Source organism: Adiantum capillus-veneris, chromosome 3, assembly GCF_014529385.1.
Source record: "Adiantum capillus-veneris isolate H3 chromosome 3, ASM1452938v2, whole genome shotgun sequence".
Lineage (NCBI taxonomy): Eukaryota > Viridiplantae > Streptophyta > Polypodiopsida > Polypodiales > Pteridaceae > Adiantum > Adiantum capillus-veneris.
The window spans coordinates 53,935,163-54,079,341 of NC_140933.1; the positions used below are offsets into that span (position 1 = coordinate 53,935,163).

A 144,179-nucleotide genomic window follows, 5' to 3' on the forward strand; every position below is an offset into this window, starting at 1 on the left:
CGTATGCGAGACCTTTGGGAGATATCAACTATAGAGGGTAATATTTCAAATGCTATAAAGTTCTCTTTTGCATTTGGCTTTAGTGTGACATTTGTTTCTTTTTCTAGGTGGTTAGCAAAGGCAGTTTTCTTGGAAAAAATAAAGTGTGCAGCCATAGTCACTCTTGGAGATCTTTCTTCTTTATGTGATCTAACATCTCCAATGTTGCTTCCCCATGATTATCCCTTGCAAGCTTACATGGAAGAAACTAAACTTGAAACTATAAATCACATGTTTGTGTCAATGAGGACAAGGGGATTCAAAGTCCGAGTAGAAGGGCTTTTGCAAGGGAGAATCTTCACAATCTAAAGCCACGGAGCTAGACCAAGCGGCTCAACGTGTTGTCTATAGGTAATCTCTATCTATTCTTTAATGATAAACAAATCTAAATATTATTAGGTCTTATTTTGGTGCCTTAATTTAGCTTTAGTTAAAGCTATCATTGAATGTGTTGTAGATACCTTTTTGCACTAGTAAAAGAGGGTAAATTGAAAGAGCTTCCAGTACAATGTCTCCCATGGTGTGACTTGGAAAGTGTGAGTTGTATGTATCCACCAAACATGCGTGATTTTTCATCATGGGAGCTTGCAAATGACCCTTGGTGGATAGATCTCAAACCTCGAGTTATCCTTGCTAGAGAGCGAGAACTTTTTAAACTCCATGGACATGGAAAGCAAGTTATAAGTCTTGGCAAAGAAAACAAGGATAAAAATACAAAAACTGTAGAGGCACATGATGGTAAAAGACTTTCTGGTTATTTTGCATTGTATCTTGTTTGTCTCTCTTGCTTTTGTATTATGAGCTTCTATGATCTAGTTGAACTAGACATTGAGGCGGAGGTTGCCAACACTGTCAAGAATGCACATGAGACAAGGGAGCTTGCAAAAGATAATCTCATTATTACATTGTAAGTCTTTTACTAATTGTATCCTTATCTTTTCTTGCTTTCAAAATGTGTCAACAATTTTGCAGATGGCATTATCTTGTTCAAAGAGTTGTGTGTTTTTGCCTACTCAATGGTGTCTCCTGGCGATTTGTTTTATCATGGTGATGCTCCATTTTATGGATGTGATATGGATGACTATATAGCCATGGGTCAAGATTTTGTAAGTGGAAAGAAGAATGAAGTGTACACAAGAATACATGAGTTCTTCTTGGCGGTCGGAATAGGAAAGGACTATCGTCAAATGGGAAGGAAAGTGAAATGGGCAGCAGATTTTATCTTTTTAGACTTTCCCACAGGCTTTGGCTTAGAAAGCATCCAAGGTGTTCCAAAACAGAATACACTCACCGAAGAGCACATGAGATATGGAGTGACTGTAGCCGCGGCCTCACTAGTAGACCATGGTTGGCTTGTCATGATGGCTCCCCTCACAGGTGATCTCTAATGTCTTGCTCTACTTTTATCATGAAAGCAAAGAGTTGTACACTATTTAGTAATTTATGTTTTCTTAATTGTCTATATAGGTTCATGCATTACATGGATTGAGCGGTATGTTCACATCCAAGGCCTTGAAATCGGGTGGCGTGTTTTTGTTCTTGACAAAGTAGCATATGGTCTTGTCAACGAGGAAGGAGAAAATATATCTGTTAGTATGAGAAAGTTCTATTGATTAGCTATTCACAATTGTTTTAGTGGTTTGTGTGGGTTTGATTATACTTCATGTTTATGAAATGTTTTTGTTGCAGCTTAGCTCCCATGTTCTCTTCTTTGTCCATCGTTTGGATACACATCCTAAGAAATTTTATGATGCTAGTATGGCAATCTTCAAGAAATTGCACATTTTGCAAGATAGTGATTGTTGGACACATTTTCTTCTAGATGCAAAGAAGACTGTATTGTCCGGAATGGTAGCTATTCGAGGACCAATGGAGACATCACCCGCTTTTATGGAGGCGGTTTTGGCTTTGCTTTGCCCCGAGGATGGTCTTGTGTTAGAGATGGGTTGTGGAACATCGCCACTTATGAAGGCGTGTCAAGCTACTGGACTGGACGTGCTTGTTTTTCATTTGATAATGATGTAGGTATTGTGAATCTTGTCACCCGGCCTCTTGTGCAAGCCATAACTTGCAACAAGAGGGTTCGCTTGGAGAGTGAAGCAGAGCATGAGGATGATGAAGTGAACCCTGTTATTAGCAACCCATATAATTAGTGAGCATATACTCTTTTTTGAGCTTGATAACATTGATGACTTTGGTTATTTGGTATATCATTTTGGATGTTACATTTTGTGGTACGCACTCTATATCAAGGTTGAAGTGTTTTGTGTCTTTTGGCATTGCTTGTGTAGCGTGCTTCCTTGCTATGCAGAGGCAAGTGCAAGGGCTATGGTGGCAAATAGGGCTTATGATCAACGATCGAAACAAAAACCACTATCATTTAGTGTGTATATTGATGATCTTTGTTTAGAGGATGAATAGTTTTTTCGTGATTCTAGTCAAGCGACCTTCAAGTTATTTACTAAGATCGCTTTGAAATGAATGATTGTTTTGATGATAGCACAATTCTTCACCATTATAGATTTATGAAAGCTTGATGTTCATGTTTATAGGATGTGTAGTAGTAATCATGGTATCATAAACTTCTGTCAAAGTATGGTTTGATTCAATGCTCTCCTTGGTAGGATTATAAAAGTATAATCTGATAAAAAGAGTATAAAATTGTATTGGTTGATTGATTGGATATTTATATTCACCATGGGTACTATTTGTATTTTTTTGTCTCTCCTCTCACATGAAGATATATGTTGGTGTATGGGTGGGTCTGTAAGGGTTGCAATGTATCTTATGGAGCATTGGTATTCATCTCTCTCTCTCTCTCTCTCTCTCTCTCTCTCTCTCTCTCTCTCTCTCTCTCATACCTATCCTGCTCTATACCTCTATTGCATAAGAATTTTGATTGCTTGATTTTCATTGCTCGTGTTTTTTGCTCGTTGGCTTTTCATTGCTCGATGTATTGACTGCCTCCATGGAGAGTATCCGTGTAGTTGTGTACACTCTGTACTGTGCATACAACATTCATAGCATATACATTGTTGAGAATGTAAATGGTGTGCACAATGTTGATGGGGCCAACATGGGGAGGTGGTTGAATACGCTAATTGCATTGTCCGTGATTTTCCCTACGCATAGTAATTATGTGAATGAGAGAAAACTAAAGGAATAACTTTAGAAAATAGATACTTAATTATAAAGACTTGTGCATGAACGAATGAATGAAACTAGTGTTCTTATGGCTATTTATAAAAAACCCCAAACGTCTTTACTTCAAAGGTCATTTGCACCATGTCCTCCGTAATATTTTCACATAAAATACTACGAAGAAAAAAAAAATTCACTAAAAGATTAATCACCATCGATTGACTTGCCTTTAAAAATTTAAACATAGTTGCAGAAAAACAAAACATAGTGGCAAACACATAGCACATGGTCCACAAATTAAAACATATTATGACCATCTAGTAAGTTTTGGTATGCCATTACATAGAGAATAAGTTCATATGGAGTAATCAATACAAGTCGGGATTTAGGTTCCTGATGGACGCAAATCATGTGGGGGTTGCACTATTGGGGCGTGTGGAGGTGGGTACCCCATGGCTAGTGTGAGAAATAGTGGCCGATAGAGCGGTTGTTGGCCAACCTGGAACTATAGCTGGAGGTCTACTTGGAGGAGGAACAGATGGCACAACCGACTCTTGGTGACGTCATAGAGGAGATGGGGGTGGCTGTGACTATGCTCTTCGTGATACCTCAGCCACATGAAGAGTCGATCCTAGCCTATTAGAAAGCCACTGTTACGATTGAATATGTGTCAAAAACAATGTTGATGTAATGTCATTGTAGATGCTCGCACTCCATTTTCGAGCCACCACAACCTACAAGACTATCCAAAAATGCATCCCTAACCTTTGTGAAGGTACCCAACAACCACTTGTTTACAATAGCACAAACATTAGTAGACATTTCAATGGCACATTAACGGACTAGTTCAATGGCAAAAATCAAGCATAAAAGTGCCCTCCTTGACTTATCGAGCAAAGAACTCGCTCTTCTCCACTCCATGCCAAAATGGTGCTCCAAGGGCATCTAGTATCCATGGCAAGTCCCGTAGTGGCTCTTGGATCATGTCACTATCAAAACCAAACCCATCATTGTCAGCTACCACATCTCCTGCTTAATGATCATATAATGGAATTATTGGAAGGCCTTCAGTTTTACGTGTGAACATGACCAACAGTATGGTCGTGACTGCAATATGGGTACTATTTTAAACAAAAAACACACCAATATCTACCAAGCATAAAATTCATGGAGAAATGGTTGAGAACTTACTAGATCCCTGAAGTCATTTGTCACAGTGTATGTGCACGACAACATCCAGAGAAAAATGGTGCAAAGATGGCCAAAAACGTGCAAGTGGGCCTCCTCGATGATGAGTACCAAGTGGTCTGCTCAGCACGTCATGACTATTGTGCCATTCGATAGTAAAAACTATGAAGCTAAGGTGAACACACTGGCAACAAGCTCAACAGAGAATGAATTCCATTGAGGTATGCCATCAATGCCGGCATCAAGTTTGTAGTGTGTGGGAAGGTCTGCGCACACAAGTTGCACCCCTCCAAGCCGCTCATCAGGCTCCATTTTGGCGAGTGTGAGAGAGACCCAATCAAATGTTGGATCACTTGAAGGTTCCTGCAATATAGCATGGAAAAGAAGATTGAGTGAGTGCTTATCAAGTTCAAAATTGAAATTGGATGCCAAAAACTCATAAACTCACTCAGAAGAAATCTTTGGATCTATGAGAGCCTTCTATAAGATACCATAGATCAACAAGTACTACGAAATATACTGTGACTATCCCCGTCAGAGTGAGCTGAAACTGTGCATAATTTAATGAAATATTAGGTACCACAATTCTTTTTTTTTAATTTAAGCATTTAGTTGTGATGGCATTTCTTACCTAGTGGAAAAGAGTCAAGTGGTTCGAGTGGCCAAATAGAAATTGGGTGGCTGCCCTCACTTTGTCCAGTAGCAATGGATATGGCTTGTTCGGGACCCTGGGATCTTGAAGCCTGGGAAGGACTAGATCTCCGTGACTCCAAGTGGCGTTTAGAATCACCCTGCTCATAATCTGACCCGCCACCTTCATGCTTGCTCCTTTCACTCTGAAACTCCTTCAAGAACTCTGAAAAATCATTGATGACTAGCCATCCTCTCTTCTTACCTTGTTTAGGTCTGTCCACTATAGTTTTTGGGCTTCGATGTCCCTTGGTTATGCTAGGGGAAATGGCATCGGTGGGAGACTGATTGATGGGGACACTTTCGCTTTTGCCCTTACTCTTAACCTTTTGGTTCAATGTTGCAAGTCCAAAAAAAAGTGAGGACACTATAGCAAAACAAACACATTAGTTGAACAAGAAAAACATTACTTATCATTGTATGCTTCAACTTCTTCTTCGAGAAATTCACCATCCGCATTGTCCAAAAACCATGAACAGTCTCTCCATGTTTCCTTACCATGGAGCTTCTCTATCTAGTAGTTGGGATAGAGACAATTCTCCTCTCTCTCAGACTCCACCCATGCATCACTATTAGGATGCTCAGGGTATGGATTGCAAAGACCTATCTTAAGGGAGCCCAACCACCATCTACAAGTAACAAGAAGAATAACACCACCATTCATAAGACACGATTTTAATATTGCATCCTAATGAAATTGTATAGTTCATGCAAAATGCAGTTGCTCCTCTGCATTTTTGTGTGGCTCATATGGCTTGCTTCCACCGCACAAAAGCCTTGCCAAAGTGCTTTTCTCAAAAATCTTGTAGTGCCTCGCCAAGACACATGCCACAATCACGTGCGATGCGTGCATGTAGCTTCTTTAACGTGTAGTTCTTGGCCTCCATCTTCTCTGCCACACTCAATACACCCCTGCACTTTAAGTATTAGTAATTTGATAATACTAGATAATACCCCAAACTCTAATGTTATTATGCTCACCTTTCAAGCTACCACTAGTATACGTGTATTCTCAACCATTGTGATAAGGGCTTCTCCTGCGTCGGAATAGATGCCTCCACTAACGACACATTGCCCTTGGCCAATATATCGATCATGTGACATTTTTTGCAATTTATCATTGGAGAACATTTTCAATTAATTAAGGAGAACAAAAAGTTCTTTCAAAAACAGATAGCACTTACTCCAAATGACTAATGCGTGCCCGTGCAACCTCAGAGACTCTAAAGGGGGTCATTTTTCAACCCTTCTCTCCCCAATCCACAAAAGAGATGCATTTTTGAAAAAAATCAATTCCATTCTTGGGATTGAATATGATTGCCATTTCTCGCCCCTTTTGCATAAGAAAGTTCTCGATCTCTTTCACAGTCCAAATCATAGCTTGCCTTGTAATCATCTTTGTGCATGTGGTACTCTCTACTCCCCTTGACTAGTAAATTTTGTGTTTTCAACCGATACATTGCATCATACTCTTCTTGCAATACAAATCACCAAATCAAAGAGATTTTCAAGAAAAACCCCATGTATTGACCTAATGCATGTGTATTATAAATTTAGAATTACCTTCCACAGTAGTTGCGCTAGCAAAGACATAGGTAGTCTAAGCCATTTTGAACGGTTTATTGTCTTCCCACGAAGTGCCCTATCAACTTTCACCATGTCTTCTTCATTGAATTTGTCCAATAAGGACTCTCGCTACGCAAGCTCTATTTTTTGCATCAGAAATATATCATGCATAGTAGTGTGAGACACATGGACTATGTCACCCTATTTTTTAATGTAACATTATATTAACAATTAATAATGTCAAGCGCACTAATAGAAGTGTGTAGAAACATGGGGATACAGCAGTGCAAGGATGCAGCAGCAGCTGGACATAGCGGGAACAGAGTGAGATGGAGAGTGGGATGCAGAACGGGGACAGGGCAAGATGTAGAGCAGTAGCGCAAGTGTGACAGAGTGGAGATAGGGACTGAGGGGGGGGGGGGGGGGGGGGGGGTTCTCTGTGCGGCATGCAGAGCTAAGGCTAATGCCTCCCCACAGGGCCGCCCTCACCCAAGGAGAGATGTGCAGAGAAGTGTAGGGTTAGGGTTAGGGTTTGGGTTTTGGTGTGTGTGTGTGTGTGTGTGTGTGTGTGTGTGTGTGTGTGAGAGAGAGAGAGAGAGAGAGAGAGAGAGAGAGAGAAGGGGGGGGGGGGGGGGGGGGGGGAGGAGGGGGGGATGTGGGCCAGTTTACATGGGGAAATGGGATTGGAAGATAGAGAGGGGGGGATGGGGCCGGTTCCCACAAGGAAAGGGGATTGGAAGAGAGAGAGAGAGAGAGAGAGAGAGAGAGAGAGAGAGAGAGAGAGAGAGAGAATTATCATCCACGAAGATCAGATATGACCTATGGGACCGAAAAACAACACATTACAAAAGGTTCCTTCTAAGCGAGGGGATTGTTAGATACATCACAATTAAGGACTGAGGGTCAACAAAAGACAAAACTTAAAAACCTAAGGGGGGGTGGGTGAGAGGGGAACCATTTTGGGAGTGCAAAACTCTTGAATAATGGTTTTACCTTCTCGATAAACTGCCCATTTTCCTGTCGTGCGTGCTACTCGCACCTTTTGTAGTTCTACCTTCTTCTACTTGAGTGGGCCGGGGATAAGACCTTCTGAAACCAGATTTTAGTGCCCTTGAGAAGCCTTGATTGCTCAAGGAGTTTAATTTGGTCCACTTTGGTCTTGAAAGTGAGGATTGCAAATCGGCGAATCTGCATTCACCATTGTGAATCTGTAATGTTTTCAGTGTGCTGCCTAAATTGGCGGATCTACACAAATAACTGGCGTTGCCTAAATCGGCGAATCTACACCAAGATGAGCATTTACACACTGCCTAAATCGGCGGATCTGTGTGCATGTGGGCCAATGGACTAGACAAGACATGAAAAGACAAAACATGTACTACCTGTGTAACACCACATTGGAGTGTAGTTGAGTAGCAAAGTACTTACAAATTTTTGTTCACTAACTCAAAACACCGCAACTCATATGAGTAGTTGTATAGCTTAATGCCAAATCCTCTCAATAGAAATTACAGGTAGTGCAAGCACAAGCCAGAACTTTAGGGATTCTTAATTTCGTATGCCATATGAGAAAATACAAAGAAGTAAAAGATCTTTTTGATTTTAAATTGTCCAATGGTATTATTCCTATTGCAAACTGATTGACTTTGTGTCCTTAAATATATGCACCAACAAAATAAACTTCCAAGGAAGTAGAGAAAGTGAGTATTATTGTAGGAGTATGTTAAGGGATGTCATTGCATTATAGGCAGACGAGATATGTTGCGTAATTGATGAGATCTTAAGAAATATGATAGTCGTAGATATATATAAGAATGAATTCATTAAGGAGAATTAAAATACCGTGGAAAACAACGCTAAATTACGTACTTGGAGGTGGTTTGCAGAAGTGACTAGTATCCAAGTCGGCAAATGCTAAACAATTTCTTGAAAACAAAGGTCAATAGCAAAATTCATCATTTGAGTAATGTTATGCAAGTTAGAACAAACCAAAGTTCAAGTCGTACAGATGGGTGTCAGATATCGATGAGGTGGACTGTATATGTGAGTAAGTTTTTAAACCATTGATTGTTGTCGCAAGAAAATTAGAAGCTAGTAAAATTTCACCAGTGTTATTGAAACTAGCTAAAATAGCAAAACATCGGTTAGATTCCATGCTTTCCTTCAAGTAAATCGGCAAAGTTTTACAAGTTTTCGTGTGAATACCTAAAAATCTTTGGGTTTTGACCTTTAAAAAAAAAAAAAAAAAGCTTTAGGTGTGCCCTTATTGTCTTCAGTTAGGAAAGCCCTAGGAAAATTGTATTTGGCAAGCCCTAAGTCGATCAACAAATATTGCTATGAGTACTCTGATCCAAAGAGAATTTCTCATGAAAAAATTCGTAGGAACTACTTTCGATGGTCATCTTTGAATGGATACAACAAACAGTAAAATACCAGGAGACATAGCAGTGCTTTTCGCCACCTTAAATATAGACACACAAATCTCACACCGCGTAGCCACGAACAAAATGATGTATGAAAACAAACTGATACAATCCTTTTGTATCTATTCCAATGCCTGGGTAAAGGGGGGGGAAAATTAAAATTAAAATAAAAGAAAGTGAAAGACTGGAACAAAAAGTCTAAAAGCATTGGAGTAAACCATCATATCATCTCACTGGTCGACATTGCTAGAGAAAGGATTGCACTGCTCGCTGAAGAATTTCATCAATGTTCGCCGCTCTAAGTGGCGATATTCGGAAGGGAAAGAGTAAGAGCAAAATGAAGTAAAATCTTATATTACTAGTCTTCAAAAGGCCATGGGATCAAGCTCTTGTGGATCTACGATAATATTTGGGTACAAAAATGAAGTACAATAAATAAATAAATAAATAAATCATCAGCAACACCGTCATCGATGCTAGAGGATGGTCAACAGTAGGTCTTGTAGGAGAAAGTATTGCATTATTCGTCGCTGAAGAGTGTCGCCATGACCAAGTAGGTTGTCAGCTGTAGTGTGGCAGTTGCGAAGCAATTGTTGTCAACCGAGAAATTTCCACTAGTCATTAATTCGGTGTCTGGCTGCATGTTATGACTGTCCAAGCCATCCATATTTGAAGCTTGCCTTCCCCGACTGCGGTCAGTTACGAGGTAGAGAAGAAAACAAATGGTAGTTGTGGCAACGATGTAGTCATGGTATTTCTCTTGGTGGGAATCACCTCTTTGTTTGATTTTTTTAAATTTTTTTTAAAAACATGATGCAGGGGTTTTCTTTGAGTCGCCTGGAAACATGGCGAGCATGGGAAGCGAGGGATCAGAGGTTTGTACTGGAAGCCTCGGGCTGGGAAAGGAAAAAAAGAAAAAACAAAAGCCGCAGTGCTGAGGGGGGCAATGGAGGGGAGCTTGCAGCTTGCAGGTGGGACAAGAAGAGCCAAATTCTCTCATAACGCTGCAGAAGGGGTTCGCCACAGCATCGTCAATGCATGCAAGTTGGTGGTAGTTGGAGTCGATGTGTGCGCAATTGTTCTGCAACAACGAGGGGCAAAGAGAGAGAGCGAGAAAGAGAGATAGCGGCACAGAACGTTGCGTTCTATGGAGTAGGTTGGTGGGTGGTATACCACCAAAAGGGTGGCTGCCAACTAAAGGGAGAGGTAGAAAGAGACGGCATCCATTTCAGACGACGAGAGAGAGAGAGAGAGAGAGAGAGAGAGAGAGAGGGATGACGACTGAAAAGTGAGAGAGGGAGATGGAGTTCTGGTAGTTGATTGAGTCCGTTAGAGGTACAGTCACTAGGGAGCGAGCGAGAGTGGTTGTATGAGAACGCGGTAGAGGGAGAGCAAAGAGAGAAACAGTGGACGACAGTTCTAGGGTGGGATGGTAGTGTAGGGTAGCTCAAGCTCATGCACCGTCAGCCCCTCAAGCTTCAATGCTAGCCTCAGAAGGAGTGGTAGCTGTGGCATGCAACCGTTGGTAAGTGACGGGATGGCCGAGTTAGCCTAAGGCGCCAGGTTAAAGTGAGGACCAGGTGGTCAGTGAAAGAAGCACTGCATGGGAGTGGTTGGCGGCTGTAAAAAAAACTTGTTTGGAAAAAAGAGACAGATTCATCGTGTGTTTTGTTAGCCTTAAAAAAAAATAAGAACAGTTCAAGTTGCATGGCTGTAGTGCAAGTTGTATGGCTGTAGTAAGATACTGCCTTGCAACTGGTGGGCCTCTGCTTTTGTAGAGCACCTCTGCTTTTGTAGAGTGCCTCTACTTTTGTAGAGCACCTCTACTATTTCTTGGGTGCATGCACTAACTGCAGCAAGCTTCAGCAAAATATTCGAATTCAAAAATCTCACGAGACCATAATTCTCATAATGTCTATGTCCGGTCCTCTTGAAGAGAACTCTTCGTAACACACCAACTTGACGTAACAGCGCCACAAGTAGACACGGAAGGTTGTGATGCAGGCAGCTTATACGCCATGCAAGAACGAGAGAGAGAGAGAGAGATTCTTTTTTTTTTAATACTGGTGGTTGGCAAGGTTCAGCTAAGTTGTTGGCTCATGCAATGTGCGGAGGCAAAGACATACAGCTCTCTCTTGCAAAAAAATTAAAAAAAATGATACAATGGTGAGACCTTCTGGTTTAAGGTCAGCAATTACTACGTTGCGCTATTGCCTGTATTGTTAAGTATGGAGCCTGATTTACCCTTGTAATTTTCTGTGGTAAAAGCGCACATTTGTAAGGCCCCCATTATGAGGAGAAGCCATCGTGCGTGAAGGAAAATCACTCACCGGAAACCAAAATTTTCACGGACAAGAATCAGGGGCAACTTTAAAGGCCTCGAGGGCGGAGGCCCCCGAGACTTTTTTTTTGCCGGACTATTATGGCCGGACGGCGGCCGAAAAGTGGTCGGAAAACAACCGGTCGTTTGGCCGGTGGCCGGTAGTCAATGGCCGATGGCTGGTGGTCGAAAGTCAATGGCCGGTGGCCGGTGGTCGAAAGTCAATGGCCGGTGGACGAATTCAAAAGCGGATTTGTCTTCTCAAGGGCGGCCACACATGGGCGGATTGGAGGGTCCGATTTGGACTTATTCGCACAAGGGCGGCTACACATGGCTGTCTCTCATAAGAGAGGGCAGCCCTTTTGGCCTATAAAAGGAGGCCATTTCTACACACATTTCATAGTGTGAAGCTGATGCAACAAGGTGAGTGTAAGGTGGTGAGAGTGAAGCAAGGCGGGAGCTCCATTAAGGGTATAATCCCTTGTAAACTACTTCTTGTTTTGAAGTAATAAAGCCATTGAGTGGCTACTTTCCCGTGGACGTAGCCCACATTGGGTGAACCACGTATATCGTGTGTACTCTCTCTCTCTCTCTCTCTCTCTCTCTCTCTCTCTCTCTCTCTCTACTCTATAATCTCGTGTATATAAATCTGTCTCTCTCCATTAAGTAATCTACTCAATTATCTATTTAGCTACGTCTTATTTCCTAACATGTATAAGCGGCAGCTGTCGTGACTACTACTGTCGCCAATGTTGTCAATGCACTAGTCGCTCATACTACTGACAACTTCATTGTGACAACAGGTGAGAGTGTGCCTTTGATACACCTTGGTAGCATCTCTTAGGTTAACCCTATTGTTGCTATGCGCTTCTGGATACACTTTAGTAAAGTGTCCTTTGGAAAACTCCAAGTACTTTTTCCCCTTCATAACTATTCTTCTTCTCCTCATTCCCTTGTGCAAAACTCCCTGGTGGATGTCTTATCAGCTAACGAATAATTTAAATCTATTAATACCATATTGAACCCCTCTTAATTAAGGCTTCACTAATCAATTTTAAACTTCTCTCCGTCTTTATCCTATGATGTGGGTTGTGGCCAAGCCTTCCTATGGTCATGGAGGAACTACATTTTGGTAACACCCTATCTAAGGCCACATACTATTACTTCCTTCTCATTCTTGAGTATCTTCAAGAGATTAAGTTTAATCTATTCCATTATTATGTTTTATTATCATGATTACACTAGTAATCACTATATCATGACAAAAAGGAAGTGACTCTCTCTTTAATTTCAAAGACCCCTAACAATCTCATGAAATCAACACTAATTACTACAAATGGAAGGAATTACAAACATAAGAAAATAAGATACTTACCTGCTACTTGTCAATTACATCTTTAGTTTTGGAGCGTAGCCTGCGCTCTGATACCACAGTTGCAAACGGGAGCGTGGCTGCCCTGCGAAATACCCGGAATAACACAATAAACAGCATAAAACAGACTAATCGGCATACCTGGCACAATCACGGGGTCGCATGATCGCAAGATACACAAACAGAGAGATCGAGACAAAGAGCGAGAGAGATTGAGAGAGCACATGCAGGCGCACCTCCTAGAGCAGAGTGCTACGCCTAGCACGATGAAAGAGAAGAGAGGAGAGAAGAGAAGAACACACAGACACTGGGTGCAATCTCCCCCCGTGCAAGAGTGACCATTTCCCTCTTGTACGTATTTCATTTATAGATTTCTTGAATGGTCAAATTGAGTACAAACTGGCCGGCCGGTCATAAATGGCCAAAGCTCATAAAAGAGCACTTGAATAATAAAATGTACAAAATGCATATTTTCTCACATAGGTCTAGATCGGTCATAGCAAAGAGACTCGACCTTGTCGATGATGCACAAAAAATAGACCTTGTCTACTTGTAGATCTGCTGGAAAAATAGAATTATATTGCAACGTATGTTCATCTCGTACGTGCTTGAGTGTATGAATGATATCCACGGTCCATCGTAGACGTCCCTTGTATACCATAATTATCAAGCACATCTGCAATAAACAAATATGAACTGCGTACCTCATGAAGTACACTTGTCGATGAAATGGATGTAAGAATCGAATGAGTTGGAATCAAGGTTCACAGATGTTTGATTTTGTGCTGCCAAGGGCCTTGCCCGATTTGCAAGCAATTTGGAAGCTTGTGAGCAAATTGAATGCTCTAATGGTGTTACCCAAACCATATCCATGAGCATCTTTGATGAACCCTGCTCCCATATAATCCCATTGAACTGCTGACGAGTTGTGCTTCAAGTCAAGGCGATAGAGACTCAAGCCATGCGTGAGGCTAAACGCTTAGTTAAAAATGTATGCCACTAGCATCGTAGTAAACTCATACATTCAACAAATCCTTATCATTTGCATAATTTGTTTAATGCATGCCATGCTGCATTGATTCTTGCCTGTACTGGTATGCCACAGGTCTTGCCTGAACAACATGATATTTACTTGTGACAAATATACCTGGAAACTAGCTCCCCTTCTATCATAAGGAAGAGTCTCAAATCTTGCTTTTAGCAAAAAATTAAATGAAGATAAGACATTAATCTCAAACATTAATCGCCAGGTCATGGTACTTACCGGCCATCGAAGACGTCTATATCAAAAACCTCCGTCAGACATGAAGCGATGGCCGTGAAAATCATAGCTTCACCTTGTTGGCAATGGTGGGTAACCGGAAGCCTTGCGTCCCTTGATACCATTGGTAGATTAAAGCCAATAGATCGAAAGCCTTTCGCATGTCGATGGCATGCTGTGCATGCTATACCAAGATCCGTGACGCAAAACCTGCATGTTCTTGGATGCACCATGGATGCAAGTTACATGTGACTTGGTCAAGTTCGCATGGTTTAAATGAGCCCAGAAATTGCGAACCGTGGGCCAAAACCCTTAGTAAGGTAGGGCAAAATAAAGAAAATTAAAAAAAACATATATTGTGTTTGCTGCAACCGCCATGGCCGACTGCGCCGATGACGTAGCGAGAGGAGACAACCAGTGGGATGGTTCTTTGCAGGTGGTCCAGTGAGACAAAAAAACATCCCCTCTGCAGCACAAATCGCACGAGCTAAGCTGCTGCCGATTTCATGAATGTCTCAATTTCACGTAGAGGCCACGCAGAGGTCGTTCCCGCGGTGTTGCTTGTTGGGACCGTCCCTGCTTAGGGGTCCTTTCCATGCGGTGCTTAGCGGTCTCTTCCATGCACGAGCTAAGCTGCTGCCGATGTCATGCATGTCTCTCTTTCACGTAGAGGCCACGCAGAGGTCGTTCCCGCGGTGTTGCTTGTCTGGACCGTCCCTGCTTAGGGGTCGTTTCCATGCGGTGCTTAGCGGTCCCTTCCATGCACGAGCTAAGCTGCTGCCGATTTCATGCATGTCTCAATTTCACGTAGAGGCCACGCAGAGGTCGTTCCCGCGGTGTTGCTTGTCAAGACCGTCCCTGCTTAGGGGTCCTTTCCATGCGGTGCTTAGCGGTCCCTTCCATGCAGTGCTGAGAGAAGCTTTCTCCACCCAAGGGGCCATGCCCGCCTTGTAGCATCGAGAATAGTACAATCCCTTTGGCCATCTTCTTCCTTAAGGTTAATGTGTGTGTGTGTGTGTGTGTGTGTGTGTGTGTGTGTGTGTGTGTGTGTGTGTGTGTGTGTGTGTGTGAGAGAGAGAGAGAGAGAGAGAGAGAGAGAGAGAGAGAGAGAGAGAGAGAGAGAGAGAGAGAGAGACCGAAGATCCAAGAAGTGCTCGCCTTGCAAGCTCCTCCATGCCTCCTTCTTCTTTCTCCCCCTTCTCCCCTGAGCTCTGATACCAGTGAATGGGCAAGGGGACTGGAACATGCTAATCTCCACCCAGCCATGCCCTATATAGGCCCTTGGCCTGCTAAATATAGGGACCCCCTTGACTGCATGTCCATCCTTGCCCTTGGCCGTGACTGGTCCTACCCTTGTCCTGACAGGAAGCACAAATTCTTTTATGGTAGTGCATAAATGAAGCTATGGAGGGTCATGGATGTGAGAGAATGGATTTCCATGGATTCATGGTGGATGAACAACAAGCCAACTGGAATGCAGTTTGCACCGTGTTCAATGGTGGCAAAGACAATGTTCTACAACATCAAGAGTGATCTTGTCTTTTTCATTGGAAACAAAGCATGGTGGCACACCCCACAAAGTACAATGTGTCTCCATCTCAACAAACTTGCAAAGACATTTGCAAAAAAATGGCGTTTATCCCCCTCTAAAGAGGCAGTTGCAATGGCGTCTCATCTCCTTCGAAAATGGTGGCAAATTGGAAATTGCATGGATAAAAACATCCTTGCAATGGACTCTTGGTTGAGCTGGTGGTAGGTGTGTATTGCACATTGGGGGAGCATCAAGATAGCAAAAGTGGTCATGGGGCAAACACTCCAAGAACCAACTTGGCCGAGAGCAAGCATGGTAGTTGGCTTGCAGGCGAAGGGTTTAAAAAAATATCTCATTGTATGACGTATGTATTTCACATATGGAAAATACAATACTACAAAGCACGAAGGCAGTTTCTTACTCTCAAGGTAAACATATTGGAAAGGGTCCTTCACTAGAGAGGCTTAAGGAAAGAGTTTCCTCTAGTCTAGCACAAGTGATAAGAGTAGTAAATGAGGCTACATCTGGAACACCCTTGTATAAGGCGCTCACCCCTCTTAAAGGAGACAAAGAAACCATTCAACAAAAGCGAGAGCCATCAATTGTGATCAATGTTCAGGATGAATCGACACATAGGCCAAAGTATAATGCAAAAACACAAGATCGTACAACACATGAAAGGCCAAGGAAGATCATTTTCAAAGAAGATTTAGGGATAGTAGATGGGAGTTTAAAAATCCAAAAAGAAATCAAAGTTTTACAAAAGGTCAATGAAGGTATGTGGGCAATCAGAAGAACCCCTTTTGACAGTCATGTGACATGCAGCAACACCCCCAACGATGGAAAAAGATGTGGACAAAATATTGTGGCATTTAGTAAAGGGACTCCTGCACCATCCTTTGAGGGGTACAAAAAACATCCAAATGGGCTACTCAGACAGTGGTTTTGGTTCTGTCCTAGACATGTTTTTTATTGCTATGTGGTGGATCATAATATAGAACCAAGGCCAGCTCCTCCTCCAACAATTTTGGCCAGTTGATCCAGGAACAAATCTCACAGATGAAGAAGTTGAGGTACTACTTGAAGGAGGATTTCAAGTGGAGACAGTTGAAAAAGATTGAGAGAGTGCAACAACAATGCAAACTCCTCCTAGGGGTGGAGGTGATTCCTTTTTGGCTTCAACAAAAGCAGGTAGTAGTGGTTCAATACTAAGAAATGGCATAAGAGTCAAAGTTTGGACTTCCATTTTAGAGGAGGCAGCTAAGAAAAATTGGTCTTGCTCTTTGTTTAAAGGCTAAGGTGATTGAAGAGAAGTGCATTGTAGACAAAGCACATGAAGTCTTCAAGGTTGAGCATCACACAGTAGATGGACATGTGGGGGTGTATGAGGTGCACATCAAGGATGAGCCCTATTGCACATGCCCTGATTTCATCGATAGGGAGGCCAAGAAAAAATCTTATTTGGCTTGCAAGCACTTGTACTTCATTTTCTTAAGAGTCCTTGGGTTGAGCCAAAATGAAAACATGTTCATACATTAACCCGTGCTAAGCAAAGTACATGTCTACAATGCACATATGCAAACTTAGAGTAAAGCCCATGATTGTACAATTTTGTGACACATTTTCCGCCATGTATTGTAGCTGGCAAAGTTGATATGGACTGGGTAGGAATTGGACCTTTGGAAAAGATTTTTTGGACTATCTAGGTTTATAAATCTTTTAACCTCTCTTTTTGTTAGCACTAATCTTGATGTAAATTGATTTAAGTGTATACTTCTCCTTGTGTGTGTGTGTGTGTGTGTGTGTGTGTGTGTGTGTGTGTGTGTGTGTGTGTGTGTGTGTGTGTGTGTTTTCCAGTAACCATTATAACATAAACACCAAAGAATACATTCAGATTACAAAATACACTAGAAATTATGTCAATAAAAAGGTGGTATAACTCCCATTTATAGTACATAATAGACTTTATACACAAGTCTACGAGAATTAAGAGCCTGAAGAAACATAAGTCTGCCATCTTCAAGCCAGGGAACTTTGAAAATCATAGTTGAGAAGCTAACCCTCACCTGTACCCATGGAAACAACACAATTTTTAGTTAGAATTGGCACCGTATACAGGTGATGTATGGGTATCCCTCATGTTATACATGTCACCCAACTAAATTGCTTTCAAAGATAATTAATAAGAAATGTGAAGCTACATAATTATTTAATTTACAAGGCAAAAAAAAACACACTTTGGAGCTACTTTTGCTTTGCAAGCTCTCATGAGATAAGGTCGGAGACGAGTTTTAAGATGTAATTTAGCCTCGAAGTGGGCCACATATACTTTTTTCTTGACTTTACGTAGTTTGGCATTAATTGCCTTAATTTTTTCAGGGTCAGTGACAAATGCTCATACGTGGAGTCAATCTATACTTTAGAGTTACCTGTAACATAAAAGGAATTAGTGACTAAGTTCTACTTCTTCCACGACAGAGTTGAGAACCATATGCAAAATAGTAAGTATAAATGCTACACCCCTAACCATATATAGCATACAGAAGGAGTATTTTTTGGTACCATAATCCTTCCAAAATCAAGGGAACAAAGCCACCATGGCCATACCCTCGATGTAATATGCCACACTATTCAATTACATGAGCGGCTGCTCTGCAACTTTTCCCACCATAGTCTATAGCCATACGTATAACCATAATCGGTCCTAAGCAAACATTACCTTGTCCCTAAACAATTATGTAAACTTATGTATGCCCAAGTTGAGCAGCTTTAACACGGGAACAAGAAAACCACGCACTCCTATACCTTTAATTTGAGTAAAACCAATAAGTTCATGCCCCAACCTAGTTCGTCAAACCATGTATGGCCAACTTGAGCGGCTTTAGATGGGATATTCATACTTGAGCTTGAGTGGTAAGCTCAAAATTAAACAAGAAGTTATAAACCATATACGGCCAAGCTGAGGAAATTATTCACGGGAACACAATTACAAAAGGAAATCCATAAACTGGCAAGAATAGTAAGCTTGGCCTCTACCCCATAAGTGCATCAATAGTATATACCTTTTGTGCCAATAGTTTAAACAACTAAAAAACTAAGTTAGAGTTATTTACAAACTAGTAGGTTAACACTATCATGTTAAGAAGGATTTTAACCATCAAATTTTATCCTAAACAAAGGTACAAAGTAACAACCATCCACCTCCCAATAACCAATTTATACCTACGACGATAGGCCATAGTTTCTCATTCAAAAGGTAGGCCCACCTTACCATACATGGGCCTTTAGCAAGTAGTAAATAGACCTTCAAACAAACTTTAGCTTTTTACAATACCATGCATCCAGTATTGCAGGCGGTTACACTCTTTCCATCTCAAACAAACCAAGCCTTTGATAGGATCATTTATATGCAACAACTGAGAAACCCTATTTTTGAAAAGAAACCCTAAACACATGTTGTAGCTACAAACGGCTGCATATGCTTATGGTGCAAAAATAAATTGAAAGTTTTTTCTATCGGGGTGAATAAAACAACCATGCCCTAGCCATAAGCGGCACAATAGAAGTACCATTACAACATTTGCAGAAAGTATCATAACATTAAGTGAATAACATACATCATACGCACAGTACTCCAAAGAACTTCCATAAGACACCTGAGAAGAATTCGGAGCCGCCAACTCCACAATAGCATGCTTATCCTTGCCTTTAGCCATGTAGATGATTACTAAATGCTACCTCTTGCGGGAAAAAGACCCCCAATCTCAAAGCACACAAGCACTCACATACTCACCAAAGACACACAGTACCAATGCTAAGTGAGCATAAAAGCTCACCTTTATAGGGTTGGGAGCTTGAGGATGTTTTCCTTTTTTAGCAATGTGGCAGGCCGAGCTCCAAGAGGAAGACGTTATTGCAGAGCTACTACATTTAGTGAGCACCTTCCTTCAAAGTGGTGAGGCGGGCCCTGCTTTAACTACATCATGACGCGTATAGAGAGTGAGTGGAATAGGAGCCCTGTGTGTGTGTGTGTGTGTGTGTGTGTGTGTGTGTGTGTGTGTGTGTGTGTGTGTGTGTGTGTGTGTGTGTGTGTGTGTGTGTGTGAGAGAGAGAGAGAGAGAGAGAGAGGATGAGGAAGTGTGCGAGAGCGAAGGGCTAGGGTGTTAGCAGCTGGACACACCCTACGGAGAATGATTGCTCGACGGAATATTATTATTTTTAATTATTCTTTAATTGAGAAAACCCGTCATTTCACCTTTTTAAATAGTGGGGCTTGCAGAAGCTTCCAGATTGTATCCCATTTTTTACATTTAGATTGAGTAGATGGTTAAAAATTGGAACATTAGGGTTTGAGATTGTAAGGTATTTATACCACTTTTGACCTTAATGAAAAAACCTTTGTCATTTAAAAAAAAAAGTTATGTTTGTGAGTGAACGTACTGTGTGTGAGAGAGAGTGAGAGTTTCATCTTGACGCTATGCGCGCACCGGTGGTCGGAATCGAGTGCAGAGTAGTGCAGCGTGTTGCCTCTGACGAGAGCTACGCGCCAATACCTACATTGCGGGTGTACGGTTTGGTTTTGCGAACTCGACCCACGAGCTATATTTGGTGATTTGATGAGCATACATTATCCGTTTTCGCATTTCAGCATATCCACGCGTTCGCATCGAGTAGAGCTATACATTAGGCAGTTTAGTTTTCGAAAACAACGACCTGTAAATTTCGACCAGACATCCTATGTGATTTTACACCAGTTGTTTATGGTTGGGATTTTGGTTCATGGACCTTAGGGAGAGCGACCTATTGGTGTTAGTAGGGTCTCCTTCAAGTTCTGTGGTGTTTCAAGAATGTTTGATGGGTATTTAGCTCTTGGAAGCGTTGTAGGAAATCTCCTCTTAAGCACTCCGAAAGGCTGTAGCTTAGACATTGGGTAGAGACCTCCGTAGGAATTATTTGAGAGTCGGTCAAGTGTAGATTGACACCCTATGCTTGCTTCCATGCGCCTGCGGGTCGAGCTTCGTCCTTAGCTAACAAATCTTGTTAGGTGAGTTCTTGATGTGCTGACGTCCATCGCGGCGTATCCGCCAACATTGGCACCGCTGCCGGGGACGAAAACCCTAGGTAGGTGACTGAGACCAGTCCTTGAGGATAGGGATTCTCTGGCTTGCCAGAGTCTCATTTTACATTTAGATAGGATTAGAGGATGGAGGACTCTTTAGGTCTTAGAGGGAGTCTAGGGAGTGAGTGTTTGGCCTAGATCCTTCGACTTAGGTAGACTTAGATAGTGTTAGGTATTAGTTGAGTTGTGGTGTAGAGAGTAGGAGTTTGAGTGGTAGAAGCGGTGGAAGGATAACTTGAGAGTCCGGAGAGGCCACGAAGCAACTGATACACCAATATAACCATCTCACATGATACATGATAAGTAGGAGTAGGGTAAGTAGGACATCATGATTTATGATCTGGAGCACTTCATGCATGTTATACTTGTTGTTAGGTTCATCACAAGGTTGTAAAAGACGCAAAAGAGTGTTTGAAAGCTGAAGTGAAGTTCAAAAGTTGCTATGAGTGTTTTTGAGAGAGCTGCAAAGCATCAGGAGCATTTTTGTCAGGAAAAAATTAAATTTTAAGCCAGTAGACATCCTATGCGTAGGATGTCTACAGGGTGATCTGATGAAAATTTTGAAATTCGAAGTTGACCAGTGTGTTCAAAAGGTAGGTTTTACCCTATTTTCACCTGGAAAGTGGAAGTTTGACCGTATCTTGACAGGATAAGGCCAGATAGACAGAAATTGCCAGACATCCTACCCAAATTGTGCCAAGGCATTATTTTAAGACCAAAACCATAGGATGGCTACATGAGCATGATCTACATGATTTATTGAGTGCCTGAGAAAGGTTTCATCTCAATTGGGTGAGAAAAATTGGGTTTTAAACAAACTTTAGCATTTTTTACTGAAAAGGGCTAGAACAGCTAAAATTGGGGTCTTTTGAAATCCAAACCAAGATCTAAGCATAGCACTGGGTTGCTGACATCAAGGGGGAGTTGTGGCTCAAGTTTGGGGTCAAACAGACCAAATAGAAATCCTACGTGTAGGATGTATTCTGTGTGATTTAGCACTCCAAACTCAGCTTTGAGCATACCAAAGTGATCAGCACCTTAGGGGGAGTCTATGCTTTGAATTTGAATCCATTTTGAGCAATTAGACATGCTACGTGTAGAATGTTTAATGCATGAAATTGAAGCCAAAAACTGACTGTAGGCATAGTAGGGTGTTGTATAGCCTGAGGCAAGCCTCCTAGTCAATTTTTGGTCCAAATTGGAGTTGATTTGACTGGTCAGACCAACATCAGGCTGCTGGAACAGATTTCTGATCAATTGACCAGCTTATAGGTATCCAAATCAAAAAGTAAAAACTGATGTGGACTCAGCACATCAAGGGGAATCTATAGTGCAAAACCTAGGCAAAACAGAGCAGATAGACATCCTACACGTAGAATGTCTACAGAGGCTTAGTGAAGAGAAAAGCTGACTGAGGACATAGGGTGATGTTCCAATTGACTTGAGGGTTCAAGAACTTCTTTCAGAAGTGAATTTGGACCTTGTTTGACCTTTTGACGGAGCAAAGACAGAATTAAGACTTTCCATGTAAATTGACCAACATCCGAGGGAAGTACAGTTCCAGATTAGCAGACCTAATCCAGAACATCAGAAGTGTATAAAATACAGTAGTGGTTGAGGTTGTAAAGTGTGAGCTTTGTCCGAAGGTGTGAGTCAAGGAGAGGAGAGTGGATTTATCCCACATAGTGTGGAGCAAGGCTGTAGAGCTACTTAAAGCTCATCTCTTGAATCAATAAACGACAACTCAATTTGCACTACATGCTTGTCTATGGTGAGCTTGTGCTAAGCTAAGTCAATACTCAAGATTGTGTTTATGAGTCCAAGCTAATCTATCTTGGAACCTAATTCACTTGAGTGATAACCTTGCTTACACACACTCACACACTTGCACCATGTTTCTCTTTCATCCACCCTAGCTAGCATGATCCCATTCCTAACATTTGGTATCAAAGCTATGGTGTGCTAGCTAGGATTTTCATTATGCATTAGTGTGTGTTAATCATTAGCATCTCCATTAGATGGATTAGCATTTCATTATCACAGCCCATTAACATTTTTCATGACTAGTTGCATCTCACTAATTAGGCCTTAATCTAGTTGTGTGTGGGCATGTCCTTGGCACACCCAAGAGGCCACTACCCTCCATGGCTAAATAGGCTTGATTAGGGAGAAGATTAGCATTCAATTTTTTGCATTTGTAAGCCATTCTTGTGTCAATTTTCTAGTCATTTGTACCTCCAATTAATCTCTCCACCTTTGCAATCGCCTAACAACATTGACCTCATCTCGAAGTGCTCGACGCAAGCTCTCTGTAGAGCCTTCAAGCCCTGCAATCCGAGCTCAAAAGGCTTCTCAATTAATCTCACCAAAATAGAGCTTTGTAGCCTTTAACTGACTGTTTTGAAAGCTTGATTTCCAGCCTCCAATAAGATTTCTATGTGTGTGTGTGTGTGTGTGTGTGTGTGTGTGTGTGTGTGTGTGTGTGTGTGTGTGTGTGTGTGTGTGTGTGTGGGGGGGGGGGGGGGGGGGGGGGGGGGGGGGGGGGGGGGGGGGGGGGGGAGGAAGGAGCACTTAAAGCATTCCATCTATTGTTGGGTTTTCTAAAAGAGAGTCCGTGGGACCATTGCCTAAATAAGGCAATCGGCGAACCCTTTTTTGGCAAGAGCACACGCGTGATGGCCTGCTGGTGGACCTAAGACTAGCGGTCAACCGCTTTGCATAAGCATTTCGAGTCCGAACCCTGGCCGGCCGCAGAACAATACGGCATCCGTTCGCTCCACCGGCGCCCCTTGCCTGCCTGATCGGCCGCAGTCGGATGCCATCGCCATCCAGCCACGGACTTCCCCTGCGCGCTCAACCATTTTTAACAAACTTGTCGGGTCCGCCCCTGTTGGGCCCCCCTTCCCACGGCGCTGCCCTCAAAGGCTTGCCTTGCCCATTTGCATTAGCCGCCTTGCTCATCTGCATAAGCCCCATTCCCACGAGCTTGCTGCCTCAAACCTTTGAGAGGCTTTAAGAGCCTGCTCCCGCCTGCTGCAAAAGTGACCGAAGCATCTTAAAAGCATTCCAAGGGCCTCCAAGGCCAAGGGACTAGAGCTTGTGCTCACCGCAAAGCACCAAGTGCTCGTCCATTCAAGAAGCACAAAGCTCCAAGTGGAAGAAATAAGGCAACCATTCTCTTTGATATTCAAAGGCGGCCTCAAGCACTAAAGAGAAAAGTAGAAGACCTTCATCAACGGCTTCTTCGAGAATACAAAACAAAGCATCTTCAAGCATTTAAAAAAGGAGCTCCAAAGGTATTCTAAGCCAACTTCAAAGTCTCATTCCAATCATCAAAGAAGAACTCAAGGCTGTGAAGGGTGACTTCACCTTGAGTGAAGAGGTACTTCACATTTTATTAAGAAGACATTAAAATTGGAATCTTGAAGCCAAGCACAACAAAATTCTTGCAATGAATGTAATTATATTTGCCTACATGGATGACATTGTGTGCTTTTGTAATGGGATAGACATTGGCATTGGAGAGTCTCCAAATTGCTAAAATCCCTCCATGTGTGAAAATTTTGTGACAAAGTGTATGAGAAACTCCACATGCTTGGGATCTCAGAGTATAACCAAGATGGAAGAGAGCATTAATTTTTTCATAAACCTTTTCATAGGATATTTTAGCATATTGTTGCATGTCATTATGACGCATGGAATAAAGCCTGATTGTACCACAAAAAGGGGGACAGAAGTACTTGTTCGAGGGGAGGATACGAAGTCAGACCATGAAGCAATTGAAAGCAATAGCAGAAGCAACGAAGGCAAGAGACCTAACAGAGGATCACCTCACATAGTAGAAGACAAAAAGGACGAAGACGAAGGTAGCGTTTGGGAAGACCCATTTTGAAGATGCAGACTCTCTACTTGTAGGGGAGGACTTTTTCCTGTGTGGATACCAGCTTATCATCCTGTGTGGACATCACCATCCTTTGTGGATTGTTCTTGTGTGGATTTTACCATCCTTTGTGGACTTTATTTTCCTGTGTGGATATCACCATCCTATGTAGATTTTGTTAGCCTGTGTGGATCGTGCATCTTCAGTATCTTGTCTTAGTCCAAACCTCAAGGGGAGGATTGTAAAGTGTGAGCTTTGTCCTAAGGTGTGAGTCAAGGAGAGGAGAGTGGATTTATCCCACATAGTGTGGAGCAAGGCTGTAGAGCTACTTAAAGCTCATCTCTTGAATCAATAAACGACAACTCATTTTGCACTACATGCTTGTCTATGGTGAGCTTGTGCTAAGCTAAGTCAATACTCAAGATTGTGTTTATGAGTCCAAGCTAATCTATCTTGGAACCTAATTCACTTGAGTGATAACCTTGCTTACACACACGCACACACTTGCACCATGTTTCTCTTTCATCCACCCTAGCTAGCATGATCCCATTCCTAACAGAGGTTAACCCTCCAGTTATACCACTAATTATAAGACCACCTCTAGCGGTTAAATGCTTTGATTTAATTGTCGAAATTAAATGCTTGTGTATAGGTATATTCAACGGCAAAGCAAGAAGTTGTGCGAAAACTGATCCTTGCCAGGTGAGTGGTTGGATTTGTGTTAAATTGCATTGCGAAGTTTGATGAATTTAAGATCAGGAAGACACATTCTTAGAGACCAAAAGGTGGCAGGTGATCAAGGTAGCTTAGTGTCCACTGAGGAAAGTGTAACTCAGGCAAGGCTAGATCCATTAGCACCGATCATTGAGGAGGATAGTGATACTGACACTTCATCAGATAAGTCCTTCTTCATGATGGGTAGTCAACAGCCAGGAGGTTTCTCCGATGAAGAACCAATGTCAGGAGGAAGCACCTCCCTAAATCCTTTGAACGATTCAAAGTTCACTATAATCTTCGTAGAAGGAACAAACTCTAGGGGAGCCCTAGTTTATTCTGACTATCGAGGATGCAAGTGTATTTGTATTGAAGAAAGACCTACTCAGAGACTGGAAATAATTCGAGTCTATGATGATGGAGATAGATTCCGAGACGAAAAGGGGAACCACTATCTGATAGTTAGTAACTGATGAGTACAGCCAAAAAAGGATTTGTGCTCGACCTCGAGCTCTTTTTATGTACGATAAGAAAACAACCAGGGTCTCAACCTATAATGAGAATGTGGGAATTTTACAAGCATGAGAGCGAGGGAGTAGTCTCTTACTTCCGATGCAAAGAACCCTACCCAAACGAATTAAGCAAAGACAAGGTTCTTTACTTATTCTCTTATGAAATTGCTATGGGAAAGGATATCATTTTTGTTGATAGGTACGGGCGAGAATACAAACGTATTCTCCCAGAGGAGGTAGAAAAGGCAACAGCTCCAGAAACATCAACATATGCCCCCGAAGAAGTGCCAAGGGTCACCTACACCCCTAGCAAATCGACAAATCCATTTTCAGAAGAGTATGACGGGACCTCACATTCTACCCGACAATAGACGTTCAACTACCAAAACCAACCAGCAACCCAACCATCATTGCAGGCATGGCTTCATCAGAGTGCAACATTAGAACAAGACCGAAACCGAGATAGTTATCTAGCCGCACGAGGGCTAAGGGATCTACAAGAACCACCACTCTATTCATAGTATCAATGCGAGAGTAAGCCAAAAACTCAAGGGTCAACAGAGCCTGGAAGGCCACCCATAGAACGAGTTCGAAGAGATGAACCATCTCTTGCAAGAACCGTTAGAAATTATGGCTTAGGAGCACCATTGGGAGAGGAACCCGCCCACTACCAAAGGCCAGAGGAGGTATATTGATTAGGCCGAGGAGATCCAATGATGAGATTTGTAGACCATCGTAGAATTAAACCTTCTCAAGTGCAAAAATGGGTAAACAAGAAATACATGGGAAACAGAGATCCTAGGGATCATGTAGCAGCCTTTGTGCGTGTAATTAGAGATGAAGAGGTGTTAGACTTTCCTACCCAATTTTCAGGGTTTGGATTGACCCTAGAGGAGGATGCAGCTACTTGGTTTGACTCTGTGGAGCGTAGAGACTTTGAGTCTATGGAGGATGTGTTTGACGAGTTTATTGAGGAATTCTCACAAAGGGGGATAGCTCATAATACAATCTCAAAAATCCATAAATTCAAACAGAAAGAAGGGGAGTCTGTGCGGAAGGCAGCCCTAAGACTAAAAAGATATGTTAAGTTCTGCCCTGTGGAAGAACTGCCAACTCAGTCCAGACTTATGCTTATATTTATTCAAGGACTAAGAAATGCAGATCTCGAGAAGGACTTACATATGAAGAGGAGCACGACGTTAAATGAGTTAACTAAGGAGGCTCTTTACCTTGTAAATAATTGTGCGATCTACAAAAAGGGTGAATTCAAGGATCTTGATGACGATTCATCCTCACATCAAAGTGGAAGCAAGTCCGCTAAGACAACACCGAAAGAAGAAGTAGTTGTAAGCCAGGAGCAGCTTGTAGAGGAAGTGCTAAAAAAAATTAACTTGTATGCCAAACCTCAGGCTAAACAGCCCAAGTGGTGTGCTATTGAACAAAAATGGACAAATCATGGGACGGAGGAATGTTATTATAACAAGGGATATGTAAGAGAACGACCTTATGCTTCCCAGACTCAGGTAGCATCTCCTCAACTTCCACTGATGCCTAAGTATCAAGCAGGCAACCTACCAGGACCTGTAGGCATAGAAAGACCACAACCAGTGTTGGGGCAGCAACCACCCCTACCAGGATTACGACCAGTTGGCATAAGATACACACCAACAATAACCGAACCAGAAGAGAAGGCTTTGGTGCCTATGCATGCATATTACAAAGATCCCTATGGATATGCTGCAAATCCTGTCTATTATCCACCGAAAGAACCCCCAATGCCAGAACCATGGAGCATGATGGAAAGTGTAGGACGACCAACAGCTGCACAGGCAGTAGGAGAAGGAAGATATAGCTTGGATGAACGAACATTGTTGTTCATAGCCAACGGAGGCATGGGAGGGCAGAGACATGCATACCAACAAAGAGGAGCTCAAGGAGCACCTCAACAGCCTAAGGGACCCTACTACAAGTGTGGTGGAGACCATTGGCTAAAAGACTGTCTTCATGATGAAATCATTAGAGTCAACGCATATTGCACCGAGTGTGGAATTACTCATTTGATTCCTGATTGCCCTAAGAACCCGAGCAGAGGAGTAAAAACTACCTTGAACATGCTGGAAGCAGTGCCTTCCAGTGGAGGTTCAAAAAACGAGACAGTAATACCTATTCAGGCAGTGACACGAGCCCAAGCTCAAAGAATGACGAATGAACCCATAATTGAAGAGCCAAAAACCGATGCCCCAAGTTCAGAAAGGAAAAATCAGAGAAGCACTTGGAAAGCTAGAAAGGCGCGTATGAAAGCCAGGAGAGAACAAGAGCAAACGGCTCTATCCGAGGAGTTAAAAAACACAAAGGATAGATTAGAGCAGTTAGAGGATCTAGCTAGTCTAAGCTCACACACTGCGGCAACCATAGCACCCAAGGAAATAGCAGAACCCAAAAGTGCAAGATCAGGAGGATCAGTGTTGGCAGAAAAGGTAAATGAGTAGTTAGACGCACTTTTAAAAGCTTACGAAGCCAGACTCAAAAACAACCAAACCCAAGAGCAAAGATGGATGACTTATCCATATGCCGAAATAGAAAAACAGAGGTTGGAAATGTGTCGAAAGATGATTGAAACAACTCAATATTTGATAGAAAACCCGCTTGATAAACGTGCAAGTTGGCTTGAAGTACCAGCTCCGACCCCTATCAAACCAACTTTAGAGAAGCAAGTAGACACGAAGGAGAGACTCACGAATGCCTCTGAGTCTAGGAGAGAACCTATCATAGTGCCAAATGCAACAGATGAGACAAGTGATGATTTTCAACCTAAAACATTGGTAGAAATGGTTAAGGATTGCAACGGTCTAGATGACCTGTGAAAGCAAATTCGGGATGCCAACGAAGCTAACAGGGTGAGCTACCAAATGAATAGCACGAGAAAAGAGAAAAATGAGATCTTACCTCCTATTGAAGATTTTGAGGCAAGATCACAAATGAACTTTGATATACATTCACAAGGGGGAGACAAGGGGTCAATTAGTTCGTGGCACAGCCAACCAGACTCGTTAAAAACTCTACCCTCTTACTTAGGAGAGTATGAAGCCAAGTCTGAGGTGAGAGCAATCCCATCTCAAAGACTTTCTTCTAACAGAGTGATGGATTCACAAGGGTTGATTGACTTATTGTCCACCCCTGTGGCATGCACAATCACATTAGCCGAACTCCGAAGGCTACAACCAAACATGTGGACCATCGTAGGCAAATGCTTAGAAAAATTTGGAGTAAAAGACCCCACCTCGAAGCTTCAAGAAGGGATCAGAGAATTGGACAAGCCTCAACTAAACACTAGGCTAGTACCTTTAAACAAGGTTGGAGAGTATTGCGAGGGAGAAGATGGAAACACCACGCTACCAGTAGAATTCCAAGGAGTAGTTTCCAAAGCTATTCTTGACAGTGGAGCAGGAGTCACTATCACCACCAAGGAAATCTGGAAAAAATGGGAAAAACCGGCTTTGAGAGCTACCAGAATGAAATTGCAACAAGCAGATGGGTTTATGGAAAAGCCTCTAGGACTCTTAGAAAAAGTAATTGTCCCCTCGTGCGGAATCGAGTAGGAGCATACATTTGCAATAGTCGATTTCGACAAAAAGAACAATTACGAGATCATCTTGGGAAGACTATTCATGAGACAATTAAAGATGGTCGAGGATTGGCGTTACGACCACATATACCTCAGACATGGCGAGACTACAACCAAAATACACCTAAAAGACCATAGTTACAAAGATGTTAACCAGACACCAGTGGAAGAGTTTGATTCAGCTACATTGGCAGGGTTCGAACTCCTAGCATGGTTAGGGCAAAAAAAAGAGCTATGGATGTGCGGAGCTTCACATTGTGGGAGCTTAAAAAGAGAGGAATGCGTTTTACAAAGAGCTATTGAGGACAAGGATTATATTCCGAAACCTTTTCCCGAAGATGCCTTAGAACCTCTGGAATGGGAACACATACTAGCAACATTGGATGTCTGTGCCATTACAGATAGCCCAACGACAAAATTTTGCGATAAGGACGGCTATGATGTGCTACCCTATTACATGGTAAGCCTTATACCAGCAGGGGATGAGAATGTAGAACCACCAGAACAAGAAGAGTTTTATAACTCCTCTGAGCATCTGGAGGTAAATGACGATGCAGATAACGAGTGTTGAGACAGCTCAACTGAGCGTGGGAAGAAAATAGCGAATATCAAGTTTTATGATTTTGCCAATCAACACCCCATACGCCAGGAACGCTATAGGAAAAAACAATCAGAAAACAAAATGACAGAGAACCCATTGCCCGGGATAAAAGATAAAACTCACTATCTAATGCTTGTCAAAGCAGAGGATTGTGTAAAAAACCAAATATCAGGCAGATTCTCAAAAGTTCGAAGGGAAAGAACGCAAGAGGAAATAAAACAAGTACAGAAGGCTAAAACAGAAACAAAATCAAAACAAGAAAAAACAGAAGACCCAGAGTGGACCAAATTGGAGCGTAAAAAGAAATACCAAGAACCAAAACGGTCATTACGAGAGGTATGGACTACTGAGGGAGAAAGTGATGGTAAGGAGGAGTCAGAAAAAGGAAACATAAATGTACCATCCCACTATCAAAAATTCACCATCCAGGACAGAAAAATCATAATGACACCACCAGTCAGGGAAAGAATAAACCAGGAATCTTACGATGGGCCGGAAAATGCAAAACGGATAGACCTCGTTGAGCCAGGCGAAAAACCTCATCCGGTCTGTATCGCAACTGACTTAGAGCCTGAAGAAGAAGAACTGCTAACACAACTTCTAAAGAAGTATAAATATATGTTTGCATGGTCCTACAAAGACCTCAAGGGAGTTGATCCATCGATATGCCAACATATAATTCTGTTGAAATCAGATGCCAAACCTAGCAAACAGCGTCCTTACACATATAATGGCACATTTGCTAAACGAATCAAAGAGGAGATTGACAAGCTGATGGATGTTGAATTCATCTATGAAATCGAACATACAGATTGGGTGTCACCCATTGTGGTTGTCCCCAAAAAGAACGAAAAGTTGTGTGTGTGTGTGTGTGTGTGTGTGTGTGTGTGTGTGTGTGTGTGTGTGTGTGTGTGAACCTCAAAAAAGTAAATGCAGCCACCATAAGGGATAATTATCCCTTGCCGATCACAGAACATGTACTTGAGAGGGTGGCAGGGAAACGGTCTTATTCCTTTTTAGATGGGTTTTCAGGGTATAACCAACTGGCAATTGCAATAGAGGATCAACACAAAACAGTGTTTGCCACAGAATGGGGAATATATGCGTATAGAGTTATGCCTTTTGGCTTAACCAATGCCCCAGCTACCTTTCAAAGGTTAATGACTCATTCTTAGAAATATATATGGATGATCTTTGTGTACACTCTCTTCTACAAGAAGAACGTATTGACCATTTACAAAAGGTATTTGAGAAATGCAGAACATATCGAATCTGTCTTAACCCGAAAAATTGCATTTTTATGGTTAGGCAAGGCCGCATCTTAAGACATATTGTCTCAAGAAATGGCCTAACCACTGACCTAGACAAAATCAAAGTCATAGTAGACTTGCTCAGGCCTACTAATGCCAAACAAGTACAATCCTTTATGGGACACTGTGGATATTATTGAAGATTCATATATATGTATGCAGTCATTGCACAACCTCTGTATCGCTTATTAGTCAATTTCAACTGGACTGAGGAGTGTGAGACTTCATTCCAAAAGCTGAAGGAAAACCTTGTCTCATCACCTGTACTTAAAGCACCAGATTGGGAAAAGATATTCCATGTTCACATTGATGCATCTGCATATGCAATTGGGAGTATTCTGGCTCAACTTGGAGACAGAACAATGGATTTTCCAGTTTGTTATGCAAGCCGACAGCTAAATAGTGCAGAAAAGAACTACACAACCACTGAAAGAGAGGGGTTAGGAATGATATATGCTGTAAAGAAATTTCGGCATTATTTGCTCGCAAACAAATTTGTGTTCTTCACAAATCATCAAGCTCTTTTGTATCTGGTAAATAAACCATGCAATACGGGGAGAATTGTACGCTAGTTTATTATATTGCTAGAGTTTGATTTCACAGTGATGGTCAAAAAGGATAAATTTCATCTACGGGCGGATCATCTTTCAAAGCTGCAAAACGGGGAAGCTCCTGAAGGAGTAGATGATGAAATACCTGATGCTTATCTTTTCAATATTGAAATGATACCCAAATGGTCTCAGGAAATTGTTAGCATTCTTTCCTTTGGAGGTATATTTGATAACAAGGAAGACATATCCAAAACAAACAATTCGACAAACAAAAAACTTCTAGTTTTGCAGGACGACTGTATCATCTAGTATCGGACCAGATTCTACAATTATGTATAAATCCGGAGGAATTCGAGTGTTATCTTGAAGAAGCACATGTCCAGGATTGTGCATTTTATTGTTCAACAATGAAAACACACCAGAGACTGAAACAATTAGGGGTTTATTGGCCAACTATGTATGCTGATACACACGCTTATGCTAACAATTGTACTATATGTAGTGCCAAACGACCAGAGGATCACGCGACATTGTTTCAAGTAAACATTGCACCTGCATGGAGTCAATATATCATTGATTTCTTAACCATAAGGATATTTCCTGAAAACATAACAAAAGCACGGAAAAGGGCTATAGAGCTAGAGGCTCGCGACTTTAATTTAGTTGGGAATCAACTCTATAAGCGAGGAAAGGATAATCAACTTAGAATTTGTGCAAGTGAAAGTGAATACCTGCTGATTCTAGAACACGCACATGGAGGCATAAGTGGAGGCCATTTTTCAGGCAATAAGACGGCAAAATTTATCTTAACCGCCGCTGGAATATGGTGGCCTACATTGCATATAGATGCTGAGGAATTCGTAAAGCATTGTGACGTATGTCAGCGCACCAAAGTGCCGATAAAGAGAGATGAGATGCCACTATGGCCAATGATGGGAGCAAGAGCATTTGCAAAATGGGGCATTGATTTTGTGGGGCCTATTTCACCCCCTGCATATCGCACCCATACCCAATATATCATTGTGGCTACGGACTATCTCACAAAATGGGTGGAAGCCAAGGCAACACAAAAAGCAGATGCAAGAACCAGACCACAATTTTTGTATGAGAATGTCTTTTACAATACGGATTACCAATAGAAATTGTCAGTGATCGAGGAACACATTTTCTTAATGAAGTCATTGAATATCTGCTAGAGAAATTCATGGTCATACATAGAAAATCTGCTCCATATCATCCACAGGCAATGGACAAGCTGAGGCCACAAATAAAACACTATGCACTGTTCTGACTAGAATTGTATCAGAGTCAAGAACAGACTAGGATCAACAGTTACACTCAACATTATGGGCATACAGGGTAGCTTACAAAACATCAATCGGAACCACATCGTACAACATGGTGTTTGGTCTAAACGCTATATTATCCATAGAGTTTTTAATTCCAACTCTACGAGTAGCGAAACGCTTAGAATGGACAGGGAATGAGCTCTCTTCAAGAGTGGATGATTTTGAAAAGCTAGATGAACTTCGCTTGCGAGCTGTAGCTTCGATCTATGCTAAAAAGAGAAGACAAAAAGAGTTTTTTGACAAGCATGTGTGCACGAAAGAGTTCAAAACAGGTGATTATGTGCTTGTTTATACCTTGAAGCAACATGCCAAGAAACTTAAAAAGCGAGGGATGGGACCCTTTGTGATTAGTGACTTATCACAAAGTGGAGCTGTCAAGCTTGCTACATTAGCAGGGGAAGAAATGCCAAATTGGATTAGTGGGTGACGATTAAAAAAATGATCCCATTGGAGCTATGCTATTGCAAAAGGGGAAGGGCAGCCATTATATGAGGCCAGTGTATTGTGCAAGCCGAGTGAAGTTGGTAGCGGAGAGAAAGTTATCGGAAGTAGAGCTAGTGATGGCCAGTGTAATATTTGCTTGTCGACGATTTCGTCATTACTTGCTACCACGGCCTTTTGTTTTCTTGACGAGTTATGCCTTTTTGCCACAGTTAATTAATGGTACTAACATGTCAAATGTGGTGAAGAAATGGGTAATTGAGCTGCAAGAGTTTGAGTTCTCTTTTCTAGTGGAAGATAGTACAAGGGCTACCCTAGCTGATTTGTTGACCTACAAGGAGAATCCCCTTATTGTTAAGGAAGAGGTGGTGAGAAAGGTAGTTGAAGAAGTGCCACAGATCAGCAATGCACATGTGTTGTTATTTGATGGTTCATACAGAAAGAGCCACGATGCAGCTTTAGGGGGTATAGCACTTTATGATCCAGAGGGGAAGCTAGTATGCAAGAGAGGGTTCAAATTGGATGCGCATAGTAACAATGAGGCTGAATATGCTACATTGGAAGCCGGATTACACATTTGTTTGAAGCATGGGGTTCGAAGGTTGAGCATAAAAGGTGATGCCTTGTTAGTGGTGAAGCAAGTGCTGGGTGTGTGGAAGAGCAAGAACACCTCATTGAAGGAAATGTGCTTTAGAATTAAAGGCTTGTTAAAAAAGTTTGAAGCATGGAGCATCAAACACATTGAACGTGCTCTAAATGGAGAGGCACATGAAGCAGCTCAAGGCATGATTGGGGAACTATTCGTATTGAGGACCAATTTACCTCTTTATCATGGCCGGGAAAGTTTGGCTCAAGAAGAGGAGTTTTTGCTAACAGGAATCATTCCAAAGGAGATTCAGAAGTCTAAGAAGTATGGCTTTGTGCATAGAGCATACAGGTACAAATTGATTGGTGATGTCTTATACATGAAAGGGGCTGATCTCGTGTTGAGACGTGTACCTTGGCGGGAGGAGCTTTACAAAGTGTTGGAAGAGAATCATGAAGGCGCATGTGGTGGCCATTTTGCTCTAAAGATCACCTTGCATAAGATTTTGCAAGAGGGGTATGTATGGCCTAGTTTGCACAAGGATGTTCACCATTGGTGTAGGTCTTGCAATAGGTGTCAAGCGTTTGGGAAGAGAGTGTTGAAGCCAGAGCTACCAAAAACCATTATGGCGTTTGATGTGTTTGAAAAGTGGGGGATTGATGCAATAGGCTCGTTACCTATCACAAGCAGGGGCAAAAGCTATATCTTGATGGCAGTGGACTATCTCTCTAGATGGGCAGAGGCTATAGCAGTAAAATAGATCACTGCAAAGGATGTGGCAAAATTTGTGTATGATGAAATATGTTGCAAGTTTGGGGTGCCATTAGAGCTACTTTCAAATAAGGGGCCAGGATTTAGAGCTAAACTGCTAGACTTCTTATGCACAAAGATGAAGATTAGGCACCAGCATACCACTCCTTATTACCCGCAGTGTAATGGCTTAAATGAAAGATTCAATGGTGAGTTGGTACAAATTCTTTCTAAAGTAACAGAGCACCAAGGAAAGAATTGGGATTTGGAATTGCCTAGTGCATTATGGGCTTACCGTACTTCGATGAAGACAGGTACAGGGTTTACTCCATTTCATTTGGTGTATGGAAAGGAAGCACTATTGCCTGTGGAGGTAGAGTTGCCTACGGTCAAGATGTTAGAGAAGTTGCTTGGGTCGCCTAGTGATGCATTCAAAGAGAGGCTCTTGCAGTTACAAGAGGTCCAATTGGATAGGATGAGCGCATTGGAGCATTATGGGCAGATGCAAGATAAGGCTTTGGCAAAGATAAATGAAAAGGTTAAAAGTAAGGGTATCAAGAAACATGACTTGGTTTTGCGCTACAACAGTAAGCTGGACAACACCTTCCAAAAGAAGTTTCAAATTAAGTGGGAAGGCCCTTTCAAGGTAGTGGAGTGTTTTCCAAATGGCACATATCAGCTGGCTAACCTGGATGGTGTTCTACATAAGTCAAGGGTAAATGGGTTGCGTCTTAAATTGTATCATGCTAGATTGATGATGGTGGAGCAAGATGAGCTGTCTGTGGATCAAGCAGTGTTGGTGAGGGATGAGGAGACCTGTGATGCGACGAGTCTCATATCTCTCTTTGCTGCTGCTGATCATGAATGATCTAGCAGGCTAGGGGATGGGCAAATTATGTCAGGAGTTTTTTGGAGCAAGGGATTGCGCATATGTACATATACATGCATGGTGCATCAAATAAAGGATTGCCCATTTTCCTTAGCCAGTTGGTTACGTGGGGCCCACATGTGTACAGGTAGGACAGCATGTACATAGTGCATCGATTTTCACTATCACCAGTACCAGTATGTTTTTTCTACAATAATGAGGAGTTTATAGAGCGTAAAACTTCTCAAGGAAGCTATCCGCGGGCCGACGACATGAGGTCAGCAGGTGCGTCAGATGGCATCTAGTGGCGTCAGGAGGGCGAACGAGGTCAATATTTGCACGCGGATGAGGACGGACACAACGTGGGTGTTTTCTTGTGAGAGTTATGCAGAAAGGTCATAATTAGGACCACTTTTTGGGGCCACTTCACGTGGTGGCGAGATACATTATTGGAAAAAAGTTGAGTGCCAGGTGTGCGAATGATGCAAAAAGGTGACAACTATGCACTGCGAAGTCAGTTTTTGGCCTGTTCGGGGTCCGTTTGAGGTCATCTAAAAGGCCAAGGGTGCCCAACTAATAAAGCTAAGTGTGGGAACTGAAAAAACAGAGAGAAGACCAGAAAAAACGTGGAGAAGAGAGGAGGAACAGCCGCAGGTGTGTTTTTGGTGTTTTTGGAGCCTGTTTTGGCCGTAAACTGCTCATCCGAAGTCGGATTTGAGCACTTTGACATTGTAGATTGGGGTTTTGGGCCGTTCCGGACGCGATGGCGCTGTCCATTTTGACGAATTCCTCACTCTTTTCCTGCTGTTTTTCTGTGTAAGTTTCTCCTATGAGCGAAGTTTCTGCTCTAGTTTGTGATTGTATCTGGCTTATTTTACCCATGTTGTGTGAGCTATTTGCCCCATTGGTGTTGGCCCAATCTCAATTGTATCTAAACATCAGAAATTCTCCTCTTTTGAGCTGAGTTTTTTGGGTGTGTGTGTGTGTGTGTGTGTGTCTGTGTGGAGTGGGCAAGTGGATAGTCTCTCTCCTCTCACTCCAGAGGTGTGTTCCCTATCTCGGCCAGGTGTGTTGTGTAAGCCGAGTGGTGCCCCATAGTGTGTGTGTGTGTGTGTGTGTGTGTGTGTGTGTATCTTCCCAAGAGTGTGTGCCGGGTCGTTATAGAGGCGCTGTGTGTGTTTTTATCCCGCTCACAACGTGCTGGTAGTGAGCCTTCAAATCCAGTATTACCTTGATTGAGAGTACACATGTTGGTATGTGTGATCTGTCTTGAGGTAGGTTGTACTGATTCATGTGAAGCTTAGAGGTGCTTAGTCACTGTCCAAGCTTGTGGGAGGGGGTGGTGTTCTTTCCTGAAACAAACTCAGTAGATCCCTAGTTTCTCTAGTGAGAGTGTGAGCCAATGATTCCGTTATCTGTGCTGCAGCATCAGGTACGACTTGAAAACTGACTGTGATAATTACCTCGGTGACTTGAGTTACCCGATTCTCAAAGTAGAATAGTGTTGATTCTCTATTGTGTAGAGCTCCTTCCATTTTGTTGTTGTGGGTTGGTTGTAGGTTGCGGACATGGTTTCGACATTCTCCTTCTTCTTCTTGGCACTTGGCCTATGTATATCCACTGGGTTTGGCGTGTTGGTTGACTCTCCCACTGCAAATCGATTACCGTTACGCCTGGCACTCGAGTTTCGATGGAGATGCGGAGTTCGTCTAGTTGTGCTTGGAGCTCTTCTTCTTCTGTCGTCCAATTAGCAAATCCTGCTAGCCATTCATCCATTCACAATAGTTTAGGGGTCTTGTAAACTGAAGGGTTTCATGAAAAGATCCTCAGTGGGGGCACCAAATGACAGGAGCAAAGCGAACCCCGAACCCCGACGGCCTCTAAAACATCGGGGACCGAATGGCACGCCTCGAGCCTGTCATGGTAAAGCAAACAGGGGCACCACCTAGCTTCAGCGGCTAGGACGCAAACAACACACCACCATAACAAAGTTTTCATCCAAGAGAGATGGATGCTTGGGAGTAATGATGAAGAGGAAAGGGAATGAGATCAAGTGAGTGAGAGAGAGAGAGAGAGAGAGAGAGAGAGAGAGAGAGAGAGAGAGAGAGAGAGAGTGAGGGAGGGGGTATAGCGGCTTAGTACTTAGGCACCACAAAAGGATGGCGAATCCGCACACCCTTCACACATACACAAGCTCACTCCAAACACAAGACTAGGTGGCGATTCCGCACACCTCACATGGGCAAAACATTGCAAGAAAACATGTAACTCACAAAACCTCAAGCTTTATTTAGAGAATAAGGTGATGAAATGGGGAGCATAGGGTAGGGGAATGAGAAGGGAGAGAGTGGTAGAGCACATGGCGGATAGGTGGGAGTTGATGGCGAAGACTCGCACGAGGGTTATGGCCATCATCCTTCATTTAGTTGCCCTTCATCTTCCATAGCCAAAGGTGTAGAGGTCATGCTCAAGACAAGCATGGTGATTGCGGTGATGGTGATGGTATGGGTGTGTGTGTGTGCACTAGGCACACACAGTGCATAGTGTGTTCTTTGGTGATGTTGTGTGTGTTTGTGATGGTGACCCCTCTTTATATAGGGGAGGAGGGGGGAGAAATTCTAGAATTTAGAAATGAAGAAATCATTATCTACATAGGCCATGTGACTGTGGGCCCCACTTGTCTGGCTGTGTGTATATGTGCCAGAACAGCAGTCTCATGAGAGAGAGACTAAGAGAGAGAGATGGGTTGATGAAAAAAAGTGAGAGGTGACATGGAGAATAAAGTAATTACAAGAGGGGAGAGAGGGGAGTGTGTTCAGAGGTGAATCTGTGTGCAGATGTGTGTGAACACAAGAAAAATCAGGTAACCACCGGGTGGGGATGGGTCTGTGGGCACCTTTTTCAGTGAAACTGAGTGTGTGTGAGTGTGGGGGAGGTTATTTAGCTACAAGACAAGAGACATGGCGCCCTTTAGAGAGAGAGGGGGGTATTTGGGTCATGGGATATGATAGGAGAGAGAAAGAGGGGTGGGGTATACTATTTTGGAAGATAGGGTAAGTTGCATGTGAGTTAGGGTGCATTATTGGTGAGTTATAATGCATTATTGGTGAGAGGTGGGGTAGCTTGAGGGGAGAGAGAAAGGAGAAAGGACAAGGGGAAGAGAGAGGGGGTTGACCTTTTGAGTGGAGGAGAGGAAAAGGGACACCCGGCGGGGCAACAGTGAAGAAAAAGGAGGCAAGGTGGGGATGGGCTACCCCGCAGGCATGAGGTGGCCTATTTTACCTTTCTTATATATTTTCATAATCATACTTTATTTTTTTCTTACTTTTTTCCAATGCTTTTTTTATCACTCCCTCCCTAAGAGGGGGTTTTCATGGGGTGGGGACGAGAGAAGAGGGGTATGGGAGCTTGGCTTGTGAAAAGCCCCCATCACTATCTGCCTCAAAAATTAAAATGTTGGGCAACCTGGTTAGCTCCAAGAGGTTTCAATAGAATTAGTCAGAGGTTTCAAGAGTAGAGATCAAGATACCAAGACAGTCTGAACAAGAAAAGTGGTTTTCCATTATGTATAGTATCGGGGTTACAAAATTCCACTATTTATATGATTATGGAAATCTCCTACCTCGGGGGATCAAATTTATAGGAGTACCCCTCCATCTGTATGAAGTAATCAGTAATGTACCCAGAAATATCATCTTCAGTGTCAAAGACTAGGTTTTTGCGAGTGTACGCTGTTGGGTACCGATCCCTTATCCACCCGAGCAACCAAGGCAAAACAAAATCCAGCAAGTAAAACGGGTAATCGGTTCCTACTACCATGGGATCATATGATTGGATTGCCATACAGTTTTCATATTCATTTTTAAGAGACTTGTATCTACAATCATCTACAAGAATAGTGTTGTTGGCATCGTACTTCGGGTGCCTTGCCCACAACGTCCGTAGCTTCTTCAGTAAGACGGGCTTATCGCCCATGTGTTTGGGCACAACCAGCACCTTCGACATACGGGGCTGCCATATTTCACAGTCCTCTTGGGAGAGAATATCTGATAATGCCAAAAAACGAGGTTAGAGGTATGCGTAACTTATGTCCTGCAACATTCAAAGCGGGCATGCTTTACCTGCAAAATATTTTTGCCTTCTATGGTTGGGGAAGCACGCGTTCACGATGTGTAACAGTTTTTCCCTTCTACAGCAGGACCACAACACTAGGCTGGCTTTCTGTTTAAGCCGTAGGATGAACTGCTCCGCATCCGGCCTTACAAGACAAATTACATCCTTTTGGAGATAGACTACCCGTGGCGTGTGCTCCTTTGGTAGGCACTCAAGTTCCTCAGGGATTTCGCTGCAGACAGCTGGTTAGTAGCACGCCATTAAGATCAAGCACAATCATTCACCCGCATCTGGCAGCCACATCAGGCTGCAGCAATGTGCTTGTCGGTGTCTCGTCTAGCCACCAACTTACTACAGCACCAACAGACATAATGAGTGGGGACAAATACACAGTGTAAACATCATATCTAAAACAGAAAACTGGTCCAAAAACTACCAAATTTGGTACTGTATTGCACAAGTGATAAGGACTATCCGAAACAGCAAGTTCAAGAAGTACCAAATTGGTACTGTAATAGTGGATAGACGTGCACCCAAGTTCAACAGTACCAAAAAGTACCAAATTTGGTACTGTAATGTACATATAGTGAGGACAACTGAAACAGTAATGTAACGAAAGGTAACATACCAACACAGAACCAGATAGAGAGAACACATAAAGCTCAGGGCCAAAAAATCAAGGTGACTCAGTCACTAAAAAGCACATAGTGTGGAATACAACAGATTCTCACTGGCTACAGTTTGCATGCACGGGATAATTGATCACGGGCGCGATTGCGCTTCTTTCTCTGCAAACAAAAAATTTCCTGCAGGGTCACGGAATCAGGGGAATCACCTCTCTGCTTCGAAACAGCATCGGCAGCAGTAGTGTCAACGCCCCCGTCGGTGCTGTCCACAATAGTATCGTTTGCAAGTACTTCTTCCTACTCATCCTCGGCCTCCCTCCGATCTTTGTTGCCTTCCAACCCCTCTTTGGCCTCCCCTTCACTCCCCTTTGTGGTTTCCACCCCCTCCCCAACACCCCCCTTCATGGCTTCTTCCTCCGTCCCTTTGGGTTCTTCCTCTCCCTTCTTGGCCGTTGCATCATCGAGCTTTGTGTTGGCAGCATCCTGGCTTTCCTCCGCATCCAGCTCCACAACAACAGCGACTTTACCTTCCTCCTTGTCCTTAGTCTTTTTACCATCTCTGGCCTCCTCCTCACTTTTACTTTCGTTGTCACCTGTCTTTTTATCATCTCTGGCCTCCTCCTCACTTTTACTTTCGTTGTCACATGTTGCCTCACATCTTTGCCCCATCACATTGTCTTTCCCTATAGAATTACCTTGCTTCAGATCATGGAGAACATCTGATATCTCCCTTGTCACCTCATCCACGTCCCATATTCGACTTGCAACCGACTTTGTGGCGTGATTGTCAGCAACTGCAGCATCCTGCTCCTCTACAAACACAAAGAAAGACAGCACATACTAACTTGTATGAAAACCTCACTGAGTTGCAAGTGCGCATATGTATTCAAAAATGCACACATACTTACTCTTGACAACTTGAAGCCCACTGGCCCAGGACTTTGCCGAATCAGAGATTACCATATTACAACCCGGCTTGACACACTGATCCCTGCTTTGTAACAGAGCACTGAAGCACAAGGGATGATACTGGTGTCGGCACTCTAGCATGAAGGTTTCGACTACATGTGCGCACTCCAAGGGCTCACCGCATGCAACACACATACCAAACACCGGGATCACATTTATCGAATCATTAACCTGGGGCCTAGGATATAGCAGGAACCTCTTCCCAAGCCTGATATCAAACAACATCTCCTTCATAAATAGGGTATGCTCTTGACCTTCCTTCCATTTTTTCTCCAGAGTGTCATACTCAGCCTGTTGACAACCAACGGTCCCAATTAGTTTCAAAAACTACCAAGAAGTCATACCGAGACTGGTACTTCTAAGTACTGTACTACCAAACGGAACCCAAACTACCAAAATCGGGAATCATATAGTACCAAAAACATATAAATACCCTCAATGCAGAACTAAACTACCCAAACCTTATTAAAACTACCAAAAGCCACTTTTTGCAGCACTTTCAAATAGTACCTAAAAGTACCAAACTACCAAATTCAAACAACCAAAAGCCACTTTTTGCAGTACTTTCAAATAGTACCTAAAAGTACCAAAACTACCAAAATCAAACTACCAAAGCCACTTTTACAGGACTTTCAAATAGTACCTAAAAGTACCAAAACCACCAAATCAAACTACAGAAGCCACTTTTTGCAGCACTTTCAAATAGTACCTAAAAGTACCAAAAGTACCAAAACGACCAAAATCAAACTTTCAAATAGTACCAAAACAACCAAAACTACCAAGACTACCAAAGAAACACTTTTTGCAGCACTTTCAAAAACTACCTTCAAGTACCAAAATTACCAAAATCAAACTACCAATTACACTTTTGTAGCACTTTCAAATAGTACCTAAAAGTACCAAAGCTATCAGAATAAAACTACCATAACACCTTTTGCAGCACTTTCAAAAAGTACCTTAAAGTACCAAAACTTCTTCATAGTACCAGAAATACCAAACCATAAGACAAAAGGAAACCATAAACTACCTAGAATAAAAACAGTTCTACCATAAGTACCTAACACTACCAATCCCACCAAATCAAGCATAAACAGTTCTATCAAAGGTACCTAACACTACCAATCCCACCAAACCAAGCATAAACAGCTCTACCAAAGGTACCTAACACTACCAATCCCACCAAACCAAGCATAAACAGTTCTACCAAAAACTCCCAAAACTACCAGCACCTGTTGCTCTAGAATCTCCTTGTCGAGCAATGACGTATCTTCACTGATTCCGTATCGGCGTAGCATCCTTCGACTGGCAACCAAATCAGCTTCTATCACATTGATTTCTGCGTCATCGCCAGTGTTGGCCTCTCTCAGTGTTTCCAGCTGGGTCTCATATCCCTTGATGTCGTCCATAATCTGCTTGACAAGTTTATTGGAACCCTCCGCCCTCAAGAGTGTTTCCTTCTTCTGCTTTAGAGACATTGTCAACTCTTTTAGCCTATCAGCTACCCCCACACATGTCCGAGGGACTTTCCCAACCATAGCTTCAAGGTTCGCAATATAATCAGGTGTCTTCTCCTCATGACGTTGTGGGGGGACTTTCTGTGTAGGGGGCATACTACCGACTGGCGTAAGTCGAGACTTCTTGGTATTTGACGGGTGGCCTCCTTGGGACGCACCATTTGCGTTTCGCCAATTCTCAACCTTCTTTTCCAAGCCTCATGGTCGGGAGGAACACATGTTGAGTACACTCTCACCAAACCTGGCCCATGCAACCCTGTGGCCCGCAGGGTCCTTTGTGGCTGCATGACACTTCTCATATGCAAAACAGCGGGGGAAAATTTTGTAGTGATCTCCCCACATGTTGGTGGGGCTTGGTACACCTTATGGAACAGGAACATGCATTCATCCTAAAGCCGTGGTTGTATGTGATTTAAGTAAATCTTTGTCTTCTTCTGGCTGGAATGCCTGAATACAATGAGCCACTGGTCATCAGGGATGTCATCTTCCGTAAGATCCTTTGGCAGCACCCCCTCCATGCTCAATCCATACTCATCATGAAGCTCTTGTGCTGTATAGCAGAACTTTGTCAAGATAGGGTACTTCTCCATCTTGTTTTTTCCTGCGATGTGGAAACAACACACAAGTAAATACATGCCCTCATTCTAGCAGTCCAAATACATGATTATTCACCCTATATGCCTCATTTCAATTGTGCAAAACAAAACACATGGAATGAAATGAATGTATCTCATTCAGGTGACAATTGCAAAATTCAGTTGTGTACAGAGCCAAATTTGGTAGTGGTTAGTATCAAATTTGGTACTGGTTAGTACCAAATTTGGTTATGCTGACAACCCTACTGAGCTTCAACTTTGTGCTATGCTCATGCACAGCATATACTGATTTTTGCACTTGCATGCATGCAAGTTAGCAATCTAAAGAGCTGCTTATCCATGTAACTTTTCTAAATCCTAAATTCCTAAGAAAATCCCAAACATGCACATGTACTTGCTGCATGCAAAAAAAGAAAATGCAGACCTCATCAGATAAAAGACATGCAGAAGCTTGCATGCATGGAAAAGAAAATGGTAAATCACCAGAAAACCTAGAGCTCTCATAGCACCTACCTTTAGATGTTGTAGATGACTGTGGAGTCTCATCATCGGCAAAAAGAGGCCCAAGCTTAAATGAAGTCTCCATGGACACAGCAGGTTTCTCCCTCTCCACAAAGGAGGCCCCCTTGCTAGCCCTCGTATTTGGGGTGTCGATGTTCCGAGGGGATTTTGCATCCATTGTCCTCTTCTTCTTCTTCCCATTGTCCGGTGACGCTTTGGCTGTTGATTTCCTCGCTGGCGTCCTCATCTTCCTGATTGTGAGTAGTCGGGGAGCTTGTTACCTGCAACTGTAGTGGTTTGCAGAAGGCACTGTAGTAAGAGAACAAAACTGAAGCTGGAAAATGTGTTGAGCAACTGCGCCACTCACAAACGCAGTCTGTGATGGGACTTTTGGCACGGTTTCAAAACACCACTCGCATTATTTATTGCCCCACCCACGTTTTCTTTCACGGAAAGTTTAAATCATACAAATTTCCCTCCTACCATTCTTTAACATAGATGAAAAAAAAGGTTCCCTCCAAAGTGTGGACATATGTAGAAGTACCAACCAGGTAGAAGCAAAATAGGTCCTTTCTTTGTACCACCAAATCATGCTTTCACCCACCTATGTGTGTGTGTGTGTGTGTGTGTGTGTGTGTGTGTGTGTGTGTGTGTGTGTGTGTGTCTGTGTGTGTGTGTGTGTGTGTGTGTGAATAACAGGTCTATGTAGACGAGCATGGGAATCTGTGAGCCAAGAGAGAAGCGAGAGGATCATATCTCGTCTATCTGAAATATCATTTGTGTGTGTGTGAATGTGTGTGTGTGTGTGGGTATGGCATATCATATCATGCATGATGTACAAAGATACCAAGAAGAAAACGCACCATGTTGTGTGTGTGTGTGTGTGTGTGTGTGTGTGTGTGTGTGTGTGTGTGTGTGTGTGTGTGTGTGTGTTGGAGATGATACCTGGTATATCAGTGATTTCAAGGGAGGAGATGCATGATAATGCCTAGGGAGGCTGAGCTGGAACAGGGCCATTTTGGCAAAGCCACGTGATTGAATACAGACCAGTTTGCGTTCTCTGTGCGACAGAAACCATACTGGAGCCAAGCTTTATGTGATAAGGCGAGTCTTACGACTTTATCTACATATAAGGGGGGAGAGAGAGAGAGAGAGAGAGAGAGAGAGAGAGAGAGAGAGAGAGAGAGAGAGAGAGAGAGAGAGAGAGAGAGAGAGAGAGAGAGAGAGAGAGAGAAATCAATCTTGCTTTGCAGTAAAGATCTTTCATGCGAAAAAATGCACCACACTTAAGACTCTGCATGTGCAAAACCGGTTAATGTCAGTTTGTGCTTGATATGCATTGAAGCCCCCAAGGGACCTAGGAGGTGGGCTCGTAAGGAGAGTGCCTCACGAGAAAGCATTAAAAAAGTCAATTATGAGCACATAGAGGAACAAAGAAAGATAGACAAAAGGAAAGGTTTTACGCTCAAGATACGGAAAGATCATCTAAAAAGGTATATTGTCAATTAGGTGTGCAAGTCATCAGTACCAGAAGATATCCTCTGTGTGCGTGTGTGTATGCGCGCATGCGTGTGCGCCTACCTTACCCAGGCACCATAACTAATGAGTCTAGTAGGCTCATTAGATATGGGCCTACTTCCTCAGTAAAAGACTAAGTAATGCTACATCAAACTTGACTCCAGGCCATTCTTTTTTACACAGAGCTGCCGTTATGGTAGAAAGCAACACTCTTTTGTGGAAGCCATTAGTTTGAAACTTCCTAATAAGGTCCCCGGTTTCTTCTAGGGCTGAAAACACATTAGAGAATGATTAAATGAAGAATCCTTAAATAGGTATGTAGAGCAACTTTGAATGGCTAGTTTCTTTTTTCCATTACAAACTCAGCAGCAGTAAGCTTAAGGTGATCCCATTTCCAAAAAAATCTAGTGGAAAAGATGCCACAAGAAAAAAAGGTTATATTTAGTTCAATGGACAAATAGTTAGTGCATTTAGTGAAGGTAATACCGTTGACAATTTCTTGTTCTAGAAAGGTGGGTTCAATTACTAAACGAGGATAGACTTCCAACACCTGCTGGCAAAGTTGGGATTATTGATACTTAATATGTCATCCATAAATATAAAAGTGTGATTACACTTTTTAAGCACCAAAAGCCCATCCATGTGGGAAGTATGCCTAATCATCCATTTATATTCAAAATATAGTAAATAAAGGTTACACATAGCAGGAGAGTAAGAGAATCCCATAGGGATGCCACAAGTTTGTCGAAAGCAGCAATTACCAAGTACAACATAGCAGTGGTTCAGAACTCATTGAATAATAATTTGAAACTGCATATTATTCATGTGAAGAGGAGAGGCCTTACTTACTTTCTTTACCCACCTAGTTGTCTTAACAAAGGACATGCCAAAAAACCCGTCTTTGACTTTATTGGAGAAGGCCAAATCTATAAGAAATTTCAATACATTCATGAGACCAAATTCTCCAACTAGAGAAATATTGTCGTACATTGGGTAATATCGGCAGTATATACTGAATAAATCGCAGAAGGGAGGTTTAAGATTACATCAGACATGTTACCAATTTCCCAAAAGGGATGGATGTTCACCTTTGAGAAGCATTTAACATATTTTCTTTTAGTAGCACATGTGTCCTTCAGTGACATATTTTGTAATATCGGAGAAGATGCAATTGGAAGCATCTAAGATCCAACGAAATTTATTTTTATGACTTTTAAAAGTAGGAAATAGGATGGGAAGTTTGGTATTATCCCTTGAAATCTTATTTTAGTCATACTTTTGCACGTCCTCTGGATAATAATATTCAGATCTTCTTCAATGTAGCAGAACTTGCCACCTTTGAGGCAGTTTTCAGTTGCTTCAAAGGAAAGCTTTTTGCAGATAACAAATGCCGTGTTAGATGCTTTATCTAAACCAACTATGAACCCTTTTAATTTAATCTTGTGAAAGGCTAGAGAAATATTAGTGGAAATCCATGTAGACTCAATATTTAACCACTCATGTAAGAGTTGTGAAACTAATCTGATAAAGACTACCACCAATGATTTGTTCAATTCATGTTGAATTGATGACTCCAATTGGAGTTAACTGACCAAGTCGGCCAGACATTCAGTAAGTTCCCTTAAAGCACTGTGAGGATTAAGTGGTAGAGGGGGTATGTGATTGAGACTTTCCGAAAGGAAGCATCTAACATAGCTATTCTCGATAATAGAGAGATCCATGGTACATACATGCTTTCCAAGAATGCCAAAATCCAATGTAAACCCACCCCATAAATGACAATCACATGCCAAGGGTTTCCTTTTTCTAAGAAACTCATTAGAGTATACTAGTAAATCTCCAACCTATCCTAACTTGATTTAGTAGATCCAAATTACCAAAAGTAGAGATAAAGCATTTGTTAAATATATAACGTGGTGAAAAGAAATCTAAAATTTTGTTGGCAAAGACATAATGAACAAAAATTCCATGCCCATTTTCTTCATGAGATATAAGGTGCATTCTGCCAACCCCATTACACAGTACCTGCATTACAAACCCAACAAGTGTTTGACAAGATACCCTCTACCTCTCCCTCTAATCATGCTTCTTGCTTTCCCTCTCCCTCCATAAGACTCAGGAGAAGAAATAGCTAGAGTCAAAAAAGATGCGTGCGAAGAAGTGGGGGAAATGAGAGAATTGGTTCTTTTAAGAGTAGGGGAATCATCAACATCCATATTAGGTTTTAGCAAGCCAAGAAGGGTTTTAATACCATGATAGTTACCATACGTAGTCAAAAGAAGCCCGGGTTTTTTTGCCGCTAGTTCTTTGAGAAGAGAGAGTGTAAGGGTGCGAAACTGAATAAAAGCCATCTGAGCTAGCACAAGCTCCTTCGCCTAGCCTCCAAGCTAAGAGCAGAAAAGGGAGAGATAGTGAGCAAAAGGAGTATCAGGAAACATGAGATCCAAGTTATTGAGAGCATACCATATAGCATGATCAAACCAGATAATGCTTGATTCACAAGAAGCCTTAGGGTCAAGAAATCTACAAGCACATTTGACATAAGGTCTGTAAATGTTCCAGATAGACTCAGTGTAGTACTCAAACTTACTTTTGGAAAACTCCATCAAGCCCTTCGTACGTACATACAAACTAGCGTTTGAGACACATTTCTTTGTATCAAGAAACCACATAGTAAAAGGAGCTTTGATAAGGTCACCTTTATCAAGAGATTGGATACCTCTGAATACTTTGAGTCGTGATTCTTCTATTGAAGAAGTCAAAAGATTAGCTAGAAAGACCCAGGTTCGATAGATATAGGAGCCAAAAAGCCTTTGTTGGGAAGGGCCCACAGGTGATGGTCCACACCAAGGGATTCGATTTCAACTTGTTTGGAAGGTAAGATAGGAAAGGCCCGAGACACTTTAGGTACCATTTCCATAAGCGAGGTCTCGCTGAGAGAACACCTCTCTTTGTGAAAGTCTTTAACAACATCAAGGGCCAAGGGGTCCCTGCAGAATAGACTATTGGATACAGTTTGTACCGAAATTGAAGGAGTTGAAACAAACCCAGGGGTAAGACCACATAATTTGCGCAAGTAGTTGGTGAGTTTGGCACCTTCGGAGGATAATTTGGCTAACTCTCCTTTGTGAGCCATAGTCAAAGAGGGAATGTTTTCTATGAGTTCAAACAGATCTATTACCCCTTCTTTAGAGTTGTTGACAAGTTGGGCAAGGGTATAAACACATTTATCAAATGACATAGTTTGAACCATAGAGTTGGCAAGATCGGTACAAGCTCCTACTATTAATTCAGATGCCAAAGGGTCATGAATGCATCTAATAACTTGAAGTGAGGCTTTAGAAAGGGGCTCAGTACGAAGCTCTAACCCCTGAGATAGTGCTAAGCTCTACATTTCCAAACAACATGTTAAAAAGAATTATAAGACTAAATGTGAGAGTTGGTAACCTCCTCATCCTTCATCGGGAGAAACCATAAAGGTCGTGTGAAGAGAGCCCCAACCCATAAGCGTAAAACCTAGTTAGATTTATTTAGGGCAGATATTGAGGCATATAATATAGTAACTAGGTCTTTAAATAGAATCACAGCTATTCTTGGTGTTAGGTGTGTGTGTGTGTGTGTGTGTGTTCCAGTAACCATTATAACATAAACACCAAAGAATCCTTTCAAATTACAAAAGACAATAGAAATTATGTCAATAAAATGGTGGTATAACTCCCATTCATAGTAGAGAACAGAATTTATACACAAGTCTCAGAGAATTAAGAGCCTAAAGAAACATAAGTCCGCCATCTTCAAGCCAGGGAACTTTGAAAACCATAGTTGAGAAGGTAACCCTCACCTGCACCCATGGAAACAACACAACTTTTAGTTAGCATTGGCGCCGTATGCAAGTGATGTATGGGTATCCCTCATGCTATAGATGTCACCCAACTAAATTTCTTTCAATGATAATTAATAAGAAATGTGAAGCTACATAATTATTTAATTACAAGGGGGGGGGGGGGAAACACACTTTGGAGATCCTTTTGCTTTGCAAGCTCTCATGAGATACGGTCAGAGACAAGTTTTAAGATGTAATTTATCCTCGAAGTGGGCCACATATACTTGTTTCTTGACTTTACGTAGTTTGGCATAAATTGCCGCAATTTTTTTAGGGTCAGTGAAAATGCTTATACGTGCAGTCAATCTAACTTTGGAGTTACCTGTAGCATAAAAGGAATTAGTAAGTAAGTTTTACTTCTTCCATGACAGAGTTGAGAACCATATGCAAGATAGTAAGTATAAATGCTACACCCCTAACCATATCTAGCATATAGAAGGAGTATTTTGTGGTACCATATTCCTTCCAAAATCAAGGGAACACAGCCACCATGGCCATCCCCTTAATGTAATACTCCACACTATTCAATAACATGAGTGACTGCTCTGCAACTTTTCCCACCATAGTCTACAATCATACTTATAACCATAATCGGTCCTAAGAAAACATTACCTTGTCCCTAAACAACTATGTAAACTTATGTATGCCCAAGTCGAGCAGCTTTAACACGGGAACACAAAACCACACAGGCCTATACCATTAATTTGAGTAAAAACAGTAAGTTCAGGCCCCAACCCATTTCGTCAAACCATGTACGGCCAACTTGAGCGGCTTCAGATGGCATAGTCATAATTGAGCTTGAGTAGTAAGCTCAGAATCAAACAAGAAGTTATAAACCATACATGGCCAAGCTGAGGAAGTTATTCACGAGAACACAATACACAGAAGGAAATCCATAAACTGGCAAGAATAGTAAGCTCGGTCTCTACCCCATAAGTACATCAATAGTATATAACTGTTGTGCCAATAGTTTAAACAACTAAAAAACCAAGTCAGAGTTATTTACAGACTAGTAGGTTAACACTATCATGTTAAGAAAGATTTTAACCATCAAATCTTATCCTAAATAAAGGTACAAAGTCACAAGTATCCACCTGCCAATAACCAATTTATACCTACGACGATAGGCCATAGTTTCTCACCCAGCAGGTAAGCCCACCTTACCATATATCGGCCTTCATCGAGTAGTAAGAAGACCTTCAATCAAACTTTAAGCTTTTTACAGTACCATGCATCTAGTATTGTAGGCGGTTATCCTTTTTCCATTTTAGACAAACCAAGCCTTTGATAGGATCATATATATGCAACAACCGAAAAACCCTATTTTTGAAAAGAAACCACTAACACACGTCGTAGCTACAAACGACTACATATCCTTATGGTACAAAAATAAATTGAAAGTTTTTTCTACCGGTGAATAAAACAACCATGCCCTAGCCATAAGCGGCACAGTAGAAGTATCATTACAACATTTGCAGAAAGTATTATAACATCAAGTGAATAACATACATCATACGGAAAATACTCCAAAGAACTTCCATAAGACACCTGAGAAGAATTCGGAGCCGCCAACTCCACAATAGCATGCTTATCCTTGCCTTTAGCCATGTAGACGATTACTAAATGCTACCTCTTGCGGGAAAAAGACCCCCAATCTCAAAGCACACAAGCACTCACACACTCACCAAAGACACACAGTACCGATGCTAAGTGAGCATAAAAGATCACATTTATAGGTTGCGAGCTTGAGGATGTTTTCCTTTTTCAGCAGTGTAGCGGGCCGAGCTCCAAGAGGAAGACGTTATTGCAACACTGCTACATTTAGTGGTCGCCTTCCTTCACAGTGGTGAGGCGGGCCTTGCTTTAACTGCATCATAGACGCGTACAAAGAGCGGGTGGAATGGGAACCCTCTTTGTGTGTGTGTGTGTGTGTGTGTGTGTGTGTGTGTGTGTGTGTGAGAGAGAGAGAGAGAGAGAGAGAGAGGATGGGGAAGTGTGTGAGAGCGAAGGGAGAAGAACTAGGGTATTTATAAAACGTAGTGGTGCAGCCAGAAAAGGCGGGCCAGTAAGTTTTAACGCAAAAGAGGGCAAATTGCCAAAGCCAAGCCACCAACCTTTCCTCGTATCAATTAGCTATTTATGAATAATTAGGTGTCATTTAAGGCACCTCCAGAATATCAACCATTGAATTACCTACAATAAATCACCGAGGACTCCCTACGTAATAAGCACCAGTACATACTACCCAAGGAACTTAACACACTATCCTGGGAGGGCAAAAGATCCACCCATTTTACATCCAAGTTTAGATACCATAAGGTTCCAAAAAAAATCAATTCAAGCCGGTAATACACCAAGGGCACCCCCGGCCAATAGTCCTAGTAAATTATATGTTAATGAACTTTCAATCATGCCAGAACTAGCCATTAGTGTGTGTGTGTGTGTGTGTGTGTGTGTGTGTGTGTGTGTGTGTGTGAGAGAGAGAGAGAGAGAGAGAGAGAGTCTGTAATGTACCCAACAATTATCCATATAAATCATTTCAGATATTTTACAAAGTAATTGAGATTCTCAATTTTGTGAGTCATCGTGAGTTCATCAGAGCAATCGGATTGAAAATCGGGTTCAGAATCCATTTATTTATGATCTTTCTTTATGTGGAACAATAGATTTATGTGGGAACCTAATCTATGTATGAAGAAAAAGCTTAGAAATAGTATTTTTAGGAAAGAAAGAGAGGTGAGTCAAAATTAGGATACTTCTTTCTTTCTCTCTTTCAAAATAGAATGGGAACTTGTAAGTATAGAACTTTTTAGAATCGTGTATAGAATTCGCGTACCAAAAAAAAAAAAAAAAAAAAGAGCCGCAATGACGCGCGAGCTTTTTTCTTCTTCTATTCTTGAAACCTCTCGGTATTCTTAGCACCCCCCTAAGGCCTATATAAAGGACCCTTCTCCTCTCACTTTTAACACACACATCTACAAAAGCGGAAGCTCTCTTGCAACGACACGCCGGAGGAAGCCTCTCTCCCTTAACCCCTCACCTTCAAGCCATCTCCATCTCCAATCTTTGACGTGCCTTCACCCAATTTGTGAACACACTCTCTCTCTCTCCATCAATGCGCTTTTCTTTTCTCCATTCCGAAGCTATGGCTCCGAAGCGTGTAACGCGAAGTTCCAAGGACGCCCATGCCGTCGCACCACCAAGGAAGGTGGGAAGAAAGGTGTCAACTCCAAACATATCTCATGCGGAAGCATCAACCGAAGAAGAAGTCGAAGCCGTCCAACCTCCAGCACAGGAGTTAGCCGCACGCGCTCCAAATCCGGTAAGACAAATTTATAATTATGCATTGCTATTCATGTTCACTTGGGAAGCTAAGCATAAAAAAACCCTTAAACCGTCCGAAAAACGTGATTCTATCACATGAAACAAGCATATGTTTTCATAAACTAGTGAAAGGACTATTTGATAAATTGTTACTGTTTGTTGGATTATTATTGTTTAATCAATTGTTATTGTTGATAAGCGGTTTCTGATTGATATGAAGAATTGGTTGATCATGTTTGATGAATCATTAATGAGATGAATTATTGAAAGAATATATTTTGTTCTCGCGGATAGTGAGATGATTCCGCGGATAGCGAGATGATTCCACGGATAGCGGAGATGAAAGCTGAGGTTATCGGCTCTCTTTTGTTCCTCGCAGTTAGCGAGATGCCTCGCGGGTAGTGGGATGCCTGGCGGTTAGCAAGATGCCTCGCGGGTAGCGGGATGCCTCGCGGTTAGCGAGATGGGAAGGTTGCGCAATTCGCGGTTAGCGAATAAATCCTTTGCAAAGGCTCTGTTGGTTAGACAAAGAAAGTCCGCGGGTAGCGGCAAAATGATGAGAAATTGGAAAAGTTGTTTTGTTGAATAATAGGGTTTCCTTCATTAGCATTGTTTGAATTGTTTTGGTATTGTTTGAAGGGCTGTATAAAAGAACCTGTGTTTAGAATTAATTAAGGAACACTGTTTGTATATGTAAGACAGTGTGGAAAAAAGTGTGCGTGTGGGGTGGAAAGTGGGAACTGGCTCAGGTTGCCAGTCAAGGATGGGTGGACTCGATTGGTCGAGTACTTTTCACTTTGTCTCAGTTAGTTAGAGATTTATCCCATATCATATTTTGGATTTAAGGATGGTGGCCGTGTCTCTTAAACGCGGGGAAAAAGGCGTTGTTTTTGGATCCTTAATAAGTGAAAGGGATTTCTTCTCTTATAATGTAAGATCTGGAGTCCATAGAACCTTTAACCTCATCGACTTGGCTTTTGGTGTAGGGTCTTGCAACTACGAACATATTAGGTGGAAGTCTTCTTCTCTTTCGTTGCCCGTATCCTTGCTTCGCATTATCGGAGTAGGGTGTCGTCAACGGATTTAGAGGATAGAGAAGGCTATATTCCATGTCGCCCCGATCTTTTAGGATGGGGACCTTACAGTTGGTATCAGAGCTTAGGTTAAAAAGATTTAGTTGGCTACTTCAAGCTTCTTCATGTGTATGGTTTTCTAACCCATTACGAAACTCGCAGGGATATTACAATATGCCGATTGTGATATGTATCATAGTTATGGTTGCAACCTCTATTATGGTTGCTTTTGGAGAGATCTTTTGTAGGCTCCTATATGACATTTTGATGACTTTATGATTAAAAGATTGAGTTAATTCTACAGAGATATTGTTTGACTGGTCAAGTCATGTAAGTGAGTTTTTGTGTAGATTGAATGAGCCATGACTGGTTAAGTCATGTGATTGGATAATCATGACTGGTTAAGTCATATGATTGAGTTTTGACGGATTGGATAAGTCATGACTGGTTAAGTCATATGGATAAGTTTTGATGGACTGGTTAAGTCAAGATTGGTTAGGTCATGTGATTGGGTTTTAATGAATCGGATAAGTAAAAATTGATTAAGTCATACAATTGAACCTTTAGTGGACTGGATAAGTCTAAGTTGCATAAGTACCCTATTGATTTGAGTTATTATAAACATTGATGTACACTCAGGGGAATCCTCAAATCACTTCTACGTTGGAAAACCCTCAGAACGATGTTCTCTATACGGAGATTCAGGAGAAGTTGTTGCTCAAACAAATGCAACCACCTTCTTTAAAAGGAGAGGGTGATGATATTGAGAAAGAAGCAGAAGTATGGATTGAAGCTATGGATGATTACTTCTCTGCTGCGAGAACCACACCTGCAAATCAAGCGATGTTAGGGATGTTTCGCTTCTCAGGGGAAGCGAAATTATGGTGGAAACAACATTGTCGTGACATGGGAGTGTTGGAGAACTCTCAGAGTTGGTGGGAGATCAAACAAGCGGTGAAGGAAAGATACTTACCTCCTGCCCATGAAGCGATAAAGATGAATGAGTTCTTTAGCTTGAAACAGTACAGTTTATCTTTGGAAGAGTACTACTCAAAGTTTGTAAGGCTTAGACGTTACGCACCATCAATGACCATAGAGCAGCAGGTAGCTCGCTTTTGTCAAGGATTAAGAGAACCCATTTACTCGCGATTGGAAGCCTTGAAACCTACCACTGTACAAGATGCTTTACTACGAGCCAAACCTTTAATGAAGGAACAAGGGATTACAAGAAGAATTGAACAGAATCAAAGTATCGAAGATAGACAACCACAAAGGGTTTATGCTGCTAATGCGCAAGATTCTCGACGCTTGAATGTTCGATGCTTTGAATGTGGGGAGTTGGGACATTATCGAAACTCTTGTCCACAATGAACTAATAGAGCAGTAGTAGCAAGCGAAGCAGACTAAGGACATCACTCTTTTGGATATATTGAGGGTCGAGATAGTAATTAGAGTAGGGGTATTCTCAGTTCTTCTCGAGATGAGGACATCTCAAATCCTTAAGTTGGGGAGATTGTAATGTATCCAGCAATTATCCATATAAATCATTTCAGATATTTTACAAAGTAATTGAGATTCTCGATTTTGTGAGTCATCGTGAGTTCATCAGAGCAATCGGATTGAAAATCGAGTTCAGAATCCATTTATTTATGATCTTTCTTTATGTGGAACAATAGATTTATGTGGGAACCTAATCTATGTATGAAGAAAAAGCTTAGAAATAGTATTTTTAGGAAAGAAAGAGAGGTGAGTCAAAATTAGGATACTTCTCTCTTTCTCTCTTTCAAAATAGAATGGGAACTTGTAAGTATAGAGCTTTTTAGAATCGCGTATAGAATTCGCGTACCAAAAATATATATATATATATATATATATTTTATACAGCCACGATGACGCGCGAGCTTTTTTCTTCTCCTATTCTTGAAACCTTTCAGTATTCTTAGCACCCCCCTAAGGCCTATATAAAGGACCCTTCTCCTCTCACTTTTAACACACACATCTACAGAAGCGGAAGCTCTCTTGCAACGACACACCGGAGGAAGCCTCTCTCCCTTAACCCCTCACCTTCAACCCATCTCCATCTCCAATCTTTGACGTGCCTTCACCCGATATGTGAACACACTCTCTCTCTCTCTCCATCAACGCGCTTTTCTTTTCTCCATTCCGAAGTTGTTGTTAAGTATGGAGCCTGATTTACCCTTGTAATTTTCTGTGGTAAAAGTGCACATTTGTAAGACCCCCATTATGAGGAGAAGCCATTGTGCGTGAAGGAAAATCACTCACCGAAAACCAAAATTTTCACGCCGGAATATTATGGCCAGCCGGCGGCCGGAAAGTGGTCGGAAAACAACCGATCGGTTGGCCGGTGGCCGGTAGTCAATGGCCGATGGCCGGTGGTCGGAAGTCAATGGCCGATGGCCGGTGGTCGGAAGTCAATGGCCAGTGGCCGGTGGCCGAATTCAAAAGCGGACTTGTCTTCTCAAGGGCGGCCACACATGGGCGAATTGGAGGGTCCGATTTGGACTTATTCGCACAAGGGCGAGTACACATGGCTGTCTCTCATAAGAGAGGGCAGCCCTTTTGGCCTATAAAAGGAGGCCATTGGCGGAGGAAGGGAAGCGCAAGATTGAGAAGTTCAATGAAAAAAACTACCAACATTGGAAGATGCAGATTGAAGACTATCTCTACCAGAAGGACCTCTATTTGCCACTAGGCGGTCTTGCGAAGAAGCCCGCAACAATGGCAGATGAAGCATGGATTGTCCTTGATCGAAAGGCACTGGGAACAATCCGGTTAAGCTTGGCATCAACGGTGGCCTTCAATGTTTCGGAGATGAAGACCACGGAGGACTTGATGAAGTCACTTGACGACTTCTACGAGAAACCATCGGCATCCAATAAGGTATTTCTTATGAAGCGCTTGTTCAATCTAAAGATGGCAGAGAATGGTTCAGTTGCAGAACACCTAAATGAATTTAACACAAACATAAGTCAAATTCGATCAGTGAAAATCAATTTCGATGACGAAGTGCGAGCTCTCCTTATACTATCATCTCTACCGGATAGTTGGAACAGCCTTGTGATGGCTGTAAGTAATTCTATCTCTGGCACAAATACTCTTAAGTTTGATGATGTTGTGGGTGTTCTCCTAAGCGAGGAAATGCGAAGGAGAAGCACGGGAGAATCATCAAGTGTTGCACTATCAGTGGAAACAAGAGGAAGGCTTAAGGAGAGGTTCAAAAACCAAAAGGGTCGTGATCGCTCAAGGTGGAGCAAGTCACGCACAAAGTCAATTCTTGAATGTTGGAACTGCGGCAAGAAGGGCCACGTCAAGAAGGATTGCTGGTCCAAGAAGAAGAAGGAGACAGAGTCTCAAGACAACAAGCCAACATCGGAGGCCAATGTGGCAGGTAAAGTAGAGCAAGATGCTCTAATTCTCTCATTAGACAATGTGTCTAATTCCTCGATAGTAGATTCCGGGGCTTCATTCCATGCGACACCACACAAGCAACATTTCCAAGACTACACCAAAGGTAATTTTGGGTATGTATACTTGGGAGATGATGAAGCTTGTGAGATTGTCGGCAAAGGTACAGTTTCTGTCAAAACTGCTAACGAAAATGAATGGAAGCTTAAAGATGTTAGGCATGTTCCTTCTCTTCGCAAAAATTTGATCTCTACAGGACAATTGGACTATGAAGGTCACAACATTGCATTCGGAAACAAACGGTGGAAGATCTCAAAGGGATCTTTGGTGGTTGCCAAGGGTGAAAAAGTCGGTACACTTTACTTGTGTACTGTTAGCACGCAACCTTCAGCTTGTGCAGCAACTACAGAAGTTGACAGTGCGGTGTGGCACTACCGACTTGGGCATATGAGTGCCAAAGGAATGCAAATCCTTCAAACAAAGAAGCTTCTACCAGGTTTGAAAGAAGTGGACTTAGAGTTCTGTGAAGATTGTGTTTATGGTAGCTAAATTATCTCAAGGAAAGGATTCCTTGAATTGAGTGGGAGTTATGGCGGAAGAAGGGAAGCTCAAGATTGAGAAGTTCAACGGCAAAAACTACCAACATTGGAAGATGCAGATTGAAGACTATCTCTACCAGAAGGACCTCTATTTGCCACTAGGCGGTCTTGCGAAGAAGCCCGCAACAATGGCAGATGAAGCATGGATTGTCCTTGATCGAAAGGCACTCGGAACAATCCGGTTAAGCTTGGCGTCAACGGTGGCCTTCAATGTTTCGAAGATGAAGACCACGGAGGACTTGATGAAGTCACTTGACGACTTCTACGAGAAACCATCGGCATCCAATAAGGTATTTCTTATGAAGCGCTTGTTCAATCTAAAGATGGCAGAGAATGGTTCAGTTGCAGAATACCTAAATGACTTTAACACAAACATAAGTCAAATTCGATCAGTGAAAATCAATTTCGATGACGAAGTGCGAGCTCTCCTTATACTATCATCTCTACCGGATAGTTGGGACAGCCTTGTGATGGCTGTAAGTAATTCTATCTCTGGCACAAATACTCTTAAGTTTGATGATGTTGTGGGTGTTCTCCTAAGCGAGGAAATGCGAAGGAGAAGCACAGGAGAATCATCAAGTGCTGCACTATCAGTGGAAACAAGAGGAAGGCTTAAGGAGAGGTTCAAAAACCAAAAGGGTCGTGATCGCTCAAGGCGGAGCAAGTCACACACAAAGTCAGTTCTTGAATGTTGGAACTGCGGCAAGAAGGGCCACGTCAAGAAGGATTGCTGGTCCAAGAAGAAGAAGAAGGAGACAGAGTCTGAAGACAACAAGCCAACATCGGAGGCCAATGTGGCAGGTAAAGTAGAGCAAGATGCTCTAATTCTCTCATTAGACAATGTGTCTAATTCCTGGATAGTAGATTCCGAGGCTTCATGCCTCTCTGCACCCTACTCACCTTCTCCTCAACCTTGAAGAATAAGAGAAACCATGAAGAACTCAACCTTTCATTCAAGGACAAAGCACATTGAGGTGAGATATCACTCCATACGCACTCTTTTGGAAGAGGGACAGCTAAAGCTAGGAAAGGTGCATACAAGTGAAAATCCTGCAGACATGTTTACAAAGGTGGTCAACAAGGAGAAGTTGAGCTTTTGCTCATCTTCAATCGGCATTCAAGGAGAAGAAGCCAGAAGGGAAAGCAGTCACAGGTTTGGTTTGGAGATCAGTCTCCAAGTGGGAGATTGTTAAGTATGGAGCCTGATTTACCCTTGTAATTTTCTATGGTAAAAGCGCACATTTGTAAGACCCCCATTATGAGAAGAAGCCATTGTGCGTGAAGGAAAATCACTCACTGGAAACCAAAATTTTCACGCCGGAATATTCTTTTTCGCCGGAATATTATGGCCGGACGACGGCCGGAAAGTGGTCGGAAAACAACCGGTCGGTTGGTCGGTGGCCCATGCCGTGGCACCACCAAGGAAGGTGGGAAGAAAGGTGTCAATTCCAAACGTATCTCATGCGGAAGCATCAACCGAAGAAGAAGTCGAAGCCGTCCAACCTCCAGCACAGGAGTTAGCCGCACGCGCTCCAAATCCGGTAAGACAAATTTATAATTATGCATTGCTATTCATGTTGACTTGGGAAGCTAATCATAGGAAAACCCTTAAACCGTCCGAAAAACATGATTCTATCACATGAAACAAGCATATGTTTTCATAGACTAGTGAAAGGACTGTTTGATAAATTGTTACTGTTTGTTGGATTGTTATTGTTTAATCAATTGTTATTGTTGATAAGCAGTTTTTGATTGATATGAAGAATTGGTTGATCATGTTTGATGAATCATTAATGAGATGAATTATTGAAAGAATATATTTTGTTCTCGCGGATAGCGAAATGATTCCGCGGATAGTGGAGATTAAAGCTGAGGTTATCGGCTCTCTTTTGTTCCTCGCGATTAGCGAGATGCCTCGCGGATAGCGGGATGCCTGGCAGTTAGCAAGATGCCTCGCGGGTAGCGAGATGCCTGGCGGTTAGCAAGATGCCTCGCGGGTAGCGGGATGCCTCGCGATTAGCGAGATGGGAAGGTTGCGCAATTCGCGGTTAGCGAATAAATCCTTTGCAAAGGCTCTGTTGGTTAGACAAAGAAAGTCCACGGGTAGCGACAAAATGATGAGAAATTGGAAAAGTTGTTTTGTTGAATAATAGGGTTTCCTTCATTAGCATTGTTTGAATTGTTTTGGTATTGTTTGAAGGGTTGTATAAAAGAGCCTGTGTTTGGAATTAATTAAGGAACACTGTTTGTATATGTAAAACAGTGTGGAAAAATGTGTGCGTATGGGGTGGAAAGTGGGGACTGGCTCAGGTTGCCAGTCAAGGATGGGTGGATTCGATTAGTCGAGTACTTTTCACTTTGTCTCAGTTAGTTAGAGATTTATCCCATATCATATTTTGGATTTAAGGATGGCGGCCATGTCTCTTAAACGCGGGGAAAAAGGCGTTGTTTTTGGATCCTTAATAAGTGAAAGGGATTTCTTCTCTTATAATGTAAGATCTAGAGTCCATAGAACCTTTAACCTCATCGACCTGGCTTGTGGCGTAGGGTCTTGCAACTACGAACATATTAGGTGGAAGTCTTCTTCTCTTTCGTTGCTCGTATCCTTGCTTCGCATTATCGGAGTAGGGTGTCGTCAACGGATTTAGAGGATAGAGAACGCTATCTTCCATGTCGCCCCGATATTTTAGGATGGGGACCTTACAGAGTCAGAAGCTCAGCTTGGGTTTCTACAAAGACAAAAAAATACCCCTCAGGATGGCATGAATGCATAGAGAGAGAGAGAGAGAGAGAGAGAGAGAGAGAGAGAGAGAGAGAGAGAGAGAGAGAAAGAGAGAGTGGAGCAAGTATGATATATTGGGGACTAGCACATGAAACTCTCCACCCAACCAAGACTAATATAGGTCCTTGGCCTGCTAAATATAGGCCCCCATGTGTCTTGGCCCTTGGCCGTATTCCATATTACCCTAGGCATGCATTAATTTTCCATTGGAGAAGTGTTTTTGTCCTCAAAAACAAAAGTGGTGATAGCTTTGTAAGGTCACTATGTTTTCTACATTGGCATCCCTCATGGATCTAGCTATCTATTTGATTTAAACACGATCCAATAAGAGGTTCAATGAAATCAAGAACATCTTAGATTTCCACATTGTTGTCCCTTTGCAACCACTTTGTGTAATTAGCCTATATCCAATATAGTGTGTAAACTCTATTCATAACTCACTAGGGTATTTTAAATGAGTTACCACAACTAAGAGATGTCTAGAAGATAGAATACCTCTACTCACTTTCATGGAATACCACTTTTCACTTTCCATGAAAGTAACATGCTTACATAACTCATCAACAAAGATTAAGTCCTTGACTTGTTATCATTTCTCATCAGTAAACCACCCCATGATAACTAGTGGTCAAGGTTGAGAACCCGACCTAAACATGGAGGGACTAAACCTAGTTGCAACATGATTTTTCTCATCGCAAGCAAACTCCAACTAGAAGATAACCTTTGTAATTGGATTGCTTTGTACTAACATACGTGATTAGCATATCCTTTAGCACAAGATAAACACTTGTAAACTTCATATCCTCTATTAGATGACTGATAGTACTGAGTTGTGTTTGCCAATTGATTAAAGATAGTCTTCCAAATATGACTCATAAACTTGGCTCACAATTCCTTGCAACATTGATGAATAGTCAAAAAGCTTGGGTTGTGTAAGAAATTACTTGATACTTTGATGGTATGTTAGTATGAGGAAAGGTGTCCTTGGCAAGTATTGTTTCCGTGAATCTATCTAATGCATGAATTATTGTAAGAAATTATTTTTCATAAGTCCCAAGTACTTGCTCTTGTGGGTGTAGTTGGTGAATTTCATAAGAAATGGGATGTCCTCCATTTGAAAGGATTGTCCCAATGCTATCATCACATACATCACAATGGACCTTAAAAGTCTTTATAAAATCTCGTAAGACCGGGTGGCTTTGTCATCATAAGCTTTTGTTTGACATCATTAAAGGAAAGATTCTCTCTAATAGTTTATTGATATTTAACCTTTTCCTTAGTTAAATCATGTAGTGGTCCAGCTATTTTAGAAATTTTTGTATGACTCGCCTATAGTAGGAGCACATGCCTACAAAACTTCTTAGCTCATGTAAGTTCTTTGGTTGTGGCCAATCATTTATTACTCTATCCTTCTTTACATATTGTATGACCCAAGTATCTTATGTCACTGACAAAGAATTGACTTTTCTTTCCAATTACATAGAGCTTGGTAGCATGTAGTTCTTCAAGATTGCCTTTAAGTGCTCTTCCAAAGTCTTGGAGTAAATGATTATATCGTCTAAGAATACTCCCATGTATGCTCTATGATTTTGAAAGATTCTTTCCATCAATCTATTGAAGGTTCCAAGAGCATTGGTAAGACCAAAAGGCATTATCAGGTATACATACAACCCAAATTGAATACGAAATGTGGTCTTTTATATGTCACTAGGTTCAATACTTATTTCATGATAGCCACTTTTAAGGTAAATTCTTTTGAATTAGGAACCTTGTAGCTTATCAATGAATATATCCTCTATATGAGGAGCTAGAAATCAATACTTTATTGTGGTCTTATTTTGTACCAGATAGTCCACACATGTATAGTAGGACCCATCCTTCTGCTACACTAAAAGAACATGTGGGAAAAGAAGAGATGAACTTGGGTATTCCATTTCCTTTTCTATAAGCTCATTAACTTGGGAGAGAATCTCCTCTTGTTGTGCATGAGAAGCATGATAAGGAATTCTATATTTAGGAGGAGCGGTTCCAAGTACTACCTCAATCTTATAATCATTGTTCCCTCTTGAGGGAGGTAATTCACAACTTCCATGCATGATATGTCCTTTTGCATCATCCCAAAGGAAGCTTCATTGCATTTGACATAGCTTCATGAGAGCTAGCTTCTTGGGAGTCGGAGGAATGAGAGCTTGGTGATGGTGAGGGAGATCTTCTCCTCCTTTAATGAAAGGAAATTATTTCCCTTCACAAGACTCTTGGAAGAAGAACCTTTACTTGAGGGAGACCTTCACCTCTTTGTTGTGCAGCAAAAGAGTGATTAGCATGTCATTCTTGAGAGGGTGGTTTCTCTCGTTTGAAAAGCCTCTCAAAATGCTTACTCTATTATTGAGAACCTTGCTCTTGAGGAGAAGTTCTTATGGTAAGAACCATGTCATGTGCAAACATCAACCCTTGCAACGTGGGTATTAAGTTGATCATGTTATGCTTCATGCATCCGTTGCACTAAATACCTTATTACACAAGTTCCTTGGGTCAAAGATTTCATCTTCCTTAAAAAAGATTTCATGCCAATGAATCTCATTAGGTAGATTATTCTCCGTGATTATATTTAAACACCTTATGATTTTTTTTTCCCTCTTTTCTTTACTTAAGTAGCTTAAAAGCTAGAGAAAAGAGTACTACTCCCAAATAGTATATGCTAGAGCCATTCTCTACCTTGTGCAAGAGAGGAAAACCTTAATGCCATGGTATCATGGAAACCTTAATTAGCCTTAGCGTGCTTTATGCATAAAATCACCTTAGCATAGGTTACATTTTTAGGTGCATAAACAAGCATCATTTCCACATACATATTCAAACTAGCATGCTTATAACCAAAATTAAGGGAAATATTATTAACATGAGACGACACAAGACTAAGGATTGGATTTGATAAGATTGACCCCCCCCCCCCCCCCCCCCCCCCCCCCCCCCCCCAAAAAAAAGGCATTTCATTACTCATGCTCTTAGAGCTCTTTAAAAAAAGAAGAAGCTTGAGTATACATAGGAGTGTGGAGGCTAAGATCTCCATGACCCAAGCAACTTAGTAGCTTTCTTGATTATCATTAGTAGTTCTCCTCCTCTTCAAAGAATCGATGAATACTCAATATAAGAATATAGTAGAGAAAAGGAGTGGAATCCATAGGGCTTTGATCTTGAGCTTGACAAGAAGAAGCTCCATTGCCAAGTAGTATAGAGAATACAGGTAAAGGCTCCTGGCCTTTTAGAAAATCTCTAAAATTATGTTAGATGACCTCTATAATCTCACGATTAGCTCTTGATGTATTCTACAAACTATAGAGCTTGAAAAAAAATTGATTTAAAAAGACTCTACAATCTTATCTTGTATGAGGGTCTTATGCCCAATTTAGTGAAGATTGCTTTTTCCCCTCCCCTTTTAAAAATAGTAATATTGAATTTTAAGAGGAGGTGGAGGAACCCTTTGGAGTTGATTGGTGGATATTGCAAGCAAAACAAGAACTTCTGTCAAAAGTGTGATAAAATGCTAATGGTTTTAGATTTTGACTCTATACACTCATAGCCACCAAGTGTTTTTTGTACATATTGTAAGAGCTAGAGTGTGTGTCTAAGAGTGCTTTCAATTGGAGGATTTGGGTGCATCAGAAAAGATAACAGGTCAAGGTTTTGCAAAAGTGATTTCTTGATGTATTTGCAATTAGGTAGACTATACCAGAGTAGAAACCATATTGTTAGAGACCAAGCTAGTCATATCTTGATAGAAGAGAGCGTCAATCAAGGACCATAGAAGACTTAGATCATCTCTTAGAGAAAAACATTTTTGATACTTCTTCAAAGAGATCTATACCTATATGGCTGATGGATTCAAGAGTGTGAGCTTTAAAGAGGGAACAACCTCATATGGGGGTGGGACCCTCCCAACCATCATCAACCATGAAACTTTTGCACTTGAAATTTCAATTTGAAATTGAACGGAGTGCTAAAATTTACAAAGACGGTATGAATCGCTATTGTGTGAAACTAGAAGAGTGACCTACCAAGTTCAAGGACATAGTTCATGTGGACTATAGCGGTGATGGATAATATGATGAGCAAGCTCAACAAGAGGAGATCATGAAGCAAGTACAAGAATTGGTAGACAAAGGGATGGTGAGGGAACCATGTATTTAGTCGTGCAAAATCCCTATATTATGGGTAAGTGGGGGATCCATCATGATCAAGGTCTTGAAAACTACAATAGAACTTTTTAGAAAGGTTGCACTATGGTCTAGGAACACTCTCCTACAATCAAAACGTCCAAAAAACAACCATTTATGCACTCAAAATAACAGATTTAGCTCGCAGACAAGCTGTCACATGAACCACAGCAAAATTGAGAATGATTATACTTAACTCAAAGAGCACAAGACAAGGAACACAATGCAATTGTCAAAATCAAATTTGGATTACCAGAGCTTGAGAAAAATCGATTAGAAAGTACTCGAGAGTAGCCGCTCTCAGTCGTACGCTCAAAATCTCAAAAACCTTTGATAATGGTACAAAAGGGTTGTGTTCAAGCTTAAAATTTTGAACTTTATACCTAGTGCTCTTTTGGCAAGTGGCCAGCTTACAAGGCTCAAAACTTAGGACAAAGATTACAACTAAGATTTTACACAGATATGGCTCAGTAATCATTTGGCTCAATAATCAGAGTTTCTCTTAGTTACAAGGCTTTCTCAAAGAAAAAAAAATAGGAGTACAAAAATGATGGCTTTGTGAAGAGGTGACCGACTAGGAGCGTGCCCATTTGGTCTAGCACATGTGCATGTAGAGGCCGAGAGGCAAAGATCGTGCTAAACACATCGACCACACACATGCCAGAGGCAATCGTGGTCCTCCCTCAAGAAGTAAGGGATAAGCTTGTGGTCTCATGTGTTCTCAATTTCCTCATGCTTGTCATAGCAGCCCATGGTCGATAACCCATTAATGCTAAAGTCACCTATCTCCACTAGAGAGGGCACATCTCAGCAAAACAAACAATGGAATTTTCGACTCCCAATGAAGGATATGGATACCAACGCAAGGACATCACTTCCAAAGATGCCCACAAGAACACGGCCATGTTTTGCTAATGTCGTAGTAGTCCCGAGAAAAGTTAACTGCATTGGACAACTCCAAGCATCCCTAGATAGAGTTATGAAAGAAAATCGTGACCTCAAGGCTCGTCTAAGCAAACTTGAGGCACGTTTTGACTCTATGGTAGACCTCACTACCGACAAGGTGAAGCAAGTTGAAGAAAAGATCACCCAAGATCGCTCGGGAACATATGACATCACCAACAAGATTGGCAAAGATACAAGAAGTCTTACAAGAGAATCAGATACAAGAATCCCTTGGCATCAAGGTCAAGATTGGGGGATTTCCCTCCCCATGGTGCACCAATGAGGACACCCTTGAAGAAGCCATCACTCACTGAGCTCAATGATATCCTTCAACCAGTTCATATAAAGCCCACAACCATTTCTTAAATCAATGATACACACTAGAAGGTGCCACCTAAGCAGTGTATCCTCACCTTCAAGGACAAAGAAGAATTATTGGGATAAAGGCGATGTGCCTCTTACCTCGGTCGGACATGCCAGAGACGTCCGACCGCCCATTACTTGTACACACCTTATTCTTTACTACTTAGAAGAATAAGAGACTCTCTCACACACATTGTGTTGAGCTGCTCCACCCACATCCTATGTGCTCTCTCTCTCTCTCTCTCTCTCTCTCTCTCTCTCTCTCTCTCTCTCTCTCTCTCTCTCTCTCTCTCTCTCTCTCTCTCTCTCTCCCCCCGCACATGCACCGCATTCATGCACCCACAATCGATATCAGAGCTGTGGCTTGGCAATCACAAAGAGCATGGCGTGTCAAGAGCTTTTAGGTGGTAGCTTGCTTGCTCTCGGTGGAGGAGAGATTAAGAAAGCTTGGAAGCTTTGTGAGAATGTAGTGGGATCTTGTGAGCTCACTTGAGAGTGATGTAGGCTCTTGTGGAATCTCAAAAAGGAGTGTGGTGTTGTGCTGCTCTGCTTCCATGATGGTAAAAAGAGCAAAGGGATGCATATAAAGTCTATTTGAAGCTTATACATTTATTGAACATAGACTAGGGCTCGAGAATAGGCAAGGTTTAATGGTAAATGTATGCCAAATGTGGTGTGTTTGGATGTATTTTATTGATAAGTATGTCAGATGTGGTGTGCTTTGGAAAGCACAAACATGCTGAGGAGCATTAATTGCGAGATTATGCCAATTAGGGTAATAAGTGGTTAAGGAGCATCTTGTTCGGAATGTCATCTCTTGTAGTGCATTGATAGTTGGGTATGCTCGGTTGTAATGGACCTTGGCACTAGTTTAGTCGATATACATGCCAAAAAGGGCAATGGCAAGAGATTTTTGGATGGCTTGGCACTGGATTTGGGCCAAATGTGGTGCTTGGAGGATGCTTTTGTCGATAAGTATGCCTAATACGATGCTTTAACATCGACTTGGCTGATATGTAATTAAACTTGGTGCTTTTACCAATGCACATAAAGTTCTTGATGAGCTTTCAATTGAGAAGGTCGTCTCTTGGAGAGCATTGATTGTGAGGAATGCCCAACATGGAAGCAGAAAGGTTGTTGGAATGTTTTGCAAGGAAATGCATTGGCCGATACATATGCCAAATGTGGTGCCTTTACCAGAGCACGTTAAGTTCTTGATGAGTTTTGTGTCTCAAATGTGGTTCTAGGCAATGCTCTGGTCGAGTATGCATGCCATTAAAATGCTACGAGAGTGCTATGGAAGGCGGTGCCTTGGCCGATAATGTATACCAAATGTGGTGTATTATGAAAGGAGGTAAGGCTGCCCAAAGCAAAGGGGTGCCCGCACATTTAATAAAAGAGGGTTTAGTTGTGAATGGGGGGGGGGGGATAAGGAGGAGAGGTCATCAAACAGCAAGCAGCAACACAAGGAAGAAGGAGATGTGCTCGTGGTGGACACTCCACTGCTTGGATATGCTGACAATCATGAAACAAAAATTGTTGAGGGTGGCATGGCACCCCTATTTGGTACAATATTCACGGCATTTGGTGCTCCTCCCAAGCTAGGCTACAACGTCATCAAGCTAATTATCACGCAGGCGTGACAAGAAAAATGAGGAACAAAGTGAGGTTTTTTTTTTTGGAAAACAAAAAGGAAGATATTTTTGGCATATCAAAGGGTTGAAGAAAGAAGATTTTGCATGAAGAAGGGTTGAAGCAAAAGAAGAATGAGGGAAAGGTAGGGGAGAAGGGTTGAAGTAGGGGAAACGAGGACGAACGAACGCGAGGAGAACTCTCTCCCTCTCTCAACCAAGGCGAGGGATCTCTATCCCTCTCACGACCAAGATCTCTCGCCCTCTTTCAACTAAATTCTCTATTGGCTAAGGAAGGCAACAAGGGCTTATTCTTTCTCTCTCAAATAAGCAAAACAAGAGAGTAGGCCCATGGTTCAAAGGCAGGGGAAGAACGACACAGAATAGAGTTAAAGAGGCAATTGAAGTGAAGTGAGCAACATGGAGGAGATCTCCATCACCATCATCAACTTAACAAATTATTGATAAGACATGGAATCGTTAACAGCCCGCTTTATCTTGTAAAGGGAACTTAAACTCCTAGTTTTCCATTAATCCAAGTGACGGTGTCATTAAAACCCGCCTTCGCTATTGATTAAATTGTACTCGATGCTTTACTCAATTAATTGATGGTGATGATGATTGCCAAAGCTGTTTATGTCTGCTATTTTCTCTCTCACACACCTCTCACAACCAGAGTCCCCGCGCCTTCTCGGCTCACCTTTCGAGCACATATCCCCCGACAGCAGAAGATAGCGTGTAAGTAAAGGTGCTGCCCTAAAAACCGTGTGTGCAGCAGCACTGTCTTCAAAAAAAAAATTCTCCTTGTAGAAGGAAGATCTGAAATTTTTTCCTTGTGCCCCTCCATTTTGACTTGATCTACAACTTTTCAGAAGAAACTTTCTGCAAACTCCTCACCATTTTGTTGATATTGAGCTCAGACTAACTGTATACAAAATTTTCAGTTTTTTGTTTTCGCATAGGTGTGTGAGTTTGATGCACTTTTGGAAGAATGACAAGTTCTCAAAGTTGGGTGCATAAATTTTGAGCTGAAGATGTAATTGTAGCTTGTGCAAAGCTTATGGTTTGAGCTTTTTTGTTAGATTTGAGCAACAAATCACGGAGGCATTCACACACTATCGAAGCGGCCTCTAGAGAGACACGATTTTTTGGAGCACACACGTGGATCTTCTTTCACAGGTTTTCATAGGATACTTTGGTAGTGATTTTGTGCTTCGGTTTATGATCTTTGCGAATGAACTTGCATATAGTTATGACGCATGGTTGATGCCCATTATACGTGCATTTTGGCGAGCACTTTTGAGTGCTGGTGAGCTCTCTTGAGAGCATTTTTTTTGCATTGATCAGGCTTTGAGATTGCAACTCTTTTGGCGCTTGTTTATGCACGGCCACTCCGTGGATGTATGCTGAGTGTGGATTGCCATTGTGTGTGAAATTGTGGAGCCATTTTGGCATTTTTACTCATTGGCATTGAGTAGTGTTATGGTTTATGGTTTAGAGTCCATTTTCGAAGACTATAGTGGTCGAGGTTTACTCCCACTTTGCCATACTTTTTGTTGGCAGCTTTTGGTCGGTTTATAGGTCGAGAGATTTTCCCATTTTATGGTTGAGATTTGCATTGAGATTTTACTCCAATTACAAATAAGTCTTTGTCGGTTTTTCACCATGTTTTATGCGCTTTGTGAAAGGTGCTAGAGAGTTGTTTTAACCACATTTTGGCTTGTGCCTATGCGGGATGATCATTTTGCTTGCGCTCTCATTGCATATGGTCATGATTTATGCATGATTGGTTCTTGGTTTTGGCATAGAGTTATGCGCTTTATGCAATCTTTGCCATAGTTTTGGTGGCAGGTGTTTGATCAGCTAGCTTTCTTTTGCATTGTGTTGAGCAGTTATGCTCTTGTGGAAAGTGCATTTACACTTTGTGTGGGCTGATCTATAGACTCAATTTCTTATGGCATCTTGCAATGACAGCTCATCATTGGATATACAGGTTGGTGTTTTAGCATGCAGATCTCAGAGGCACAGGCATGTGGTTTTCTGGCATTGTGGCAAACAAGGGCACATAGGGAGGTGTTATTTCAAGCGTTGGAGACAACGGAGGTTTCCATTGGTTGTTGCTAAGATTACAAGTGTGGTAGACACTCCTACTTCCACAGGTTCACCTAGACATGCATGGACTTTGTCTCACGATTGGCAGAAGGACAGTAGTGCTTCAAACCATGTTACTCCTCACAGGGAGTGGTTTAGCACATTGTTTGCTCTGAGACAAGATGGTGTTCAAAATGTGGGTGACATTCATTTGCACTTCTCCAATGGGAGTATGCTTGTGCTCCATGATGTTCAAGTTGTGCCTTATGCTTATAGGATTTTGATCTCCATCTTGCAGCTTAAAGATCATGGGTGTCATGTTCAATTGCCTGATGAGTCTTGCTTGATGAGGAGAGGTTTGCTTGTGATAGCATGAGGCCAATGGCCATCGTGGTGCTCGTTTGACTCTTCTCTATGTTCTTGGTGTCAGAGATGCCATAGTCTCTGTGAGTCCGTTGCCATGTAGACAATTGCAGTCTAGGCGAGGACGCTTTGCTGATGAGCAGTGTGACACTTCGCTCATTGTGCATGCAGGTTCTAAGGATAGATATGTAGAGCAGGACAAATCTTTGAGTGCATGACTAGAGAATTCACCGGTAGTGGTGACGGGTTTTGAGGCCAGACGGTGCAGTTTAGGTGACTTTGTAGACATGTACTTTCACGGATGAGCTCCAAAGTGCTATGCATGACATGTATGTAGATGCAGAGTTAGAGCAGCCACGCTCTAGCGAGACACAACAGATTGATCCTCTTAGGAGATAGATGCCTCCTACCACCACAGAGATGAGCAATATGGAGTTCTTTGACATGCTCATGCTAGAGGTTGATATGGTGTGCCAAGACATGAGTATACAGTCCCTATGGATGATGAGGGAGTGACCACTACCCTGGAGTCAAGATTGTGCGTCCATATGGAACTAGTTCTTGTGGTGATGCAATGAGGGTTGGGATACCTACTGTGGATAGATTGGAAGAGGTCATTGCACATGGCATTTATGCAATTGGCATGGATATGCTGGCAGAGATTACGCATTTGTCATCAGCCTTTAGGACTCTCATGTACGACCTTTTAGTGTCGAGACTCGACATAGCTGCTGTAGTGGGAGCATTTGCAGTTGGGTTTGTCAGTCTTGCAATGACTCACACTAGCATGATGCATCATGGAGCGAGGTGCAGGTCATTACAAGATACCTACAGGGTATGCATGTTAATTCTAGCAAGGATATACGCTTTTGCTAGAGCCTATATTGTGGCATGCATTGGGTTCGAGAGAGCCAATGGCATAGCTAATGATGATTTTCCTCCCTTACCTTTTGTATATACTAGTAGGTCTTATAGTAGTACCACCAATCGGCACATTTGCCTTTACGTGCAAGATTATTTGAATAAAGGCGTTGTGCCTCTTACCCCGGCCAGACATGCCAGAGACGTCCGACCGCCCATCACTTGTACACACCTTATTCTTTATTAGGTAGAAGAAGAAGGGGCTCTCTCACACACATTTTGTTGAACTACTCCACCCACATCCTGATCTCTCTCTCTCTCTCTCTCTCTCTCTCTCTCTCTCTCTCTCTCTCTCTCTCTCTCTCTCTCTCTCTCTCTCTCTCTCTCTCCTTCTCTTCTTGATCTATACACACACATCATGTTCATGTACTCACACGAATGACTACAGTTACTATGCCAATCTTGCCTTCTCAAGGGACAAAACCTTTAGATCGCCAAAGAATTGACTACAAATCAACTAAAGACTAAAACAAACGAGCTCAAGAAGATGCACAAAACCCGCAAGCAAGGAAAATGGGTAGTCTATTGAGGTGTCAAAGCCATCATTCAAGAGTTTTGAACTCCCAAACCGGCTTCCCCCTTATCTAACGCCTCTTTGTTTTTGTTATTTTCTTTCCCCCTCTCCAATGGACCCTCAGCCCCTAACTGATATGTACCTAACACCTTCATTTAAAAGCATTGTTATAATATGAGCAAAGCAATCGCTCTCCAGATGTTGTGATGTCTCTCATTGGACCATAGAAATAGGACCATAGACAGTGTATCAAAGACTTTGGAATATGCTGCGAGCATCCCCTAAGGCTAGATCAAGACCCATTGTTGCCCTCCAAGTACCCAAGCTAACCCAGCATGTGCAACCATCCATGGAAACAGAATAATCATGTCAACCGCATTTTCTTGCACATGGATGATACGCTCTCTCTCTCTCTCTCTCTCTCTCTCTCTCTCTCTCTCTCTCTCTCTCTCTCTCTCTCTCTCTCTCTCTCTCTCTCTCTCTCTGGGTCAAAACATGCTCTCTGCATTTACCTTGGAGCGTTCAAAAAAAGGCCTAACATAGCTCCTCATTTACTACCTCCTCATAACTCACTCCAAAAGAAATCACAAATTAAGGAATGAAAACACTAAAGAAAAGCACAAAGACGACATAATTTACAGTGCCTCTCTGAGGACATACAACAGAGGCACCTACATACTAATAAGGGAAGCTAATGCATTCCTACAACTTCATACAAGCATCAAAAAAGCATCAGATCCTATGAGAAGCATGATGCATATATTTATTTATTTATTTATCTATATATATATATATATATATACACACACACACACACCCACACACACACCAAGTCCCATTCTATTTCTCAAAAATATTTGTCACCATCTATTTTCCCAGCTGGAACCGCTTGTTTGCACAAACCCATGTTTCCTTTCACTTGCACATCAAGGTTGTGTAGCTCGATCTTCAGCTATATAGGTGTATTTGGGCCCAACATCAACTCCCACATTGCAATGACCATATCATAGTCAAATATATGGCATGCACTAGGGTGTATACAATGCACGTTGTCTCCACAACACCACACCTCTCTCATCTCCTTCATATTTCTTGTCTCGAACACTTTATAAAACTTTGCATTTGCAATTTTGACACCTGCCGTGTTATCATCCTGCAAGGCTCTGAATCGGTCCCTTAACTCTGCATCTTTTGTGTAATTAAATTGATTATTGAACGATGAGTGTAACCAATGATATCCTTATACATCAGCATATTATATACACTACTTATTCTTGTGGTATGGTACACTAGAATATGCAGTATGTGGATGACGACAAGCATAAGCAAATTCAGTTGTTTACGTTGCAAATTCTTATTTTTATACATGATACTTCTAACACATAATGCTAACCATTGTTGTTGACAAGTATGGTTTGTAGATTCTTATCTTAGCAACTGAGGATAGTTTTTTTATGTGGGACTGAGGGGACTAGAACATGCCACTTTCCACCCAATCGTTCCCTATATAGGCCCTCCCTTGCTAATAATAGGGATACCACATGTCTGTCATGGCTCTTGGCCTGTCCGGTCTTATCGTAGGCCTGACATTACTCCCCCCTTGGAGAAGCATTTTTGTCCTGAAAAACAAGTGGTTGTATCTTCATAAGAGCACTAATGTTTTCCACAATGGCATCCTTCAGGGATCCAGCTATCCACTTGATCGAAACATGGTTTAGCAGGAGGTTCAATGAAATCAAGAATAACATCTTGATTTTCCACATTGTTGTCCCTTTTTCATCATCTTGTATAACTGACCCATAACCAACATAGCGTATAGACTCCATTAGAACTCACTTGGGTATGCTAAATGAGTTATCACAACTAAGATGTACCCAAAAAGAGTACCACTTTTCACTTTCCATGAAAGTAACTGGCTGACATAACTCATCATCAAAGTATAGTTTATTGACTTGTTACCGATCTTCATAAGTAAACAACCCCATCATAACTAATGTTCAAGGTTGAGAACTTGAGTTAAACATGAAGAGACTAAACCTAATCGCAAACATGCTTTACCTTATGGTAAGCAAACTCTAACTAGAGTGTTACATGTTTTCTACATGCTTTCTAATTGGAATGCTTGGTGCTAACATATGCACTTTGCGTATCCTTTAGCACAAGATTACACTTGTAATCTACCTATTCTCTTTGGATAAATGACATTATTGAGGTGTGTTTCCCCATCGTTTGAAGGCAGTCTTCCAAAATGACTAGTAAACAGGGATCACAGTCCCGGGGCAGTCACTTATCAAAAGACCCCTATATCACGTGCGTTCAAGAGGTAATTAATAATACCCCAATATACATACTATACTTACACTGTGAGCCTATTTAAAAAACCCCCACCCCTCTCTGTATGTATACATTTTGGTCTTTTAATAATCCTCTCCGGTTAACTCACGTGATATCATACACATTCTAAAAAGTGACCGCCCCGGGATCACAGTGCCTTACAACATTGCTGAGGAATCAACAATGTTATGAATAATCATCTTGGTTAAGTTGAAAGATCCACAAGTACCCGAACCGAGCCATGACCTCTATTGTTGATTGTCAGATCTATGTCATAAATGTACATGTTGCTCCAAATCAGCCTTTGCTAAACACTAGGGTCCATAACACCTAGTATGCATGCATTTAGCAAAAACAGATCCGAACCTGCACACCCATGATCATACTTGCCAATACTCAGGTTCTCTAGCACATAAAAGAGACTTGTCAAACATGAAGAGACTAAACCTAATTGCACACATAAAAGTGGAGTATAAATAGTTCTAAAAAGAAACTAAATACTTTCTACTGCAATCATTTGCAAGCCTTGCTGAAATATTTGAACCATAATAGAATGTGAAACATAAGTCACTTCTAGGTACAAACAATGAAACATTTTCATTAACAGTGCATAGCCTTGCTATATGCATAAACAACCATCCATTGATGTTGTTTAGCAACCCTTGTAACCTTAACAAGTCATAGTAAGTATCCAAAAAATTTTGGCCACTAAAATTGTTCCTAATACAATGTGCTCAAAATGGTCTAGCAAACGGATTTGACCAGCACCTGAGGACTTTGTCGTGATACATAATTGATATAACGGGCGCCACTGTTAGTCTCGAAGACTCATATTCTCCACATGTAGAATATGTCTCAAAAAAGGATGTCTCAAAAAAGAACATCCTTCAAGTACGAGATGTACTTGTGTGTGGAGGTAACTATAAACACTCAACGACATGAGTGAGAGAGATCCTCGTTATCCTTACTCCACAACACTGGCTAAATTGAACTCCTTGAGTTCCTAGACAATGTTGTATCCCATGAACAACATGTGCCAAACCAAAACAGTACCATGTAGGCCTACCACTGCAAACTGCAAAAATTGCATGGTACAATACGTAAAAGTTTTTTTCTCCAACATGACTTTGTCATGTGTCTGGCGAGCAAAATGGAAGCATCATATACATTCCATTCTGGGAACACTCAATCAAAGCATATACAAAGAGGAAAAACAACCAAAGTACATACTGAGATTAAGTTAGAAACATGTCGTGGAGATCCAAAGCCCTACTTCAGGGGCTCAATACTGACGCAACCTATCAATTAAACACTAAAGAGAAATTAGTGAATTGACACATATAGTTACCTGTGAGTATTGCTCTCATCTTAGCAATCTAAAAACCTTGGCAGATTTCAAATAGTATGATGATTACCCTTTGGTAGATGTGAGGATCTTTCCTCGACAATGCAAGTGTGAAGGTTCCAAGAATTGACCATTAACACTTATGGAGTAATTTAGTAATCACGAGCTGGATCTTACCCCAAAACTGTGTTCTTATGGACACTCTTTGTGCTATAGATAGAGTTAGAGATCCGCTCAAGTAGGAATCATATTCACAATTAGATCCTTGGTAGACTTGAAAGTCCATAATCATGGGTTTTCATGGACAGCTATGCCGTTTGAAATGTTTGCTTCATCTATATACCTTGGTAGAGATAAGCCTTTATGAGTTAAAGACTTTGAAAAACTAAACTTGATCTTCACACTAAAAGTATGGAGTGCTAACGTAACACCCAAAAGTTCAGTATTGGCAAGACTATTTCTTGTCCATTAGAATCAATGGGTACTCAATTGGAGAAAATTGTTCGATATTAATGACAATCATTGATGGATTATTATCAAATGGCTAAGCCGTTTGAAAACAGATGGCTCGTAGCCCCTCAAAAACAGACGGCTCTTAGCCCTTCCTTTTTACCATACCAACATAGAAAGACTTTAGTAAAAACATGCCTAATTTCTCTATCTCGACAGAGAATTAGAGGGGGGAGAGAGAGAGAGAGAGAGAGAGAGAGAGAGAGAGAGAGAGAGAGAGAGAGAGAGAGAGAGAGAGAGAGAGAGAGAGAGAGAGAGAGAGAGAGAGAGCATGCTGCTGAGGAGGTCCCTTATTCTACTGTGGTGTATGCCCCCTATTTATGCTTCTGTGCAAAGAATTTTTTATTGTAGCTTATCCTATAAGCATAGAACACTGTGCTTGTACAACACTCTCTCATGGAGATGCAACAAAAAACTGAGTCACAACTTGACCCACCTACCCTTTGCAGTGATCATGAGCATATCAGATTGACTTACTTTCAGCACTTCCACTGGAAAGAAGTTTGTTAGATTAAATCATTGCAAGAATTCAGTAGTTTGTTGTGTCCTTGATAGAGTAGCTAGTATTATAGCGGAAGCGTAAACAATGATGAGGTGGAATTGAGTCCACCATACTGGTATGCCATGCATACAAAGTAAAGAAATAAACTGGTTAGCCCTTGTCTAAAATGATGGTCTTAATAGAGTGAGCCGAAACAGTGAGTGCCATGCCTAATCTGGAGTGGCTTGGATACATCACAATTCAACATTATTCTATGTAAAATGTGAACTTACATCCAAATTGCTAAAATTCCAAACGTGTGTGCCATTACCCTTGATCTCAAATCAATGGGAAATACCTGGGCATGGTGTTGGGGGATATGGGTTCAAAACATGAGCCAGGCTGCTGGCTATGGGAAAATTGAGAGCCAAGTAATGCTAACGACGCCCAAAAACCGCTTGAAAATTGATAACACTATCGAAATTGATGCAAAATTATTGAGGCAATGTCGTTAACGACACTTGTTACACAATTCATTGATGTTTTAGGAGTTTAAACTCCCCTTACAGTTTCCTTCGGGCCATTAATGGCTTCGTCATTTATCAAAAACATCAATTAAACCTAAATTGGCATCGATGATCAAAATTTTCTCCATGTCTGATTTCCCTGCTTTGAATGTTGTTGAACTCTGTATATTTTCATTGCTTTCTCTTACCAAGTGAGAGAAAAAGAGAGAGAGAGAGAGAGAGAGAGAGAGAGAGAGTTTGGAAATTTAGCTTGTTATCCCTGGTCTCAATCGAATAATTTCCCTTGGCCGAGTCCTTGCTTCAAGTACCTTCTTCTTGCCTTTGCTTACCTTGGTCGTCAAATCTTCTTGAGCCTTTGTTTTTCCTTCTCCAACTCTTCTCGCCTCAAATAACCACACAACAACAATCGCCCCGAGAGCTTGCTTGGAGTTTCTTTCTCCTCCGAGCTCCCTTCAACTCTTGCTTCGATCGGTTTGTCCAAGATCTTTTCAACCTTTTCTTCAACTCTCTTGCACCTTGGCTTTGAGAGCCTTCCTTGCCTTGCTTATCAAGCATGAGAGAGAGACCTTCCTTTGTTAGCCGAGGACGAGAGAGAGAGAGAGAGAGAGAGAGAGAGAGAGAGAGAGAGAGAGAGAGAGAGAGAGAGAGAGAGAGAGACCTTTCAAGCTACCTTCTTGCCACAGCTCCTGGATACTCTCCCCTTCTCATAACCCTCACGTTCCCTTTTCTCTTGCATGCCTCAAAAATAACTTCTATTAATAGCCTTCCCCTCCCTTAGCAACGACGGTGTCGTCATTGCTAGGGGGCATAAAAACACCTTCTGGTAATGTGGCAAGGAAAGGCTAGAGACAGCACCAAATGTGGCGGGAGTGGGGCTGAAATTGATTGCCAAGGGCTTCTTAGAATCTTTCCCTTCATGCTCGACACCGTTCGAAGCCTCCGCAGGCCGGTGCGAGCTGCTCTTCCCCTTCTTGCACCTTCGATCTTTGTCTGCCCACCATGCCCCCCTTTTTCCTCTTTCTTTCCCCACTAAAAATCCCTTTTTTTCATTTAATGGGCGGCCATTTAGCTTATGATCTTGGCCGGGTAGCCCTAGTGCTTCATTGGGCGGCCTTAAGCTTTGTGAGGGCACCACATTTGGCATACATATTGGGCAAAGCATTGCCAAGCACAACATCTTTCTTGAGCAGCCCCTCTTGAGGCATATCCCACAAACAATATGCCCCATGAGACGACATTTCGAAGAAAGAGCTCAGCAAGAGCTTTTTGTGCTTTCGTAATGACACCACATTTGGTATACGCATCGGATAAAGCATTACCAAGCTTCCATAATTGTTGACCTAAGCAATGTCGAGCTTCCATTTTTGCCTACCGAGCACATCCAGCTACCAATGCACTGCAAGTGATGACATTTTGGACAAGATTCTCCTTGAGCACTTATTCTACTACATTCAAAACCTTGGCTCCCAGATGGCACACCGATCGAGTGGACCAGACTGGTACGGAGCCCCCGGTGAAATTTAATCTGGCATTATCTTGATAACCGTGACTCCAATCACTGATCTAAAAATATTGACGTGCTCCACAAAGTCAGCACTTCAGGCCCATGCATTCATTTCATCTATGTCACCGTAGTTGCAGTTGCCCAATCCGGTATGGATCTACAATTGACTCAAACTTCAAACTGCCATAACTTTTTCACCTTAGCTCCAATCGATGAGCCGTAAAGATAGGCTAATAGAGCACTTCAAGCACTGCAATTCTAGATCATAAACTACCATCTGTGCTCACTTCAAGCATACTCCTTTTTAACATCATTAAAGCATCTGTTGGCCCTTTAAAGCCGCATCTGGCATGCATTCAGCATTAAACTTGGCATGTTACTAAGTCCTGAACAATGTTCATTAATCAAGTAAGCTTAAAATAAGCTTGACGTGCATTTTTATAATATCTTTCTTAGCATGGAAGCGGAGCAGCATGACATCCATACCTGGAAATAACATCCTCAAGCAAGAACTTGCATACAGAACTGGTAGCTTTGGTACGCAAAGCTCTGCCTTCTACCTGATTAGTAAGATCTTCTCTGGCAAGAACAATATACCGCATCTACCAAATACCTACTGGCATGGTAATCATGTCCACCACCCACTTGTACTGCATAGCCAGTGGATAGGTAGGATGCAATCTACCTCGATGTCGCACATTAGAATATTGTTGGCATATTAAGCATGTCTCCACAAACTGATCCACATCTTTATACATACCTTCCCACCAGTAATGATCCTTAATCTTGACAAAAGCTGCCTAGACCCCTCTGTGTCCAGCCCATAAAATTTCATGAAATTCTTTGATAACTTGCTATTGAGTGGCTTTATCACAAACAACCCATTGCGGTACCCCTCTAGAGCAATTTGGTTGTTTCCATAAATGTCCATCCTTCACAAAATAACCGTAAGCCTTCTTTCTAATCCTTTTATACTCTTGATCCGTCCACCCTTCATGCTTAGTAAGAGTGTTAAGGTAGTGATTGATCAAAAGCCACTCTCCATCATAAAACTCCTCAAAAATACCTCAAAAATATGAACAATATTTCCACAGTTTGCATGTAGATAAGAAGATGTATAAAACTTCAAGCCAACATCATCACTTGTGGTCAGCATCTCTTCTTCATCTTCAAACCTAGATCTTGATAACATATCTGCAACAAGATTATCTCTTCCTACAATATGACAAAATTTAGAGTTAAGAGACTTAATATAGGCTATCAATCGCAGCATAGCAATATCCAGAGTAGACCAATTTGGAATCATCCCTATCAGTGGCAAGCAATTTGTCTCTACCACAACTGAAGCTCCAATAAAGTATTCTTTATTAGACCTTAGAGTAGTAGCAACGTCCCAAAGTTCTCGCTTAACTTGTGGGTAGCCTCTTTGGCGAGCATTGAGCACTTTTGCTCCAAATCAAACTACATACATGTGCCCTTCTTCATCATCCTGACCTATAGCCCATACAATACCTATCGGGCTAGTGTCAATTGTTAAAATTATTGGCCTTCCGCATTTGTAGTCGACTTTCCTCAAGGTCGGAGCCTCAAGAAGCATCTTCGTTAATTTCTTGATAGCCTATGTGTGAACTTCTTCCCAAACAAATCTTTTACCTTTTCTCAGCAGTTGATAAAGCATTCTGCAACATGAGAAAAATTTGGCAGCCAAATAAGATAGAATACACATGCACCAAGAGACCGACGAACTTCAGTAACCGAAGAGCACGTTTCCTTCATCTTTTGAATAGCTTCAACTTTAGCCGGACTCGGCCTTCTACCTTTTGGACTGCACATATGCCCCACAATTAGAACCGCTTTAGCACCAAAAGTTGATTTTTGCCCTAAAAGTGTTAAGTTAACTTCTTCAAGCCTGGAAAAAATAGCATCACAGTCAACAATATGTTGAGCAACAAACTATCGGCACCCCCTCTGATCTTTTACCTCATCTTTTGAGCCTTCCTCATATCCTTTAATTGGTAGATCATCAATGAAAGGCATAGTAACATGAGGGATAAAGTCCCTTAATACCTTATTCATGTCATTCATCACATGAGCTACATAATTAGTAGCACTCTGTGGAAGAGTGCACATCCTTACCAGCTCGAGAGGTGTACGCATCGTAGTAAGATCCCTGCTCTCTAAAGCTAACTGAAATTGATCATATCCAGAGTAAAGATCACCCATAGAGTAAATTGATCTACCTACAAAGGACTCAGCAAATTGATCCACAATTGGGCCAGTACCCACATTGCGGATTGCTACCTTGTTAATCGACTGCATATCCTGTATGAACCTTAAAGTACCATTTTTCTTTGGAACAGTGAACTATCGATTGGAGTATGGCACACATGATGGCTCCAAATTGCCATTTGTATCTTCTCATTAAGCAAATTGATAAGCTTTGGCAAGTGAGCTTTAGGAGCTGGAATGGGACGTAAGCTCCATTGCATGTGAGGAACAGTGAATATAACCATAGGTGAAATAACACTTGGATCCACACACCTAATCTCACTTGGCTCAAAAGCAAAAGCTTTACTGTGTTTTTTGAGTATACCTTGAAAACACTTGATTTCCTCTTCGTTGAGAAAACCATCTTCTCCAACCTTCAGCTGCAGCAATGTCTCCTTAGTGAATTTATGCCCAATGTTCTTTGGATTCCTGGGCATAGGCTATTGAGAAGCTTCTTTAATCACCCCATCACTTCCTTCTGGTAGAGGTGTATCCACTAGTCTCACTTTCTTTGCAACTATCTTGTACTTTGTCTCTACCTTTGCTTCAACTACTTTACCCAAATCATGTCTCGTATATGTCCAGCTCTTCATACATGTTCATTGAGTGCACTTTGACAACTTCAGTTCCTCTTTGTAATCTGTTTTGCCTGATATCTGACATAGTGTCAACATAAGAAATCTCTTTGAAAATTCTTGAAATCACATCATCTGGTTCAAGCATATCACATCCCTACAATTCCGTTTGAATACTTCCGTTTGAATACTCAAAACATATTGTTTCTCCCACTTAGGTAAATCATTAGATTTTATGTAAGATATTGAACCCTCAGATGTCAATCCTAAAAATCCTAAAGAGAAGGTTTCTCTTTGCAAGAACCTCTCCTCACTTGTACCACCATAGTCCCGCTTTATAGTGGCATCCCAAGAAAATCCTGAGCAAATCTTTGTTCTTTGAGCTCTCTGCATATCTTTGGCATTGGATGATCACATAAACTATCTTTTTTCCTGGCATGGTCAACACATACAATTAAAAATTGAACCGCTTTCTTACCATCTCGGCTTCGAACCCGCTAGTATAGGGTGAGCCATCATCAAGAACCTTGGTTTCCATTCGCACAGCCGTAATGTAGGGATATCCTAAGATCAGTGGGTAGAAGGAATGCTCCTGTATAAAGAAGTTTTGCTCATCACAGACATCCCCAATAGTTACCTTGACATTTTCACATGCACCTTAAAGATTGCCTAGAAGCATGTTGGCAGCTCGAATCCACCACCCGTGGTCCACATCAATAGGCCACTTCCCCTTCTGGTGCAAATTCTTCGCCATCAGATTGATTTCTGAACCATGGTCTATAAGGGCTAAGATCGGCTCCTCAATGTCGCCAAGCTTTACCACAGTCTTAGTCGTTGCTCTTGCCCAATGAATCCTTGAAAAGTGACTCTTGGGTATAGTTTCTTCATCTTCCCCGTCATTAAAATGCATGTTTCTTACCTCAGGTACAATCGGGTTTGAAACCACCACAGGTTTTTTGACTTTTCTTCTTCAAGATCTGCTAAATATTCTTCATAATCATCCTAAATTGCTTCAATCTGTTGAACCACTTGACTCTTAACTGATTCTGGCTCTTAATCACTCGTATCTGTCGCTTCCTTTTTATAATGTCAATGAGCTCCTCATGGAACTCGTGCTTGGCAATTCCCAGAATATCCCCCAATGTGAGCTCCACTTTACTACTCAGGATACGCTCTTCAAAAACCTTCTTCAGATCTGTAGCCAATTCAATATTAGATTCAAGTTTATATGACGGGCTTAGGAGCAGGCTCTTCCTCTTTCTTGTTGTTGGATCTCGTGGGTCCCTCTCACTCATGTCGTTGAGTGTTCCCATTTATCTCCACACACAAGTACATATCTTACTCAATGAATGTCATATTTCTCGATATCATTATATGAGACATATTCCATGTGTGGAGGATATGAATCTCTTAGACCGACACTAGAGCTTGTTTCCCTAATTATGTGCCCCGATAGAGTCCCTAGGTGCTGGTCAAATCCGTTTAACATACCATTTTGAGCACGTCATATCAGAAAAAATTTGGCCAAAAATTGTCCGATACCTAGTACGACTTGCTAAGGTTACAAGTATTGCTGCTGAACATTAACGGATGGTTGATTATGCATATAGCAAGGCTATGTGTTGTTAAATGAAAATGTTTCATTGTTGGTACCTAGATGTGATTATTTTTCACATTCTACTATGGTCCAACTTTTAGCAAGGTTTTCAAGTAATTGCAAGGGGAAAATCTTTAGTTTCTTTTGTTAGAGCTATTTCCCCAATGTATTCCCTCCTCTTCCATGTGTGCTATGAGCATAACATTTTTCATAAGTATTGGCAATTATAGTCATGAAAATGTAGGTTCGGATCAGCTTTTGCTAAACTCGTGCACATTAGGTGTTATGCGCCCTAGTGTTTAGCAAAAGGCATATTTGGAGTGGCATGCATATTCATGAAATTGATAGCTTATGAAAAAATTCACACCAAAGGTGCAATATCTTTATGGAAATTCTTGTGGGTCTACCAATAATCGTACGATGTCATGGCTAGATATGGGTGCTTGTAGTAGATAAGGTGACTAAACATTTTAAAGTTTATCCACTTCACTATTCAATCTCTAAAGTTAACCAAGTTGGTTGTTCATAATCTATCTCAATTATATAATGTACTTTGTAGTATTGGGAGTAATTGTGACCCATGTTTTGGAGCAGCATGCAAAAATTCATGAAATTAATAGCTTTGAAGCATTCCACACCAAACCTTTATAGAAATTATTGTGGGTCTACCAATCACCAAACAAGGTCATTGTTAGGGGCTCACAGCCCTAACAAGTAATAAGTACAAGAAACATGCACTGCAGGAGAAAGAGAAGATAGTATACTGCACATTAAGTCACAAAATTGCAAAGCATGTGAATAATAAACACCATGATTGAGAGAAATAAGGTATTGCTTCATTGTGTATTCATCATCATCATCAGATTACAAGTCCGAAACAGTAATATGACTACAAGAAGACTACAAACTGCTCGTTGGTTACATCCAAAAACTGCTACATGCCATAAGACAATTTAGGTATTTCAAACTACCTAAGCATTAGGCAGTTGTGTAAACATGCCCCTAAGGTTTAAAACTAAGACCTTAGTTACGCTCCAAAAAGATAATTACCCTAACACATTAGGGTAATTACCCTAACACATTAGGCATTAACACCTGGCACAACTAGTAGGCAATGTTTATCAAACATTGTGAGAACCCATCTCTTGATAAGAAATATCAACATCAACATGATCTTTAGCTTTAGTCTGCTTTTACTTTGTACTTTCTCTTTAGTTATAGTTGCCTTGCCATCTCCACCAAGTCTTGTATCCACTTTAGCTTCAGTTGCTTCCTTTGTAACCTCAGTATTTTCCTTACTGAGTATATCCTCAAGAATAATCATAGTACTAGATCTTTAAGTTGACGTTGTCCACCTGCATCTTTTGCCTCTTCATCTGCAACTTTAATTGTAACTACATCTTCAGTTGACTGGATCTGAACTTTAGTTTCAATTGTATCCAACATTGTAGTGTCACTCTGAGTATGCAATTGTTCAGATTGATGATGTTTCTATTGGTCCAATTGCTTCTGCAATTGCTCATACTGTTGCTTCAGTTCATCATACTGCCTCTGCACTGACAAGTTCTCCTCCTTTGCTTCTTCTACTGCTGCAAAGATTTGATATGGATTATTGACCACATCATACATTCTAATTTTAATTTTCTCCCAAAGACCTTTCAGATCGTCCCTCATTTCAGCCTTCATCTTCTCCATGTCACCTGAAGCCAGATACCAGCCCTCCACATCTAGCTCTTCCTCTAACATTTTTCTAATCTACTCTTCCACCTTTCTACATGTTGTAACTCTGTTCCACAAAACCCTGTTACTGCTTTCCAAATTAGCGTTCAAAGTAGTCATTTTAGTCAATTGAGCGTGCAAGACATTAAGCCACTCATTCCTCCACTCATCAATTTTAGTTGAACTTTTCTATTTGTATACTACCAATTGCTTATAGGAGGCGAACTCCTATTGCATTAGTTCATGGCTTTCAGTCAACTCTTTAACTTTCCTCTGTAAAACTTCCTCTTCAGTCTGAACTTTCTTTTCCTTCAATGCTTCCTCCGTAATCTGCTCCAATTCACTGTGCAAGTTTCTTATTATCCCTCTTCAATAAAGTAAAATCCATTGTCTGTTGTTCCAATATTCTTTGACTACACCAATTGCATTTTGCACCTCATTGAAAGATACATTTGGAAAGTTAGCCTTATGTATGCCAGGCTTTTCAACTGCAGATTCCCCAACTGTGATGATAGGTACCTCCCCTATAAGTTTTCCCTTTAGCTTTCTGATTCTAAAACCTATTTTGGCTGACATAGGTACTTCAGGTCTTTCACTTGGCTTTGCTCCAGATTCAAGAAGCAAATCCCCAAATTCCTTGTCCAAATTTACGTGAACTGCTTCTAGAGATTCCTTTTTTGAATATCCTACAGACACCAGATTTTCCACATCCTTTGTCATCTGCAGGGTCTTATTTTCTTGATGCATTTTTTGTCCTTTTTATTTCCTAGGTACAGATTGTGAATCTTCAATTAACTATCCTAGCACTAGGAAACTCTTTCCCTGCAAAATACTCTTGTTGTTTACATACTAAAAAATTGCTACCAAATATGGTCTTAGTTTTATTGTTTATCCTTTCTTTTCTGCTTGGTGTAGATTTTAAACTTAATTTTATCAAATAGGATGTTTGTCCATCCAATCTGCCTGCCAGTCTAAGCTGCTAACAATATACCATAATTTTCCCTGCTTATATACTCTGACTTTACTAGCAAAAATATCATCTCGATAAACCATTCCATCTGCTACAATCTCACCTGATTCTTCATTCCTGACAACTGATAGTCGTGCCTCCCACCGTGAGACTATCCAAATACCTTTGTCATGTCCTTCTCAGTTGCTTTACTGGCCTCATTATCTTCTGGAGTGGGTCAACACCTGTGCAATCAATTCTTCAGTCAAATAGTCATCTGCAAAGATATGTCCATCATTTGCCTGCAAATACTTTAAGTATACCATTGGCATTTGATTCTGCCTCCAACTCATCCATTGTAACCTTGAAAATTTAAGTAACCCTATTTTCTGCAACCATGGAATATTCTCCTCATTTTCCACCAAATCATACCTGAAGTCCAAGAAGGTGTACTCTGGGATCACTTCCTCCTTTGAAGGTGGTAATGCCTTGATTGGTGTAAGCATTTTTGGCTCATCCTCCTCACTAGAATCATCCACCATAGCTCTTTGATATCAAGTTTTGTGCAAAGGTCGTAGCGTGACAAAGAGCTCATCATATTCCATCCTTGAGTCAGATCCCGCGCCCATAGATGTGTTGTGGAAGCTCGAAATGTTGCAGCAAGTAGGAAAACCCAGCGAGGAAGAAAAACACAACGAAGAAAAATTCTTAGCACTTCTCAAAATGATGTCCTCTTCCACTACCTCGCATGCATAAGACATCTCTATCCCACTAACATCATTAATTTGATGCTCTACTCAAGGACCCTTTATTTCTCCAAAAAAAGGTTTAAGTCAAAAACCACTCACTGGCTTGGCAATTACCTATCCCGAATCATCGACCAAAATAAAAGTATTAGGTCCACTAGACCTAACTATTTCGAATGGTCCTACAAACCTCAGTTTTAATTTGCCAAGTCTTGGTCCTAGCTTAATGTTGTAAACCATCACCCAATCTTCTGCATAAAAAATCTTGAACTTGATCCAAGCTTGCCATTTTTGTTGGATAACCTCTGTAATATACATGCTTTGAATTCTATCCTCTTCCACTTTCAATAGTCCTTCCTTTTTGCAGTTTATTGACTCTTCAGAAGATAGTTTCTATTGAACTACAACCCTGAGGCTTGGTACTAAAAACTCCATAGGAACTACTGCTTCCAATCCATACATCAACTTGAATGGTGTCATGCATGTAGTCACCTTAAATGTTGTCCTAAAAACCCAAAGTGTTGAATCCAACTTCTCATCCCAATCTATCATGTTCTAATTCACCAACTTCCTAATTAATAGAGATTACTATACACCTGATCCGGAGCTAGTTTGGGTACCCCAAGGAGAACAACCTTTACCGCTTAGCTCAAACATAGAAAAACCAAATATTGAAGCTTCTTGCTCTTCATGTAGTTCATATACAAACATACAAGCTTCGACACAACCTGCACCTACCATTGTAAATATCCATACAAACAAGAAAGAATTTGCACCTCTCGTTGTAAGTTCACCACCTACAACAACGTTGCAAGTAAAATCATGGAAGAGTACCTTACCACTCTTGCAACTAGATGAAACGCCTAAGGTGGTCAAAAACTATTGGTCAAAGTCTTCACCTATAACAACTTGGAACAATTGGTTTTAAAAGGTGACGACATCGTTCCAAAAGGTATGGTCTACCCAAGGAAGGGGGGAGTGTTTGCTGACATCCATCATTCACTTGCTTCCCTCTTAACCTTTCTCCCTAACCTCTCAATCTCCCAATCTTAGGAAATGTATATATATAGCTCTGTAGTCAAGAAAACAAAAATAAAAACGTAAAAGAGCAAGAGCCACGAAACAAAAAGCTGGAAACCTACAAATTCTAGTACATGACCCAAAAATCATAATAACACATTATGCATAAGGACACGACATTTTGACATGACCCTTACAATATTTGTACACTAACCAACATCTATCTGTGTGTACAGACATGGCTAGTACGCTAGAGTCATCCACTCCTATCTTGGGTGAGAGGTACCCTCTTTACTTTTCACAAGTGTCTCACATAGTCTACCCGATGCTTGCCTGTGAATGGGATTTGGCAGATACGCTAGCGTGTGAGAAGAATTTTGAGGAGTTAGAATGGAGGATACGTCTCTTGACCACGATTGATCCCTACTTAGTAGAGAGCGTCTCTCCAATTGCACAAGCTTACCCTTTTGACCAAGATGACTATACACGCCTAGTGACATTCTTAGTGAACATATGTGCATCTAATGATGAGGAATATTTACATGGTTACACGGATGGCACGTATGGTCTCGTGGATGATGACTTTACTTTTTTCAACAATGACAAGGATAGGGGTTTAGACTTAAGGCTACCCGTCCATCTATTCAATATCCTATTCCCTTGACCCTCAAGGGAGGTGCAAATAATTAGGTTAGGATTCTTTATGTTGTTTTGACTGTGTTCAATAAAGGTCGGTGCTTCTTCCCACCACTGATGTGCCTCCTAGAGGTATTTCTTGTGTTTTCTAGTGTGTACAAGAACACGTTGTCGTTGTTGAGATTCTGAGCTTCATGCAATCCTTGTCTAGTTCATTCTTCGAATTGAGGGCGATCATCAACACAAACAGGTGTTTCCATTAGCATTACCTCTTGTCTTTTTTTAGCATCCATGTTTGTCTGCTTTAATTGTGATTGGTACCACAATATTCAACACATTTTCTTAGTATTAAACATTAGATTCAATATAATTTTATGTCATAGTCCCTTGTCTAGGTTTATGAATCAAGCAGTCTGACTAAGCGAGTTTGACCAAGATAGATATTAGAGATCTTCTCTTAATACCAGGGGAAATGCCTTCCTAATTGTCAATGGTTACTTAGGTTCTTAATCCAATATTATGAAGCATTGTATGTAATGTACTAGTGCTTTCTAGTGAGCTTAATCCCTCTTGACCTTTAGCTTAAGTATTATAAAGGGAGTTTACTATTGTGCTGAGCCTCGGGAGGGTAACAATGTCAATATGACACCCCAAAGTTACAAAATTAAAAGGCAATGAAAAAGAAACAAACAAAATACAAAAGTGCTAAATATGTAAAATTTTAAGCTGGAAGAGAACTCTTAGCTTGATTTGGTACTTCACTCACATGTATTGTATATGGTACTAGAGCCCTAGAGGTTTCTAGTGTGGATGCTTTTCCTTGAAAAGCAAAAAGCCCAAGGCATACAAAATAAGCACACACGTCAACAATTGAATCAATGTGAAAAAACTTTGGGGTTTCAAACAAAGGGAGTAATTCAAGTGATGATTTCATATGCAATTCCTTTTATCGTAGCTTAACTAGAAGGTCTTCTAGGTATAGCCTCTAGTCAACCCTCGAACATAAAATATTTTGCTCTCGCGATTAAATTGCTTAATTGATCCTCATGATGTACACGTCCGATTCACGATCTATAAAGCACGGCTTAAAATACTTATTAAAAATCATATTTTGGAGTCTCGAACAATCCAAAACATCAGCATTCAAGATTGAAAAAATCACACCTTTGTACATGAATTTTTACATAGTCACTTCCAAGACTTGCAGGGCTATGTACACATATATACATGAGGCTGGTGGGCAAGATTTTTGGCATGATTTAGTGACTTTATGCTCAGTTAAAAAATGTCTGACATAGCTTGTCAACCCCCCTTTGCCTGCTTGATCATTCATGACAAGCAGAGGTTCCTAGGGTGAACAACTGCTGCATCTCATCCCCAGAAACCTCATTTACATCCTCAGATATTTCCACATTGTCTTCCTCTATTGATAGCATCTCATATGTCACAATTATCATCAAACGTGTCAAATACTTCTTCAATCTATAACCATTAACACAATCTTTATGATGTGCACCACTCAAATGTGCCAACTGATATGTGCCATTATCAAAAAAAATCATGACAGTAAAAGAACCTTCCCATTTGATTTGAAACTTCTTCTAAAAGGTATTGTTTAACTTACTATTGTATCGCAACACCAAATCACCCTTTTCAACTTTCTTATCCTCCATGCATTCATTGGCTTTTAGCTGAGCCTTCTTTGACACTTCCTCATAGTAGCTCAAAGCTAAAACTCTGTCCAATTGCAAACATTGTAAATCCAATAATCTTTCCCTCCAAGCATTGTTAACCGACAAGTCAGACATGGGAGTTAGCACTGGGCGAATATGAAGCTTGGGAACTGCCCAATGCCACCTATCGCTTGGTGTTGACCTGGGTGTAACCGCACGATGGAGACCCTTTTGGTGATGTGATTACAATTTATGTAGAGGAGTCAATACTGGGCGAATATGAAGCTTGGGGATTGCCCAACGCCACCTATCACTTGGTGTTGACCTTGGTGACGAAGACATGACAAGCGGCAGTGAAGTCAACACCGGGAGACTAGGAGGCTTGGGGACTGCCCAACACCACCTATCTCTTGGTGCTAACCCCTTGGCAAATAGGCATCGGCACATCCACCTACTTTACATTGTTTTGCGTCATGGGCCGGGCTTGTCGATCCAATAGGAAAAGGGTAAGGGTGATTGCCGATGAGAGGCGCACTCTAACTGGAACATTCAAGGGTTAGTTGGCTAAGCATGGGTGCCCAAGTGTGAATGGGTGAGCTCATAAAAAAGTCATCTAAACCTAAAAAGACTCATTCTCTCATTTGTCCAATTGAAGAGTGCTCTTGCTCCACCTCCATCTTCTTCTTCTCCTTGTGTGTGTGTGTGTGTGTGTGTACCTGAGAGAGAGGGAGAGGGAGAGAGAGAGAGAGAGAGAGAGAGAGAGAGAGAGAGAGAGAGAGAGAGAGAGTGTGTGTGTGTGTGTGTGTGTGTGTGTGTGTGATTGAGCATTACAAAGGCACGACGGCGGCGAGGTGATTGAGCGCGGCATGCGGCGGTAGCTCCCTCTTCATCGCGGCGAGGAATCCTCCACGAGGGCGAGTGTAGGGTGGTGAGTGACACACCCTTCCTTTCTTGAGCTTGCTAGATTAGTGTGGTTGTGTGCTTGGAGCCATTTGTGGCTCGTACACATTGTACAGCAAGTCCCTTGCATTGACACGTGCGATAGGCGTGCACATTTTTGGCACCGTTGCTGGGGAAATGCCTTGCATTAAGCTCGAGTAGCACCTATGCTGCTTTGTGGTGCATTATGAAATGTAGGAAAGGTAGAGAAGGAAGGTGTGTGTTGAGAAGGAGTTGGTTTTGCTACAGTGTACTGTTTTTGTTAATAAGGTGTTGAAAGGTACTGTGTTTTCTGTTCATAAGGTGTTAGAATTAAAGTAGTAGAGCTATAATGTTAGTTTTGTAAGGTACAGTAAGTAGATCTTGTTAGCTGATGAGTTGCTGTAGTACTGTGTTAGTGTGTAACAGTAGTTGTGTTAGTTGTAAGTAGATAGGTTAGGTGTGTGTGTGCTCGCGTGCACAGCGCGGTTGCGGCAACCTTATCCCCAAAAAAAAAAATTTAAAAAAAATTAAATGTAGGACTGAGATCAGGAATATTCCCCAAACCCAAGCACAAGCCCACGCTCACGCTCACGCCTTAGTCACCCTTTAGGATTACTTATTTTAGCCTCACGCCTAAGTAAAAATCGACCCTTTTGAGGACCATCGGAGCTTCGGGTAACCGAACGTTGTGTTGTAAAGCACACCATGACCCCCTGAGTGATATGCTCGTTTTGAGCTATCACACGCTTTAATCCAAAAACCAATCATTAAAAAATATTTAAAAACATAAAAAACGAATGAAAACGGGGTGCAAAACGTCCACAAAATCAGGCGGTTAACCTTCAAGGGTATTCGCCGATGCTTGTAGGGTGCCAAAGGCACATGCATTTGCGCTCTAGTCGTGTGCTAGAGGCTGAGCAACTAGCGAGCATTTCGACTTACGCGAGTTCTCAATACCCACCTACTTTAGGTTTCAGGCCCTCGGCGGGAACCCACGGTAGTACCACTCAGGTCCCGCATATAGCGTCTAGTGACTCTTTCTCTGACTACGATGTCATGTAGGGTTACCCAATGCCTAATCCTGATAGCTCAAGCCAAGACATGCATGCCATGGGCCCACGGTCAGGGCCAAGCGTGCTTAGCCGCTTGAAGGAAACCTTTAGTAGAGCCACTCGCTCTGAACAAGGAGCTAACGATGTAAATGAGGGTGGTGGGGAAGTAAATTCTCCATTCATGACCAACGTAGACTCTATGCTCTTAGAGAGTGTGCATGTGAATACTCCATTCACTGCACCCCCTGACTCTTCAGAGCTATTCCCCTCCGATGTTATATTACATGATGGTAGAAGCCTTGCCAAAGTATAAGAAGTTGAGCGGCTAGGGAAAAGGAAATTGAGAGCTTACGCAAGGCGGAGCAACGAAGAGAGTTAAAAGAAAAAGCTCCTATGTCAATATCCTTGCTAGGAGAGAAATCGAGTGCTCCTGAAGTAGCAACCACTAAGGGCCAACCCATAGAGAGCCACATTGCATCTAGTTCAAAAGACACCCCTAGCACCTCAATCCTAGATGGAGCGTTCTTAAATGAGAACTGGGAGTATGAACTACAAACGGAAACTCTAACCGACCTATACAAAGTTACACCTATCACATGGGTTGGTTAGATGTCCTACAATCCACAACATGTGCTACTAGTGTGGGGGATCAACAACAAAGAGTTTGTGAGGTCATCCATAGGGTTATTGAGCTAGAGAGACAGAACAAGGGGATCCACATGCATCTCATGAGATTCTTGGATACAGGGAAGGCTAAACAACCAACCTTATCGCAAATGGAGACTCCCTCGGTAAGTCCGATGGATCCTCCATATGTTGTTTTTCCAGGGGTCTCAGTGCAATCTGAGCCCATAAGTGGCAGCTTTACTTTTCCAAGTCTAGGTCATCTTTCCCTTGATGTCACCACGGCTACCATGCCTACCCCAATGATGGGCATGCCAAGAAACACGCCATGGACCTCATTTGTTAGTAAAGCACCGCTACATGGTAGCTCAATGCCTGCAAGTGTGTACCAATTGTATACACCTATAGATCCTCGTACTCATGTAGCCCCTACCCCTCCCATTGTTTCAACAACCTATGCTCCACAACCACACCACCCAAGTTCTTATTTCCATGGGACCATACCGGCTAGCATTAGCATGTCACATCCGACGTCTGTTATGCATAGGGCCACACATATGAACTTTGGGCCACCACATGGCACAAACCCAAGGGCTTCCTACGCGCCAAGCCCAATGCCAATACCTACTCCACGTGTAGTCTCTAAAGCGCCTTCACCCACGGTGCCTCCTCACTTAGGTGACTTGGCAACATTTGCTCAAGCTATTGGTCGATCTATTGGTGAGAATATGCGTAACACGCCTGATAGAGAACCTAGAAGTAAGGCAGTACAAATAGCCAAGCTCACACAAAATTTAGTGGAGACGGGGATGTGAGAAAGCATATCGAAGTGTTTGAACAAATATGTGATTCTCTAGGAGAACACAATGACCTGCATAAGAGTAATGCTTTAAGCCTAACCTTAAGTGGGAAGGCAGGGGATTGGTATAGAACCCTAAGGGTGGAGAAAAAATGATTTACCCTACTCTTAGGAGACTGTTCTTGAAAGAATACATACAAGAGGGAGTGATTTGGGGTGTAGCCTCTCAGCTTCAGAAAGCCCAACGAGAGGAAGGAGAGTTGGTGAGAGACTTTATTAGTCGCTTGAAGCATTTGAATTCTCGTTGTAATCCAAATGAGTGCTTCAATAATAATCAATTGCTTGATAGATTCATTAGGGGATTACGACATGAGGATATCTACAATAGCCTAGTCATCAGGGGTATCACCACTTGGGAAGCGGTCACCACCAATGTGATCCAATTGGAGGATAATTTAATGATTCAAGGAGAAAGAGTGTCTATTGAGCCTAAATCTACTAGCTCGCAAGCAGCGGGGGCATCAACCAATGACCCCTAAAGCCTATCGCTAAGGAGCCAAATATATCTGAGATGACTTTAGCAGATCTCACCAAGGCCATTCAAGAGAGTCTTAGAGACAATCGTGCTGCGCAAAACAATTATCCAAGAAGGGAGCAACAATGGTGCTCAATATGCTATGGACCGCATAGTAGCAGTGAATGCCCTACTTTTAGAGTGAAATTCAATGGAAATTTCAACGTTTATGGGAGGTATGGTCATCAAGCTAAGGATTGCATAGTATTTAAGCGCGCGATGGTCAAGAGACCAACCTTAGCATGGACAGACACACCTCGAGTGCCTGCGTTGATGTCGACCCCACCTCTTGAACAAATGTCACAACACATGGTCCCTAGGGCCCAAAATGTTGTTCAAACAACACCCTTACCACCTCCAGTGCTAGGACCGCAACCACCACATCCGAGAATCACTTTTGTGAATCAAGTGGGTTGTGAGTCATCTATTGCTTGTTTGGAAGGCTGTGAGGAAGATATAGACCCTAATATTTCCTATTGAATTGATGCGCTTTGAGAAAGTCCACAGTACTATATGGAGGACTATTAGGAACAAGTCAAACCTGTCTATCAAGTAGCTACTTTTGTTGCAAGAGGCCAAAATATCAATTACATTGCTAAGAGACCACCTCTTCAATGCTATGAGTGTGGAGGTCCACATCGTGTGGCCAAGTGTCCTATTAGGCTACAAAAGAACGCACACTAATGTAAACCAATCAAGCGAGCATGTCTACAATGCCGATACTCATGTGTAATCGATGTGGCATAGATCATTTGATTGCCCAATGTTCTAATAATCCAAATGCGTCGAAGATCACGCCATTAAACTTGATTGAGGTTACCGAGGAGCCATCACAAAGTACACATGTGGTACCAGTAAACGTACTCACACGACCGATGCTCCAAAAACAAAATTATATTCTTGAAGAAAGAGACACGGAATCAATTGCCCAATCTCAGAATAAGACTGTTAGACAAGGGAAACTAGAACCTAGAAGTCCACCTCCCAACCACCCACTATATAGCATGGCTCCTAGCCCTTTGCCCTAGTTGGACTCCCTTACTACACTGCCTAGCCCGGCCTTTCCCTTGTCTAGTCCGGCCTTGCCGTTGTCCTGACATTACGCCCCCCTTAAAGAAGAGTTTTCGTCCTCGAAAACAAAAGTGGGGAACTTCTTCTTAAGAACACTAATGTTTTTCCAAGTGGCACCTTCCTCAAGTCAATCTTTCCACTTGATTAAGGCTTGTTGACGTACATGATGATGTGTACGTAACTCATGATAGTTGCGAATACGTTCAGGTTCATGCAGTAAGGTAGGAGGTTCAACGAAATCAACCAAAATCTGTTGGTCAATGACATTGTCGTCCCCATGTAATCGCTTACGTAAACAGCTTACATGAAACACCAGATGAATACGAGAATGTGTAGGTAGCAATAATTTGTAGGCACGATCACCTTCTCGCTTGAGTCTTTTGAAAGGCCCACAATATCGGGGAGATATTTTAAGTGTTGGCCCAGTTTTCAGACTTTCTGAATGTTCAAGCACACGTAAAAATACTTCCTCCCCTTCCTCAAAGGTAACTTGCCGTCGTTTCTCATCAGCATACTTCTTGTACCGATCCTGCGCTTGTCAAACATTCTGACGAGCGAGTTTCAACATATCCATGTGCTCTTGGAGAAAATCCTTAACCTGTTGGCAACCCCACTGTAATAGGTGACCTAGGTTGAAACCCATACATGAGCATGAAAGGACTAAATCCAGTTGTGACATGCTTAGCACTATTGTAGGCAAACTCGAGAATAGGTAAGTATTCTTCCCAGTCTGACTGTTTTTTGCTGACGTATGCTCTTAGCATATCCTTGCACTTGGTTAACTCGTTCAGTCTGACCATTTGTTTCTGGATGATTGGCTGTACTGAGGTTTAGTTGTGTACCCAATGTTTGAACACAACTCTCCAAAAATGACTGTTAAACTTGGGATCACGATCACTGACAATGTTATTTGGCAAACCATACAACTTGTATAGATTGTCCACAAATAACTTGGCTAGTTCTGGTGTCTTAACCGTTGATTTGGTTAGAATAAACTTTGCATAGTTTAGTCAACCGATCTACGACCACCCATACCGAGTCATGACCTCGTACAATGGTTGGTAAACCCACAATAAAGTCCATAGAGATACTTCCCATTTTCCATTGGTAATCTCCAAAGTATGTAAGAGTCCTCCTGCTTTCAGGCGCTCTACTTTGTTAATTTGACATTTTTGGCAATGCAAGACATAATATTGAACGAAGCCATGTAAACCTGGCCAGTAAAACTATCGTCGTACGAGAGCATAAGTCTTTCTAATACCCCGGTGCCCTGCACTTGGACTATCATGACATTCATAAAGAATTTGGCACCGAATGTCTGTGTCTGTCGGTACACAAACTCTCCCCTTATGGAGTAGGTACCCATTGTCGATGGTGAAATGCTTCCATCGTTGTAGCTCATCACTCGATAGAGGAGAACTAGGTGTGGAGGTTAACATTACACTACCATCATTGGAGTGAGAAGGATCCCTCATTTGTACATGGCTCCACACTTTGGAATATGCTTCATCATGCTCATATTTGCCTTTGAGAGAATCCAAAAATTCGCTACGAAGTTCCGTGAACAAGAGAGAATTGATCTCCGGCATACAACTTAGAGCGTCAGCCACCACATTGTATCGTCCTTTACGATACCGAAGCTTGGTGTCATATTCCTGAAGAATCTGGGCCCACCTGGCTTTCCGACCCTTCAAATCCGTTTGTTGTGTAAACCATTTGATGCTTTCATGGTCAAACACAATCTCAAACTGAGCACCATACAAATAATGCCGCCATGTTTTTAAGGCAGAGACTATTGCATAGAGTTCGCGCTCATAAGCAGAGTAGTTTTGCTGAGCTGCATCAAGCTTCTTGCTTTCAAATGCAATTGGCTGTCCATCTTGTAACAGGACTGCTCCAATAGCACGGTCACTAGCATATGTTTCCAAAACGAATGGTTTCAAAGGATCTACAATAGCTAGTATGGGAGCTGTAGCTAATGCATCCTTGAGCCTATCAAACTGTGCTGTTGAGCGGGTCCCCACTGAAAAGATTTGCCTTTGCCTTTAAGTTGATCCGTCATGGGAACAACAATATTAGCATAGTTTTTAACGAACCTTCGGTAAAAACCTACAAATCCTAAAAAATCTGTAACTCTTCTAGATTTTTAGGAGAAGACCGTTGCCGGATTGTATCCACTTTAGGTCGATCCATATATAGCCCATTAGCTAAAATAACATGCCCCAGATAGTGAATATCTTCTTTCAGAAAATCACACTTAGATTCCTTGGCATATAATTTATATGTCCATAACAATTCGAACACCTGCCTCAGATGTTGTAAGTGTTCTTCTTCAGAAGCACTGTAGACTAGAATGTCATCGAGAAAAACGATGACACATTTGCCCAAGTACGGCTTCAAGACATTATCCATAAGTGTCATGAATGTTGCGGGCGCATTGGTTAACCCAAAGGGCATCACCAAGAACTCATAGTGTCCAAACCTTGTTCGGAATGCAGTTTTGGGTATATCAGCAAGTCGAATACGGACTTGGTGATAACCTGACCGCAAGTCTATTTTCATAAAAATACGAGCATGAGTGAGTTTGTCGAACAACTCATCTACTCATGGCAATGGGTGCTTGTTCTTAACCGTAACCGCATTTAAGCCACGGTAGTCTACGCACATGCGCATATTGCTGTCTTTTTTCTTCACTAATAGGATAGGAGAGGCCCATGGTGAAGAATTGGGTTGTATAAACCCTCTGCTAAGGTAGTCAGCAATCTGACGTTCCACCTCAGCAGCTTCAAAGTAACTCATACTGTAGGGCGGTTTACTGACAGGTTTACTACCTGCAACCACATCGATGCTATGTTGCACCGATCGTGTCGGCGGTATTCTTGGTGGCAAATCATTAGGAAAAACATCTTGAAATTTCTTTAATAATTTTTGTAACTCACTAGCAATTTTTTCTTGTTTGGAAGTAGCCATTGGTGGAAGAGATGAGAGAGAAGCATGCAGCGTTGAGGAAGGTTCAACAGATTCAATGTTAGAGAGAAAATGAGACAATGAGTAACACAAGAAAACTTGATCTATTTCATCATCAAAAACGAGCTACATAAGCTCAGCTGTACATATCAATGGTGAAGAAGGTACATCCTTCTCTCCTAACAACAACACATGTGCGCCATGGGATTCGAACATCAAGCTGTTGTGCTCATAGCTACGCTTCAATGATGGTCCTAGGCTATGCAACCATTCCCTACCAAGGACCACGTCTGCCCTCTCCATGTTCATAAACTGAAAATCCAAGGATATGGAGTAACCTTGTACTTCCAACAGAACAGCTCGGACTTGAGTATCCCAGATTTTGGTATCATGTCCATTCATCATTGCTACCTTGTAGCGGTGGGTACTCGAAGTTTGAGGCAATTTGAGTTTTTTCACCAATCCGTAATTGATGAAATTGTGAGTAGCACCGTCATCTACCAAGATGCTCACCTTGTGCCCTTGCAGAGATCTGTGCATACGTACTAACTCATGTGGTTTGAAGGTCTGTTGCCACATGGAAGCTGTGAGACAACATTCATGCACCACCTTGGTGTGTGTTACTTCCACTATAGAGAATCGTGAGGAAGACTCAAGAGGCAGCAGTTGCACCATGTGCACTGCTTTCTCCCTACCATGAGGAGCAGATTTTCCCTTGGGACAATCCTTTTTGCTATGACCGCTTCCTAAACATTGAAAACATAATTTCTCTTTCTTAGCTTTATCAAAGTCCTCAGGAGAGAGAGGACCTCTAGACCCCTTTGGTTTTTTAGATGCTTCTGAATTGGCTACTATACATTTTCTTTTATTGTGCCCATACTGTGTGCGTGTATTACCATGTGTATTAGTAGGAACGTGAGTATTATGTGCTTTCTTTTCATCTGGATCATCGAGATATGTGCTTTCACTATGGCTTCCTCAAGTGTTTTAGGGTCTTGGTTCTTGACGTGCTTCTTAAGTTCTGGTGTCAGACCACGTATAAATCCCCGTACTTGCTGAAAGTTATCTAATCCTTCCAACTTGAGGATAACATCCCGATAGTGAGATATATATTCAAGTAATGATGGGTATTGGCACATGGAACACGTGTCCCTAGCCGTCCAATTCCGATTTGCCTCATTTGTAGGCAAAAATTCTTTGTGAAACATAGCTTCAAAAGTTGCCCAACTCTGTGGTATGATATTCTTCTCCTTGAGAGACATCCACCATTTGTAGGCCTTGCCTTCCAGAGTTAAGATCGTTTGCAATGCTCTGGCTGTTGGGATTAAAGCCCAAGTGGCCTCTTATGCGGATATGGCTGGCCGCCCGCCTAACTCACTTACCTCTAACTCTTTGTATATACTCACATATACTTTGTGAATACTAAGTTTAATTGGGAGATAACCCTTCTAACAGTTCTCTGCGTACTGTACTGTGTAAGCTCACTGTGTGTGTGTGTGTGTGAGAGAGTCGACCCACGCTCCGCTCCGCGACTTCAATTGGTATCAGAGCCTTGGTTCAGTGCGGTTTTGCGCAATCGCGCGCGCGCGCACTTTTCCGACAGATTCTGGATCCGGAGTTCGAAAATTCACACTCGACGTTCCGGGAGCGTTTCCAGCAGGCGACCTGCGGTTTTACCCCCCTTTCGAAGCCGTTTATGCCCTCAGAATTTCGTTCTGAGCACTACAGCAGAAGATAGATTTTAGCCGCAAAGAAATCCGTCTTGTGTAGATTGGAAAGCAGGAGGTGGCCGACATCAATATCGGCATCGACATACATCACTCATTAGTCTTCAGAGCATCATCTATAGACCAGGTACACATATATATCATCAGATATATATATTGCAGTCTGCATTGTTACTTCTTGTGCTTGCCAGGTTCCAGGGGAGGTGTGGCCATACGACGGCTTGACACCATTGGCATGTATTGCAGATTGATGTACTGTGATTGTGGGTCTGCTAGTTGTGAGTCACGCTAGCAGACAGACTGCCGCAGCGGTCATAGGACAGTGATTGGTCTATTATAGGATGTATGCTAGTTCTGGGCAGTTTGCTGAGCCATCTGAGAGGGACGTGTGTGAGGTTTTTTGAAGCCAAGCACTGGGGGCTGGGTTACCCAGTGTGAGGTGGATTAGGTTGCTGGAGTTCCCCTCTACACGCATCCTCTTCGGCGACTTTTATCCCTTAGGATGTATGACTTTGTGTAGACACTGGATTGCATCTTATGCTTCAGGCCGTTGAGGCATTGTTCAGGGTTCAGTCTTGAGACAGATACAGGTTCTGTCATCGCCCAGAGAGGAGACAATGTATGCTTACAGGACAACATATTACAGAGATTTTTTAGATTTGTCACTGGTCAGCTATTTATGATTGTTTTTTGAGCTATCTTTTGGTTCCCAGAGCTCAGTTTATAGGGGAGACTCTGTCAAAAATTTTCAAAATACTGACAGTTCCTGAGGAGAGGTGTTAAGCTTGTTGATTACAGCTTGTTTACTTTGTACAGAGGCCAGTTTACAGGGGAAACTCTGCCGGATTTTTCTCAGGAGTAAGCAGTTTGGCAGATATGGCATCTTCTCAAAGTGAGACTCTTTACAACATAAAGAAGCTGGATGGCACAAACTTTCCATTCTGGAAGAAGCAGATTTGGCAGGTTTTGGTGCAGAAAAAAACAAGTGAAGCCACTGAAGCTCAAAGGGGAGAGACCAGAAGGTATGGCTGAAGATGAGTGGGAAGAGCTTGACGAGTTAGCTTGTTCCACAATCATGCTAACACTGGCAGAAAATGTTTACTTCAACGTAGCAGAAGAGACTACAGCGTATGGCGTATGGCAAAAGCTATGTGGTATGTACGAGAAACAAAGTGCTGCTTCTCAGATTTACTGGCTCAAGAAATTGGTGGATTTGAAGATGAAGGAAGGGACAGCCATGTCAAATCATCTGAATGAATTTCACACAATTTTCAGCCAATTAACAGCACAGGAGATAGTCTTTCCAGATTCAGTGAAGGCTATGTTTCTCTTAATCACTTTGCCAGAGAGTTGGGATGCTTTTCGTACAGCGTTAAGTAATTCTGTCGCGCCAGAAGGTCTTACAAGTGCCAATGTAGAAGGCAGCTTGCTCACAGAGGAAGTGAACAGGAAGAACATTGACAAAGGCAAAGGCAATAGTGCTTTGGTCGTTCGAGGGAGACAACAGTTTAAAGAGAAGAAGGGTAAGAAGGCACAAAACCGAAGTAAGTCTCGTGATTCGAAGTCAAAGGATGACATAGAATGCTACCATTGTGGCAAGAAGGGTCACATGAAGCGAGATTGTACGAAGTGGAAACAAGAAAAAGGAAAAACAAAGAGTTCTGAGCAAGATGAAAAGAAGAGTTCAGTGAAGATTGAAGAGGTGAATGTCACAGGATCTGGTTCAGACAGTGATTCTGGTTTAGCATCTGGTGACATCTTCCTTACAAGCAATCTTGATTCTGTTTTCTTGACTGCAGAGGATGGACATGCTATGAGTGATTGGATTATCGACTCAGGGGCATCTTTACATGTTTCTCCGCACAAAGAGTGGTTTACATCATATGTGGCTACTAAAGATTATGTCAGACTTGGCAATGAGCAGGTTTGTGACATACTTGGAGTGGGAGATGTGCAGTTGAAGTTTCAGAATGGCTCTTCTTTATGGCTCAAGAATGTCAGACATGTTCCAGCAATCCGAAAGAACTTGATTAGTACAGGGAAGTTGGATGATGCGGGTTATGTGACAGTTTTTGGGAACAGCGCTTGGAAGATCTCCAAAGGTTCGATGACTGTAGCACATGGCAGCAAGTTAGGAACTCTGTACACTTTACATGTTTCAGAGGTTAAAAACCATGTAATTAATGTGATTGAGCAGCCAAGTGTGTCACTGTGGCATCGTAGGTTGGGACATATGTCAAAAAGAGGAATGGAAATACTTTCTCATTATGGTTATTTGCCTGGCTTTTCATTTCAAGATTTCTAGTTTTGTGAGCATTGTGTTTATGGTAAGCAAACACAGGAACCGCACAGATCAAAGAGGAATCGTAGGGACGAACGGTTAGCTCTTGTACACAGTGATCTATGCGGACCAATGCCTAGTTTGTCACTAGGGGGAGCAGCGTACTTTTGTACATTCATAGATGACTATTCTCGCAAAGTATGGGTTTACTTCTTGAAGCACAAGGATGAGGTGCTCAAGGTCTTTAAGACATTCTTGCAGCTGGTGGAGAATCAGAGTGGTCAGAAGCTGAAGTGCTTGAGAACTGACAATGGTGGAGAGTACGTTTCCAAAGCTTTTCAAGACTTTTGTGAAGCAAAAGGGATTAAGCGGGAACTTACTGCACCATATAATCCTTCACAGAATGGGGTTGCAGAACGTATGAATAGGACCATACAAGAGAAGGTCAGAAGCATGTTGTCAAATGCTGAGTTGCCTGATGGATTTTGGGCGGAAGCAGTGGCTATAGCAGTCCATTTGATCAACAGGTCTCCTAGTAGGGTTCTGGATAAGAGTGCAGTGGCCGAGATGCTATGGACAGGCAAGGCACCTTCGTATAAGCATCTCTGAGTCTTTGGTTGTGAAGCTTATAGCCATATTCCTAAGGAGTTCAGAAATAAGTTAGAACCAAAGAGCAAGAAGTGTATATTTCTTGGCTATGGAGAATCGGGCGAGATGGGTTACCGGCTTTGGGATCCTGAGTCTAGAAAGCTTATTCGTAGCAATGATGTGCATTTCAATGAAGCCAAGTTTCACGCTAAGCCAGAGAAGACAGAGGAGATCAGAAGAGTTGTCTTCAGGGAAGATGGACCTAGTGCTAGCACATCAAGACAGCATGGTCAGGCTCAGGAACAGCCTATAGTGGCTAGAGAGGCAGAATCAGTTGTGGTGAGACATTCTGAGCGTGTCTCCAAACCACCTGATCGTTATGTGCCATCTCTAAATTATGTCATGCTCACAGATTGCGGAGAACCATCTTGTTACAAGGAAGCATTACAAGTGGTTGACTCGAAAAAATGGCAGTTGGCCATGCAGTCAGAGATGACAGCTCTGCATAAAAACCAGACATGGAAGTTGGTTAAATTACCACAGGGCAAAAAGGCTCTACCTTGTAAATGGGTTTACAGGTATAAGATCACCGCTCATGATAGTCAGCCAAAGTACAAAGCAAGGCTTGTTGCCAAGGGCTTTAAGCAAGAACAAGGCATTGACTTTGATGAAGTCTTCTCTCCAGTGGTCAAGATGACTACATTGAGATGCTTTCTTGCATTGGTTGCTATATTGGATTTGGTGTTGCACCAAATGGATGTCAAGACAGCGTTCTTGCATGGTGATTTAGATGTGGAAATTTACATGCAGCAGCCAGAAGGGTTTGTTGAGAAAGGCATGGAACATTTGGTATGCCAGTTGTTAAAGAGTCTTTATGGCTTAAAACAATCACCGAGGGCATGGTACCATAAGTTCCACCAGTTTATGCTTTCTCAAGGCTACAAACGTAGTGAGTTCGATCACTGTCTATATACAAAGAAGGCTAAGGATGGCAGTTGGCTGATCCTTATTTTGTATGTGGATGACATGTTGATTGCTGGCAAACACTTGGAAGAAATTTCAGCTTTGAAGTCAAAGATGGCAAAATCGTTTGACATGAAAGACATGGGTGAGGCAAGTCATATACTTGGTATGCGCATTGAGAGAGACAGATCAAAGAAGTTGATTTGGTTATCTCAAATAGAGTATATTGACAAGGTTTTGCAACGTTTCAATATGGAGAAGGGAAAGGCATTGAGTGTTCCATTGCCACCATATGTGAAACTTAGCAAACAAGATTGTCCCGTGTCTGAGGAAGAAAAGGCTGAAATGGATAAGATTCCATATGCGTCTGCAGTGGGTAGTTTGATGTATGCAATGATTGCTACACGTCCGGATATTGCATTTGCAGTGGGAGTGGTTAGCAGATATATGTCAAATCCTGGCAAGAAACATTGGGAGGCAGTGAAAGGTATCATGAGATACTTAAAACATACAAAGAGTATGCGCATATGCTATGGTAGTCAAGATTTGAGTGTCAGAGGATACACTGACTCAGATTATGCAGGAGACTTGGATAAGAGGAGATCTACATCAGGCTATGTCTTTACATTGGCTAGAGGTGCCATATCATGGCGATCTCGATTACAAGATTGTGTTACGCAGTCTACTACAGAAGCTGAGTATGTTGCAGCAAATGAGGCATGCAAAGAAGCTATTTGGCTTGGTAGATTGGTTGTAGACTTGGGAATCAAAGTAGATATGCCAGAGTTATATTGTGATAGTCAAAGTGCTATACAATTGGCAAAGAATCCAGTGTTCCATTCGAAGACTAAGCATATTGATGTCAAATATCACTTCATTAGGGAAGTACTTGAAGACAAGCAGATACAACTGCTGAAGATCCACACCAAGGACAATCCTGCTGATCTACTCACAAAGGGACTTCCAGGAGAGGGCTTTGTGCATTTTCGTGAGTTATTGGGCATTGGATAGATGGCAGCCATGTAAATCTTTGTACATTTATGTTCATAGATTTACAATTACTTAAAGTGCCACATTGGACTTTAAGTGGGAGGTTGTTGGGATTAAAGCCCAAGTGGCCTCTTATGCGGATATGGCTGGCCGCCCGCCTAACTCACTTACCTCTAACTCTTTGTATATACTCACATATACTTTGTGAATACTAAGTTTAATTGGGAGATAACCCTTCTAATAGTTCTCTGCGTACTGTACTGTGTAAGCTCACTGTGTGTGTGTGTGTGAGAGATTCGACCCACGCTCCGCTCCGCGACTTCACTGACTGCGTCTGGAGTATGCCGTAAGGCGTGAATTTCATCCCACTTGCTGAGAAAGATATTCGTTGCATCCTTATTGCGGTCTCGGTCTTCTCCCTTAAAAGTCAATGGTTTGGTGTTTTTCAACAACTTATCCACCTCTTTTGCAGTGAGAGTGTGCAAAGTATCAGCAGTTGGACCTTGTCCTTGATTAGAAGGGCCTTGCCCCTATGTAGCAACGTCCTCATGCATGTGCATGTTAGCAGGACCCTTGGACTGTTGTTGCATTAATTGGATCACTAACTGGATGATTTAGTGACGTTTTCATTTAAAGATTTAAAATTTCCTTCCATGAGTGATATGCGTGTCTGAAGTGTACGAAATTCTTGAATGTCGAGCAATTCATAGGTGTCGTCACCTGTCGTAGCATCGTGGACACTCTCCATGAGAGCATCCAACTGAGAGCCATCATGGGCAGGATCAGGCGTATTTTGCTCGAAATCAAAAGTCATATTGATATTTGAATCCATGGCGACACAGTGTAGTACAAGGAATAGAAAGAAAAATACATGATGTACCACAACTGGTAAATACTGATAAAGAATCCCCTTGATACCGGTAATTAGCCTTGCTAATTTCGTTCATGCTCCAATTGCCACTGAGGATGTAATCTTGCTCCGGCTTTCAAGAAAACAATTCAATAGTGTAGGTGTGTTTGCCTTGAGCACCCGTACTGCACTTGGTTGGTGTATTCTGGATAACTTGCCGATGACTTGAATGAAGGTACGAAACACGAATATGCAGGATACGCAGCAGAAAATAGCACCTTGCCTTTATTTTTCCCGGCCTTGCCCTAGCTTGGCTCTGTCGGATTTCCTAGCTTCACGAAGCTTCACAAGAGGGAGGGGGTGGGGGGGGTACCCCACTATGTGTACCGTCCCTTGGTTGGTGAAAAAACGTGTGGCCACTAACCCCAAATGGGTTGGGCGCCCACCGGGTGTTAAAAAAAAACTCTTCACAGGCTATGGTGGCCCACAGACAGCGTGAGGGGCGAGCTATTTGCTCACCCCGCCTTCGATGATGGTCAAGAGCCTCTGTGTCCGGCACGTGAAATGCTCCTCACACCTGCGCAATGCCATCAAGCCCGAGAGGGTGCGATTTGCTGCAGGTCGCTTGTCGACCCCTTGCCCTCGCAAGCGGTGTTGCCCATGCCGTCGGCTTTGTCGTCCTCCTCACAGGGGGTGAGCACCACGGCCTCAGTGACCCCGACATGCAAAAGCATGCAAGAAGTTGTGTGGATCTCCAACACCATGACTGTGCCTTCCCAAAATTAGAAACCTTGCTCTTGATACCAATGTTAGACAAGGGGAACTAGAACCTAGGAATCCACCTCCCAACCACCACTATATAGCATGGCTCCTAGCCCTTTGCCCTAGTTGGACTCCCTTTCCACACTGCCTAGCCCTGCCTTGCCCTTGTCTAGTCCGGCATTGCCGTCATCCTGACAAAGACGAAAACACGAAGGAAGAGATCGCAAAAAGCAGCGAAGTCAAACCCCAGTTCAAAGACCAACATAGGAATTGGTGACGACCCTGTATATATGAACGACATTGAAGAGGATTCTGATTTAGGTGAAACCATGGAGACCATAACGACCATTAAGAAAGAAACCGACAAGGAAGATCGTTAAGAGTCACAATGGCCAGGATCCAAGAAAAAGATAAGAACTTATCCAAACCCTACAAAGGAGATCGAGCGAGTCAAGCAATTAAGGAGTTTGGTAGAAGATACCCAAAGGGATCTAGAGCCAGCACCTAGGCAGATCCAGAATATAGACATAGTGTTCCCTACGCAACAACAACCTCGCCAAGTCCATAGACCTTTAGCCATACCTAGTGTCATCCAAGAAGAAAGTGACTTAAACTCATGGGAAAGTGGGCATACTCACTCTTGTTGATAAGAATGTTTACAGAGGGACTACCTGATCCTATCAACGAAATGGAGATCCCATCTTCCCCACGTCAAGGGACTAAAGCCCAAAAGATGTCGTTAAATATTGCCAAATTGATGGATTTCATGGCTTCAGAAGTCAGAACCACCATCATGTCCAAAGTATATGAAGACCCTGAGATATATTTAGCTCTTCGAGCTTTCCTCAATGGAGAACTGAAGGTTGGGCTACCATAATTTTCACAAATGGATGGAGCTAGGGAGATGCCAATAGAGGAGGAACACTTAGATCCACAACCCAACCTATATGAGAACCTTGTTGTAGAAATACATGTTAACAAGTTGGGACAATACTTTGAGGGTGATGAATCCAATGCGCCCATACCAATCACTACTAAGGGATTAACTGTGAAGGGAATCCTTGATGGTGGCGTTGGGGTTAGCATTGTGACTAAAAATTGATGGGAAAATATGGGAAGACCTCACCTTGGGACCACAACCATAGTAGTAAAGATGGCCAATGGGTCTATTGTTAAACCTATTGGGATGCTGGAAGATCTCAAGATCAAGGTCTTTGGACATAAAATACGAATTACCTTCATGGTTATGGATTTCTCCAAGCACACTATGGCATCTGAGATGATCTTAGGACGTTGGAGAGGGGGAATGGGGGAACATGCACGTCACAAACACAAGGGCCTCTCTATAGCTCGGGGTATCCGCAACACCCCTATCCTCTCGAAAAACACCTTCAAAAAACCACTTTACACTAGCAGACCACTGCCTGCTCAATTTCCACTGCTCACACACTCCACAAATCCACCACACAAAGCACACCTACTGCCACGGTCTGTCTCCACCCTCACACACGCACATAGCCACTCAATCTCACTCTCTCACACAAAACACCATCGATCCGGGGGGGCACACACATCCAAGCTACCGACACCGAAAGAGAAGGGGGGAAGGGGAAACAACAACAATATGGGGCAGCAGTGGCTTGATTGCACTTCAAAATGCATGTACACAGGCTTGCACTGCCATCACCATGGTCCAGCCTTCTCTCCCTCTATTTCTCTCTCCTTCTTTGCCTTTTTTTGGTCCGGCCTCCACTTTGCCTCTGACTTTACTTGCCCTTGGCTGGCTTTGAAACTGCCCCCTTGCCCCTTTCACTGGGCGGCCCCCCTAGGGCTTTCTCTCTCTTCATTGGTTGCAGGACTGGCCTCTTTGTCGGCTTTGGGATCCTCTCTCTCTCTCTCTCTGGCTCACTCTACTGCAAGACCCTCCCGTTGTGCAATAGCGACGTCGCTATTGGGGGGTGGGGGGGGTTCCTCTTCAAAAACAATCGGGCCCCAAAGGGCGCGGGCATGTGCCACTGTAGGCCACCATGTCATCAGTTAACTGCACTAACTGCCGACAACACCACCCCCTCTATGGGTGCGTGTGCCACTACGCAGGCCCGTCAACACCAGCCAAAACAGCCACCCCTACGCTTGTGCACAACGCTGGGAGCGCCACCATCTGCTCACGCCATAGCCCACGGGAGCCTAAGCTCCCCACACTCCACCTTATAATTCCAAAAGGCCAAATGGTCTGGCCTATATACCCCGTGCCCTTAGACCTTGCTAGTGCACATCCACATGGCAGCCCCCATGGGCCCCTTGAGCCCCCAAGGCCTTTGAAAATTTTTGAAAACATTCTCATAAAAACCCAACTTTTCTCCCTTGCTTGTCGTGCTTGCCAACTGGCACCCGGTGATCCAATCACTGAGCCATAAAGCTGTGAAGAGTCCCCACTTTGTCGGTCCCTGGCCATGCAAACCTCACCATATTTTGGCTCCTTTGAGATCGCTATCCAAGGCCACAAAAATAAAAAAAATCATATGACACCTCGCTTTCATTGCCAACTGCCTCCAACTTCATCCTGTTGTATTTTGCTGACCAAGTATCCAATTGATGTGCCGTCGATTTGTGCTAGCTCCCCATGATGCACACTATCACCAAGAGCCTTGGCAAGGTCAAAAAATTTCCAGATGGCGCATCCTCGATGCGGGCAAGTGGGCTCAAACCTGGCCCCCACAAAAATTTCTTTCAACCATAACTTGCTAGCCAGAGCTCCGATCTGCAATCCGAGAAAACAGGCACGCTCGATAATTCGAGCTCTATGCATGTATCCACTAACATTTGCCTGGTCCATATGTCCCAAGTTGCCCTGTATGTCGGGGATCTGCTAAACCTTCTAACTTTAAACTTTAGTATCCTGCACACCGGGGCTTCGTTTGATGATGCAGATTCAAGGGCTATTTCATATGTAAAATTGTGGCATGCACGTTTTGGGCATCTGAATTTTGCTAGTTTGCTACGTTTGCAAAAAATCTGATATGGTTGCTTCTTTGCCGCCTGTTGAAGCACATGTCAAACATGTTTGTGAAGGTTGTATTTTGAGTAAAATGCAGCGTTCTAAGTTTCCAAAGGATGGTTCAATTTAGGGCCTCATGAAAGTTGTAGCTTGTGCATAGTGATGTTTGTGGGCCCATGCAAACTCCATCCTTGGGCAATTACCTGTACTTCCTGACTTTCATTGGTGATTACTCCAGGCATGCATGGGTATTTCTGCTTAAAGCAAAGTCTGAAGTTTTTATGTGCTTCAAACAATTTCTGGCTATGGCTGAAAATGTCTCGAAACGTACTATGGGCACCCTCCGTTCCGATCGAGGGGGGGAGTATATGTCTCATGAATTTAATGCATTTCTGGCTAGTTGTGGAATAGAACACCAATGTACAATGCCTTATACACCTCAGCAAAATGGTGTTACTGAGAGGAAAAATAGGTCACTTACAGAAATGGCACGATGTATGGTCAAAAGTCAAGCTTTGCCGCATTCTTTTTGGCTTGAGGCCATCATGTGTGCCACTTATGTACTTAATAGGTGTCCAACAAAAGCTTTGCAGTCTATTACCCCATATGAAGCATGGAATGATAGAAAGTCTTCTATTGAGCACATGCGTGTTTTTGGTTTTGGCATATACTTTGGTGCCACAAACACAACGCAAAAAATTGGATGATAAGGTTGTCAAATGTATTTTTGTTGGTTATAGTGTTGAAAGCAAAGGTTATAGGTTGTATCATCCACAAACAAGTGTATTTTGGTTTCACGGGATGTAGTGTTTGTGGAAGATTCTGTTCAGTCCTTGCTGTCATGTACTAGAGACAATAATGTAAGCTCACAGGACATTTACGACACTTTGTTGCCTCTTTTCAGTGGTGGAAGCTCGATGTAAATTCCAATGAGGCAAAAGTACCGCCTGTGGGGGTTTCCGAAAATGTTATACATCAGCCTATTATTGATGCAGATGTACATGATGTACTTGATGAGGAAAGGGTTGAAAATGAGCAGGCTAGAGGTATGCCAAAATGGCTGGTGCATACATTGCATGACAGTAAATTGGATGCACTTTTGTCTAGTCATACTCGTTCAGGCTCTGGCCATGCATCTTATGCATCAGATTGTTATGCTTTGGCCGTGTCTAGCTTACATGATGTTGACGAACCTCTGTCTTTTGATGAAGCACAGAATTCAAAAAATTGGATGGCTACCATGCAATCAGAATATGATGCACTTATAGAAAATGACACATGGACTTTATGTGATTTGCCTCCAAGCAAAAAGGCCATTGGTACGAAGTGGGTTTACAAGTTGACACGCAAGCCGGATGGTGAGATCTATCGCCATAAGGCTCGACTTGTTGCAAAGGGTTATGCACAACAAAAAGGCATAGATTATGGAGAAACTTTTGCTCCCACTTGTCCTATGACTAATGTTCGTTTTCTATGTGCATTGGCAACTCATTTTGGTTGGGATGTACATCAATCAGACATTGTTACTGCTTTCTTGAATGGTGACATATTTGAAGAAGTTTATGTAATGCAGCCTTGCGGTTTTGTCAAGAAAGGACAAGAGGACAAAGTGTCCAGATGTAAGAAGGCTTTGTATGGGCTGAAGCAATCTCCTCATGCTTGGTATGAGAAAGCTGACACTCATTTGGTCAAACGAGGCTTTCGTAACAGTTCAACAGAAAGCACATTGTATGTAAAGCGTGAGGGTGATGTACTTCTCATTGTGGTTCTTTATGTAGATGATTGTTGATCACTGGACCAAATGAGAGACATATTGCTGAATTTAAGGCTGATTTGAATGCTACTTTCAAGATGAAAGATTTGGGGCTGTTGCATCATTATTTGGGCATACAGTTTAAGCAGTGTGATGGTGGTATTGCCTTGTGTCAGAAAAGTTACATAGAGACATTGCTATGTGAGTTTGGACTTGAGGATTTCAAACCTATTGCCACTCCCATGAAAACAGGTTGGAAGTTGAGTCTACATGATGACGGTGATCCTGCTGATGTCACTCTTTACCAAACTGTTGTTGGTTGCTTCATTTATGTATGCAACACGAGGCCAGATATTCAGTTTGCAGTCTCATAGGTCAGCAGATTTATGCATAGCCCAGGGTCTAAGCATTGGCAGGCTGTCAAGAGGATTTTTCGCTACCTTAGTGGCACTTTACATCTCGGCTTGTTTTATCGCAAGGAGGGATCATTGCTACCAGACTTACATGCTTTTTTGGACTCAGATTGGGCTGGTTGTTTTGACACCAAGTGTCCACAAGTGGTTTTTGTTTCATGCTTGGTAGTTCATGTATATCATGGTTGAGCAAGAAGCAACCTACTGTGGCCACTTCGAGTTGTGAGGCTGAGTATAGGGAAGTCTTCACAGCTACGGTTGAGTGTGTATGGCTCATACGCCTTATGGCTTATTTGGGTGTTGGACAGGACACTGCCAACACTATCTACACTGATAGTCAGAGCGCATTGGCAGTTGCGAGGAACCTAGTTTTTCATGCTCGCATAAAGCACATTGAGGTGCATTACCACTATGTCAGGGAGAGGCTCCCAGTAGGAGAGACCAACTTGGGGGGATTTGTTACCATATACATGTGGTAGTGATGTGTGTGAACACACTAGGACCTCCGGTGCATTTTTTCCCTCTTTAGAAGGTCTTTTCCCCCGTGCATTGTATATATGCCCATCACTCTAGGGCTATCTATCTTTCCATTGCACACTAAGTAACATACTCTTAGTTGTGTGCCTTGAGCTTCCTTCGTCTTCTCCAAGCTGTGTGAGTTTCTCTGCAACCCTAATTCCAATAGATTCTTCCAACCTAAGAACTACAAATCTGGCTACAAACTGCAGTCCCTCAACTAAGATCTGCAAATTCCCCAAAACCCCCAAAGGCTGAACCTGTCTTTGGTCTATCATCTTCACCTGAAAAGGTGATGGATCCCATTTCAAGAGATTCAAACATGTGCAGGTTGACTCTGGGATAATAATAACTCCTATCCAAGAATACTCCTTGAACAAACACCTTTCCAATAGATAGCCCCACTATTGATACCTTGTAATCAACATCCATTGGTAGGACTTCACATGGTTCTCCACAAAAAAATTATTTAGTTTCTCTGTCGATTGCCTGATTTGTACGTTCTGCTTCACTAGTCAATCTTTTCAACAATTGTTTAAAAAATGCAAGTACCAACCTCACATTTGCTTTACAATAATTTCTATTGGTGCTAACAACAAAGCTTCATAAAATTCATCAACACGGTCCTGCTCTTTCAATACAGTCTTGCTTTTCTCTAATGCACTTTTCCCTTGGTCAGCCAAGGATCTTGCAGCAAACTCCCATCTTCATGTGGCATATTCCCTCCTCGAATGCTTTTGTTCTCACTACTTTTTGCTCCTTCCAATTCATAGTGCCCTGATCTTCTTTTTCTTTCACAATTGCCTTTCTTGGCTTTGTTTTTTATCTTGTTACAACCATGACTTCAGTGCATCTACTACTTTCAGGAATATCCTCAATATGGATACATGCTACAGAGTTACAATTGTAATGCTTGCCCATTCCCCGAGTAGACTAACACTTCCTGTACTTTCTGATAAGATTTATGTTCCTCTTGATGAAACTTTACCTTGTCTTTAATCCATTCTTCTTCAATCCATTCCTCCAACATCACTAAATTAGCTTGACCTAGAGCTCTTTATTGCTACTAGGGTGGAGGTTGTTGATTCTGTTCTTGAGGCCTGTTATTATTGTTATTGTTGTACCTGATGATAGGAATGCCTCGATCATTTCTGTGTCTACACCACAATTCACAATCAAGACCTTGTCTATGTCCCACTGCTCCACATTAATTATTTTGCAACTGTTGCATATTATTCTGACCTTTGTTGTGGTATCCCCAATTATTTGGGTTTTGGAACCTTCTTTGAGGTGCAGGTCCCTGATATCTCATGTTAGCACCTTGATGAGCTACCACATTTGCAGCTACCTCCCTTATTTTATGAGTAATATACTCAAGGTCTTCTTCCCTTGAAATCTGGATCATAATAACAATTTTCATACCCATGACCAAATCTTTGACAAACCTGATGATATGGTTTTTGTGACATTCCAACCTAGCTCATTCCAATTGTCTGCAGTTTTTTGTAAATAATTTTATTGACTGCATTTGCAGTTACTACTTCCTTTCCCTGCTTCTTTTCCTTCTTCTGCTTACCCTTATCCTTCAATTGTCTGGAGTTTTTCGTAAATAATTTTATTGACTGCATCTGCAGTTACTACTTCCTTTCCTTGCTTCTTTTCCTTCTTCTGCTTACCCTTATCCTTCTTTTGCTTCTTCGTTTCCTGCTTCTTTTCTGACCAATCTTCATCATTGGTATCAGTTTCCTCTTCAGTATTTTGATATGAATCTTCATCTTCTGATTTTGAATCCTCCGATTCTGAATGTGAATCCTCACTCTGCTTTTTCTTCTTTTCCTTTAGTTCTGCCTTACCTCCATATCTTCTTTCAGCTCTTGTAGCTGCTTCAACCAAATCAGTAAAATCCTGTGCATTTGCTAATGGGGGTATCCCTACTACTGCACTTCTGAACTCCTTTTTAAGTCCCTTACAAAAGTAGTCTCCCAATTGCTCCATAAAAGGTTATTATGCTGTCTCCAATCTATTATTTAAAAGTCTAAATTTTTGTGCATAATCTTTAACCAACAAGTCTTTCTACTTTAATTTCCTCAACTTCTTCAAAATGTCTTTAGGTGTTTTATCCTCCCTGAACCTTAATAAAAATATTTGCTTGAAATCATTATAATCAACAAAAGTTTCCATGTTATACTGCAAGAACCAATCCATGGCCTTACCGTGCAGTGTTGCTACAAAATGCTCTTTCTTCACTACATTTGGATGTAATGCCTCATATCCACTTGCAGACCATCTTGTTTGAAATTGACCAACGTGGCTGTAAGCATCTTATGACTTTTTCCCTCTGAACTTTGCCGCACCCACTTTGGGATTTGGTGCAACATTGGAGGTATCAGAAGTGCTTTGAGTGCTCTTACTGAGAGTGGATTGAAAGGTAAGTACCTGTCCCTGATGGTACAAACTGCAGTTATCTTCTTGCCCTTAAGTATGTTTGAGCTAGTAGTACATTAACCAATTGTCCCAAAAGTGGGTATGCTATGGGGGGAGTTGTTTGTTGGACTCCTTGGTTTGTAGGTGGGGTCTCCTGCAGCCTATGTTCAGGTTCTTTCAGTTCAACCCCCATCCCAATAGTTCGTACTCCTACAACAACCCCCCTTATAGTTTTTTCTTGGTCATCACTACCATACTCTTCTTCTCGTCTTGCCCTTGTAGAGAATTCTCTCCTCAGTCTAGACCATGTGCCATATGAGTGTTGTGGTACATTGGACCCTTGCCCTGACCCACTCATGCATTGCTTCTTCTCTTTTCTCTTAAATACTGTACCAACACTTTGCTTTCATACAGACTATAACATGAAGACAAATTGCAGGCACCAAAAGGTAAAAATGATGTAACTACCTTGTCAGCAATTGCAATTTCGATTTTCCCTGGAAGATTCGGGAAGAACTCCTCCAAGTACTTTGCTACATATTCCTCAGACTCTTCTCGCGAGGTTACCCAATTTGAGAATTTGTGCAGGTGGTTTATGTCAACCAACATGTCAGTACCCTGCTACATTCCTGAGAGCCATATGGTTCAGGCTGAATTCGAACCAATCCCAGGATCGCCAAAGCGTTAGGAACTCACAACCCTAACATGTATTAAGTACAAGAAACATGAAATGCAGGAGAAAGAGAAGACAATATATTGCACATTAAGTCACAAAACTGCAAAGCATGTGAATAATAAACACCATGATTGAGAGAAAGAAGGTACTGCTTCACTATGTATTCATCATCATCATCAAATTACAAGCCCAAAACAACAGTACGACTACAGGAAGACTATAAACTGCTCATTGATTACATCCAAAAACTACTACACGCCATAAGACAATTCATGTATCTCAAACTACCTAAACATTAAGCACTTGTGTAAACATGCCCCTAAGGTTTAAAACTAAGACCTTAGTTATAGTCCAAAAAGATAAGTACCTTGACACATCAGGCACTAACAATCATATGGGTCTACCGATCACTAAACAAGGAAATTCTTGTGGGTCTACCAATCACCATACGAGGTCATGGCTTGGTATGGTGCTTGTAGTAGATAAGGTGATTAAACATTTTAAAGTTTATTCAATTCACTACTCAACCTCTAAAGTTAATCAAGTTGGCTGTTCATAATCTATCTTGATTATATAATGTACTCTGCAATATTGGGAGTAATTGCGACCCATGTTTATCAATCATTTTGGGAGGACAGTTTGTAAATGGTTGGGGACAAACAACTCAGTCACATTACTGCCACTCATCCAGAGTCAAATGGGCATCTTACAAGTTTTAATCTAGTGCTAGAGGATATGCTAAGAGCGTACATTAGCGAGAAGCAATCTAATTGGAAAGACGACCTCTCTAATTTAGAATTGCTTATCACGATACAAAAGCATGGTGCGACTAGAGCTAGTTCCTGCATGTTAACGTCGAGGTCTCAACCTCGACCTACTGATGAGGAGTGACAACAAGTCAATGGCATAATTTGTGTTGATGAGATTTGTCCGCCAGTCACTTTTATGGAAAGTTGAGAAGAGATATTTTTACACGTTTCAATGCCTTCAGAAAGTCTGAAACCTGGCTAGATACCTCTTAGTTGTGGTAACTCATTTAAAATACTCAAGTGAGTTATAAATAGAGTCTACACACTATTTTGGATCTAAGCCGGTCACACAAACGATTGCAAAGGGACAATAATGTGGAAAATTAAGATGTTCTTCTTGATTTCATTGAACATCCTACTAAATCGTGTATCGGTCAAATGGACAGTTGGATCCGTGAGGATGCCAATGTGGAAAATATTATTGTTCTTATGAAGGTATCACCACTTTTGTTTTCAAGGATGAAAATGCTTCTCCAAGGGGGGAGTACCGTCGGGGCTAAGGTACGACTGGGCAGGCCAAAGGCCATGACACACATGTAGTAAAGGGGGTCCATAAATAGCAAGGGCCAAGGGGCTTCACAATGAGCATGTGCTAGTCCCCAGTCTCTTATATTTTCTCTTCTTATTCTCTCATATACAACACATAACCTACTTGAGAGGTAATTATGACAACCTATCAACCACACTTGGGTAACACTCCTATAAGGAGAGTTTTTTTAGCATCTTAGGAAGAATCCCAAGAGGCCTCAAAAGATCCAGCGAGTCCAGCGGATAAGTCTTCAACTAAAAAATGAAAACTCTTATTTTTAGTATCATAGGAACAATTCCAAGAGGTTAAGAAATGTTACTCTAATTTTCTTGGATTTAGAATCCAAAGAGATCTTAAAGGTCTATTGGACGCGTTCTATTAAAGACCTTCAATTGCAAATGAGAACTATGATAATTGATCCACCTTCAACGATCCATTTAGTCCATGGGATAAGTCTCTAGCTTAAAGCTTTGAGATACCCATTCTTCCACACATGGGTACTAGAAGAGATTTCCAATGTTATAGATGTAATCCCAAGATGCTGCAAAGATCTATTTGATATGGCATAAAATAAGCAAGATTATTAAACGTATCACAGGGCTGCGAAGGCGCGCAGTGTTGCGGATGTAGAGGAGGATTTGTCAATCAGAGAGCCATGGTTTTTGTAGTAGAAATCGCTTGCAAAGCTTAACTTGCCATGGAAAGTCTCATTTCTCGAGGAAGAGATTTCCAAAAGGAGGCTACCACTACCCAAAAACTTATGGCCCCCCCATGGCACGCCCCAAAAAAATTGCTTACATTTTGGAAAACGAGTTGGTGCAAAATTGTTATACGACCAAGCTCTTACACTAAAGGTTGGAGCCTTTCAAAGCTATGGATGTAGTGGCGCTTTTAATAATGGGAGCTGGGTCAAATTGTGGCTTAGTTGGACGATGATGCGGAATGTCGTCTCCACGTCACGGCATTGCAAGGGGAGCCATTATTAAAGGCACTACTAGGGCTCCTTTGCGAGATATAGCAGAAGCATTTTACCATTTGTTCAGTCCCTGGCGAGTTCTGAGAGAGAAAGAAAGTCTTCTTCCATATCTCTACCACTACCCCAGACGCCATCTTCCTCACGCTGACAGCATCCCTTCCTCCTGAAGCTTCCCTCCTGTGCCTCGCCCTCTGTTACCATGGTATGCCTTTCTCCCTCTCTACACCCTTCAGATCCATAGCTTCGTCTCTTCATGCCGATTTTGCTTCGTCTTTCCTTGCATTTTTTCTGTTTTTCCATATCGCTGAGTTAGCTATGCTTTTGATCATCTTCTCGGCATCGTGCTTCTTTTACTTGCTCGCTGCTTCTTTTTTCTTTCCTGCTTCTTTTCTTTAAATTTGGTGATCTGCTTCAAGATTTAGTGGTGTTTGACTCGATCATGTTTAAGCAGTATGCGTAGATCTAGTGCACAAGGTTTTCGATGCAATCTTCCCTTAAACGCTGCCCCGTTGTGATTCAAGATCTCTGTTGAGGCGCTGCATAGTCATTATATTTTTAAAAAGTTTTGCGAAATGCACAGCGTGTTGTAAGGCTCCGCAATATGTTAGCTTCCAGTCATCTCACTAATACGCTGGATGATCTCAGTTTTACGTTGGTAAATGGTAGCTTTTTTTTGTCATTGTACCTGATCTTATGATCTTTGTCAACTTGTAGTCTAACGCAGCCTCTGGGATGGCTGTTGATGATGAATGCAAGCTCAAGTTTCTTGAGCTGAAGAGTAAGCGGCTATACCGGTACATCATTTACAAGATCGATGACAAAGCACAGAAGATTGTTGTGGAGAAGCTGGGTGGACCAGAGGAGAGCTATGAAGCCTTTACTGGATCCCTTCCAGAGAAGGACTGTCGATATGCCATCTATGATTATGACTTTGTGACCCAAGAGAACTGCCAGAAGAGCAAGATCTTTTTCGTTGCCTGGTAAGGTTTAGATTGTTTGTTGTCTCTATTATTACATGTAGCTGTAGCTATGTTGGCTAGTAGATCATCATTTTCTCACACAAAGATTGTTTGTGGGACACTGGTCTTGGTCAGTGTATTTTAACCTACAAAACACCTTACTGAGCTTCACGGTTCACATATTGGTGAGTGTCATTTAGAACTCTCCAGGGAGACATTTGTTTTTATGCGTGTAGAACAGTCAAAAGTAGCATAAAATGAAGAAAAGAGCTTGAAACCTTTTTTTTAATGGGATGGACATTAGGACACTGAAAAACAATGATGCCTTGTGTTAAAGTGCTATGTATGCCGCTGTATATTTCAGTCATGGGTAGATTTTTAGAAGTATTTAGAAGGAAGATGTGAGTTTTACGCAAGTAAGCATGCCGACATATGTACTGGTCACTTAGTTTGTGCTGTATGTGGTTGATGGTGGGCAAGCAATTTTCTTGGTGTAGATGTCTGTGTCAACCATTTTGCCTAATCACCCAGCTGGTCTACCTCACAGAGTTGTTGATTGTGACAGATTTGTTTGTGCTTGATTCCAGGTCCGGTCACGGGCTGTCCAGCTTAACACTTGCTTGGTAGATACTGGCAATTGGAAATGAGCACGGGAAAGTCTTGTCATTGTGCCGTATACACCACTTGTCAGATCTTTGTATATAAAGAAACCCATTAGTCTGTCCCAGCACACAATTGGTGGTAATAATTGCAAAGCAAAAAAAAAGTTTAGAAAGAAATACTTTGGACTGAAGCAAATAATACTCATGTGGGGGAAAAGCACTCATAAAATGCCTTGTACCAGGCTCAATAAAATAAGGGAAATAGGGTCTGTGTGTAAACTGCTCAGACAATCTACTTTTTTGTGTTTATTACATTTTGGGGCCATAGGCTTACATATTGTTTGTTTCTCAGCCCTGAGTTGTTATTTGCATGGTATTGTAGCTCGTTGTCTTACTCTCATCTTGTCCAGTCTTCCAATGTTTGTTATTGTCGATGTTCTTTACAGTTTTGTACTTCTTTACAAAAATTTTCTTTTTGTGTTTTGTATATTTTGTTTTAATGCTTCTTTCTGCGATATGTGATTCTGTGTCCCTCCTCATAGCTTCTAACATTCAATAGAGCGGAAAGCAATATGACATTTGTAGCCCAGTGTTGGGCTGGTTCTCAATTTTTATTGGTCAAGTTACTTAGATGTTCAAGCTGTTATCAAAGTCTGAAGTTTTGCTTTAAGCTTCCACACATGGCCATTGCGTGTGACCTGTCACTTGGGAGGGTCTAACTACTAAGTCATCCTATTGGCTAGCCATAGACTAGGAGCGTCACTTAGAAAATTTGCAGCACAAAAGGTGGCAGAGGAGGAGTCTGCCTGTTGAGATGAGAAGTGGATGAGAGGTCAAAAGTAATTTGAGGGCAATTCTGCAGGGTTAACATCGGCCTTGTACAGTCAAGGCCATTGTATAATTATGCTGGTTTGCTAGCCCAGTACTTCACATTTAACTCCTAATTGTTCTTACTTTTCTTAGTGGCTGGGTGACCCTAAGAGAAACTGGAGGAAATCAGATTGGAGGGATGGAGACAAGTGATAGAGACATAAATGATCGATTGTGCTTGCTTGAGCACATAGACTGAGGCTGAGTTTGGACAAGGAGGCGTCAGAAGTAACTCTATACGGTCGATTTTTAAAGGTCATGTTGTAGTTAAACATGGTAGACTTTGACCATCAAAGTAGTGGGTTTTCTAGGTCATATGAAGCACTATTTTGTGTAGACCTTATTTATGGACACTTGCAGGGAATTCTTTCTAGGCATCCACAAATGTTGTGGCGATGTGGTATTTGGTGAATGCCATGAATAATGGAGCTAATGACTACAAAAGGTAGTCTTCTAAAGGGTAATTTTTGGGCAATTTGCAAGGGAGGCCTGATCGGCTTCGACAAATTTTGTGGGGTATTAGGGAATGCTCAAACTGTGGGAGAGGGACTGGCATTCTCTACTCTTGCAGAGGTTAAAAAATGGTAAAAGCTGGCAGAAAATACAGCAGCAGCCTATCAGCAGAGAGCTAGCAGATAATTTATTTCTGCAGTTTGTGCCCGAGAGGTCTCTCCTTCCATTTTCTGCAGAAAAGAAGACAGAAGCCTTTGTTTCTGTGGGAGGAGTGATGTCCCTCTGTTTGGTGGGTCCTGTAAAAAGGAAGCCTGCATCTTCAACCAATCTGTGCCAGCTACGAGGGATGCACGACCTTGCACTTGCTCTTTGTCCAGGCAGTCTGAATTGTGGTATAGTGATTATTGTATGACCGAGCTGATGGCAAGGGCTATATTAGTCGTTGCTGACAATTACAGCTGAAAATCTGTTTTTAAGGGGTTTTTGTCGATATGCTTGCACATTTTGTGATTGCTGGTTGCTGTGAAATGTGAATCAGCACAGGCATTTTTCTATCCTGTTATCTCAACGCCAGTTTGGAAGTTCAAAAGTGCTGGTTCAGAAGCTCCTCATGATCTGTTTTACGCATTAAGTTTATTCGAACTCCACCGTTAACCCAAGATCCCTCTGAGGCTTGAGTTTATGAAAATAAGTTGCATTTCTTAGTCTTCATATGCATTATCTATCTAACTGTTTACTCTACTATTTGTGTTTTCCAGGTCTCCTGATGTGTCGCGTGTGAGGACTAAGATGCTTTATGCAAGCTCCAAGGACCGCTTCAAGCGAGAGCTAGACGTTACTTATGAGGTTCAGGCCACTGATCCCACTGAGATCGGGATAGAGAATCTGAAGGAGAGAGCTTATTGAAAGGTGTGCTCGGTTGAATCGTCGTGTATAGTTTCATTTTGCTTGCAGACAAGTTCTTAGTGCTTTCACCTGGAACATTTTATGGGTGTAACAATGGACCCTACTTGGGGCATATTTGAGGTACTGACCTGGTGATAAAACTTATATTGCTTTTGACCTTTTCCTGGGTTTGCAACACCACTTTCTGCTCTCTCTGACTTAAAGCCTAGTTTTTGCTAGCAGTTGTATACGAAGATTTCAAATATGTTGTTTTTTGCTCACTTCATTTTGATCTACTTCGAGGATGCAGACTTTCCTTTTTGGGAAGGCAAAAAAAAGCAGGATGAGGAAGCTTTGATCTACTTCTATGTATCTGTTTGTTTGAAGGGTTTTTTCTTGGGGGTTGATAATTTTGATTGATTTGTTTTTTTTTGGTTTTGTTTTGTATACTTCAGAAAGTTGGCTAAGGTGTGGCTAAGGTTTGTTCTGAAGCTGCCTTGCTTTTTTTATTCATGAGAGTGGTGGTGCAGGGACAGGTTGAAGGTTGGGATTAAAGTTCTGTGCGCTTGTGTGCAAGATTTCAAAAATAAAAAGGGTGTGTGAAACTTTAAAGAGGTGTTTTTCAACCTTGAATCTCCCTTCGTTTGAGCTAATTGAGCTATGTCTCACTCAAATTTATTTTGAAGCATCAATGGGTAAAAAATTGATTTCATCACAGTACGCACTGGTATTATTTGCTTTTTGAACAAGATAACGGCTTCGTGATGGCCACTTGCAAATGGAAATAGGTTTTGTTTTCTCGTTTGTGGCACTTGGGTTGTCAAGTTTAAACTGCTGGTGTGAGTGTGGGAACGAGGCTAAGTTTTTTGTTAAGACAATTGAGTACGTATGATTAGCTTTACTCTGAGTACACTTCAACTGGCTGATCTATTGTTAGTTTTCCCTCTGTTGCTTATAGGAACTTGCTATCTAACCTTAAGATTCTTCAAGTTTTGTATTGAACTTTTTAGTGATTTCATGGTCAAGCATTGTTGCAAACATGTGCACCTTACAAATCCATCAATGTTAGCACAAGGCCGATATATACCAATGGCTTTGATAAAAAACCATGTCTTCCATCTCGTTGTAGTAAAGAATCAATGGCTTGATTATTGTGATCATTACCGACGCAAGAAGTTTTTATGGATTAGTTATAACTAGTGTAGGCATTTTACATGGAACTTAAGCTACATCGAGCTTGGCCCTTTCTTGAGCTTTATGTGGGTTTATTATGGTTGCTGTATCTTTGATATGAAAACTGCAGAAAAAAACTAACCATCTGCAGCACCCCTTTATGTATGAGGATGCTGTAACTTCAATTAGTCTCAACTTTATCACGGTCCATCATTCTCAAAGTAGCATAGACAAGGCAATGTATTTCTATTTGCAGGAATTTGCACTGACAGTGCTTCAACAAAGGCAGAGAAATTCAAGCAATAAGCAAAGATGCTCCAAGTAATTATCTTTGAAAGGTTGTATAATAGATATTCAAAAGTAATCTACGAGAACAACAAAGTTTTCCCAGCTATGGATCCGAAATAGCATGATTGGTTTACTTGACATGCATACTTGAAACTTGTAATGGCCAAAATAGATTCACACGCCATCTTAGCTCTTCACTACACACGAGATGACACATGAGCATAAGTTAAATCTTCTTACTTATCTTGCACTTTAAAATTCCAATCCAATTATGGCATTCGATCCCTTGGCAATTGGTCATGTGATTAAGATGCATATTAATTTCACACACGGACATTGCAATAGAAAACCCTAAACGAAAAATTTACTGTATAAAATGTAGCCACACCTTTTGGAGAGAAAGCAAGCTTGGGCTTGAAGATCGTCTTTCCCCACTAACCTCTTTCTATGTGTTACTTGCATTCTATGCTTGAAGATGCTTCTCTCTCTCTCTCTCTCTCTCTCTCTCTCTCTCTCTATGCTTTCCATGGTCATCTTTTTCCAAGCATGCATGTAATCCTGGGTGTTTTGTGAAAATGGAAGTGCACTCCAACTGTGCGCACGATAAGGTGCGAGTCTTGATACTTAAGGCTATAGTGCCACATGGGCACATGCACATGTAAAGTGAATCCTATCCTTTGTAAGGAAATATGGAATTGAGAAAGTTGGAGCGTGCAACACGCGTCTCTCTCTCTCTCTCTCTCTCTCTCTCTCTAGCCATGGTTTTCTTGGTTTGGTATAACTCACTTTCATAAATGTACCTGGTTTATGCTATTACATCATTAGTCTTATTCTCACTTTGCTAAAATGGTATTAAAGTCAAGATGGACTCTTAGCCATGGTGTATCAATATTACATTTTAGCATACTTTATTTTCATAAAGCATCCCCTATTTTTAGCATTTTGACTAATAGAATTAGCCCACTCATTAAGTTTTCATGTATAATAATTTGAAAGCATTGAAATTGCAATATTTATCTTCAACAATGGTGGTTGAGAGGCTAGTGCTGGCAGTATACACTGGAAGATTTGCATCAAAGGAGTGACCAAGAGAATGGAGCTCATGGATGGATCTCAAGAAGGAAACCATGACATTGATGATAGATTGGTAGCATAGAAAATTAAGGAGAAACCCAAAGAAAAAAGGAAGTGGTCGAGATCGTGTACAAAAGGGAGTGGCCTTTGGGACTAGGCAGCCATATTAAAGAAGCATAGTAAAAGAGAGGGAGATTGTGGAGCCTTGCTCGAGAGTATAATTTGAGCTGCCATGTAAGCTAGTGTGTAGCACAACAAATAGCAAGAATAGAAGATGCAGACAAAGCCAAAGGTATGGATTAATGCAGGACCTAGGCTTGTGATATCAAGGTAGGTAGATAGAGATAGCAATAGCAAGGGTATACATACAAAATAGGTGCTCAACATGCAAAGTAAATCAAGACAGCTTTGGCCATGGCAAAGGGGAGTAGAGTAGTGTAGCTCTCTTGGGCATGGAAATTTTTAAGCTAGCCAAAACCTAGGAATAATAGCCAGGTCAAAAATTTCCCAATAGATAAGTTGCAATGTGTAGACAAGCAAGAAAAATACTTTTTTAAACACTTGGTTGGTAATGGGACACTTTTCCATCCTCTTAAGTGAGCAACTTTCTTGAATTATTCTAAAAATGCAAAATGATGGTTCCACCTTTGATCTTGTTCTTGCATATGGTTTTTCAACCTAAATCTCATCTTAGTGAGGTCTAGATTGTTACATAATTAGCCTTCCTAGTTCTTAACATGCTCTCATGCTTCTCTAGAGAAGAAAATGTTTGTAATGAAAGCTATGCCCATCATGATTTTTTTGGTAATATTGATGAAATCTGAACGAGTGTTAATTTTACACATGGATTCCGCAACATATAACTAGTCTTCCTTGACTTTAGGAGCACCTAATACCACATAACAAGAACAATACAAGGATGGGAAGGTTTTTTGATTCAACTTAAGAAATAATCATTTCGAGTTACGAGTATAAGGCTCCTTAATATTTCTATTTGATTGGACAAGAATGCTAACTTTATAGCTTATATCAATAACTAATGGTACCTTTTGAATTTACCTATAATTGATTGCTTCATTAGGAAAAGTTTGGACCCAAATTTAGGCCTTACAAGAAATGCCATGTCAGCTTAGAGAGAGAGAATCAAACGTGATATTTTTTCATTTTTATTAAAAGCAAAAACATATAAATAAAGGTTTGAAGTTTATATCATGGTGTACCTCATTAAATACAAAAGGAAAATCATTGAGAACTCATTGCTGCATATCTCAAAAGATTGCTTTTGTAAGGACTAGTATGTGAAGAGGAGTTATAAACAAAAAACACGGCAAGACACTTCTGGTTGTTTTTCTTTCTTGTATGCTACACTTTTGGTGCAGCGTTTGAGATCAAGAGGTGGAGGATCGATTGAAGAGAAGGGATCCCTCTAGAACCACTCTCCAAGGTCCCACTGTACTCGTGCCATAGGAGAGCTCTCCCAAGCCCAAAGCCGCCAGTGGCCTGTCGCAAGATCTGTTGGGCCAAGATCTATGACACATGGCCACCCAAAGATGCCTAAAACTCAAATCCTCTAAAAGCAACACTTTGCAACTTGTGGAGCCTCTACTAAGACTCTATGAAGGCGACCCTCTCCTTGAACCTCAAAGAACATGTGGGGTACGGACTCCGAGCAAGCTCGAACTGTGATGAGGACCTCCAGTTGCATGAAGGCCCCCATCCATTTGGGAGCTGCTCCCTCTAGAGGGGTGAGCCACTCAGCTGGTAAAGCCTCTCTAATATCTTGACACATGCTCCACACCCCCTCATGCCTCGTAGTTGGACGCTCTCAATCCCCTCGGACAAACTTGAAAATTGAAGCCAGTTGCCTATAGTGCGGGCTGGACCCTCTGCCAGGGAACCCTAAGGAACATGAAGCCTACTACTAACCAGGTGGCCTCTATGAGTGCTAACCATGGGGTTCCAAACAAGGGGCTTCCTCAAGCGCTCCTCAGTACAAGTGGGCTGATGTTGCTCCAAGCCACTCCTCAACTTCTCCTAAGACCTAAGTAGGCTTGCAGCAAACTGATCCTCCAACCTCCTGCTCATACCAACTCTACGCATCTCTATAAAAATCCACCTGATGCAAGGGTTCTAAGGACTGCCCGCAAGAGGGACTCAAGCTCGAAGCCGGTGAAGCAATAGCTCCTTCTAGGGCAGAGCCCTAGAAGTAGTCCTCTGACCACCACAAACCTCCCAAGGAGGGCTTTGCTTTGCTGTGCTGGGTCAATGATCCCTAGCCCCCCATGAGAACAAGGTAAGGTGATGACCTGCCAGACCACTTTGGCCTGACTAACTGGGTGTCGCACCCTGACCATATAGAAAGTTCCTGATCAGCCTCTAGCTGACTGATACAAGAGCTCGAGAAGATCCAGCAAGACGTGATGTACCACATAGTAGCCAACAACAATTGGTTGGCCACTACAACTCTACCTGCCAAAGAGAGCCATGTTGAACTCTAGTGAAGCCGATTCCTCCCAATGGATAGGAGGAGGGGAGCAGTCTACTGCTCAGGGCACAAGTCCAAGCAAACTTGACACCCAAGATAGTGTATTGGAGTTCCTGGGGGAATCCACGTAAAGCCCTCACGTGGCGACCAATCCGGCGTAGGTGCACTACCAACCCAAAAAGCCAATGTCTTCCTCCAATTTATCCATGCTCCTGATGCACAACAAAACACTTCAAGAGCCTGCTCACACCTATGCAAATTGGCCTCGTGGCCCTCCAAGTACATGACTTAGTCGTCAGCAAACTCAACATCAAGTAACTTGTCTCCCCTAATAGGGAGCTCTAAACCACGCAAGCCAACCTGTTGTGAAATCAAAAATCTGCCCATTGCCTCATCATAAAAAGGAAAGAGGAATGGGGCTAGGAGGCAACCTTGTCTAACCAAACGTGAGCATGAAGTGTTCGCCTTTTTCCCTTGCCAAGAGCACCTGATTGTGTGCAAACCTGTAGAGAGCTGACAATCCTCTGATCCAAGCATTTGATAACCCCATCCTGCGTAAAATGCCCTCCAAAAAGTCCAATCAACTCTATCGTAGTAAGCCTTCTCAAAATTGAGAAGGGGTATCAAAAGATTCTCTCCTCAAAGATGAGCGAGGGTAGATGCCTCCTCAAATGTTGTCAAGGATGCTACACCCCTTTACAAAACCTGTATGGGTCCCATTTATAATTCTCTCAAGTAGTGGCTGAATCCTCAAACGTAGAGCCCTTACTAGAATTTGGTGGTTGAGTTGAGAATGGTGATGGGTTGCCACTGTTGAATCTCATCCAAGGAGGCCCCCTCCTTGGGAATAAGGAAGATCAATCCCTCACTCATGCTGTTAGGCATCTCTCTAGTGTGTAAGATGTATTGATAGGCGCTACACAGATCCAAACCAAGCAAGTCCCAATACTACAAAAAGAAGCTAGGAGTCAAACCATCCTCCCTTAGGCAGCTACCTTGGGGGAGTGCTCTAAGGGACTCATGGAGTTCCTATAGCTGAAGAGGAATCTCTAATCTCTGACGCATCTCCTCAATAACAAGGCAAGGCATTTGTGCCCAAACCTTCTCTCTGCATGCATCTTGACACTCTGACTGAGACTTGGCTGATAGAAGATTATGATAGAAGTCAGTAGCAGCTTTACGCATATCCTCAAGCTCTAAAGCAACTGACCCATCGGGTCTCCTCAACTAGCTAACACGAGTGTGTGCATGGCGGGGCCCCACCGTCTCATAGTAACTCTATCACCCACCTGGATCCACTGAGATGCCTGCTGATGGAAGGCAAACTCATGACGCTGCTTCTCAATGCTAGTCAGCTCCTATCGAGCCCTGCTGCATATGCTCCTCCAACCAAGGATTGTCTGGGTGGTTCTCCTGCATCCTATGCAAGGAAAAAAGGCGATAATGGAGATGCTTCTCCTCCTCCCTGGTTGCAGCCAAGCAAGCTGCAGACTCCTGGAGGAAGACATGACCAACCTCAGCGTGTCCAGAGGCCACTCTACGAGTAGGGGTGTCGTGTGTGTCCAAACTCTCTGTCCAAAGTTCCCCCACCCGCTCTCTAAGATCTAGATCCAAGAAGACCCTCTTAGGGATGTGCAACATTGTACTACCTGTTGGGGTATAAAGCCCAATGTGGTCGCCCAGGTAAGTGGGCGGGCCGCCAGGTATGTACACATATTCTTTTGTTAAAACCTAATAAGAACTCACTATGCTCTACACATTACACTAGAGCGAGTTCACCATATCGTCGTGCTCTTCTTCTCGCACTCTCTCTCGCGTCGCACTTCCGCTCGTACTCCTTCAACTGGTATCAGAGCTCAGATCGAGGCTCGGGGCAGCACTGTAGGAGGCTAGAGTCACCAACTCAGATTGGAGTGAAATTCGACAGGCGACGACACGGCCCCAAATCTCGTTGTCAGAATTTCCTTCTGAGGTCATCTCGACCACCGTTCGGCTTCGACAAAGGTCTGCGCAGGCCATTTTCGACTACGTGGTCTCGACGGGTGTAGATCCGCCGACTCTCCAAATTTGGGGTTTTCGGCCTACGACTGCAGGTGCTGAGGATATCGACACTCCCAGAGTGTTGATTTGTGGCTGTCTACACATCGAAGGACGGCTCACAGTTCTTGGAGGCGTGTCACATACGACACGGGCGCATCTACACACAGACTGTAGGCGACATCCACTAGTTCATCAGGTAGCTTGTGTTTGCTGCTTGATATTCCAGATTTCATCCTGACATTGCAGGTACTTCCACATGGGATGTATTGTCAGAGATGATGTATGTCTGTTGAGGGTTTGCTGGCTGTGAGTCACGCAGCAAACAACCGCCGCAGCGGTTACAGCATACAGTGGGAAATTTGTGGATGTATGACTTTGTGGGAAGTCTATGTACTGTCAGATTTACTGCAGCCTTTGTTGAGGGTCGAGTGAGGTTTTATTGAGCTGGGGGATTCTCGAATGTTGAGATCCTTTCGGTGATACAGGTCTTGGAGCGATCCCTCGAGCACCCTTAGATAGGCAGCTAGGATGTATTGACTGTGAGTTAGATAGTTGGGATTGCATCTTTGCTTTACTGCCGTTGAGACATTGTCACAGTCTATGCTTACAGGACAGTGACAGGACAGTGAGAGACAGTACAGGTGCAGGAAAGGTTTACCCGCAGCTTACAGTGTCAGAGAGACAGTGTTTTTTAAGCTTTTTTTGGTCTGTTTTTGAGTACACCAGAGCCATTTTACAAAGGAGACTCTGCCAAAATTTCTGCAAAATCTGAAGCTTTCTTGGTTCATTTGACAGGTTGATATTGGTTCAGAGGTCAGTTTACAGTGGAAACTCTGCCGAATTTTTCCCAAGAAAGTAAACTACTGTGAAGCGTAGCTATGGCTGGATCACAGGACACTGCTCTTTACAATATCAAGAAGCTGGATGGAACCGATTTCCCATCGTGGAAGAAGCAGATTTGGCACGTGTTGGTATAAAAGAAGCAGATAAAACCTATAAAGCTCAAGGGGATAAAACCAGAAGATATGGACGAAGATGAATGGAGCGAAATGGATGAATTGGCACTTTCTACCATTATGCTGACTTTGGCAGAAAGCGTTTACTTCAATGTAGCAGACGAGATGTCGGCTTCTCAAGCATGGTTAAAGCTGAGTGATCTTTATGAGAAGCAGAGTGCAGCTTCACATGTATACTGGCTTAAGAAGCTTGTTGACTTGAAGATGAAAGAAGGGACACCTATGTCCAATCATCTAAATGAATTCAACACAATCTACAGTCAGTTGTCAGCTCAAGGTGTCAAGTTTGATGAACCTGTTGATCGCATTGCCGAAAAGTTGGGACACTTTTCGCACAGCTTTGAGTAATTCTGCACCTCCAGATGGTTTGAACATAGCAGGTGTAGAAGGAAGTCTGTTTACTGAAGAAACCAATAGAAAGACAATGGACAAAGGCAAAGGAACAGCCTTAGTTGTCAGGGGAAGGACCAAAGAAAAGTACAAAGGTGGAAAGAGGAATCAGTCTCGTAGCAAGTCCCGCAGTGCTAAAGGCAAGAGTGACATAGAATGCTACCATTGTGGCAAGAAGGGTCACATGAAAAGAGACCGCAGAGAATGGAAAGCAGAAAAAGGCAAAGAGAAAACTGAAGACCATGGTGAGAAGAACAAGTCCTCAGTGAAGATTCAAGAAATAAATGTGACAAACTTTGTTGCAGAGGATGACAGTCTAGTGTCAGGAGACATCCACTTCTTGAAGAATACAATGGACTCAGCTCTTCTTACAGCATCTGATGGAAATGCACTGAGTGACTGGATTATAGACTCAGGGGCATCACTTCATGTGTCTCCAAACAAGGAGTGGTTTACTTCTTATGTGACCACTAAAGATCATGTTCGGCTAGGCAATGGGCAGACATGTGAGATCTTAGGTGTTGGAGATGTTCAATTGAAGTTTCAGAATGGCTCTTCTTTCACGCTAAAGAATGTGAAACATGTTCCCGCAATTACAAAGAGCTTGATCAGCACAGGTTTACTTGATGATGCTGGCTACGTCACCACTTTTGGACAGAACATGTGGAAGATATCCAAGGGTTCTATGACAGTAGCACATGGAGTAAAGTCTGGAGGACTTTACATGATTTATGTATCAAATGTCTCTAAAAATGTAATCAATGTAACCGAGCAGCCGAACGTTTCTTTGTGGCATAGCCGGTTAGGACATATGTCCAAGAAGGGAATGGAAATCTTGTCTCGTTTTGGTTATTTGCCTGGCTTTTCATTTAATGATTTTGAATTTTGTGAACATTGTCTGTATGGTAAGCAAACACAACAGCCACATAAGCATAGAAGCAGTAGAAGAGATACACAGTTGGCACTTGTTCATAGTGATTTGTGTGGACCTATGCCTAACCTATGTCTAGGGGGAGCTTCTTACTTTATGACATTTATAGATGATTACTCGAGGAAAGTATGAGAATCAGAGTGGCAAGAAGCTTAAATGCTTACGCACTGACAATGGTGGAGAGTATGTTTCAAAGGCCTTTCAGGACTTTTGTGAGTCAAAAGGTATAAAACGTGAACTTACTGCTCCTTACAATCCTCCTCAAAATGTTGTTGCTGAGAGGATGAATAGGACCATACAAGAGAAGGTCAGAATTATGTTGTCTAATGCACAGCTGCCAAATGGGTTTTGGGCTGAAGCTGTATCAACAGCTGTTCATCTTGTAAATAGATCTCCTAGCAAGGTTTTGCAGAAGGATTCAGTGCTAGAGATGGAATGGTCAGGCAAAATGCCCTCATACAAGCATCTCAGAGTCTTTGGCTGTGAGGCATATACTCACGTTCCAAAGGAATTTAGGAACAAACTTGAGCCAAAGAGTAGAAAGTGCATCTTTCTAGGCTATGGTAATTCTGGTGAGATGGGGTACAGACTTTGGGATCCCGAATCCAGAAAGGTTGTCCGCAGCAATGATGTTCACTTTAAGGAATCCAAATATCATTCTAAACCAGAGAGGGTTGAGGAGATTAGAAGAGTTGTCTTCCGAGAAGATGGACCTGCACGTGCAAGACAAAATCTCAGGGCTTAAGAGGAGCAAGGACAGGATAGAGTGGAACCACAAGTTGTGACTGAGCCTGATCCACCTATTGTGCATAGATCTGGACGTGTCACGCGACCTTCTGATAGGTTTGTTCCATCTATGAACTATGTCATGTTGACTGATTGCAATGAGCCTTCATGTTACAAGGAAGCAGTGCAAATGAAGGACTCCGAGAATTGGCAATTGGCCATGCAGTCAGAGATGACAGCTCTGCATAAAAACAAGACATGGAAGCTAGTTAAATTACCACAGAAGGCTCTACCTTGTAAATGGGTTTATAGGTATAAGATCACCACTCATGATAGTCAGCCAAAGTACAAAGCAAGGCTTGTTGCCAGGGGCTTTAAGCAAGAACAAGGCATTGACTTTGATGAAGTCTTCTCTCCGGTGGTCAAGATGACTACATTGAGATGCTTTCTTGCATTGGTTGCCATATTAGATTTGGTGTTGCACCAAATGGATGTCAAGACAGCGTTCTTGCATGGTGATTTAGATCTGGAAATTTACATGCAGCAGCCAGAAGGGTTTGTTGAGAAAGGCAAGGAAGATTGGGTATGGCAGTTATTAAAGAGTCTTTATGGCTTAAAACAATCACCGAGGGCATGGTACCATAAATTCCACAAGTTTATGCTTTCTCAAGGCTACAAACGTAGTGAGTTCGATCACTGTCTATATACAAAGAAGGCTAAGGATGGCACTTGGCTGATCCTTATTTTGTATGTGGATGACATGTTGATTGCTGGCAAGCACTTGGAAGAAATTTCAGCTTTGAAGTCAAAGATGGCAAAATCGTTTGACATGAAAGACATGGGTGAGGCAAGTCATATACTTGGTATGCGCATTGAGAGAGACAGATCAAAGAAGTTGATTTGGTTATCTCAAACAGAGTATATTGACAAGGTTTTGCAACGTTTCAATATGGAGAAGGGAAAGGCATTGAGTGTTCCATTGCCACCATATGTGAAACTTAGCAAACAAGATTGTCCTGTGTCTGAGGAAGAACAGGCTGAAATGGATAAGATTCCATATGCGTCTGCAGTGGGTAGTTTGATGTATGCAATGATTGCTACTCGCCCAGACATTGCATTTGCAGTGGGAGTAGTAAGTCGATATATGTCAAACCTAGGCAAGAAACATTGGGAGGCAGTGAAAGGAATATTGAGATACCTGAAAGCTACAAAGAGTATGCATATATGCGATGGGAGTCAGGAGCTAAGTGTAAAGGGTTTTACAGACTCAGATTATGTAGGTGACTTAGACAACCGAAGGTCTACGTCAGGGTATGTCTTTACATTGGCTGATGGAGCAGTATCATGGCGTTCTAGATTACAAGATTGTGTTACTCAGTCTACTACAGAGGCTGAATATGTTGAAGCATTAGAGGCATGCAAAGAATGAATTTGGCTTAATCGACTAGTAACAGATTTGGGAATCAAAGAAGAGATGCCTGTGTTATATTGTGATAGTCAAAGTGCTATACAATTGGCTCGCAATCTAGTTTATCACTCAAAGACAAAGCATGTGGATGTGAAGTATCATTTCATCAGGGAAATGCTCGAGGATAAGCAACTTCAGCTTGTCAAAGTTCACACCATAGAAAATCCTGCTGATCTACTTACAAAAGGACTTCCCTCAGAGAGCTTTGCGCATTTTCGCAAGCAGTTAGGTGTAGGGTAGTACATCACTTCTCTACATCTCTTGTATATTAGCTTCTCTCACACTTAAAGTACCACATTGGACTTTAAGTGGGAGGTTGTTGGGGTATAAAGCCCAATGTGGTCGCCCAGGTAAGTGGACGGGCCGCCAGATATGTACACATATTCTTTTGTAAAAACCTAATAAGAACTCACTATGCTCTACACATTACAGTAGAGCAAGTTCACCATATTGTCGTGCTCTTCTTCTCGCACTCTCTCTCTCTCGCGTCGCACTTCCGCTCGTACTCCTTCACTACCCCTCTTCTGTCTCTCTGTCATAGTGAGAATCACTGGCGCATGGTCGAAAAAAAGTAGTCCCTGCCTGAATGCAAACATATCCCCCAATGTGACAGCTGTGGTCACATCTGTCACTGGAGCATGGTAAAAAGAAGCACTCCCTACCAGAATGCAAACACATCTCCCCATGTAACAAATGTGGTATTTTGATGAGATTTTCTCTCCAATAGTCAAGATGACTACACTTCGCACCGTGCTTGGTTTGGTTGCTATCCAGGACATGGAATTTGTCCAAATGGACGTGAAAACAACGTTTCTTCATGGGAATCTAGATAAAGATTTCTACATGAAACAACTAGAGGGTTTTGTATGTGAAACTCAAAAGCCAACGAGGGCACAATTGGTATGTAGACTTAAAAAGGAACTTTGTGGCCTCAAGCAAGGTTCAAGGCTGTGGTATAAAAAATTCATGCAGTCTCAAGGTTACATAAGGAGTCAAGAGGATCATTGCTTATACATAAGAGATTTGAACGATGGTTCTTTAATCATCTTAATGTTGTATGTAGATGATATGCTCATCGTAGGGAAACCAATTAATGAGATCAATCACTTGAAAAAGATGCTAAGCACTCAGTTTTCCATGAAAGACTTGGGAAATGCCAATCACTTTTTTAGTATGCGCATTAAGAGAGATAGGCAACGTGGAATTCTTGAATTGTCTCAAGAAAAGTACATCCACAAGGTCTTGCAACGTTTTAGTATGTAGGGGGAGGAGTCATTGAGTACCCCAACACAAGCATATTTAAAACTTCGCAAGGAAGACTCTCCCAAGATAGATGCTAAGAAAGAGGAAACGACAAAAGTGTCATATTCTTCAGCAATTGGCAGTTTGATGTACGCTATGGAAGCCACAATACGAGACATTGCACATGCAGTGGGGGTGGTTAGTAGGTACATGTCAACCCTAGAAAGAAACATTGGGAAGTAGCGAAGAAAATCCTCAGATACTTGAAGGGTACAACTAGCAAGTGTTTACGCTTCAAGTACAGTGATGCATCTATTGTGGGTTGCACGGATGTGGATTATGTAGGTTGTGTGGATAATAGAATATCCACATCTGGCTATGTGTTCATGTTTGTTGGACTGCCTATCTCTTGGAGATTGTGTCTCCAAGACTGCACGTCTTCATCTACCACTGAGGCAAATTATGTTGTTGCGTCTAACGCCAGCAAGGAAGCCATATGGTTAGCTCGTCTAGTGGGAGATTTGGGCATTCACGAGGTTTCAGTACTCCACTTTCTACTCCACTAACCAACTTTGTGTGTCTACTTCATCTTCTTCCCCCTTTATCTCCTTCCCTCTCTTGCACTCACGGATCCACGATCCCACATGGAGGTAGCCATGCTACTGTGCATGGGGCTGAGTTGCTATGTATGACCTTCAAGGTTTCCCATGTTTGGCAGCATTCTGGCTTTGTGCGCCCCCCCACTTGCAAGGTAAAGCATGTTTTCCCTGTGGTAGTTCAACCAAATCCCATGTCTCATTCGCCATAATAAAATTGTATAGCATGCTCCCACTTAACGCTATCATCCATTTGTATAGTTTCCTTGTAGCAGGCTGGCTCTCCACCGTCAGTGACCAAAATGTGGTGTATACCGGTTCAAACCGCTTGGACGCACGTGATACTCTTGCAGAGTTTCTTAGTGCTTGATTGCTGGACTTTGCTCTCCCTAGAGAAATAGTAGTTTCTTGCACTTGAGGATTAGGTGCATCACTACTAAATTGAGTCGATTCAAAGGCTACATCCTCAAATCGAAAGCGTATGTACTCAATTTCTTTAATGGGCTTCTTGTGCATCTTTGATTCATTGAAAATGACATGAGAGATATGAATTTGAAAGATTTTGGGTTCTAGAGACGATAGCCCACATGCACCATAGCCAATAAAAATGCATTTGTGACACCTAGGATCTAACTTGCAATGAAGTTCTTTGGGCACATGTGCATATGCCTCACATCCAAACACACGTAAATGCTCATAGCTTGGCATTTTCCTAGTCCACAATTCCTTTGGAATCTTGAAATTCAAGGAGAGCTAGGTGACCTATTGATAATGTGCATTGCTATTAGAATAGCTTCCCCCCAAAATTTTTGAGTAAGTTTTGCCATAGAAATCATAGAGATATCCCGCTCTTGAATCGTGCGATTCATTATTTTAGCTATCCCATTGTGAGTAGGTGTGTACAGAGCAGTAAATTGCCTACGAATGCCTCTTCAATTGCAAAAATCCTTGAACTCCGTGGAGACATATTCTCCACTATTGTCCGTGAGAAAATCTTTGAGCTTTTTCCCTGATTAGTTCTCAACCATGGCGAGGATTTTTTGGAATGTAGTAAAGAATTCTTCCTTATGCTTAAGAAGATACATCCACACCTTTTGGGTAGAATCATCTATGAACAAGAAAGTAGTTTGTCCCCCCTAGAGTCTTATGTGGCATTGGACTACTGTGCACTAAGTTTAGGGGTTCACCTAGTTTCTTGTTCAATGGCAAAGATGTCAACCTAGTCTGTTTGCCATATAGAAAATGCTCACAAAATGGAAAATCCGTGTAATCTAACACAAGTAACTAGCCAAAACATTGAAGTTTTTTCATTTCCTTTATGGCTAATATGCCCTAGCCGACTATGCCACAACTCAGTAGATGACAGCTCGGCAACATAGATAGAGTGTTCATCGACACTCGATACAAACATAGAGTACAAGGATCCGTTTTTATGACCTTTCATCATGAAAAGGTTTTTCTTGAGGATCTAAGAACGACTACCAAATACCGTAGTGTGGCCAAGATCATTCAATTTCCCTATTGAAAGAAAACTCTTTGTAAGCTTGGGCACATGTCTGACATTTTGCAATACAAAAGTAGTGCCGCTATGCATCTGAAGCTTCACATCACCAATACCAATAATTTCAAGCTTATAGGAATCACCAAGCTTGACTATGCCCTACATGGACCCATAAGAGGAAAACCAGTTTCTACGTGGTGTGACATGAAAACTTGCACCAGAATCAAGAATCCAATTCTGTGTGTAACCCTTGTCCTGTGCAACCAAAGCATATGGAGTGAGATCCGAAGTGAAAATGAGAACATATGAGGAATTTGCTGTCACCTCTGCACGAATCTCTGCTGGCATAATGTTTATCACTGGAGGAGGAGCATCCTCTACTACAGTGGTAGGCATGAGAGACTCAAACACGTTGATCTCCTCAATCTTTACCGTACTTTTGCCTTTGTCGGACTTATCTTTTTGCATGTTCTTTTGGTATCTTAAAAAACTGCGACAATCCTTTTTGTAACGACTCTTTTTATGGCAATAGTAATACTCGACATTTCTGACACTGCGCTCTCTACTAGAGTTCTTGTTTCTGCTTGGACTATGAGGATTTCGTTCTCTACTTTTGCTTTTGTTCTTGTTGTTGTCACGGCCTCTTTGCTTTGTTGAACTGCCAGCCATATATGCATCTCCATCACTAGCAACTTCAAGAGATTTATGCCAAATCTCTTTAGTGAGCAACGCATTTGTGACATCATTGAACACTAACTTGCTAGTGGGAGTTGAATTGCAAATGGCTTTGCAATATATGTCCCATGAACTGGGTAGAGAGTATAACAGGAATATAGACGAGTTCATCATCAAACTCACTAAAGCCTTGAGATGTCAACTCATTGAACAAGGAGTTGAACTCATTTAAGTGTCCAGAAACTGTACTGCCTTCTTTCATGTTGAGCTTCATAAGGTTTTTCATGAGAATAACTTTGTTGGATGCACTTTTGCTCTCCCATACTAAACATAAGCTATTCCATAGATCCTTGGATGTTGTCTTCCCTATAATAGCAAAGAACACTGACTCAACTAGATGTAGACGTATTGTAGCCATGGCTTTCATATCCAAAATCTCCCATTGAAGTGGTGTATAGCCATTATCCTCAGCACACTCTTTCAACGGTTATGATAGACCTTTGTTAGTCAAAACATCCTTCATGCGCTTTTTCCGCATGGTGAAGTTTCTGCCATCGAACTTGCGGATGAGATACTCCTCCTTTTTTGAAGAAGAAGCCATCACTGACAGGAGGGTTTGAAAGGTTCCAAATTATGGCAAGAAGCTGCAATTTTTTTGGCATAGTAACCTTTGTATCGAGAGAAAAATCTCAACCAAAATAGACTCAAAAGTGCCAACAATGCTAGTCATGACTAGCGGGAAAAATCCAACAGAGTCTCCTTTGTATGAAGAGTCAAAACTCAACTCAAAATACGCATAGAATGTGCCAACTGTGACTAATTGGGCACGTAAAAAACTATCACTTTTAGTGTCAATGGTCTTCCATACACGGCGTCAAGCATAAAATCCCATAAGATACATCTCCTATGGCGAGGATACATGGCGGGGAACTCCTGCCACCTGTATCACCGAAGGTATCTCAACATTTGAGAATACTCTAGCTCAAAGAAACCTCATGCTATCGACTCTCCAGAGGCTATGTAGACTCAAAGACACTAGCCACAGTCTCAAAAAGGGCTCTTCTGGAACCGAGCCTCAGAAACGAACGGGTAAATTGCCAAGACTAGCCAAATATGGCTCCACAAAAAAACAAGCATAGGCAGTATCTGCAACATACTCACATAGAATCTACAAGTGACAAAATCCTTGCTAGGATCAAGCTCTCAAAATAGCGAACAACATAAAACTATAACCATTATGAATACACCATGTGTGTGGCTGTAGCCCAAGTCTACATCTCAGTCAAAAAATATACGTATGCTAGATCTCCAACACGTACACCACTTGTAATGTCAATGTTGACAACTCTGCCTCCGAGCAGTGTGCTCGGGAAAAGCATCTCGCAAGAGACTATAAAAATGTGGTCAATGTGGGCTCAAAGTCCCCTATAAAACTGCGTGTCAATGTAGACTAGGAATGTCGGTGTCGATTTCCACCGTCAGACAAAAATGTACTTGATGTGGATATTGGGCGTCACTCCTCTATGACATAGGTACCTTGCCTGTGCATGCCATGAGTTAAACTGCTGATGAAGTTGATGCCAAAAAATGAAGTCGATGCCGCCTTTTGCCGCCAAACAAAAGTGCTAATCGATGCCAAAATTGAGCCGAGAGCCAATGATGCTCTCTCGCTCTACTTGTATGCCAATATCATCAATAAGTTGAGGTCGTCGATGCTCAAAAAATTGAACCGAGCTATGTACCCAAGAGCGTGCTCACTCTCACTCTCTCACTTGCTCATCAAATCTCTCAAGCTTTGTAGTGGTGAGAGAATCTCTCTCTCTCTCTCTCTCTCTTTCTATCGCTCTCTTCCGCTTTATCTCTCAAGATTGCCCATGGTGAGAGAACCGTTATCTCTCTCTATCTCTACTCCGATGCCAAGAACTCAAGGGTCTCGCAAAGGATGTGTGTGAGTGAGGGGGCCGACGCCTGGTTGGTTGAGGACTTGGTGGGATTGAATCCTTTCTCACAAAGCCTTAAGAATATTTTTTTTCGTTTAAAGTCTCTGACAAAAAAATTGCTACAGACTAACGTGTGACAAGGAAGTGAAGAGAGCTTGATTTGCTTGCCTGCAGAGTGTGTGTGCACGCGTGCGTGCAACCACACACCTCTGGCGCTCGAGAGCTGCTCAAATTTGGCAAGATAGATTTGATTGCTTTTGCTGCCCCAAGCTTGTGTTGCTTTGATTTGGAGCTTCCCGAGTCTATTCGCTACATCCCGAGAGGCCTTCAAGACTTCAAGGCTTGCCTATGCTTGCAATGGTCTGATTGCCTTCTAAATCCTTACGATGGTTGTCAACACTCGACTCTTCTCTCGGCAACCTACACCGTTTTATAAGCCTCAACTACACAGCGTTGCATCAAGGTTCTCAATTAACTTCAATTTTCCTTAATCTCCCCTGCTTGACTTTGATTTGTAGAGATTGCAAAAGTCTTCGACTTCATTGCCCAAGCTTGCCTTGGACTTCAAGTTCTACCTCCATAGCTTCCAATCGATTTGTCATTCAAGCTTTTGATAAAGGTTGCTTTGCTCCGATGCTCTCCTCGCTCGATTACTTCTGGTAATGACCTAACGATGCTTGGATTTGCAGCATGACACTCAAGCTTTGATTTATCTGGGTAGAGCTTCCAAAAGCTCTCTCGATTCCCTTCTCTACTAGAACTCCTACACACACGGAGTGTAGCTGGGATCTGCCTGCGCTTTGATGCCAATTGTGTGGCGATCGTGGATTCGTGAGTGCAAGAGAGGAAAGGAGAGAAAGGGGGAAGAAGATGAAGCAGACACATAGAGTTGGGTTGGTGGAGTTGAAAGTGAGAGCTCAGGTCAACTCTCACTTTCTCTCCCTATATTCATTAGAGAGAAAAAGTAGCTATGGGGTGGTTCCCATGGCGACCTAGCTTACACCCCGGGTCCTCCAACATGTTGAAGTCTCCCCCAACACACCACTGATCTGCATGTGGAAAACACTCTATAATATGCAACCAAAACTCTATTCGTGCACTTACCACATTGGGTGCGTTCATGTTCAGGAAGCCCATGAGGCACCTGTGGACCTGCTTAGTAATCCACTGATGGCCAGCGAAACCATGCCCGTGAGAACCACACCCTAAGGAAGAAGGGGTTTGTTACCAAAATAAAAGAAAAGAAAAGAAAAAAAGCCCTTTACCACTCACCATTACCCCCCCCCCCCCAAAGGTTAACCACCAGTGGGGCGCCGCCAGTTTGGCCACACCCCTCCATTATCACCACAAGACGATCTCTCTCTCTCTCTCTCTCTCTCTCTCTCTCTCTCTCTCTCTCTCTCTCTCTCTCTCTTACTGTCCGGCCCCGCTAAATATTCTCCCTCTCTCTCTCTCTCTCTCTCTCTCTCTCTCTCTCTCTCTCTCTCTCTGCTTGTCCACACTCTAGCCCCGGCGGGCCGTACCCCTACCCCCTCTCGTCCACACTCCCTTCGGCCCTAAGCACCCCCCCCCCCCCCCCCCCCCCCCCCCCCTTTGTTTTCTTCCTCCCCCCCCACCCTGACAGACCACTGGCCTAAGCACCCCCCCCCTTATCTACACCTAGCTCTCTCTCTCTCTCTCTCTCTCTCTCTCTCTCTCTCTCTCTCTCTCTCGGAAGCAGCCGCGGTGGGCCTTAGGTCAAGCTCATCCTCTCCCTCTCTTCCCTCTCCCCCACCCTATCCTCTCACCCTCCCTCTCACTCCCTCTTCTTCCCTTGGCGGGAACCCGCCTTAGGGGGAGATTATGTATATATATATATTCTACCCCCCCCCCCCCCTCTTGACTACGCTCACCCCCCTCGTTCTCGACGTTTCATGGCCCACGGCTCACCGCCGCCCTCGCGCAGTCCGGACCCAACGCCGATTGGAGCCACTATACCCCCCCCCCCCCCCCCCCCCCCCCCCCCCCCCCCCCCTCTCCATCCCCCTCGCGCTTCACGCTCGCCCGCACAGGCGGTCCCCCCCATGTCCGCTCTGCACACAATATCCGCTCACACAGCCGCTCCACACCCCTTGCCATTACCCACCCACACACACACACACACACACACACCCTCATCCTCTCTCTCTCTTGCGCTCTGCACACAGTACCCGCAAGCAACGGCTATCTCTCTCTCTCTCTCTCTCTCTCTCTCTCTCTCTCTCTCTCTCTCTCTCTCTCTCTCGCTCCTCAGTCCGAAGGCGCAACACAATAAATTCTCTCTCTCTCTCTCTCTCTCTCTCTCTCTCTCTCTCTCTCTCTCTCTCACTCACACACACACACACACACACACCACTCACACACACACACACACACACCACTCACACACACACACACACCCATTTTCTCACCCCATCACTCACACACACACACACACACACCACACTCTCTCTCTCACACACACACACACACACACACACACACACACACACACACACACACACACACACACACACACACACACACCCATTTTCTCACCCCATCTCTCCCCATCCTCATCGCATCCCTGCACTGCAATAAAACCACCCCAAAAAAAACTTTAAAAAAATAAAAATAAAAATATATAGATAATGAATATCTTATATAAAACCCCGTTCCCACACACTCACGCGTATGCACACACCTATATAAATACACTCACGCACCCATATATACACACGGCATGTGTATATGCACGCATTTAGAAAAAAAACAAAAAAAGGAGGATCCTATGCTATCGTCATCGACGAAAGAAGGAGAACACCCAAAGCACGGGCCGCCAACAATGAAAAGGAGAAATGCAAGGCATGCCCCGACCGACCCCGAAAAGAAGAACGCACTACACCGACGCACCGGCAACACAGCATTCGTCGGCATCACGCAACCACGATGCCATTTTCAGTTCTTTGTAGGTTATGTTCATCATTTCTTCAGTTTTCACCCAAGCCATTGTAAAATTTCCACTTTGTAAATTCCCTCTCTTTAGGTGATGCTCACAAAGGCCTACCTAGAGATTCTCAATTTTTTAATAACCTCCCAAAACAAAGCAAGGGTCAACCACACTGGGTCCACCGTTTGCTTTGTCTCCCCGATTAGCTTACCCTAATCACACCGGGATTGTTGGGGTATAAAGCCCAATGTGGTCGCCCAGGTAAGTGGGCAGACCGCCAGGTATGTACACATATTCTTTTGTTAAAACCTAATAAGAACTCACTATGCTCTACACATTACACTAGAGCGAGTTCACCATATCGTCGTGCTCTTCTTCTTGCACTCTCTCTCGCGTCGCACTTCCGCTCGTACTCCTTCAACTGGTATCAGAGCTCAGATCGAGGCTCGGGGCAGCATTGCAGGAGGCTAGAGTCACCAACTCGGATTGGAGTGAAATTCGACAGGCGAAGACACGGCCCCAAATCTCGTTGTCAGAATTTCATTGTGAGGTCATCTCGACCACCGTTCGGCTTCGACAAAGGTCTGCGCAGGCCATTTTCGACTACGTGGTCTCGACGAGTGCAGATCCGACTCTGCAAATTTGGGGTTTTCGGCCTAGAGGTCAGTTTATAGGGGAAACTCTGCCGAATTTTTCCCAGAAAAGTAAACTACTGTGAAGCGTAGCTATGGCTGGATCACAGGACACTGCTCTTTACAATATCAAGAAGCTGGATGGAACCCATTTCCCATTGTGGAAGAAGCAGATTTGGCACGTGTTGGTACAAAAGAAGCAGATAAAACCTATAAATCTCAAGGGGATAAAACCAGAAGATATGGACGAAGATGAATGGAGCGAAATGGATGAATTGGCACTTTCTACCATTATGCTGACTTTGGCAGAAAGCGTTTACTTCAATGTAGTAGACGAGATGTCGGCTTATCAAGCATGGTTAAAGCTGTGTGATCTTTATGAGAAGCAGAGTGCAGCTTCACAGGTATACTGGCTTAAGAAGCTTGTTGACTTGAAGATGAAAGAAGGGACACCTATGTCCAATCATCTGAATGAATTCAACACAATCTATAGTCATTTGTAAGCTCAAGGTGTCAAGTTTGATGAACCTGTTAGAGCTATGTTCCTGTTGATCACATTGCCGGAAAGTTGGGACACTTTTTCGCACAGCTTTGAGTAATTCTGCACCTCCAGATGGTTTGAACATAGCAGGTGTAGAAGGAAGTCTGCTTACTGAAGAAACCAATAGAAAGACAATGGACAAAGGCAAAGGAACAGCCTTAGTTGTCAGGGGAAGGACCAAAGAAAAGTACAAAGGTGGAAAGAGGAATCAGTCTCGTAGCAAGTCCCGCAGTGCTAAAGGCAAGAGTGACATAGAATGCTACCATTGTGGCAAGAAGGGTCACATGAAAAGAAACTGCAGAGAATGGAAAGCAGAAAAAGGCAAAGAGAAAGCTGAAGACCATGGTGAGAAGAACAAGTCCTCAGTGAAGATCCAAGAAATAAATGTGACAAACACTGTTGCAGAGGATGACAGTCTAGTGTCAGGAGACATCTACTTCTTGAAGAATACAATGGACTCAGCTGCTCTTACAACATCTAATGGAAATGCACTGAGTGACTGGATTATAGACTCAGGGGCATCACTTCATGTGTCTCCAAACAAGGAGTGGTTTACTTCTTATGTGACCACTAAAGATCATGTTCGGCTAGGCAATGGGCAGACATGTGAGATCTTAGGTGTTGGAGATGTTCAATTGAAGTTTCAGAATGGATCTTCTTTCACGCTGAAGAATGTGAGACATGTTTCCGCAATTACAAAGAGCTTGATCAGCACACGTTTACTTGATGATGCTGGCTACGTCACCACTTTTGGACAGAACATGTGGAAGATATCCAAGGGTTCTATGACAGTAGCACATGGAGTAAAGTCTGGAGGACTTTACATGATTTATGTATCAAATGTCTCTAAAAATGTAATCAATGTAACCGAGCAGCCGAACGTTTCTTTGTGGCATAGCCGGTTAGGACATATGTCCAAGAAGGGAATGGAAATCTTGTCTCCTTCTGGTTATTTGCCTGGCTTTTCATTTAATGATTTTGAATTTTGTGAACATTGTCTGTATGGTAAGCAAACACAGCAGCCACATAAGCATAGAGGCAGTAGAAGAGATACACAGTTGGCACTTGTGCATAGTGATTTTTGACCTATGCCTAACCTATCTCTAGGGGGAGCTTCTTACTTTATGACATTTATAGATGATTACTCGAGGAAAGTATGGGTTTACTTTCTCAAGCACAAGGATGAAGTGTTTAGTGTTTTCAAAACGTTTGTGACACTTGTGGAGAATCAGAGTGGCAAGAAGCTTAAATGCTTACGCACTGACAATGGTGGAGAGTATGTTTCAAAGGCCTTTCAGGACTTTTGTGAGTCAAAAGGTATAAAACATGAACTTACTGCTCCTTACAATCCTCCTCAAAATGGTGTTGTTGAGAGGATGAATAGGACCATACAAGAGAAGGTCAGAAGTATGTTGTCTAATGCACAGCTGCCAAATGGGTTTTGGGCTGAAGCTGTATCAACAGCTGTTCATCTTGTAAATAGATCTCCTAGCAAGGTTTTGTAGAAGGATTCAGTGCCAGAGATGGTATGGTCAGGCAAAATGCCCTCATACAAGCATCTCAGAGTCTTTGGCTGTGAGGCATATACTCACGTTCCAAAGGAATTTAGGAACAAACTTGAGCCAAAGAGTAGAAAGTGCATCTTTCTAGGCTATGGTAATTCTGGTGAGATGGGGTACAGACTTTGGGATCCCGAATCCAGAAAGGTTGTCCGCAGCAATGATGTTCACTTTAAGGAATCCAAATATCATTCTAAACCAGAGAGGGTTGAGGAGATTAGAAGAGTTGTCTTCCA

The 144,179-nt window shown here is 42.2% G+C and overlaps 1 protein-coding gene across 1 annotated transcript; it reads left to right on the forward strand.

Moving 5' to 3' along the window:
- Positions 1-116,990: 116,990 nt before the first annotated feature.
- Positions 116,991-121,000, forward strand: LOC147460936 (actin-depolymerizing factor 7-like). The gene is made up of 3 exons (XM_086508620.1): positions 116,991-117,152; positions 117,665-117,930; positions 120,593-121,000. The coding sequence occupies exons 1-3, from the start codon at positions 117,150-117,152 to the stop codon at positions 120,738-120,740; spliced, it is 417 nt and encodes a 138-aa protein (XP_086364746.1). The 5' UTR covers positions 116,991-117,149; the 3' UTR covers positions 120,741-121,000.
- Positions 121,001-144,179: the final 23,179 nt, after the last annotated feature.

What these genes read in the sequence shown, in the direction of transcription:
- LOC147460936 (XM_086508620.1), top strand. An exon ending in AAGATCTTTTTCGTTGCCTG is followed by an intron (nt 117,931 to 120,592) that starts GTAAGGTTTAGA and finishes TGTGTTTTCCAG; the next exon opens with GTCTCCTGATGTGTCGCGTG.